We start from the raw sequence: 141643 nt of genomic DNA on the forward strand, positions 1-141643 counted from the left end.
GAGGAACTCTGCTCTGCTCAGGAAGTGAAAAGTACACAATGTATCAGTGGGAGTACACAATGTATCAGTGTGAGTATACAACGTATCAGTGGGAGTACACAATGTATCAGTGGGAGTACACAATGTATCAGTGGGAGTACACAATGTATCAGTGTGAGTATACAACGTATCAGTGTGAGTATACAACGTATCAGTGGGAGTACACAATGTATCGGTGGGAGTATACAATGTATCGGTGTGAGTATACAACGTATCAGTGTGAGTATACAATGTATCGCTGGGAGTATACAATGTATCGGTGTGAGTATACAATGTATCGCTGGGAGTATACAATGTATCAGTGGGAGTATACAGTGTATTGGTGTGGGTATACAATGTATCAGTGGGAGTATACAATGTATCGGTGTGAGTATACAATGTATCGGTGTGAGTATTCACTGTGTCGGTGTGAGTATACAATGTATCGGTGGGAGTATACAATGTATCGGTGGGAGTATACAATGTATCGGTGTGAGTATACAATGTATCGGTGGGAGTATACAATGTATCGGTGGGAGTATACAATGTATCGGTGTGAGTATACAACGTATCAGTGTGAGTATACAATGTATCGCTGGGAGTATACAATGTATCGGTGGGAGTACACAATGTATCGGTGTGAGTGTACAATGTATCGGTGGGAGTATACAATGTATCGGTGGGAGTATACAATGTATCGGTGGGAGTATACAATGTATCAGTGGGAGTATACACTGTATCGGTGTGAGTATACAATATATCAGTGGGAGTATACAATGTATCGGTGGGAGTATACAATGTATCGGTGTGAGTATACACTGTATCTGTGGGAGTATACAATGTATCGGTGGGAGTATACAATGTATCGGTGGGAGTATACAGTGCATCGGTGTGAGTATACACTGTATCGGTGTGAGTATACAATGTATCGGTGGGAGTATACCATGTATCGGTGTGAGTATACAATGTATCGGTGTGAGTACACAATGTATCAGTGGGAGTACACAATGTATCAGTGGGAGTATACAATGTATCAGTGAGAGTATACAGTGTATCGATGTGAGTATACACTTTATCGGTGTGAGTATACAATGTATCAGTGTGCGTACACAATGTATCAGTGTGAGTATACAATGTATCAGTGGAAGTATACAATGTATCGGTGTGAGTATACAATATATCAGTGGGAGTATACAATGTATCAGTGGGAGTATACAATGTATCGATGTGAGTATACACTTTATCGGTGTGAGTACACAATGTATCAATGTGAGTATACAATGTATCGGTGGGAGTATACAATGTATCAGTGAGAGTATACAGTGTATCGATGTGAGTATACACTTTATCGGTGTGAGTATACAATGTATCAGTGTGCGTACACAATGTATCAGTGTGAGTATACAATGTATCAGTGGAAGTATACAATGTATCGGTGTGAGTATACAATATATCAGTGGGAGTATACAATGTATCAGTGGGAGTATACAATGTATCGATGTGAGTATACACTTTATCGGTGTGAGTACACAATGTATCAATGTGAGTATACAATGTATCGGTGGGAGTATACAATGTATCAGTGGGAGTATACAATGTATCGATGTGAGTATACACTTTATCGGTGTGAGTACACAATGTATCAGTGGGAGTCTACAATGTATCAGTGGGAGTATACAATGTATCAGTGGGAGTATACAATGTATCGATGTGAGTATACACTTTATCGGTGTGAGTATACAATGTATCAGTGGGAGTATACAATGTATCAGTGGGAGTACACAATGTATCGGTGGAAGTATACAATGTATCGGTGTGAGTATACAATGTATCAGTGGGAGTATACAATGTATCAGTGGGAGTATACAATGTATCGGTGTGAGTACACAATGTATCGGTGGAAGTACACAATGTATCAGTGGGAGTATACAATGTATCGGTGTGAGTACACAATGTATCGGTGGAAGTATACAATGTATCAGTGGGAGTACTGAATGTATCAGTGTGAGTATACACTGTATCGGTGTGAGTATACAATGTATCAGTGGGAGTACTCAATGTATCAGTGTGAGTATACAATGTATCAGTGGGAGTACACAATGTATCAGTGGGAGTACACAATGTATCAGTGCGGAAATGTTCTCTGGGCTCAGAAATGAAAAGAAGTTATAACATCTCATCAGGGAGATTGTTTTATGAATGAACGCACACTAAATTGTTTTTATACTTTCTCAATACTGCTGTGTGTCTTCTGAGCCTGCAAAAAAATAAAACATAAAATTGCAAAAAATAATGCTAAATGAGTAATTTAACCCCTTCCCTACCGGGCACTTTTACACCCTTCCACTCCAGGCCAATTTTCAGCTTTCAGCACTGTCACACTTTGAATGACAATTGCGCGGTCATGCAACACTGTACACAAATAGAGCTTTCTTTTGGTGGTATTTAATCGCCTCTGGGTGTTTTATTTTTTGCACTATAAACAAAAAAAAAGAACAAAAAAAAATTTCTTTGTTTCTACCATAAAATGCTTTAGTGGCTTTGTGAGTGTGCACACTCTGTTATATAGCAAGTAATGAGAGTTTTTTGATGACACTTTAGTGGTAGTAAAGTCACTTTTTCAATTGTACCTGCAGGTAAGCTTATAATAAAGCCATAGGGCACACTGGGCATTTGCCTGGTGGGCCAAGGCCGCTGGTCTGCATGCCCTAAGAAGAGTGGCCTGTTGATGACTGGGCCACGCACCAGGAAGTAAGTGGTGACCGCAGTGTGGACATGGCTAACACAGACCGTGGCCACTGCTTACCTCCCGCTATGCTGCTATGTCTAAAGCTGGGCTGACAGGAGAAGCAGCAGAGATGGCTCCAGTGACAAGCAGGAAGCGCCTGCAGGGGATACACACTTCCTGGGCTGGCCAGTGCAGATATAGCAGTCTCTCTCCTTCAACCACTCACCGGCACACTATGACAGCCAAACAGTCCTGCTCTGTAGGAGCAGTGTGGGGGTGGATTGGGCTGTCTCTTTAATGGATGAGATGTCTCTTTGCTGGACGGGATGTCTCTTTGCTGGATGGGATGTCTCTTTGCTGGATAGGGATGTCTCTTTTCTGGATTGGGATGTCTCTTTGCTATATGGGGATGTCTCTGCTGGACAGGATGTTTATTTGCTGGATGGGGATGTCTCTTTGCTGGATTGGACTGTCTCTGTGCTGGATGGGGGTGTCTCTTTGCTGGATTTGGGTGTCTCTTTGCTGGATGAAAATGTCTCTTTCCTGGATTGGGCTGTCTCTTTGCTATATGGGAAGTCTCTTTGCTGGATGAGATGTGTGTTGGGATGTCTTTTTGTTGGATGGAATGTCTCTTTGCTGGAATGGGCTGTCTCCATGCTGGATTGGGATGTCTCTTTGCAGGATTAAGCTGTCTCTTTGCTGGATGGGATGTCTCTTTGAAGGATTGGGCTGCTTCCTTGCTAGATAGGGTGTCTCTTTGCTGAACAGGATGTTTCTTTGCTGGATTGGGATGTTTTTTTGCTATATGTGGATGTGTGTTTGCTGGATTGGGATGTCTCTTTGTTGGACGGGGATGTCTCTTTGCTGGATGGAATGTCTCTTTGCTGGATGGGATGTCTTTTTGCTGGATTGGGCTGTCTCTTTGCAATATGGGGATGTATCTTTGCTGTATTGGGCTGTCTCTTTGCTGGATTGGGCAGTCTCTGCTATATGGGGATGTCTCTTTCCTGGATCGTGCTGCCTCTTTGCTGGATGGGGATGTTTCATTGCTATATGGGGATATATCTTTGCTGGATGGGGATGTCTCTTTGCTGGATGGGGATGTCTCATTGCTATATGGGTATGTCTCTCTACTGGATTGGGCTGTCTCTTTGCTGGATGGGGATGTCCTATTGCTATATGGGGATATATTTTTGCTGGATTGGGCTGTCTCTTTGCTCTATGCGGATGTCTCTTTTGCTGGATTGGACTGTCTCTTTGCTGGAAGGGGATTACTCTGCTGGATTGGGATTTCTCTTTGCTGGATTGGGCCATCTCTTTGCTGAATATATAGGGGGCACTGTGATCAGATAGAAAGGTGGGGGGCATGACTGCAATGGGCACTTTGATGGGGGAGAGCTGTAATTTCTAGGGGCACTGTAACATAAAGGGGACTGCACTGTAAAAGGGCACTATAAACAATACAGTGCCCCTTTATAGTGCCGTCCTCTTTAAAGCACAGTGCCCTTTACAGTACAGTGTGGAGAACCGACTCCGTGAATATTCTGTCACTAATCGCCCCAATGAATGCCCTTCTGGTTACAATTAACAATAGTACAGTATAGTGCCATGTTAGCCACTCAATAATGCAGAAAGTTTGAAGTTCACGTAAATATTCTGTCATCAATCGCCCCTAGGTCTTAAGCTCAGCAAGCAAGCCATGGTCCCCCCCCCACACAAACACATATAAACACACATATACCTAGATGACAGAGTCCAGAAGTCCGCTCTCCACTTACATGTAATAATGTGGATGACAACACGTTCCTCAGAGCAAGGACTGAAGAAAAGTAAATTGCTTGAATCCCTCCCACAGTGCTGTTGTGTTCTTCCAGCTGGAAGCAAAGGGAGTCTTCCCCACCAGCAGAAAACAATGATCAGTACTGGTGGCTATAGCCACCAGCAGTGATCTGGAGAATAAAACCCAACAGGTTGGTTGTACTGAAGTCATTCGATTGATCAACTTCAGCATAACCAGCCCGCCTATAGATGGGTGGAAATTTCAGCTAGTCCTTGTTCAGTTTTGATCCGTCTATGGCTGGCTTTCCGTTGGTCCAGGCTGGACTGATGTAACTATCTAGAAATTGCTATTTCAAAACTTCAGCTGCAAAGTTCCAATATTTGAACACATAGCAACTCAAATTTCATTATAAGATCCAATTCTGGCTGGTGGCTTTTGGGTTGCACCACCCTTCTCTTCAGGAATAATCCTGATCATGATTTTATTTCATAGAAGCGGTTGTTTTCCCAAATCTAAACTGGTGCCTGCAGACAGGCCTTCTCAGTATCAGTTATCTGCAAATGGGATTATTACATGTCAGTCAAAGAGAAAAGCTTAAATTAGACCTCTACAATTATGTCTTGTCTGGGTTCCTTTTAAAAGTCTCAACCTTATCTGTAATTTGATTCTGTCTGGTGAGCAAAGGATTTCTTCCAAAAACACTGGAAGTGCTTTCTCCCCCCCCTCCCTGTGTCCCTCCAACAGGAGGGGTCTCCATGCTGCATTCACCTCTGGCAGGCTTAGTCACGCTGATTTCATTTATAGTACCAGGAGACTCCATAATAGCAAGGCTTGGATTATCACCATAAAACCGGCAATAAATGACTTTTTTTTTCTTTTTTGGAAAAATTGACAAAGACTCTAAATGTTCACATTGTCCAAATAATGATAGGTGAACATCTGGTAATATATATATTTTTCATCATTATTATTATTATACAGGATTTATATAGCGCCAATAGTTTGCTCAGCGCTTTACATTATAATGGGAGACAATACACGAGACAGTACAGTAACAATACGATTCAGTACACGAGGGGTTCGAGGGCTCTGCTCATTGGTGCTTACAATCTAGGAGGGAGGGGGTAGTGATACAGGAGGAAACAACTGTGGGGGATGAAGTGGTAGGAAGAGTGGAGGAGTTCAGTAATTAGCTGACGGTGGGGTAGGCTTCCCTGAAGAGATAGGTTTTCAGGGTGCGCCTAAAGGTGAGGAGAGTAGGTGATAGTCTGATGGATTGGGGTAGGGAGTTCCAGAGGATGGGGGGAGCCCTGGAGAAGTCCTGGAGGCGGGCATGGGAGGAGGAGACCAGGGAACTAGAGAGTAAGAGGTCTTGTGAGGAGCGGAGAGTACGTTTTGGGTGGTATTTGGATACCAGATCGGTGATGTAGTTTGGGGCAGTATTATAACCAGCTTTGTACGTCAATGTTAGCATTTTGAATTTTATCTGTTGGGCAATCGGAAGCCAGTGGAGGGATTGGCAGAGGGGGGGTGGCGGATACGGAGCGGTTTGTGAGGTGGATGAGTCTGGCCGCAGCATTCAAGATGGACTGAAGTGGGGATAGCCTGCGGTGAGGTAAGCCGATGAGGAGGGAGTTACAGTAGTCAAGTCGTGAAATAATAAGGGAGTGAATGCGTTGCTTATTGGTTTCCGGGGTTAGGAACGGACGTATTTTGGAGATGTTGTGGAGGTGAAGTCTACATGAGTTAGTCAGCGATTGGACTTGGGGCTGGAAGGACAGATTGGAGTCTAGGATGAGACATAGTACTCTGGCTTGAGGGGAGGGACTGATGGTGGAGTTGTTGGTCGTGATGGAGAAGTCAGGGGGGGGAGCGCGGGCTGCGGGGAAAACTAGGAGCTCAGTTTTGGAGAGATTTAGTTTGAGGAAGTGGAGTGACATCCAATCCGATATGTCGCTCAGTGGGCTTGAGATACGGGTGGAGACTAAAGGGGTGAGGTGAGGGGTAGAGAGGTAGATTTGCGTGTCGTCAGCATAGAGATGGTAGTTGAAGCCGTGAGAGTGTGTCAATTGGCCAAGGGAGGAGGTGTAGATGGAGAAAAGAAGGGGCCTGAGGACAGAGCCATGAGGGACCCCAACAGAGAGGGGGAGTGAGAAGGAGGTGGTATCATTATAGGTAATGCTGAAGGAGCGCTGTGATAGATAGGAAGAGAATATGGACAGCGCCAAAAACAAACAATCCCCTAACCAATTAATATGCAAATTTGAAAGAGCAGCTCACCTAACCCTTAACCAGGTGTGCATATAACTCCAAAAAAGGTAGCGCTCTTTCTTCCTAAATTTCCATAGTGTATAAACCAATCATATGTTAAAATCAATAATCAAAAATTAATTTAAAAAAATTTAAATAAATTATCCCCAACACAAAGTGCCCTTATATGAAATTATTCTAAAATGTCCAACACCAATACAAAGTGGTGGATTTATGCACAGTGATGTGTTTTTTCACATGAAGGTTGAACATTGAAGATAACAAGCACTTTGTATTGGTGTTGGACATTTTAGAATAATGTCCAACACCACAAGTAGTACAATGACACTGTACTGCTAGTGTGACAGTATGTAGAAAAAAAACATAAATAATAATATAAAAAAAATTAAATAAAAATGTAAATAAAAAATTATAATTTTTGGTTATAAACTAATTTGAGGGGTTTTTTTTTACTAAAAAGATAACGGAATAAATTTTGGCCAAGATTTATGATGAAATATTATTTATTTGCAAAATTTTATAAGAAAAACACTTTTTTTCAAAATTATTGGACATTTTCATGCAAAATAAAAATCCCAGTGGTGAATAAATACCACCAAAATAAAGCTGTATCTGTCTCAAAAAAAATGCTAAAAAATTCATATGGGTACAGTGTTGCATGACCGCGCAATTGTCATTCAAAGTGTGATAGTGCTGAAAGCTGAAAATTGGCCTGGACTGGAAGGGGGTGAAAATATCCAGACTGGAAGTGGTTAAAGATAACCTCAGGAGACCTTCTAAAATGCCCAGAATGCACTGAAAAACAGTAACAAATTAAGTATTTCAGAGATCTGAGAAAAATAGAGAGAGCAGAAGCAGAGAGAGCAGTATGTGTTGAGATTATCTGTCTTTTTTTTTGTGGTGTTTGGATGCGTTCCGACTCATTTCTGTGCAGAAATTATTGCAGCGATGTCTAACATATTTTCTTTCATTCGAAACCTCAAAGTATGGTGTACCGGGTCCATTTGAGTACCGAGAAAACACTTTGCAGTCATTTTTCATGATGAAAACAGACTCTAAACAGCATCTGGAAATGGAAGAGTTAAAAAAAAAATTTCCAAACGCTTATAAACGCGTGATCTGCTCCCTCCCTGATAACCTGAAGACTGACAAAGCATTAGGGCTCATGTACACGGGACACTTCTGAACGATGGAAACTGACTGCTGGAAAATGTAGGTTAAAAAAATGGCAGTTTAGCCTAATTTGCATACTGCATTTATGAGCGTTTGCGTTTAGAAGCATTTTTTAAAAATAACCTGAGGAGACCTTCTAAAATGCCCAGAATGCACTGAAAAACAGTAAAAAATTAAGTATTTGAGAGAAATAGAGAGAGCAGAAGCAGAGAGAGCAGTATTTATTGAGATTAGCTTTTTTTTTTTTGTGGTGTTTGGATGTGTTCCGGCTCATTTCTGTGCAGAAATTATTGCAGCCGTGTCTAACATATTTTCTTTCATTCGAAACCTCAAAGTATGGTGTACCGGGTCCATCTGAGTACCAGGAAAACGCTTTGCATTCATTTTTCATGATGAAAACAGGCTCTGGACAGCATCTGGAAATGAAAGAGTTAAAAAAAAATTTGCAAACGCTTATAAACGCGTGATCTGCTCTCTCCCTGATAAGTTGAAGACTGACAAAGCATTAGGTCTCATGTACACGGGGCGTTTGGAAAACTCTTCTGAACGATGGAAACTGCTGGAAAACGTAGGTTAAAAAGTGTCAGTTTAGCTGCATTTGCATACCGCGTTTATGTGCGTTTTTAAAAGATAACCTCAGGAGACCTTCCAAAATGCCCAGAATGCACTGAAAAATTGTAACTAATTAACTATTTCAGACATTTTGAGAGGAATAGAGAGAGCAGAAGCAGAGAGAGCAGTATGTGTTGGGATGACCCAAGGATCAGGGCCCTCCTATCCCTCTTGTATTGAACTGTATTGTTGCTTTATTGTCTCCCGTTATATTGCAAAGCGCTGTGCAAACTGTTGGCGCCATAAATCCTGTATAATAATAATAATAATATATAAATCCTGTATAATAATAATAATATATAAATCCTGTATAATAATAATAATATATAAATCCTGTATAATAATAATAATAGTGACCTGTCGTTTCTGGTTGCATTCACTATGGATCCCATCATGAGCATAATGCGGCGCGTTCTACCATTTCTTCCTTCACGCCAAACCTGGAACTGACTGCGCTGGTGTATCGGGTCCATTTGAATACATGGAAAACCGCTTTGCATGCATTTCTGCTGATGAAAAAAGGCTCTGGACAGCATCTGGATATGGAACAGTAAAAAAACGCGTCTAAACGCAAGCGCTTATAAACACGGTTAACTGCGTTTACAAACATTTGGCGTTTGAAACGCTGATAAAATCGACTCCTGAACGCAAGTTTAGTGCGTTCAAAAAAACGACTGTAAAGTTAACTGACTGTAAACGACTGTAAAGGACGATGTGTACACAGACACATAGGAGAACATTAAGGAGAGTTCAGGGGCTGCTGATAAAAACGCAGAAAAGCTCCTGAACGTCAGTTTATCAGCTGCAGCGTACATGGCGCCTAGCGCTCTCCTATTCTGCAATTAATCCCGATCTCACCGCAATTCAGTTTCCATTTCATGTTTATATAAACTCGGTCCCGAGCCCAGAAACAAACATGGCAGTGAGACGCGCTACATTGTCAATTTAATATATCACGCTAATTGTTTTAAGACAAACAGAATTAATGAAGTCACAGATCTTAACTGTAATAATCGCTTTCTTCAATTACTGCAGCCGCTGGAAGCCCCGCACCCTCCGCACGTGTTTTACCCGATGACAAATTGACAATTCAGCTTCAGACAATAATTGTAATTAATGAAAAAGTGAGTCAGCATTGATTGCGTGCGCCCAACACAACCCCTAACGTGCTCGACATGAATAAATGGTGCTTGAATTATGTTTTGCGCTGTAATTATGCTGTTGTGGAGAATGAGAGGGGAAGCCAGCGAAAGCCCCTCTGGCACAAAGCATATTCAATACAAGAACATCAACAGTGATTGTGTTTATTGGAGGCGTTCATAGATTTTAGACGCATACAATGGTTTATAGTAGAAAAAAAAAATTTGCAACTGTATCACTTCGGCTTTAAAAAAAAAAAAAAAAATTATTGGATGTCAACATTTATAGGTAACAACACTAGGGATTGTTGATTTTGGGAATATCCAATTACCTTCAAGGGATCAAGAAAGATTTTTCTCCCCCCTTGCAGCAAATTGGACCATGCTTTAAAGATTTTTTTTTGCCTTCCTCTGGATCCTCTGTAGGATTTTGTGTATGGAGGTTTTTATTTATTTTTTTCTATTGGCTGAACTAGATGGACTTGTGTATTTTTTTTAACCTAAGCATGTAACAAGAAACAAATATATATACTGTCAGGGCTCCCGGTAAGACCAGAGATGCGTGAACTGACACAGGGAAACGCAGGCTCAAGTATGGTGTAACAATGTAATTTATTAAAGGTTATACACAAATATAAACGCACAATATAACAAAACCAAACCTCCAACTGATAACGGAATGTACACAGACAAGAGCAGTCAGGGCTGGTGAGGTGGAGTGGTCAGGCGGGCCGGGTCAGGAACCATTGGGCAGACAAGACACAAAGGAGTAGGCAGAGCGTAGTCAGACGGGCCGGGTCAGGAACAATCAGGCAGACAGGGTACCAAAGGAGCAGGCTGGAGAGTGGTCAGGAGTAGCCGAGGTCAGGACAGGCGGAGTTCATTCAGAGTCAGGATCAAAGCAAAATCAGGCAGGATGCAGGTACAGGGAAACATACACCAAGGTACTGACTGCAGGTCTGGCCATTCCTTAAATACACCTCCTGCAATCAGCCTCAGGTGATGGCTGATTGCAGGAGTGAGCTTCTGTTTTCTGAGAGCACCCGCTGGCCAACCCTGGTACTGCAGCCCACAAGGCAGGTGAGTCCCACCACCATTGGCAAGTCCATTCCTGACATATACATACTGTATATACACACAGAGGGGCAAAAAAAATGTATACACGCATGGAGAGTTGTTATCTATGCCCTAATGCAGGGGCGTATTTACCACAAGGCAAACAAGGCATTTGCCTAGGGTGGCATTTTGTAGGGGGCAGCACTGCCCCCCCGGAAGAAGGGACATATGTGGCATGGGGACCAGAGAGGCTGCGGGCTGCTTGATGGTGTATGCGGAGCCCGGCTGTCATTCCCTGGGATGTCCATAGCTGTGAAGGTGAGTGTCTTTCTGCCACCAGCTGGGGGGTGGGTATTAGTGGAAGGCTTTTTTGGGTGGGGGTGGGGCAGGGATGTTGTTGGTCACTGTCAGGCTCTCTCTGTGGGGGGGGGGGATCTGGTGTTGGTCACTGTCAGGCTCTCTCCACCAGGGAGGGGGGGCGTCCGATTTATGTGTTGCCTAGGGCAGCACAAAACCTAAATGCACCACTGCCCTAATGCACAGGTGTCAAACACAAGGCCCGATGACCGAATCCGGCCCTCCAGGCCATTTCGTGTGGCCCTCAGACCTCTGCTGCAGCTGTGGCACTCCCTCGTCTCCACCTTGTCTCAACAATCAACAGAAGAGAGGAGGACAGATCTCCTCTTCCAGATTCTTCTCTTCTCCATGCAGCCACAGAGGCTCATTTCTGCAACCCCTCACCCTTGGTCTCAGCAATTGGCAGCAGAGAGGAGGACAGAACTCCTCCTACAGATCCTGCACGTCTCTGTGCAGCCGCAGCACCCCCTTGTCTCCACCTCCCTTGCAGACTTCAGCAGCTCACTCCAGCCCTCCTTTGGTCCTCCTCCAGACCCTGCAATTTCGGCTTCCCAGCTCCACCTCCAGCTTTTTCCTGGCAGCAACACAAGGAAAGGGGGGTGCACTGGGATGTACGGGAGGGTGGGGTGCTCTGGACATCTAGTCTTACAGATACAACCGGCCCTTTGAGGGTAACCAGAATGCTGATGCGGCCCGCAATGTAATTGAGTTTGACACCCCTGCCCTAATGTATCTAAAACCTGAACTGAATTATTATTATTATACAGGACTTATATAGCGCCGACAGTTTGCTCAGCGCTTTACATTATGGATGGAGACAGTACCGTAATAATACAGTTCAATACAAGAGGGATTAGAGGGCCCTGATCCTTGGAGCTTACAATCTAGGAGGGAGGGGATAGTGGTACAAGAGGTAATTAGCTGTGGGGGATGGATTATGGCAGCAATGTGTAGTATTTTAATTCCCCTAAAGATGTCAGTAGTTCCACCATTGTTGACCATCAGTAAAAATGGCAGAGGTACGCTAGACTTTCGAGAAAGGCAAGAACATTTTGAAGTGGTATTGTAAATTCGAAAATGGCGATGTGAGTTTGGAACAGAACCACCAACACAACTAGCAATCGCACAAATTTGTGATAAGTTCAAATCCGATGGCACTAAGTGTGATGTGCGCAAGCAAAGATGTGGGAGGCGGCGCACAGCGCACAGTTCTGCTTCCTCGGATATGATGTTGCAACAGTGGATACTCTACTCAATGTTGTCCCTGCAGTAGTTGGCCGAAATCAGAAGTGTCTGGATGCTAATGATGACCACTTTGAGCACCTAATGTGAGTGCATAATTCAAACATGACTTACAGCCAGGGGCGGACTGACAACTCATGGGGCCCCTTTGTCCTCACCAACACCAAAAAAGCCTATGAAAAAGCCAATGAAAGGTACCAGGAGCATTTCATGGGGCCCCCTACTGACCTCAGGCCCTCGGGCAGTGCCCTAGTGCTCAAATGGTCAGTCCGCCCCTGCTTACAGCTACCTTTTGATGTATGTATATATATATATATATATATATATACTGTATATAGTAATAAAATGTTTATGCCTATATATTGCATGTTGATGTGTGCAAACATTTTTTGGGCCCCTCTGTGTATACAGTGCTGAGAACACCCCTTTTGAAAAGTACCATTTTTTTTCCAGAAGAAAATTTTATCAAGAAAGTCATAGCATACAATCATAATGAGACCATCAGAAAATGATACAATTAACAATACAATATTGTACATAACCTTCAATAAATGACATATCCTTTCCACTCCACTAGAAGCAACTTAAAGCTACATACATCTAATCCCAACCATGGCACCATCTGCCTGGAGTTTGCATGTTCTCCTTGTGCCTGCGTGGGTTTCCTCCGGGTACTCCGGTTTCCTCCCACACTCCAAAGACATGCTAGCAGGTGAATTGGCTCCTGTCTAAATTGTCCCTAGTATGTGTATGTATGAATGTGAGTTAGGGACTTTAGAGTGTACGCCCCTTGAGGGTTAGGGACTGATGTGAATGTACAATATATGTATTGCGCAATGGATCAAATTCAAAATCCTAACACTGACGTACAATTTTGTGGAAATTACAACATCAAATACATTCCAGTATTGCACATGAATAAAATAGGTAGATAGATTATTATCTTCTTTGGGCAGCACAGTGGCTAAATGGTTAGCCCTTCCGCCTGGCAGTACTCTGGTCGCTGGTTCATATCCCAACCCCGGCACCACCTGCCTGGAGTTTGCATGTTCTCCCTGTGACTGCGCGGGTTTCCTCCGGGTACTCCAGTTTCCTCCCACACTCCAAAGTCATGCTGGTAGGTTAATTGGCTCCTGTCTAAATTGGCCCTAGTATGTGTATGTATGAATGTGAGTTAGGGACCTTAGATTGTACGCTCCTTGAGGGTTAGGGACTGATGTCAATGTACAATATATATGTGTAAAGCGCTGCATAAATTGACATCGCTATATATGTACCTGAAATAAATAAATTATATATATATATACAGGGTGCAGCAACATAACTTCCTTTTTTGAAATGCGTGCAATTCAGGCTGTAGCTGCCATAGCGGGGTGGGAGTGGTCTCAGGCGACAGGTGTAGTTCTAATGTTTTTGTTCTCTTCCAGGTCAGTCATCACAGGTCAGTCATCATCATGCGTTGGAACAGTGAGCAGCGTGCATTTGCCGTAGAGGCCTACTTTTCTTGATGAATTGGACTTAGGGGACATTTGGTTCCAACAGGATGGAGCAATGGCTCACACTTCAAGAGCATCAATGGTTGTTTTAAGGGAACACTTCCCGGCGCGCCTCATCTTAATAAGGGGCGATTTGGAGTGGCCAGCCCGCTCCCCCAATTTGGCCCCTTGCAACTTTTTTTTGTGGGGTTTTTTGAAATCCCGCGTTTATGTAAACTGTCCAAGGACCCTACAAGACCTGAAGGCCAACATCCACGCAGAAATTGCCAACATACCCGCTGCTATGCTGGTAAGGGTCATGAAAAACGCCAGAAATCGGCTTATTCAGTGTATGGACAATGGGGGGGCGTCACCTACCTGATATGATTTTCAAAACTGTGTAAAACAGAACTTTAGATATGTACCTACATTATTAAAGACAATAAAAACAATTCTGATTCATACAATGGGTTTTATTGTGTTTTTAAAAAAGGAAGTTATGTTGCCGCACCCTGTATATATATATATATATATATATATATATATATATATACACCCAAGGAGATAGGCAGATCTTAAAGAAAAACATTTTTTTTCTTTTTGCATAGAATAAGGGAGGGTTATAAACCCCGTCAGTTTTCCACATCTGTGTGTCCCATAGGGGAGATTTCCCCTCACTTCCTGTCCCACAGCCAACACAGGAAGTGAGAGAAAATGTCTTCAAAGTGAGGGGTGTCACCAGGATCACTAAAACTAGTGTCCCCATTGGAAGATTTCCCCTATATTACTGTTCTGATGTCAACCCAAAATTTGAGTTTTTCTTTTAATTTTATGGTACCTGGGGGAGTGTCTCTCTTTGGGAGAGCCTGTAACCTAGTATTTTGTGATCAGCTTCAGTCAGCCAAAGAGAGGAGCCTTTTGGCTAGGTAGACCAGAGCTCCTTGCCCCCGTCAGGAGTATTGTGCTCCAGGGGGGGGTCAGGGAGGGGTCCTTCTTCTTTGGGAAGGGAGCAATCACATAACCCTGTGCATGTGGTGTCCATTTTTTTGCACATCGCACCCTGGGCTCGCTTTACTACTAGAATGAATGAGTAAATTAATCAATTGGTCTCTTTGAATGTTAAAAATTTTGTGGAAATTACAACATCAAATACATTCCAGTATTGCACATGAATAAAATAGGTAGATAGATTATTATCTTCTTTGGGCAGCACAGTGGCTAAATGGTTAGCCCTTCCGCCTGGCAGTACTCTGGTCGCTGGTTCATATCCCAACCCCGGCACCACCTGCCTGGAGTTTGCATGTTCTCCCTGTGACTGCGCGGGTTTCCTCCGGGTACTCCAGTTTCCTCCCACACTCCAAAGTCATGCTGGTAGGTTAATTGGAGCCTGTCTAAATTGGCCCTAGTATGTGTATGTATGAATGTGAGTTAGGGACTTTAGAGTGTACGCCCCTTGAGGGTTAGGGACTGATGTGAATGTACAATATATGTATTGCGCAACGGATCAAATTCAAAATCCTAACACTGACGTACAAAGCCGTCCACCATACTGCCCCGAACTACATCACTGACCTAATATCCAAGTACCGCCCAGCACGCACACTCCGCTCCTCACAAGACCTCCTTCTCTCTAGTTCCCTGGTCTCTTCCTTCCATGCCCGCCTCCAGGACTTCTCCAGGGTGTCACCCATCCTCTGGAACTCCCTGCCCCAACCCATCAGATTATCACCTACTCTCCTCTCCTTTAGGCGCACCCTGAAAACCCATCTCTTCAGGGAAGCCTACCCCACCCCCTGCTAACTTGCCGACCTCCTCCACTCTTCCTACCACTCCATCCCCCACAACTATCTCCTCCTGTACCACCATCCCCTCCCTCCTAGATTGTAAGCTCCAAGGAGCAGGGCCCTCGATCCCCTCATGTTTTGCATTGTATTGGTATTGTTCTGTCACATGTTCTGTCCCCCTTTGTAATGTACAGCGCTGAGCGAACTATCGGCGCTTTATAAATACTGTATAATAATAATAAAAAATAATGTAAAGAGCAAATTGACGGCGCTATACAAGTACCTGAAATAAATAAATAAATCCCCTTTCCGCTCATCCATTTGCCTTTTGAAAGTATTTACCCCAAGGAGTTGTATATAAGAGAAATCTGCTATTAGGAATGTACTCATTTCCCTTGGCCTCCCAAATGTTATATTTTATGAATCTTGCAGAAGGTAGGTACCGTAAATGTAAACATTTGACTATGTTCTTGATGGATATGTATTATCACCGCTTGGTGCTCCATGCATATTTCGTATAGGATGTCTCACCTTGCCATGTTTGTTACATTGCCATCCATTTAGTGTTCCCTTTTCAACGACAATTTTTTTAATCTTTGGCCCAAGCAGAAAACGACATTTCAGACATTTCTTTATTTCCCCTCCTGGAAAGTATTTGCTCCTGAAAACAATTACATCTCGATTTACTGGGCTAACTAGACCCCTGGGCCTTCTTGACATATAAAATTGGCAGCGCGTGGAAGTAATGATCAAAAAACGCTCTTTGAAGTGGAAAGACGAAGGTTTCTTAGAGGCTCGGAATCTCACTCAACTTTCTGTGGATGTTCCAGGTATAACAGTCTCGTGTTGACGGGTTGTCATTTCATGCGATTCATTCCTGTTCCTTGGCGGAGACACCTTCTTCTTTGGAGATGAACTAGTGTTCGTGAAAGTGCATAGTTTCCTTTCGACAAAGAATGGTTGTTAGTCACAGAAGAGGCTAGGTCTTGGCGGTGCCTGTTACAGCGATTTCCAGCTTGGTGGGGATCTTCCAGGTATGACACATACATACTTCCATTATTCCAAGCTGGACTTTGTAACTATGCACAAATATGCATACCTATACTTCAAGTGGTTCTAAAACACTACGAGATGGGCTGATTCTTGAGCCTCAAATCTCAAAGAGTTTCACTGAACTTCATTTAATGCTCACCCACTGAAGGGCCTGCTGTTTAGGTCTCACGGTTCTTTCCCAATAGGTGTACACTGTCACAGTCACTCTTTTGGCTCAATGGTTAGTCCTAGGGCGGGTGTCGGCAACCCGCGGCTCCAGAGCCGCATGCGGCTCTTTTTCACCTTGGCTGCGGCTCCAGAGCACACTGCCCACCAGGTGACAGGCAATAGGGCAGCAATGGGCAAACTACGGCCCGGCGGACCTTTTAATACGGCCCGCGGAGCTAGGCTCCCGCTAGGCTTCTCTCACAGTCCACCCTGAAGACCGGTGTAGCATGAAAATCTGTCTCCTATGAGGATCTGTCCCCCTCGACGTATCTGCGCATGTGCCGGAGATCGCCGATCGGCTGCTAATGCCTGAAACTGGCACATGCGCAGATACGTTGAGGGGGACAGATCCTCATAGGAGACAGATTTTCATGCTACACCGGAACGGCGCGGGAACACGGCGAGAGGAACGCACGGAGCAAAGGTAAGTGAATTGACACAGGGGGGACTTGGGGACTTAATATGGGGGATGAATTACTATAGGGGGGATGAATTACTATAGGGGGGATGAATTACTATGGGGGATGAATTACTATATGGGGGATGAATTACTATGGGGGATGAATTACTATGGGGGATGAATTACTATATGGGGGATGAATTACTATATGGGGGATGAATTACTATGGGGGATGAATTACTATATGGGGGATGAATTACTATGGGGGATGAATTACTATATGGGGGATGAATTACTATGGGGGATTAATTACTATATGGGGGATTAATTACTATGGGGGATGAATTACTATATGGGGGATGAATTACTATATGGGGGATGAATTACTATGGGGGATGAATTACTATATGGGGGATGAATTACTATGGGGGATGAATTACTATATGCGGGATGTATTTTCAGTTTTAAAAATGTGGCTCTCAAAATAAATTTCAATCGTGGTTTTGGCGAGATTTGGCTCAGTTGAAAAAAAAGGTTGCCCACCACTTGCCTAAGGCTATGATTGTGATTATGACGATACACTGTGGCCCTGATTAACCCTTTGCTTACTGGGCCCCTTTAACCCCCTTCATGACCAGAGCGCTTTTTGCAATATATGCAGTGTCGGATTTGTTTTAAATGTTGCAATGGTTTTGCGGCTCCCAGTCTTTTTTTCCCTCTCGGAAACGGGTCCAAGTGGCTCTTTATGTCTTAAAGGTTGCAGACCCCTGTCCTAGGGGTTTTCTTTTTTTTTTTATGTTTTCTTGAAAACTTGAACTTGGATGCTTGCAACTGTTTGATATTCCATCAACGTTAAGTAGTTGAGGACACTGATACTTCTCCTAAAGATACTGAGCACAGTCCTTGTAGTAGCAAATAATGGGTTGAGCTATAGCAACGGCACACAGTCACTGGGATCTCTCACACTTGCTAATATCCTTGGATAACTGGATGCCTCCTTCCAATATCTTTCAGACACCTCTCCTGTGAAATCTTCAGACCAAAAGAAGTCCCTCTGTCAGCTCCAGCAGAGTTCAGTAGAATAGGCCCTCCAGCTAGCATAGCTGGGACCTCGATGAGCAGTAGAAAGCACAGCTGGACTGCCCAGAAGGGCAGCAACCCTCCAGACTGGACCAGAACTCCTCTTTTCCAGGCCCCAAACTATTTATGCTCCCTCTCAGCCACCATCTGGGCACTCTCCCCCATGGATTGGCTAGGACTGCATAATATTCAGCTGCTGATTTGAGTCTTACAGCTAACAACTATCCAGAACATTCCAGAAGGCAAAGGGAAGCAGTCAATTCTGCAACCAGTGAGACTCAGTGCAGACCAAAATAATCAACTCACTGACCTAATATCCAAGTACCACCCAACACGCACACTACTCTCCTCACAAGACCTCCTTCTCTCTAGTTCCCTGGTCTCCTCCTCCCATGCCCGCCTCCAGGACTTCTCCAGGGTGTCACCCATCCTCAGGAACTCCCTGCCCCAACCCATCAGATTATCACCTACTCTCCTCTCCTTTAGGCGCACCCTGAAAACCCATCTCTTCAGGGAAGCCTACCCCACCCCCTGCTAACTTGCCGACCTCCTCCACTCTTCCTACCACTCCATCCCCCATAGCTTTCTCCTCCTGTGCCACCATCCCCTCCCTCCTAGATTGTAAGCTCGAAAGAGCAGGGCCTTCAATCCCCTCGTGTTTGCATTACATTGTATTGGTATTGTTCTGTCACATGTTCTGTCCCCCATTGTAATGTACAGCGCTGAGCGAACTATTGGCGCTTTATAAATACTGTATAATAATAATAATAATAATAACGCCTAAACATTTTTCACTTTAAAGTGGTTGTAAAGGCTGAAGGTTATTTCCCATCATGTATTCTATGCATAAAGGTAAAAAACTGTGTGCTGCTCCCCCCCAGCCCCCAATTCTCTCCTGAGCTCCCTCTCAATCCAGCCATGTGCACGGGAGCCTTGGCTGTCCCAGGTCTCTCTATCCTCTTTGGCTGAGACACAGCAGTGGGAGGCATTCCATATGTAAGAACTGTCAAGCCATCAGAGCAGGTCTGGTATGGATTTTGGGGGGGACCCCAAGCCATTTATTTTAAATTTTGGCGTGGGGGTTCCCCTCAAAATCCAAACCAGATCTGAAGGGCTTGGTATGGATGGAGGGGGGGACCCCACGCCATTTTTGAAATTATTTTTTAATTGCCGTCAAAAAACGTGACTGAACTGATGAAAAAAATGGAACACCTGTGTGAAAGGACCCTTCGAGTTTGTTGATGGGGTCAACCCTGGAGCCTCCTTGGATCCATAGAGGAGAATGGAGGTGCCGATCTGGTCCACCTGAAAAACCAGCAGGTGGACCCGATCGGAACGTCTGTGAGAAAGAGCCCTTAAGCGGGTCGGTCCCGTGTGAAAGGACCCAAAACGGATCAGTTCACATCAGTTTTTCATCTGTTCACATCTGTTTTTCATCCATTCACATCCGTGTTTGATCCGATCGCATCAGTTTACATCCGTTTTTCATCCGTTTACATCTGTTTTTCATCAGTTCACATCCATTTTTCATCAGTTTACATCTGTTTTTCATCAGTTCACATCCGTTTTTCATCAGTTTACATCTGTTTTTCATCAGTTCTCATCTGTTCACATCCGTTTTTCATTCATTCACATCTGTTCGCATCTGTTTTTCATCCGTCCACATCTGTTTTTCATCCGATTACATCAGTTCACATCCGTTTTTCATCCGTTTACATCAGTTTTTCATCTGATCACATCAGTTCACATCCATTTTTTTCATCCGCTTACATCTGTTTTTCATCAGTTCACATCCGTTTTTCATCAGTTCACATCTGTTCACATCTGTTTTTCATCCGATCACATCAGTTCACATTCGTTTTTCATCCACTTACATCTGTTTTTCATCAGTTCACATCTGTTTTTCATCACTTTTTTTTATCCATTTTTTTACGTCCTTTACCAATGCAAAAACAGATCCAAAAACAGACCATATGTCCGTTTACATCCATTTACATCCGTGTTTTGTCCGTTTACATCAGTTTTTTGTCTGTTCCATTTTTTTGTTACGGAAGAAAAATAGGGTTTTTTTCCCGTTCAAAAAAACGGATGTTAACGAATGTAAACAGATGATCATCCGTTTACATCCGCTAGTCCACAAAAATACATGGGTGTCTGTTTTTCATCGGATGAAAAACTGACCTACGGAACGTCCATGTGAAAGGACCCTAAGAAACATAAAGCAACTTTTTATAGAACGGAGGTGAAGATGTGATAATTATCGGTAATTTCTTGACAGAGAGAGACGTATTTCACATGAAGCAGATGGCCCCCCGGGACCCAAAAATAATGGAGTGAGGGGAATAGAGAGAGGAACATGGCCTTCCATCAATGTCATCGCATGTGTAACCTAACCCTCTGCAGTTCAGGAATCCAGGAATGAAAGTGGGGTAATGTCCAGTGGGGACAAGGAAATGTTCCGCGGTGCAATAGATTAGTCCTCTCCAAGGGTTACTCTACTCCTCACCAAAAGCCTTCATCAAATTGATTGGGAAATACCCAGCCAACCTGTGCTGTGAATAACTCCCAGAGAGGGCTATTCATTATTAATGCGGCATTATCTACTTATTATTATCTAAACGTGTTGTGCTGCCTAATCCAGTTTTCACAGATGTGCGGTGTACCTCGTGTAACTGTGCGATGTACCTCGTGTAACTGTGCGATGTACCTCGTGTAACTGTTCGATGTACCTCGTGTAACTGTTCGATGTACCTCGTGTAACTGTGCGATGTACATAGCGTAACTGTGCAATGTACCTCGTGTAACTGTGCGGTGTACCTCGTGTAACTGTGCGATGTACCTCGTGTAACTGTGCAATGTACCTCGTGTAACTGTGCGGTGTACCTCGTGTAACTGTGCGATGTACCTCGTGTAACTGTGCGGTGTACCTCGTGTAACTGTGCAATGTACCTCGTGTAACTGTGCGGAGTACCTCGTGTAACTGTGCAATGTACCTCGTGTAACTGTGCGATGTACCTCGTATAACTGTGCGGAGTACCTCGTGTAACTATGCAATGTACCTCGTGTAACTGTGCAATGTACCTCGTGTAACTGTGCGGAGTACCTCGTGTAACTGTGCAATGTACCTCGTGTAACTGTGCAATGTACCTCGTGTAACTGTGCGGAGTACCTCGTGTAACTGTGCGATGTACCTCGTGTAACTGTGCGGAGTACCCCGTGTAACTGTGCGGTGTACCTTTTGTAACTGTGCGGAGTACCTCGTGTAACTGTGCGATGTACCTCGTGTAACTGTGCGATGTACCTCGTGTAACTGTGCAATGTACCTCGTGTAACTGTGCGATGTACCTCGTGTAACTGTGCGATGTACCTCGTGTAACTGTGCGGAGTTCCTCGTGTAACTGTGCGATGTACCTCGTGTAACTGTGCGGAGTACCCCGTGTAACTGTGTGGTGTACCTCGTGTAACTGTGCGGAGAACCTCGTGTAACTGTGCGATGTACCTTGTGTAACTGTGCGGGGTACCTCGTGTAACTGTGCGGAGTACCTCGTGTAACTGTGCGATGTACCTCGTGTAACTGTGCGATGTACCTCGTGTAACTGTGCGGTGTACCTCGTGTAACTGTGCGGAGTACCTCGTGTAACTATGCAATGTACCTCGTGTAACTGTGCAATGTACCTCGTGTAACTGTGCAATGTACCTCGTGTAACTGTGCGGAGTACCTCGTGTAACTGTGCAATGTACCTCGTGTAACTGTGCAATGTACCTCGTGTAACTGTGCGGAGTACCTCGTGTAACTGTGCGATGTATCTCGTGTAACTGTGCGGAGTACCCCGTGTAACTGTGCGGTGTACCTTTTGTAACTGTGCGGAGTACATCGTGTAACTGTGCGGAGTACCTCGTGTAACTGTGCAATGTACCTCGTGTAACTGTGCGATGTACCTCGTGTAACTGTGCGATGTACCTCGTGTAACTGTGCGGAGTACCTCGTGTAACTGTGCGATGTACCTCGTGTAACTGTGCGGTGTACCTCGTGTAACTGTGCGGTGTACCTCGTGTAACTGTGCGGTGTACCTCGTGTAACTGTGCGGAGTACCTCGTGTAACTGTGCGGTGTACCTCGTGTAACTGTGCGGTGTACCTCGTGTAACTGTGCGGTGTACCTCGTGTAACTGTGCGGTGTACCTCCTGTAACTGTGCGGTATACCTCGTGTAACTGTGCGATGTACCTCGTGTAACTGTGCGGTATACCTCGTGTAACTGTGCGATGTACCTCGTGTAACTGTGCGGTATACCTCGTGTAACTGTGTGGTGTACCTCCTGTAACTGTGCGGTGTACCCCAACGAGTTCACAAAGCAGCGATTATTTATTATGGTGACTAAAGTGTATCTAAAGCCAAAAACAAACATTTACCCCCGGGGTTCACATTTGTACTGGTGGTGCTGCTGCGAATTTGCACGAAAATCCATGCAGCTGCACCACCCACACTGGGAAACGCAACCGTACTGCGGGCTGCATTTTCCAAAGTAGTGTCACGGGCACGGGAGTCCATTCAAATGAATGGGCTCTCATGCCCAAGGAAAACACGGCCCGCACAGTCGCATAGGTGTGAACCGGGGGGTAAAAGAAGAATTCCAGATGTGGATATTTCTACATAGTGTCACATGGCGCCCGAGATCACCGGCAAGCTGCTTGTTAAAATAGGTGATCCTTACTGAAGTGTTACTAAACCCCCAACAGTACAATCAGTCTGTAGATGCAGTAAAGCATGCTGGTTATACTCACTGTGGAACCTAAGGGGTTAATCCTCTGCATTGTGTAAAAAGACTGATCCTGGCTTTTCTACTCCTCCCCTTGTTCAAAAGTCCACCTCTTATCTCCTGATAAGAAAGACTGAACCGTAGCCATTCTGCACATGCTCAGTTTGGTGTGTATTGCTAGAGAGGTTTTTCTTTCTTCTTGGGAGAGTACATGTGATCAGCACGGGGCCAATCAGCGCTGTCCAGACAGAGGTCAGGGGATCTGCATCCTCCTAGAGCAGAATGAAAACTCCTCCTACAAGCTTTAACCAGTGTTCTGCTGGACACTGATAGGAGTCACAAGACTGCTCTATACTGCTGATGAGAAAAGGGATTTAGCAGTTTATATTTACTAAAGTAATTGCATTTCCATGTTCTGTGTACTGTGGGAGACCAGATATAGTGAATGCAGGGTCTGGGGAGACCGGATATAGTGGATGCGGGGTCCGGGGGGACTGGAAATAGTGAATGCGGGGTCTGGGGAGAGCGGATATAGTGAATGTGGGGTCCGGGGAGAGCGGATATAGTGAATGCGGGGTCCGGGGAGAGCGGATATAGTGAATGCGGGGTCCGGGGAGACTGGATATAGTGAATGCGGGGTCCGGGGAGAGCGGATATAGTGAATGCGGGGTCCGGGGGGACTGGAAATAGTGAATGCGGGGTCTGGGGAGAGCGGATATAGTGAATGTGGGGTCCGGGGAGAGCGGATATAGTGAATGTGGGGTCCGGGGAGAGCGGATATAGTGAATGCGGGGTCCGGGGAGAGCGGATATAGTGAATGCGGGGTCCGGGGAGAGCGGATATAGTGAATGCGGGGTCCGGGGAGAGCGGATATAGTGAATGCAGGATCCGGGGAGAGCGGATATAGTGAATGCAGGGTCCGGGAAGAGCAGATATAGTGAATGCAGGGTCCGGGGAGAGCGGATATAGTGAATGCAGGATCTGGGGAGAGCAGATATAGTGAATGCGGGATCCAGGGAGAGCGGATATAGTGAATGCGGGGTCCGGGGAGAGCGGATATAGTGAATGCAGGATCCGGGGAGAGCAGATATAGCAAATGCGGGATCCAGGGAGAGCGGATATAGTGAATGCGGGGTCCGGGGAGAGCAGATATAGTGAATGCAGGGTCCGGGGAGAGCGGATATAGTGAATGCAGGGTCCGGGGAGAGCGGATATAGTGAATGCGGGGTCCGGGAGAGCGGATATAGTGAATGCGGGGTCCGGGAGAGCGGATATAGTGAATGCGGGGTCCGGGGAGAGCGGATATAGTGAATGCGGGGTCCGGGGAGAGCGGATATAGTGAATGTGGGGTCCAGGGAAACCGGATATAGTGAATGCGGGGTCTGGGAGAGCGGATATAGTGAATGGGGGGTCCGGGAGAGCGGATATAGTGAATGCAGGGTCCGGGAGAGCGGATATAGTGAATGCGGGGTCCGGGAGAGCGGATATAGTGAATGCGGGGTCCGGGAGAGCGGATATAGTGAATGCAGGGTCCAGGGAGATCAGATACATGTATGGCTCAAATTGATTTGCACAGGAATGCGTGCGGTTCCTGTGCGAATCACATGGGCTGCACCGCATCAGTAGAATGAAGAATTTTATCCGATACAAAACTGGCAGCCAGTGGCGTCATTGGCAGAGACTATACACAACAGATGACAGTTGGTCAGATCAGGCAACTATCCCATTCCTATGGCCAGCACCAGACAAAGGCCTGCTGGCAGACAGACAAGCCTGAGGGGATCACAATATGTCTGCACTTTGGCCTGCCTCTGTCTGTGGTAAGCTCAGTGAAAAAGAGACAGATGAAGCTATTAGCTGGAATGGAGTCATTCATTGTAAATGTTACCATTTCATTTGTAATACAGACAATGTGGTTGCCAGTAATTAGATGAGGAAGTGGTCACCAGTCTAAACACCTACAGGTGCTGCAAAAACCTACAACATTATCCAAGGTTTATTAAAATTTTTAAAAACACAGAAAACATATAAAATTAGTGCATAAAAAGCCTGTAAGGCCACAGGGATGGCCAAAATGATGGCAGAGTGTCCGACTGGTGGTGCGGTCCGCCTACTGACGCGTGTTTCGGGGACGTGTCTCTTTCTTCAGAGCTAATATTGTATGTTTTTCGTCTTTTTTAAGCATTTTGATAAACCTTGCATCGTGCGCTAGATGTTTGCACCACCTGTGTGCTTTTTTCCAGTTCGTGGATCTCCCCATCTGAGGAGGGCTGCAACACCGGGACTTAATCTGATTCCCAGCCTCTCTCTTTCTCTCCTCTCCCCCCCCCTCTCTCTCTCCTCTCTCTCCCCCCCCCCCTCTCTCTCTCTTCTCTCTCTCTCCCCCCTCTCTCTTTCTCTCCTCTCTCTCCCCCCTCTCTCCCCCCCTCTCTCCTCTCCCCCCTCTCTCTTCTCTCTCTCTCTCCCCCCTCTCCTCCCCCCTCTCTCTCCTCCCCCCTCTCTCCCTCTTTCTCTCCCACCCTCTCTCTCTCTTCCCTCTATCTCCCCCTTCCCCCCCCCCTCTCTCTCTCTCTCTCTTCCCTCTCTCCTCTCCCCCCCCCTTTCTCCCTCTCGCTCCCCCCTCTCTCTCTTCTCTCTCTCTCCCTCCCCCTCTCTCTTCCCTCCCCCCCCTCTCTCTCTCCTCTCTTGCCCCTCTCTCTTCCCTATCCCCCCTCTCTCTCTCCTCTCTCTTCCCTCCTCTATCTCTCCCCCCTCTCTCTCTTCTCCCCCCCTCTCTCTCTTCTCTCCCCCCCCTCTCTCTTTTCCTTCTATCTCCCCCATCTTTCTCGCTCCCCCCTCTCTTTCTCTCTTCCCTCTCTCTCCCCCCCTCTTCCTCAGATCGTATGGGACCACCCACCCCCCCTTTCCAAGGGCTGCTGATCTCCAGGCAGCAGGAGGGGGAGGGGGGAGGTGTGTGCAGTCCCATACGATCTGTCAGTGTGCAATGTACTGGATGGATGACAGGAGGGAGAGCCCACAGAAGACAACACAACTCACCTCCTCCGGGCTCTTTCCTCTCTGCCGCTTCTCTCCCTGCTCCAAGCTGTCCCCTGGTCTTGGCTCGTCAGCTTCCGGGGGGGGCGGCACCGCCTCACTAAAAATTTCCGCCCTAGGCACTATGGTGACACTGTACTGCTAGGGTGACAGTATGTAAAAAAAATAAAAATAAACAATAAATAATATAAAATATAAAATTTTAAATAAAAATGTTTTTTTTTAATTATAATTTTTGTTTATAAATTAATTTGGGTTTTTTTTTTTACTAAAAAGATAGATGAATACATTTCGACCAAGATTTATGAAGAAAGAATATTTATTTGTAACATTTTATAAGAAAAACACTTTTTTTTCAAAATTTTTGGTCTTTTTCATTTATATAGCAAAAAAATACAAATCCCAGTGGTGAATAAATACCACAAAAATAAAGTTCTATCTTTCTCAAAAAGCTGAAAATTTCATACGGGTACAGTGTTGCATAACCGCGCAATTGTCATTGAAAGTGCGACAGCGCTGAAAATTGTCCTGGACAGCTAGGGGGAGAAATCGGTTTGCAAAATGCGGTGTGATGTGCAGAGTCGGATCGCATGGGTGTTCACACAGAGGACTGAAAAAAGGTCCTGCACTATTTTTGGTGCGGATGCGGCGCAATTTGAACCATACAAAATGTATGGCTTAAACTGCACCGCACGCAAATCGCACGTGATTTGCACAGGAATGCGGTGCGGTTCCTGTATGAATCACATGCGATGTGCCGCACTGCATCAGTATGAACCCGGGCTTAAGCTGAATTCCAGTGTAGCACTGTCCCCTTAGGAGACGCTCGAGATTAGGGTCCCCCTATAGTTCTGCACAGCCAGGCAACACGCATTCCTCACTGACTTGCATCCAGGAGACAGTAAACAGTCCTTGAGCTTGTTTTTTTTGGGATTTTTTATTAGAGGATGGTAACTTGGATGGGGATGAGGGATGTATGGGATGCCCAAGGGAACTGCAAGTGAGGACAACTTCCTGTAAGTCCTTATACAGCAAAATATCTTCTTGGAGAGCTCTCCAGCCTGTCCTGTTGTATCACCCCTGACCCCAGATAATCCTCCTCTATCCAGCTGTCTGGAGGAATCCTTGGGCAAGGGGGTCCAGCGTCTGCCTCTTTAAACAGTCCCGGGTAAGGAGCTAATCATGTTCTCCACTAGAGTGTTCCTTTCCTCTTAAACTGCCCAGGGGGTGTAGGATTACTCAGTCCAGTTCCTATGAGCTGTTGGGTTGGTAGCTGTTTTCAGGCCACCCACTGGGCTAGCTCCTTCCCTGCTGCACAATTGGTCCTCACTCTGAGGGTAAATAAGGTCTGAGCTTTCCTCCTCTCCAGTACCACTGTCTGGAGGTAGGCCCCTTCCCAACTGGTCCCCTTCCCAGGCTCAGCCTTCTCACTCCATCTTCCACCCAAACTCTCCTGCTACTGAGCAGGCTCTAGCACATTTTAGGGCTGCCCTGGTCCCATGCGAAGCCTCCTGCTTGAGGATTGGCCAGGGTCCCCTAAGTGTGCAGGCCAGCCCCTCCTCACCCCTACCCACTGCTTCTAGAATCTTCTCCAAGATTCCAGAGCAAGGGGAGGTATCAGGGAAACTGAACCACAGAGTCTCCCAGCCCTGACCCAAATTTAACCCTGCTATTAGGCTTCATGCACATGGGGTGTTTTGTTAACACTGGTAACGTCAACTGTGTAAAGTCACATTAAAAATTTGAGTTTTTTAGCGTTTTTGCATTAGTGTTTAGCGGAGTTTTCCCGTGTTTTTCTGTGTTTGAGGTTTTTAGCTTTTCTTAACCCCCTTTTTTTTTTTTTGGTCAAAAAAAGTCCAAAAAACGCCGTTTTTTTTTTTTACAGCTAAAAAACTCCTCTAAAATCCCACTAGTCATGGGTTTTTTTTCCAGCCAAAAAAATATCCCTGCCAAAAAACATTGATTCCAGTCTATATGTGTATGGACACATAGGATAACATGCTGGAGGGTTTACTGGCTGTAGAAAAAAACATCAAAAGCCAAAAACAGCCGCTGTAAAAACATCCCATGTGCATGAGGACTAACACCCAGGCTACTCAACCCTCCTTACTAAAAATTGAACACTAGCTCCCCCTAGCTAGCTAGAGGGGCGCTACACTAGGTATGGCAATTTTTACATAGTTACATTGGTCCAGCTTGGATCAACGTTACTATGTATATACCATACCTGGGGGATCGTCTTGAAAGCTTGAAATGACTGTAATAGGCACCGTTACAGTGATCTCCACTAGGCTTCTGGGTCCCAGTGGCTGCTCTAGTGCTTAGTGAACACAGGAGGTCCCTCTCTTCCTATTTTTGATAACCAAAGCACTGAGAAAGGCAGACAGAGCTTGGTAACCATTTCAATACCGGGCCCTTTCACCCCCTTCCTGCCCCGGCCAATTTTCAGCTTTCAGAGCTGTCGCACGTTTAATGACAATTGCGCGTTCATGCGCGGGGGATCAGGAAGGATTTTTCGTTTCCCAGCAAATTGGATCATGCTTTGCTGGGTTTTTTTGCCTTTCTCTGGATCAACTGTGGGTGTAGAATTATAACTTTTTTTTTTTTTTAATGGTTGAACTGGATGGACTTTTGTCTTTTTTTCAGCCAGACTAATTATGTAACATTGCACCCAAATGAAATTTTCATCATTTTTTTGAGACAGCGCTTTCTTCTGGTGCTATTTATCCACCACTGTGTTTTTTTTTTTAATTCTTTGCTAAACAAATGAAGAAAGACCAACATTTTTGAAAAAAAAAACCTTTTCTTAGTTTCTGTTAAAAAAAAATGTGAAAATGTGAAAAATGTGAATATGAGTGCTTATAAATGTCTCTCAATGCTTATAAAATGTCCTTTATTTAAAAATCACTAACTTTTAATGTGTATCTAGTTTTATTAATGTATTTCTTTCTAAGTGCACATTAGAATCAGCTATCAGGAAATACAGTGACAGCTTTATTCATGTGATCACTAGTTCAGCACATGGCTTTGTTGACAAATGAATTTTATCAACAAAGCCATGGATCCCCAGTCAGTGATGACACAGTGATCAAAAGCTACAGTCAGGTCCATAAATATTGGGACATGGACACAATTCTAACATTTTTGGCTCTATACACCACCACAATGGATTTGAAATGAAACAAAGAAGATGTACTTTAACTGCAGACTGTCAGCTTTAATTTGAGGGTATTTACATCCAAATCACGTGAACGGCCATTTTTTGCGTTATGGCGCTGTGTTAGTTTAACTGACAATTGCGCAGTTATGCAACGCTGCAACCAAATGAAATTTACATCCTTTTTTTCCCCACGAATTGAGCTTTCTTTCAGTGGTATTTGACCACCTGTGCATTTTTTATAATATATTATATTTATATATTTATTATATTATATTTTTTTTCAACAATTTTGAGAATAAAAAACAATATTTTGAACTTTTTGCTATTAAATATGTCCAGTAAAAAAATTTTAAAAATCAAATTTCGTCATGCATTTAGGCCAAAATATATTCTGCTCCATGTCTTTGTCTTTGACATTCTGACACTGGGGGGCACTGACTTGGTGTCAATGACACCTCAGTGACACCAATACAGTGATCAGTGCTAAAAAAGCACTGATACTGTACTAATGACACTGGGCAGGCAGGGGTTAATGTGAGGGGCGATCAAAGGGTTAATTGTGTGTGGGGAGTGTTTTACTTTTGTTTGTATTGGCACCTTCTCAAAATTGTAAGAGCCGGGTGTGTTTTACTAGGGGGCGGGGGGGTGTGCTTCACTGTAAGCACACTGATTGGGATGGCTGTACTATGCACAGCCATCCCGAGCAATGTGCTCAAGCTGACAGGGAGAAAGACTGTTTGTAAACTAAACAATCTTCTTCCACGTCGGAGATGCTCGGTAATCACCGGGCGCCGGCAGGTTATTACAGTCCGGGACCCGATGACTGACATCAATGGTGGCACGGGTAGGGCACACGTGCGCCCCCTTCCCGGAAATGCAAAATCACAAATATACGTTATTTTGCGCACAGAGCACTGTCTGGGGCTTACGGTTCTGCTGGTTTCTCCCTACAGTTATGCATCATTGCTGTAACAGTTGATATGACACAGTATGTAAAATGATCTACAATGTGAAACTAGTCATAGCGAAACTAGTCAACTAGTCATAAAATTCTATATAATTAGATAACACAAAGAAAAAAATATATATATATACACACACACTGTATTACCAAAAGTATTGGGCCAGCCCCAGGGGCGGACTGACAACTCATGGGGCCCCCGGGCAATAGGGGATCATGCGGTCCTTGTGTCCTCGCCCAGACTCAAAGCACATCCAAAAAAGCCTATGAAAGGTACCTGGGGCATCTCATGGGGCCTCCTACTGACCCCGGGCCCTCGGGCAGTGCCCGAATGGTCAGTCCGCCCCTGGCCAGCATTCGAAATCATGTGATTCAGGTGTTCCAATCCCCTCCATGGAGACAGGTGTATACAATCAAGCCCCTAGGCATGCAGACTGCTTCTACAAACATTGGTGAAAGAATGGGTCGCTCTCAGGAGCTCAGTGACTCCAAGCGTGGTCCCGTGATAGGTGGCCACCTGGGCAATAAGTCCATCCGTGACATTTCCTGGCTACTAAATATTCCACGCTCAACTGTTAGTGGGATTATAACAAAGTGGAAGCAACTGGGAACAACAGCCACTCAGCCACCAAGTGGTAGGCCACGTCACATGACATAGCGGGGTCAGCGCATGCTGAAGCGTACAGTGCGCAGAAGTCGCCAACTGTCTGCAGAGTCAATAGCTAAAGACCTCCAAACTTGGTGTGGCCTTCAGATGAGCCCAACAACAGTGTGTAGAGAGCTTCATGGAATGGGTTTCCATGGCCGAGCAGCTGCATCCAAGCCTTCTATCACCAAGTGCAATGCAAAGCGTCAGATGCCGTGGTGTAAAGCACGCCGCCACTGGACTCTAGAGCAGTGCAGACATGTTCTCTGGAGTGACCAATCACGCTTCTCTATCTGGGAAAGGAAGATATAAACAGATTAAACTTCAGCCTTAAAGGATAAGTTCACCTTTGGAACATGTTACATTTTCCACCATTTTTTTAGGGTGATCTACTGATCGCTGGTGCAATGCTTTCCAGGCTCCGCTGAACAAAAATAATAAATACACATTTTTATTACCTGAAAAAAAAAGGTGCATTCATTATTTTTGTCCAAAAGGTGAGCTTATCCTTTAACACAGAGCTGTTAATAGTGGAGGCAGGTGGAGATGCCGGTTTCCTTCCACTGGTTGTCCACAATGCTAAAACAGGGCAGGCCCAGACTGGATGCTATTTGGGGTGACTGGTTTCAGAATTCCGCTGCTTGTCATATTAACAGCTTCCAAATCTAAAAACCCCGATTGATACCGGGTTACGTTCAGAGCATGGGCGGACTGACAACTCATGGGGCCCCCGGGCAATAGGGGATCATGGGGCCCCTGTTTCCTTGCCAAAACTCAAAATAGCCTATGAAAAAGGTACCAGTGGCATCTCATGGGGCCCCCTACTGATCCCGGGGCCTCGTCAGTGCCGAGGTTCCAAATGGTCAGTCCGCCCCTGGTTCAGAGATTTACCGCCAACAGACCCCATAGAAAAGGATTTGCTTGGATGGGATCTCCGGGCTGTACCTGACCCTGTCCATTGTAGTGACCATAGCCAAGTCCAGGCGTGTCCTACTGGCCCAGCAAGCTGACTATTTGGCTGGGGCCAGTCTTTGATCCATTGTTAGGGTAATACGGATCACAAAGGCGTGTTTTTCTTCTCCAAAGAAACTGGCTGGACGTGTTTACACAAACAAATTGGGAAAGGTTTGAAGCCATGTAAGTATATAAAGGATGGACACTTGGAGAGGACTGGCCCTGATGCTCGCTCCACTCACAGAAGAATTGTTCTACGGCTGGTAGAAATGTGTTCAAACATTTTTGAGCATCATCAGGCATACCAAGTAATTGGGGATTGTAGAATGTTTTTAGCCACTTGACTTCCGCAAGGTTTTATCCCCTCCTTCATGACCAGGCCATTTTTTTGCTCTTCGGCACAGTGCTACTTTAACTGGCACCCTTCCAGGTCTCTGCGATTGCATGCACTGATTCAGACAGTTGATGTAAGGAGCAGAGGCAGGGGCGGACTGACAACTCATGGGTCCCCCGGGCAATAGGGGATCATGGGGCCCCTGTGTCCTTGCCCAAACTCAAAAAAGCCTATGAAAAAGGTACCAGGGTCATCTCATGGGGCCCCCTACTGACCCCGGGCCCTCGGGCAGTGCCCGAGTTTCCAAATGGTCAATCCGCCCCTGAGCAGGGCCATCCCTAGTGTTGGTGTCACCCGGTGAGATAACACTTGGTGACACCCCCTCCGATGATTCCCGCAGAATGGATCGGATCTGCAGATTGAGCATAATGGATTGGACTCCAATCCATTATGTTCCCCAATCCGCAGATCTGATCCATCCTGCGGGGATCATCGGCTTTCTTTACAACTTACCTTTTCATGGAGCGGATCTGGTGTCACCCTGTATAGGTTGCATGCCGACGATCCCCGCAGGATGGATTGGATCTGCGGATTGGGGAGCATAATGGATCGGACTCCGATCCATTATGCTCAATCCGCAGATCTGATCCATTCTGCGGGGACCGTCGGAGGGGGTGTCACCAAGTGTTATCGCACCGGGTGACACCAACAGAGCGGGTCCGGTGTCACCCCGTGCGGTAGCAAGTGTCACCCGGTGTGGGCCGCACCCCCCGCACCTGCCTCGGGACGCCACTGGTAAGGAGGCACACTGATGGTAACATTCCCTGTAACAGGGGAACTCTGATTCGGATACCTGATGTAAGGGGGCACTCTAATTGGGGATGGGGACCTGATGTAGGGGGGCACTCTGGTGGGGACATCTGATGTAAAGGGGATCTCTGACAGAAGGGGGCACTCTGATGGGGATATCATGAGATTTTGTGTGCAGACCTCCTTCCATCAGCAAGGGCATTGAAGATGAAACGTGGCTGGGTCTTCCAACATGACAATGATCCCAAACATACCGCCCGGGCAACGAAGGAGTGGCTTCGTAAGAAGCATTTCAAGGTCCTGGAGTGGCCTAGCCAGTCTCCAGATCTCAACCCCATAGAAAACCTTTGGAGGGAGTTGAAAGTTCGTGTTGCCCAGCGACAGCCCCAAAACATCACTGCTCTAGAGGAGATCTGCATGGAGGATGGGCCAACATACCAGCAACAGTGTGTGCCAACCTTGTGAAGACTTCCAGGAAACGTCTGACCTCTGTCATTGCCAACAAAGGATGTATAACAAAGTATTGAGAGGAACTTTTCATATTCACCAAATACTTATTTTCCACCATAATTTGCAAATAAATTCTTTCCAGATCAGCCAATGTGATTGTCTGGATTTGTTTTCTCATTTTGTCTCTCATAGTTGAGGTCTCCCTATGATGCCAATTACAGGCCTCTCTCATCTTTGTAAGTGGGAGAACTTGCACAATTGGTGGCGGACTAAATACTTTTTTCCCCACTGTAGATAAAGATTTCTTTTATTGGGTGCAGGGGTGGACTGACAACTCATGGGGCCCCGGGCAATTGGGGATCATGGGGCCCCTGTGTCCATGCCCACACTCAAACCACACCTAAAAAAGCCTATGAAAGGTACCAGGGGCATCTCATGGGGCCCCCTACTGACCCCAGGCCCTCGGGTAGTGCCCGAGTATTCGAATGGTCAGTCTGCCCCTGATTGGGTGTAGGGTGCCCCAATGCAGAGGCTGTCATTGCTTGATTCCCAGGACTGCTGATCCAGGGGTGCCCATTTCACTAAGCAGCGGGAGTTCCTCTCACTATGTAACCGGTAGCACCCGTTTGTCCAGATCCTCCATCTGGTAACACTGTAACGTTTGCTATTTCATGCTTTTTGTACATCCTGGGTTGGGTGTGTTTTGATATAAGAATAAATGTTGGGTGCGTCTAACCTTTTGATAGGTAAAAACTTGCCACCGCTTGTTCTTCCTGCGACGGAGAAATGAGGAGAAACAACTCTGCTAGGAGTTCTGACTTCACCGGCTGAATGTTCGTTACAGGTCAGCGACCGTCCAGCCCCGCTGCCTGCAGTCTGTAAAACTCTATTAGGCGAGGTTCATGCCTAGGCAGGTTGCGTTTGCACCGTTTCTGCATTGCGTTTTGCATTGCGTGTTGCGTTTTGCAGTTTTTCATTTTTTTATTTATACTTGTTGCTAGACAGATTTCAAATGCAAAATGCAGCAAAAACGCGATACATGCTTTTCTGCAGCGTTTCCAATGAAGTCTATAGAACTAAAAACACAGCTTTTTTGCGTTCAAAAAAGTCCCTGACCCTTTCCAAAAATTGCACCGGGGGAAAACGCGGAGATGTGAATGTGTCCCATAGGAAGTCATGTTAAAGCAGAGATCCAGACATTTTTGTGTTTATTAATGCACACTGGATGTTTTTACAGCGGCTGTTTTTGGCTTTTGACATTTTTTCCTACAGCCAGTAAACCTCCCAGCATGTTATCCTATGTGTCCATACACACATAGACTGGAATCAACATTTTTTTGGCTGGGACGTTCTTTGGCTGGAAAAAAACTCCAGAACTAATGGGTTTCTAGAGGAGTTTTTAGCTGTAAAAATGCTCCAATGCTGAAAACGCGTCAAAACGCTGTAAAAGGCGGTAAATCACGGTAAAACACTGCAAACCGGTGTTTTTGCACTTTTTTTGATAAAAAAAATATTTATTTTTTTTGTAAAAAAATGCTAAAGATTGCAAATGCAGAAAAACGCTGTAAAAAGCCGCTAAACCTAGCAAAACACTGCTAAACACTAAAAAAAGCTGAAAAACTCAGGTTTTTAACGCAACTTCACACAGCTAATGTTACCAGCGTTACCAGGAGAAGAAGTTTCAAGCTGCTTCATTGCAAGCTATACAGGAGATTGCTGCCTGTCACCACAACCACCGCCACCGCTCCCACACACCCCTAGCCCCGGCGCTTCTCTCTGCCTCCACCGCTGCACAGAACGGGTTTCTTTCAGTCCCCCCTCCCTCCCTTCTACCCTCCCCTTTCTTTCTTCCACCCCTTCCTTACTTGCTTCCACCCACCAGTTCCTTCCTTACACCCACCCACCCCTTCCATCCACCTCTTCTTTCCTTCCTTCCATCTACCCCTTCCTTCCTTCCTTCCACCCTTCCTTCCTTCCTTCCTTCCTTCCACCCCCCCTCCTTTCCATCCTTCCACCTCTCCCCTCCACCCCCCATTCCTTCCATCCTCTCACCCCCCTTCCTTCCATCTTTCCATCCACCCTACCTTCCTTCCACCCCCTCCCTTCCTTCCACCCACCCTTCCTTCCTTCCACCCACCCCTCCATTCCTCCCACCCCTTCCTTCCTTCCTTCCTTCCTTCCTTCCACCCACCCCTCCCTTCCTTCTTTCCACCCACCCCTCCCTTCCTTGCACCCCTCCCTTCATTCCTTCCACCCACCCTTCCCTTCCTCTCATTCATTCCACCCACCCCTCCCTACCACCCATCCATCCTTCCTTACACCCACTCCTCCCTTCCATCCACCTCTTCTTTCCTTCCTTGCCCCCACCCCTCCCTTCTATCCACTTCTTCTTTCCTTCCTTCTACCCACCCTTCCTTTCCTTCCTTCCTTCTTTCCTTCCTCCCCTCTCTTTCTTCCTTCCTTCCTTCTACCCTCCCCTTCCTTCCTTCCACCCCTTCCTTACTTCCTTCCACCCACCAGTTCCTTCCTTCCACCCACCCACTCCTTCCATCCACCTCCACCTCTTCTTTCCTTCCTTCCATCCACCCTTTCCTTCCTTCCACTTACCCCTCCTTTCCTTCCACCCACCCCTTCTTTCCTTCCTTCCATCCACCCCTTCCTTCCGCCCAACCCTCCTTTCCTTTCACCCTTCCTTCCTTCCACCCACCCCTCCCTTCCTTCCTCTCACCCCTTCCTTCCTGCCACCCACCCACCCCTTCCTTCCTTCCTTCCTTCCACCCCTCCCTTCCTCCCCTCCTTCTTTCCACCCATCTTTCCTTCCTTCCACCCCTCTTTTCCTTCCTTCCACCCCTTCCTTCCTTCTAACCCTCTCTTCCTTCCTTCTACCCACCACTTCCTTCCTTCCACCCACCCCTTCCTTCCTTATTTCCACCCCTTCCTTCCTTCCTTCCACCCACCCACCCCTTCCTTTCACCCAACCTTCCACCCACCCCTTCCTTCCTTCCACCCCTCCTTTCCTTCCTTCAATCCACCCCTTCCTTCCACCCCTCCCTTCCTTCCACCCTTCCTTCCTTTTACCCTTCCTTCCTTCCTTCCTTCCTTCCACCCACCCCTTTCTTCATTCCTTCCTTCCACCCACCCCTTCCTTGCTTTCACCCATCCTTCCCCTCCTTCTACCCACCCCTTCCATCCACCCGCTCCTCCCTTCCTTCCATCCACCCTTCCTTCCTTCCACCCCTTGCTTCCTACCACCCACCCCTCCCTTCCTTCCTTCCACCCCTCCCTTCCTTCTACCCACCCACTCCTCCCTTCCTTCCATCCACCCACTCCTCCCTTGCTTCCTTCCACCCACCCACTCCTCCCTTCCTTCCACCCACCCCTCCCTTGCTTCTTTCCACCCACCCACCCCTCCCTTCCTTCCACCCCTCCCTTCCTTTTTTCCACCGACCCCTCCCTTCCTTCCACCCACCCACTCCTCCCTTCCTCCTTCCACACATCACCCTTCTTTCCTTCCACCCACCTCTCCCTTCCTTCCACCAACCCCTCCCTTCCTTCTACCCACCCACTCACTCCTCCCTTCCTTCCACCCATCCACCCTTCCTTCCTTCCATCCACCCACCCATCCCTTCCTTCCTTCTTTCCTTACTTCCTTCCACCCACCCCTCCTTTCCTTCCTTCCATCCACCCCTTCCTTCCTTCTACCCACCCTTCCTTTCCTTTCCTTCCTTCCTTCCTTCCTTCCTTCTTTCCTCCCCTCTCTTTCTTCCTTCCTTCTACCCTTCCCTTCCTTCCACCCCTTCATTACTTCCTTCCACCCACCAGTTCCTTCCTTCCACCCACCCACCCCTTCCATCCACCTCCATCTCTTCTTTCCTTCCTTCCATCCACCCTTTCCTTCCTTCCACTTACCCCTCCTTTCCTTCCTTCCACTCACCCCTTCGTTCCTTCCTTCCTTCCATCCATCCCTTCCTTCTTTCCTTCCTTCCTTCTGCCCAACCCTCCTTTCCTTTCACCCTTCCTTCCTTCCACCCACCCTTCCCTTCCTTCCTCTCACCCCTTCCTTCCTGCCACCCACCCACCCCTTCCTTCCTTCCTTCCACCCCTCCCTTCCTCCCCTCCTTCCTTCCACCCATCCTTCCTTCCTTCCTTCCTTCCTTCCTTCCTTCCACCCCTCTTTTCCTTCCTTCCACCCCTTCCTTCCTTCTACCCACCCCTCCCTTCCTTCCACCCACCCCTTCCTTCCTTATTTCCACCCCTTCCTTCCTTCCTTCCACCCACCCACCCCTGCCTTTCACCAAACCTTCCTTCTTTCCACCCAACCCTCCCTTCCTTCTACCCTTCCTTCCACCCACCCCTCCTTTCCTTTCTTCCACCCACCCTTCCTTTGTTCCACCCCTCCCTTCCTTCCTTCCTTCCTTCCACCCACCCCTTCCTTCCTTCCACCCCTCCTTTCCTTCCTTCAATCCACCCCTTCCTTCCTTCCACCCCTCCCTTCCTTCCTTCCTTCCTTTCACCCACCCTTCCTTCCTTCCACCCACCCCTTCCTTGCTTCCACCCACCCCTCCCCTCCTTCTACCCACCCCTTCCTCCACCCACTCCTCCCTTCCTTCCATCCACCCTTCCTTCCTTCCACCCCTTGCTTCCTACCACCCACCCCTCCCTTCCTTCCTTCCTTCCACCCCTTCCTTCCTTCTACCCACCCACTCCTCCCTTCCTTCCATCCACCCACTCCTCCCTTCCTTCCACCCACCCCTCCCTTACCTCCTTCCACCCACCCACTCCTCCCTTCCTTCCACCCACCCCTCCCTTCCTTCCACCCCTCCCTTCCTTCCTTCCACCGACCCCTCCCTTCCTTCTACCCACCCCTTCCTTCCACCCACCCACTCCTCCCTTCCTTCTTCCACACATCACCCTTCTTTCCTTCCACCCACCCACCTCTCCCTTCCTTCCACCCACCCCTCCCTTCCTTCTACCCACCCACTCACTCCTCCCTTCCTTCCACCCTTCCTTCCTTCCATCCACCCACCCCTTCCTTCCACCCACCCCTTCCTTCTTTCCTTACTTCCTTCCACCCACCCCTCCTTTCCTTCCTTCCGCTTATCCCTTCCTTCCTTCCACCCACCCCTTCCTTACTTCCTTCCACCCACCCCTGCCTTCCACTCACCCCTTTCTTCTTTCCTTACTTCCTTCCACCCACCCCTCCTTTCCTTCCTTCCACTCATCTCTTTCTTCCTTCCACTCACCCCTTCCTTCCTTTCACCCACCCCTTCCTTCTTTCCTTACTTCCTTCCACCCACCCTCCTTTCCTTCCTTCCACTCACCCCTTCCTTCCTTCTTTCCTTCCTTCCACTCACCCCTTCCTTCCACCCACCCTTCCTTCCTTCCACCCACCCCTTCTTTCCATCCACCCACCCCTTCCTGCCACCCACCCCTTCCTTCTTTCCTTACTTCCTTCCACCCACCCCTCCTTTCCTTCCTTCCACCCACCCCTCCCTTCCTTCCTTCCTTCCTTCCTTCCACCCACCCCTTCCTTCATTCCTTCCACCTACCCCTTCCTTCCACCCCTCCTTTCCTTCAATCCTTCAAGGGGGAGAAGTTGGGGGGCATAAAAATGCAGCTCAGCTGCGAGCTGAACCCCCCCCAGAAGAAAAAATTAGCTACAGCCCTGCCGTGAATGAGTTCTCCACAGTTGGTCAGAGTTGGCCAACAGGCTCCCCACCTTCCCTCCCTTGTCACGAGGCACTATTTATGTGGTTTTTCTATAGAAAAGAGGGACTTGTTGATGGAATTATTAGTCCTTAAAGACTGAGCAAGTTTATTCATGATTGATAATTAAAGTGTAAGATGTTTGAATAAATTATATTGCAAATTTAATTTATGTTATGCGTAATTACCAATAAAAGTGCCGCGGCCAAAAAAATTTATGCCAAAAAAGAAAAATGGTGTGTGTTTCATTATTTGAAATTAAATTATTTACTGTAAGTATAGTTATCCGGGGAAGAGGGATAAAGTGCGGCCTGCATTCCCATGGAATTGGGATGACTTCGGACGCATTGCATGTTTACCTGTCATTTGACGTGTGACGGGACACTCCCCGAATGACAGGTAAACATGGGGGTAGGTCATCCGGTGATGTTACCCATGTTTACCTGTCATTCGGAATGTGATGGGACATGGGAGCGGACATGTTTGGCGAGCAGCAGGAATTTTTTTTCTGTGAGGGTCTGCAGCTGGTGTTCATTGTGATTGAAGTTGGACCTACTTTTGGGGACATTTATTTTTGGGTGTTTTATTTTTTTAACCACTTCCCATCCAGCCATTGTATATAAACAGCCGGACAGTAGCAGTAAAGGGGCGGGTGGCCATTTAAAAACGGCCTCCCCGCCCCCTGCTTTTGTGCGCTCCCTGGGAGTGCGCAGCACCGCGATACGGTGTCCGCTGTGTCCTCCAGACACAATGGAGCACCAATCGTCGTACGGGACCTCTGTGCGAGGTCCCGTTCATGTGATCACTGATTGGCCAATCAGTGATCACATGCAAAGTAGTAAGCAAGATGTCACTTCTGACATCATTGCTTACTACGTGTGAAATCTGTGAATGATCACAGAGATCACATGGTACAGGGCTATTCACAGCAGCCTTGTACCATGTGACAAGCTGTGACCAATCACAGCTCAAACAGTATTTCTCAATGGCTGCAAGAATGCCCTAGGTGCAACTCTTTACTGTAGGGAAGGGGGGCACCTTCCTTTTGTTACAAAGCTGACAGGAGTAGTGACAGCGGCATCACTACACCAGCCAGCCCATCGCTGGCAGTGGCGAGGAGAGAGCTCGGAGGTGGTGTGGGCTGTGCTCTCTCTCCCCCTCCTTTCTGGCTCTGCAGAACTGCATGTGAATCGCTCGAGAATGCACAGCGCACTCCTGTGCAAGCATGGTGTAAACTGGCCCTAAAAGAAGACGTGATCCATCAGACCAGGCCACCTTCTTTCATTGCCCCGTGCTCCAGTTCTGATGCTCACCTACCATTGTAGGTGCTTTTGGCTGTGGACACAGGTCAGCATGGGCACCCTGACCCATCTGCGGCTGCACAGCCCCATACACAGTGCGCTACAATAAACATTTTTTTTTGCTATCAACTTCAGGGACAACATGTTCACTTGCTGCCTAATAAATGCCATGCACTTTCAGATGCCATCGTCACAAGATAATCCATGTTGTTCACTTTACCTGTCAGTGGGCATAATGTTATGGCTGATTGGTCTATATGGATTTATATAGGTTGGTACAGTCCCCACATTAATGAACACACTATAATCAATACGTAATATATGGATAGTATACGTAGTTAGTGACAAATACATTCAAAAATAAATATATTTAAAAAAATATATATATATATATATATATAATATATATTATAATAAATTATATTACAATTATATTATATATATATATATATATATATATATATATATATATACAAATGTTATATATATATATATATATATATATATATATATATATATATGTGTGTGTGTGTATGTGTATATATATACAGTGGGGATCGAACGTTTGGGCAACCCAGCTAAAAATTTGTATTAATGTGCATAAAGAAGCCAAGGAAAGATGGAAAAATCTCCAAAAGGCATCAAATTACAGATTAGACATTCTTATAATATGTCAACAAAAGTTAGATTTTATTTCCATCATTTACACTTTCAAAATAACAGAAAACAAAAAAATGGCGTCTGCAAAAGTTTGGGCACCCTGCAGAATTTATAGCATGCACTGCCCCCTTTGCCAAGCTGAGACCTGCCAGTGTCATGGATTGTTCTCAATCATCGTCTGAGAAGACCAGGTGATGTCAATCTCAAAGGTTTTAAATGCCCAGACTCATCTGACCTGCCCCAACAATCAGCACCGTGGGTTCTTCTAAGCAGTTGTCTAGAAAACTGAAACTGAAAATAGTTGCTGCTCACAAAGCTGGAGAAGGCTATAAGAAGATAGCAAAGCGTTTTCAGATGTCAATATCCTCTGTTCGGAATGTAATTAAGAAATGGCAGTCATCAGGAACAGTGGAAGTTAAAGCAAGATCTGGAAGACCAAGAAAAATATCAGACAGAACAGCTCGCAGTATTGTGAGAAAAACAATTCAAAACCCACGTTTTACTGCACGATCCCTCCAGAAAGATCTGGCAGACACTGGAGTTGTGGTACACTATTCCACTATAAAGAGATACTTGTACAAATATGGTCTTCATGGAAGAGTCATCAGAAGAAAACCTCTTCTACGTCCTCACCACAAAAATCATGGTTTGAACTTTGCAAATGAACATATAGACAAGCCTGATGCATTTTGGAAACAAGTTCTGTGGACCAATGAGGTTAAAATGGAACTTTTTGGCCGGAATGAGCAAAGGTACGTTTGGAGAAGAAGGGGCACAGAATTTAATGAACAGAACCTCTGTCCAACTGTTAAGCATGGGGTTGGATCAATCATGCTTTGGGGTTGTGTTGCAGCCAGTGGCACAGGGAACATCTCACGAGTAGAAGGAAAAATGGATTCAATAAAATTTCAGCAAATTTTGGATGGTAACTTGATGCCATCTGTGAAAAAGCTGAAGTTAAAGAGAGGATGGCTTCTACAAATGGATAATGATCCTAAACACACCTGGAAATCCACGGGGGATTACATCAAGAGGCGTAAACTGAAGGTTTTGCCATGGCCTTCACAATCTCCTGACCTCAACATCATTGAAAATCTATGGATAGACCTTAAAAGAGCAGTGCGTGACAGACAGCCCAGAAATCTCAAAGAACTGGAAGACTTTTGTAAGGAAGAATGGGCAAAGATACCTCAAACAAGAATTGAAAGACTCTTGGCTGGCTACAAAAAGCGTTTACAAGCTGTGATACTTGCCAAAGGGGGCAGTACAAGATATTAATTCTGCAGGGGGCCCAAACTTTTGCAGACGCCATTTTTTTGTTTTCTGTTATTTTGAAAGTGTAAATGATGGAAATAAAATCTAACTTTTGTTGACATATTATAAGAATGTCTAATCTGTAATTTGCTGCCTTTTGGAGATTTTTCCATCTTTCCTTGGCTTCTTTATGCACATTAATACAAATTTTTAGCTGGGGTGCCCAAACTTTCGATCCCCACTGTATATATATATATATATATATATATATATATATATATATATATATAAAATATTAAGCGTATTTATAGGTTCCTGCACTGGATCTGGCTGGCAGGCCATGCTGGGACCTGTAGCCTCCCCTCAGTGATGAACCTACCATAATTCATACAGTATATGTAGGTACGTTGAGTGCTGGGACTTGTAGTCCCCAAGTGATTAATATAAATATTGATTTTATATATATATATATATATATATATATATATATATATATATATAACAGTTTGTAGTTGTGCATGGACATGTAGTCCCCCCATTGATAAATACAAAATATAATATATCATATATATGTAGATACATGGAGTGCTAGGACTTGTGGTCCCCCATTGATAAATACAAAATATAATTATATATATTAATGAATTAATAAAGACATAAATATGTGTATATATATATATATATATATATATAATTTTTTTAATTTTAAATACTAATAAAAAGAAATAATAATTTTTATATATATACACACACACACGGAGTGCTGGGACTTGTAGTCCCTAAGTGATTAATATAAATATTGATTAAATATATATATATATATTTTTGTAGTTGTGCATGGACTTGTAGTCCCCCCATTGCTAAATACAAAATATAATATCATATCATATATATGTAGATACATGGAGTGCTGGGACTTGTGGTCCCCCATTGATGAATACAAAATATAATTATATATATTAATGAATTAATAAAGATATAAATATGTATATATATATTTTATTTTTTTAATACTAATAAAAATAATAATATATATATACACACACACGGAGTGCTTGGACTTGTAGTCCCCCAATGACCGATCACACACTCAGCTCCCTCCAGTGCAAAGTACACACATAGGTCACTGCATTCCCGCGCCCCGCCCCCTTCAGGCTGACCTTCTCCCCTGATTGGCCGGCTTGGAAAAGCAACTCTCTCCTGATTGGCTGTCTGCACTTTTTGCAGATAAGTGGGAAATTGAAAAAGAAAATACTCTCAGCAGTTTGGCGCCCGAAAGCTGAAACTGAGCGATCGTGACACCCGAACCGGGTCACCCGCCAATCCCACACCCCACCTGCTGAACACCGGCCCTGAGCTCATCCTAACCTGGTCACTGTGTGAGCCTCATCCTGCCGAACCCTGAGCCGCCCGATTACCCCACCCGACAGTCTGCTGGTCCACGTCACCCCACCAGGAGAATCAAGTGACCCGGAGCACACCGACTCCCGCCGGCTGGAGATCAGGAATGACCCGATCCGGGTAGGAGACACCCGGGAGAGGTGAGAGATCCATCCTGATAGATACGTTATACACACATACCCATAGATCGATACATTGTACCCGCATACCCATAGATCGATACATTGTACCCGCATACCCATAGATCGATACGTTGTACCCGCATACCCATAGATCGATACGTTGTACCCGCATACCCATAGATCGATACATTGTACCCGCATACCCATAGATCGATACGCTGTACCCGCATACCCATAGATCGATACGTTGTACCCGCATACCCATAGATCGATACGTTGTACCCGCATACCCATAGATCGATACATTGTACCCGCATACCCATAGATCGATACGTTGTACACGCATACCCATAGATCGATACGTTGTACACGCATACCCATAGATCGATACGTTGTACCCGCATACCCATAGATCGATACGTTGTACCCGCATACCCATAGATCGATACGTTGTACGCGCATACCCATAGATCGATACGTTGTGCGCGCATACCCATAGATCAATACGTTGTGCGCGCATACCCATAGATCGATACGTTGTACGCGCATACCCATAGATCGATACGTTGTACCCGCATACCCATAGATCGATACGTTGTACGCGCATACCCATAGATCGATACGTTGTACGCGCATACCCATAGATCGATACGTTGTACGCGCGTACCCCTAGATCGATACGTTGTACGCGCGTACCCCTAGATCGATACGTTGTACGCGCGTACCCCTAGATCGATACGTTGTACGCGCGTACCCCTAGATCGATACGTTGTACGCGCGTACCCCTAGATCGATACGTTGTACGCGCGTACCCCTAGATCGATACGTTGTACGCGCGTACCCCTAGATCGATACGTCGCATGCACACGCGTACCCCTAGATCGATACGTCGCATGCACACGCGTACCCCTAGATCGATACGTCGTATGCACACGCATACCCCTAGATCGATACGTCGTATGCACACGCATACCCCTAGATCGATACGTCGTATGCACACGCATACCCCCAGATTGTATATACATTCCATGACTTGGTATACATAGGAATAGGACTTCGCACTCTCATAAATACAATGTATACAACCAATACTATCCCTGGCTCCATAGATTGGATCCATCTATTACCAACAGATGATGTCATTGCTTCATGAATACAGACATTGTATACAATGTATCTGTCAGAGTATACATGGAGAATTCCAATAGAGCTCTGCTATATACAATGTATACGTCCAGTGCTCCTATATACCAGGTATAACTCTGATCCTCCAATAGATACATTGTATGAATAGCTCCTCCCCCATGAATAACTGATACATTGTATTTGTATAGCTCTGCCTTCGATAGATAACTCTGATACATTGTATGTACTGGAATAGCCCCGCCTTCCATAGAGACCTTTGATAAATTGCATTTACTTGATTGGCTCCAAAGATTCCGCTATGTACACCGTACTCTATAACCTCTACTGCTGGACGCACACACGTGGACGCGGTCACACGGACGCACACACATGGTCGCGGGGACACGGACGCACACACATGGTCGCGGGGACACGGACGCACACGGGGGGTGGACACACACTTTTCTAGTTTCATATAAATCGCAATCACATAAATTCCCAAACTAATCAATAACAATCGGTGGCTAAATGGTTCGCACTTCCGCCTGGCAGTACTCGGGTTGTTGGTTTGAATCCCAACCACGGCACCTCCTGCCTGGAGTTTGCATGTTCTCCCTGTGCCTGCGTGGGTTTCCTCCCACCTTCCAAAGACATGCTGGTAGGTGAATTGGATCCTGTCTAAATTGTCGCTAGTATGTGTATGTATGAATGTGAGTTAGGGACCTTAGATTGTACGCTTCTCGGGGGCGGGGACTGATGTGAATGTACAATATAAATATATTTAGATAATAAATCTAAAATAAATGTAAGATCAACAAAAGTCTCACAATCTCACCACACACGGTGCAATAGAAGCAGACATGGTCTACACCAATCGGTCTGCAAAAATGAGACAAACCCTGTCAGATCATTAGACGTAGTCATAATCACGATTATTCTGGGATTGAAGGCGATTATTCAGACATCTTTTTTTGTAGTGTTGCTCATCTTCACTTTAACTTTACAACTTTGTAATGTACAGATAATGTTACCATGGTGACATTAGAAACTGAACCCATATAGGTTCAGGCTCAACAGAGAGATTCCTCTCTCTCCCTTTTTTTTTTTTTTTCTTTATTTCCTCTTCCTTCTTTTACTTTTTTTTTTTTTTTTTTTCTTTTCTTTTTTCCTCCTTTTTTTCCTCTCCTCCTTTTCTTTTTTTCCCCTCTCCTCCTTTTCTTTTTTTTCCCTCTCCTCCTTTTCTTTTTTTTCCCTCTCCTCCTTTTCTTCTTTTTTCCCTCTCCTCCTTTTCTTTTTTTTCCCTCTCCTCCTTTTCTTCTTTTTTTCCCTCTCCTCCTTTTCTTCTTTTTTTCCTCTCCTCCTTTTCTTCTTTTTTTCCTCTCCTCCTTTTCTTCTTTTTTTCCCTCTCCTCCTTTTCTTCTTTTTTTCCTCTCCTCCTTTTCTTCTTTTTTTCCTCTCCTCCTTCTCTTCTTTTTTTCCTCTCCTCCTTCTCTTCTTTTTTTTCCTCTCCTCCTTTTCTTCTTTTTTTTCCTCTCCTCCTTTTCTTCTTTTTTTTCCTCTCCTCCTTTTCTTCTTTTTTTTCCTCTCCTCCTTTTCTTCTTTTTTTTCCTCTCCTCCTTTTCTTCTTTTTTTTCCTCTCCTCCTTTTCTTCTTTTTTTTTCCTCTCCTCCTTTTCTTCTTTTTTTTTCCTCTCCTCCTTTTCTTCTTTTTTTTCCTCTCCTCCTTTTCTTCTTTTTTTTCCTCTCCTCCTTTTCTTCTTTTTTTTCCTCTCCTCCTTTTCTTCTTTTTTTTCCTCTCCTCCTTTTCTTCTTTTTTTTCCTCTCCTCCTTCTCTTCTTTTTTTTCCTCTCCTCCTTCTCTTCTTTTTTTCCTCTCCTCCTTTTCTTCTTTTTTTCCTCTCCTCCTTTTTTTTCCTCTCCTCCTTTTTTTTCCTCTCCTCCTTTTTTTTCCTCTCCTCCTTTTTTTTCCTCTCCTCCTTTTTTTTCCTCTCCTCCTTTTTTTTCCTCTCCTCCTTTTCTTCTTTTTTTTCCTCTCCTCCTTTTCTTCTTTTTTTCCCTCTCCTCCTTTTCTTCTTTTTTTCCTCTCCTCCTTTTCTTCTTTTTTTCCTCTCCTCCTTTTCTTCTTTTTTTCCCTCTCCTCCTTTTCTTCTTTTTTTCCTCTCCTCCTTTTCTTCTTTTTTTCCTCTCCTCCTTTTCTTCTTTTTTTCCTCTCCTCCTTCTCTTCTTTTTTTCCTCTCCTCCTTCTCTTCTTTTTTTTCCTCTCCTCCTTTTCTTCTTTTTTTTCCTCTCCTCCTTTTCTTCTTTTTTTTCCTCTCCTCCTTTTCTTCTTTTTTTTCCTCTCCTCCTTTTCTTCTTTTTTTTCCTCTCCTCCTTTTCTTCTTTTTTTTCCTCTCCTCCTTTTCTTCTTTTTTTTCCTCTCCTCCTTTTCTTCTTTTTTTTCCTCTCCTCCTTTTCTTCTTTTTTTTCCTCTCCTCCTTTTCTTCTTTTTTTTCCTCTCCTCCTTCTCTTCTTTTTTTTCCTCTCCTCCTTCTCTTCTTTTTTTTCCTCTCCTCCTTTTTTTTCCTCTCCTCCTTTTTTTTTTCCTCTCCTCCTTTTTTTTTTTTCCTCTCCTCCTTTTTTTTTTTTCCTCTCCTCCTTTTTTTTTTTTCCTCTCCTCCTTTTTTTTTTTTCCTCTCCTCCTTTTTTTTTTTTCCTCTCCTCCTTTTTTTTTTTTCCTCTCCTCCTTTTCTTCTTTTTTTTTCTCTTCTTTTTTTCCTCTCCTCCTTTTTTTTCTTTTTTTTTCTCTTCTTCTTTTTTTCCTCTCCTCCTTTTTTTTCTTTTTTTTTCTCTCCTTTTTTTTTTCTCCTTTTCTCTTTTTTTTTTTTTTTTTCTTTTTTCTCTTTTGGGAAATGGGGGGGAAAAAAAGCAAAAAATAGGGGGAAAAAATTTCCTATTTTTCTTCCCTATTTTTCTCTTTTTTTTTCTTTCCTATTTTTCTCTTTTTTTTGTCTCTCTTCACTCTCACTTCCTACCTTTTTCTCTTTCTTCCAATAGATCAAATATTATCCCTCTGTTTACATGCAATGTCTACATCTACAGGAATTCAGAGGGATCGGTGTGAAATAAATACATTGTACAGGTATATTTGCACTGTGTGTTTAGTCTCCTCCCAGTGTACATAGAGGTCAGACTACCCCCATTATCCTCCAGTGTTTATGAAGGTTCCCAGTATATACCAAAGTCCCATAAAATGTGTGAGTACACATGAAGTAGTAGAGTATAGTCTCAGGTTTTATACGGCTTATGATGCACTATATATATATATATATATATTTAACACTTCTGTACCAACCTTTATGCCTCATGCACACTAGACATTTGTAACATTGCTGTTTGTTTGTTTCTTTGGTTTTTTTTTTGTTTGTTTGGTTTTTTTCTCTCTGCCTTTAAACGCCCTGCATGTTAACCAATAAGTCTACGCACACCAGGGGCGGACTGACAACTCATGGGGCCCCCGGGCAATAGGGGATCATGGGGCGCCTGTGTCCTTGCCCAAATTCAAATGAAACCCAGAAAAGCCTATGAAAGGTACCAGGGGCATCTCATGGGGCCCCCTACTGACCCCGGGCCATTGGGCAGACGCACACATAGATGTTTGGAGGCATAAAACCCCCCAGACCATCTCGGAGCGGCAGTGTTTTGGCAGAAAACGTGTAACGTGTAAACGCATCTAAATGTGCATTAACGCCAGGCATGTTTAGCGCTTGAACCAGGGGCGGACTGATCATTTGAAAACTCAGGCACTGCCCGACGGCCCGGGGTCAGTAGGGGGCCCCATGAGATGCCCCTGGTACCTTTTTCATAGGCTTTTTTGAGTTTGGGCAAGGACACAGGGGCCCCATGATCCCCTATTGCCCGGGGGCCCCATGAGTTGTCAGTCCGCCCCTGGCTTGAACATTAATTAATTTCAGTGGCCACAATCAATGATTATTCCGGCCAGTGAAATGAATTCTCGTCTAAGCACATGACACGTCTAAACATGGCACACACGTGTACAAGCGTCACGGGTTTATTCTGCTAAAACGCTGCTGCCAGGAGGAAAGTCGTCTAGGAGAGCGAGCCAAATGTCCTGTGTGCATGAGGCCTACCTGCGTACATACATCGGGGGCGGAGTATAGCGCAGTACATTGCACGCAATTAAAAAAATTAAAATTTTTTTTTTTTTTCTTTTTATGATACAGCTGTCAATTCACTAGCAGATTCACAATAATCTCGTGTGTAGGGCAGCCCATTGAGATAAAGGCACTGCCCCACTTGCGTCGCTCAGAACTGCGCACGCGCTATGTTGCACTGTACTGATGTGGACCTAGCCTTATGCAGGCCATACACGGTTCGAATCCCAAACGATTTTTCCTCCGAAAATCGAAAAGTTGTTCGTTCTGTAATACGATGGAGCCCCTAATGATTTCAAAAATCGGTCGTTTTTCACGTATTTTCCAGCACGCCCGATAAATGAAATGGGGAGGATCCACAAAAATCGGCCGGTGCCATCGCCCCACTAACAGAGCGAAAATCGGCCGAATATTCTTAGGTCCGATTTTTCGTCCAAAAATCCAAACGTTCGTTCTGTGATCCGATGGTGCCACCAATGATTTAGAAAATCAGTCGTTTTTCACAAATTTTCCAGCATGCCCAATAAACGAAATGAGGAGGAACCACGAAAATCGGCCGCTAACAGAGCGAAAATCGGCCGATTATTCTCAGGTCTGATTTTTGTGCGAAAATCGTTCAGAATTTGAACCATGTATGGCCTGAATTAGGCGGATTCACAGCTGGGCTGGTTTTGGGATCGGTTCACAGTTTGCGTTTGATCTGTTTCTGCTTTGCGTTTTGTGGTTTTTTTTTTATTATTATTATTTATTTATTTATTTATTTTCGTTTTGTTTTTTTTGTTTTTTTTATGGTTTTGATACTTTTTTTTATTTTTTTTTTTTTTTTGCTGTTCAGCAATTTCCATGCAACTTGTACTTTGCTGATCTCATGATTCCCTCGCCCTTCCTGCATTCCTGAGAGGGAACTCCTGGCCCTAAACCTTGCTCAGCACTGGAGCAACAGTCTGCATGACGTCAGTCGATCTGTCACAATCGGCTTAAGCAGTATTGTTTACGGAACCTCACAGGGTAGGAGGAAATTGCACCAGAGATCGTTCCTCTGCCTCTCCTTCGCCTGACCAGCTTCCAGGATGGTGGGGGGTGGAGGAGGAAGGAGATAAAGGGGTTTAAAGCTTGCAAGACCCCCAGTAGGATTTCACACCAAGTGTTTCATTGGAAGAGCAATCGATCGTCTAATCATTATTGGGATCAAACTGATCGTTTTCGGCCGCAGTGACAAGAAATTTCAAAGGAATTTTTTTTTTTTACTCAAGGGAACAGAATTCTAACAGTTTATGAGGTTTTCATTTAGGTGGCTCAGGGGTCGGGGCAGCCCAGGGGGAAGGGGGTCGGGGAGGCCCCTTGCGTGGGTTGCCTGGGGGAAGGGGGCCCAGGGTTGGCAGGATTTCAGTCTGCCACTGGTCTCTACTTCATAAGCCCTAACAAGGGTGGCCTAGGGGGAATCATTGTTGGCCCCTCGCTGGGCTAGCTCGGGGGGTTGGGGGCATTGTTGGCTCTTTATACTGTGGTGGCTCAGGGAGGGTGATTTGTCGCTGGCCCCTCATGTGAAGGGGGGGCATTGTTGGCCCCTCGCTCTGGGGCAGGTGGGGTTGAATCGTTGTTGGGCCCCAGGGGCGGACTGACCATTTGGAAACTCGGGCACTGCCCGAGGGCCTGGGGTCAGGGGGCCCCATGAGATGCCCCTGGTACCTTTTTCATAGGCTTTTTTTTTTTTAGTTTGGGCAAGGACACAGGGGCCCCATGATCCCCTATTGCCCGGGGGCCCCATGAGTTGTCAGTCCGCCCCTGGTTGGCCCCTTGTGTGGGTGGCTCAGGGAGGTGGTATCATTGTCAGCCCCTCGCCGGGCTGGCTGGTGGAGGGGAGGAGAAAGTCGGCCACTCGCTGTGGTGGCTCTGGGGGTCTTTGTCAGCCCTTTCCGGGGGGGATTGTCGTCGGCCCCTCGTGCAGCCCCCTTAGGGGTGGGAAACCGGGCGGCCCCTCGCGCTGGCGCCTTAGGGAGGGGGAAACGGGCGGCCCCTCGCGCTGGCGCCTTAGGGAGGGGGAAACGGGCGGCCCCTCGCGCTGGCGCCTTAGGGAGGGGGAAACGGGCAGCCCCTCGCGCTGGCGCCTTAGGGGGTGGGGAAACGGGCGGCCCCTCGCGCTGGCGCCTTAGGGGGTGGGGAAACGGGCGGCCCCTCGCGCTGGCGCCTAAAGGGGGTGGGGAAACGGGCGGCCCCTCGCGCTGGCGCCTAAAGGGGGTGGGGAAACGGGCGGCCCCTCGCGCTGGCGCCTTAGGGGGTGGGGAAACGGGCGGCCCCCTTAGGGAGGGGGAAACGGGCGGCCCCTCGTGCTGGCGCCTTAGGGAGGGGAAACTGGGCAGCCCCCTTAGGGAGGGGGAAACGGACGGCCCCTCGCGCTGGCGCCTAAAGGGGGTGGGGAAACGGGCGGCCCCTCGCGCTGGCGCCTTAGGGGGTGGGGAAACGGGCGGCCCCCTTAGGGAGGGGGAAACGGGCGGCCCCTCGTGCTGGCGCCTTAGGGAGGGGAAACTGGGCAGCCCCCTTAGGGAGGGGGAAACGGGTGGTCCCTCGCACGGGTGGCCGGGGGTTGGCAGGAGTTCAGGCTGTCATTTGTGCTCTACTCCAGGAGCCCTAGCAATCTCAGGAAGAATCCCAAGGTATTTGGAGCCCTCGTCCTCGGACGTTCCGTGACTTGGCTGGGAATACCTGAACAGCGATGGCTTCTTAGGCTTGGTTCACACCTATGCAAGTTGCGTTTGAGCCATTTTTGAACCTTTATTTTTGATGGTTTCTTTTTTTTTTTTTCTTGTTGCTAGGCAGATTTAAACCGCAAACTGCTGCAGAAACCGCTTAGGTGTGAACCAAGGGTTATTCCCTACAGTGACTGTTTGGCCTATAATATTCCGCCTGCCTCTGGATCTAGATGGTGCTGACTTGGCCAACCATGGCTGCAATTCAACAGGAATTGGTGAAAATTCGAGCCATGTGTAGGCCGTTTTAGGCCATTTTCCGTTGTGCGATGTTCTACATCAGGTGGGATGCGAGGTTTATATCCATTTCCACCATTCGCCCTGTAGGGAAGATCGTTCTCTATAAGCTTTACAATAACTTGGCTTCTTTCTATGTCCTCCCAGGGCCCCTATGTGAGGATCTACACATCGCTTTGAGGACACCACCCAACATATCCAATATGGAGGAAGCTCAGAAAGTGAGTAGAAATCATGTTCCTGATTGTACCTGATTGGTCGCAAACCACGCTGACCGATAATCCGCCATTTTTTTTCCTCTTTCCAGGAGAATTCCATTTTGCACTTGAACAAGAGAGTCTTGCGCACCCCATCAAAGCAGCCGACGCCGGTGTTATCGGAGCTTCAATGTCCGCCTACCGCCCTAACGACGCCGACCAAACCACCGGAGAGTAATAACAACGACCCATGGACCCCCACGGCGAACCTGAAGATGCTCATCAGCGCAGCCAGTCCTGAAATCCGGAACCGAGAGCGGGAGATGCTGGAGGTACAGCGAATGCCGACTGCACAGGTCTAAAGAGAACCTGTTGCGTCATTTGCAGATTTGTATATAGCAGTTTATATATACAGGAGTACCTCGGTTTACAAATGCCGCGGTTAACGTCGTTTTTGGTTTATGAATGAAAATTTATTGAAACTAATACCTCGGTGTACAAATTTTTTTCATAATACGAAGTGTATGTCGGTGCCGATTTCTTTTAAATGCAATTGCCGGCGTTTTTTTTTTTTTTTTTTCACTATAGCTCACAGAAGTAGCTGTCGCTTTCCTGGGAGCTAAAGGAAACTTTGTTTCTTTTAACTCCAGAAATGAACTAAAAGGAAACATTTGCTTCTTTTAACTCTGGAAATGAACTAAAAGGAAACATTTGTTCCTTTTAGCTGGGGGGAAAGTGACAGCTGATTCTCTGAGCTATAGTGAAGGAAAAAAAAAAGCCGGTAATTACATTTAAAAACCGGCACCGACCTATAGTGACAGCGACTCCTCCCTTCTTCTCTTCCCTCCCTTTTTTTTTTTTTTTTTTACTTTTTTCTGACCTCCGGAACGGATTAATTGGTTTTCAATGCATTCCTATGGGAAACCACGTTTCGGTTTACGAATTTTTTCGCAATGCGAAACGTCCCGGAGAAGTCAGTAAATCCGTAAACTGAGGTGTGTGTGTGTGTGTGTGTGTGTGTGTGTGTGTGTGTGTGTGTGTATAAATATAAAGTGTGTGTGTGTGTGTGTGTATGTATATATGTGTGTGTGTATATATATATATATATATTTCCCCCCAGTGCCAGAATGCCCGCCGCAGTCCCACTATAAGTCGCTGATCGCCACCATTACTAGTATAAAAATAAAATTCCAGTGTGTATATATACCTCCATTTGTGAACGCTATAACTTTCACGTAAACCGATTAATTTACACGTATTGGGGTAATTTTTTTTTTGTTTTTAGCTCAGACATGTCGCAGAATAAATTTTGGCCAAATTTATGACGAAATTTGATTTTTTTTTTTTTTTTTTTTTGTACAGAATGTTTTCTAGCAAAAAGTCAAAAATATTATTATTTTTTTAATTGTTGGTCTTTTTGTTTTATAGTGCAAAAAATAAAAACTGCACAGGCAATCAAATACCACAAAGAGAGCTCTATTTGTGGGGGGGGGGGGGAGGACGTAAATTTCATTTATCTATGCATGACTGCGCAATTATCAGTTAAAGTAACGCAGCGCCGTATCGCAAAAAATAGCCCCGTCAAGAAGGGGGGGGGGGGTAAATCCTCCGGAGGGAGAGGGGTTAAAGAACTCCATTTTGATCAATGATGGGGCTATGTTGATCCTAAACTATAACCTATTAATCTGCAAATTGGCTGGTTCCTTAATGCTGACATCCGGAGTCACTGATCTGTGCCTCACCCTCAGTGGGAGTCGGGGGAGGTGTGCTGTGTTTGCACTTGCCCCCCCATTACCTGATTCTGATTGGCACAGGTAGAAAAGTTCCCATTGGTTTACATGAGCATCCTTTTTTTTTTTCTTGGTTCGGACCCGACCGGCCCCAGCGTGCTGATGAGGAGCGGCTCTGATCTTTATTTTACTTTTCTGGAACTCCTCCAGGGAGGGGAACCTCCTTAATACTGTACAGTAGATGTGGATTTGGTTTGTTTTTTGGTGGGGTTTTTTTTTTTTTAAGAGTAGTTTTTTCTGGACTGCAGTCAGTTCAGATGTAAATGGAGCGTCTGTTTAGAGGTCTATTGTCTGCAACTCAGAATACACTCAGGATTGTAAATGCCGAATCCCGCACCTGTAGAGGGAACACGCTGCTTTCTACCATTCCGGGAATCAATCTTGTGTACAAGTCGCACTTTACCGACACCTGAAAGGCGTCCCGCTGAGACGGGTTCTCTGGCTTTGTAGCCCTTTTCAGCCGCTCATGTCAAGTCGTTTGGCAGCTCTGATGTTCCTGTTAAATCGGCTCATTTTGGGCTCTGTGCAGCTTTTCTAGGTTTAGTGATGATCTGGCTTCTCCATCTGTACCTCTCTACACCTGTTTGCATTTTTTTGTGGGGGAGGGAGGGGGACTCATTCACACAAATACATGGAGCTTACAGCGTGCAAGACATTTGTTTCCCAAGCTCCATGCAGGCAGCTGACTAGGCTGCTGCTGCTGTTGGTTTTTTTTTTTTTTTCTTTTTCTTTCTTCTTTTATCCTTTTTTATTCTTTTTCTTTCTTCTTTATTTATTTATTTTTCCAAAAATAATTTTATTGGTATAAGAATATACAATGTAGCATATAGCACAAATACAACTATAAAGCACAGTCATAAAACAGGTATGCAATATTACTTACCGTTTTGCAGACAGGATACAGTGTAGACCGTAATGTTCTTTATTTTTTATTCTTTTTTTCTTTCTTTTTTTTTCTTTCTTTTTCTTTTTATTTTTCTTCTTTATCCTTTTTATTCTTTCTTCTTTTTATTTATTCATTTTTTTTTTATCCTTTTATTCTTTTTCTTTGTTGTTTTTTTTTTTTATCTTTTTTTTTTTTATTCTTTGTTTTTTATTTTTTTTTTCCTTTTTTTTATCCTTTTTTTTTCTTTTTTTTATATTTCTTTTTTCTTCTATTTTTTTTTTTTTTATATTTTTATTTTTTCTTTACTCTTTTACATAGTTAGTCACAAAAGTCCATCCAGTTCAACCATAGAAAAAAAAAAAAAGTTATAATCCTATACCCACAGTTAATTCAGAGGATGGCAAAAAAACCCAGCAAAGCATGATCCAATTTGCACCTGCCGGGGAAAAAAAAAATCCTTCCTGATCCCCGAGAGGCAATCGGATATTCCCTGGAAATATCTTTCTTTTCCTTTTTGTTCTTTTTATTTTTCTTTATTTTTTCCTTTATTTTTTATTTAAACTCTCTTTTTCCTCTTCATTTTTTTATTTTTCTTCCTTTTTTGTATCTGTTTTATTTTGTATGCTCTCTTTGTTTTTTCTTTTTTTTTTTTTTTTTTTTATCCTTTTTTTGTTTTTCCTTTTTTTTTTTTTCTTTTTTATGCTTGTTAATATTTTCTTTTTGTGTTTTTTCTTTTTTTCTTTTCTTCTTTTGGGGCTCACTCGCATGGGCGCAAAGGCTCACGCAGCAAGCAAGAGCTGTTTGTTTTTATTTTCCGTCTTGCTCACTCACTGTACAAAATTCAGCTATGGTAATTACTATTCATTGTTGCGCCAATTAGGTTTTTTTTTTTTTTTTTTTTTTTTAATAACCTGGTCCAATTGGATTAAAATGGGTTTTCTCTTACATTCATTGACGGACACGGCATCTTCTATTCCCGGCCGTAGGTGGCATTGCAACCCTATGGTCGGGAATAGAAGACGCCGTGTCCACCAATGAATGTAAGAGAAAACCCATTTTAATCCAATTGGACCAGGTTATAAAAAAAAAAAAAAAAAAAAATGTAGGATTTTATGAGTACAAAAAAAATCCCCTTTTTTTTTTTTTTTTTTTTTTTTTCTTTTCTCTTACATTAATTGAAACATCGTCTTCTGTTCCTGACCATGGTGTTCTATCGCCCCCTATGGTCGGGAATAGAAGACACTGTGTCAGTCAATGCATTCGGAGAAAGAATTTTTACGGTGAGTACAAAATATTCCCGTTTTCTCTTGTGTTCATCGTCAGACACAGCTACTTCTATTCCCGACCATAGTGTTCTATCGCCACCTATGGTCAGGAATAGAAGACGCTGTGTCCGGTGATGAACTCAGAGAAATATTTTACGGCGAGTACAAAAAAAATTTAATTTTTTTCCTTTTTTTTTAAATTTTTTTAGGGCTCCTTCACACAGACACAAAATCCCATACAGCACGCAAGAGCCATTTGTTTATTCCCGCGCTGCGTGCAGACAGTTCATGGTAATCCACGGAGAGACACGACGGCTGTATAGACTCGCCCACACGTCTCCGTTTGACAGGCCTGCAGGGACGGGTGTGTGGCCCCCGAAGGAAGTCGGCGTGCGTTTGGGGCCCCCGCACGTTCTGTCAATTTTGGAAAAGTCTATACAGCTGTTGTGTTTCCAATGATCAACATGGACAGCTAGCATGCAGCATGGGAAATAGAACGGCTCTTGCATGCTGTATGGGCCTTTGTGAATGAGCCCTAAAAAAAAAAAAAAATCCAACAAATAAATCAGGTCAGATAAAAAAATTTAATTTTTAGAACAGAAATTAAAAAAAAAAAAAAGATTTTGCATTTCCGGCTAGGGGTGCGCGTGCCCTACCCGCGCCGCCATTGGCGGCCTCAGCTGTCGATCACATTCCCCGCCGGCACCCGGCGATTGCCGAGTATCGCTGAAAGGGGAGAGGTCTGCATGTAAACAATACAGATCTCTCCACTGTCAACTCCAGCACACTGCATTGCAATTACTTCCTGGAAGCTGTCTGCCCTTAGCTCAGGCATTGGCTGTAAACAATACAGATCTCTCCACTGTCCACTTCAGCACACTGCTTTGTATTGCTCTGCATAGCATTTACTTCCTGGAACCCATCTGGCCTTAGCTCAGGCATTGGCTGTAAACAATACAGATCTCTCCACTGTCAACTCCAGCACTTTGCTTTGTATTGCTCTGCATAGCCGAGCAATACAAAGTAATGTGCTCACACCGTGAAACGCACACACAGTAAGACAGCACACAGTTAACCCTTTGATCGCCCCAGATGTTAACCCCTTCCTGCCCAGTGCCATTAGTACACTTTCAGTGCTTTTTATTAGCACTGATCACTGTATTGGTATCATTGGGGATGTCAGTGACACCAAGTCAGTTTCCCCCCCCCCCGTCAGAATGCCCGCAATAAGTCGCTGATCCCCTCCATTACTAGTATTGGGGGGAAAAAAAGTCCAGTATATATTCCACCATTTGCAGACGCTATAACTTTCACGTAAGCCAATTAACTTACACGTATTGGGATATTTTTATTTTATTTTTTGTAGCAAAGACATGTTGCAGAACACATTTTGGCCTCATTTTGCTGAAAAACATTAAACATGTCCAGTAAAAAAAAATGTTATTTTTTTAAATCAATTTAAAAAAATTTTTTTTTACTGGACACGTTTAATGCTCAAAAAAAAATTATATTTTTTCTCAAAATTGTCAATCCTTTTTTTTTTTTTTTTTTGTTTATAGCGCAAAAAATAAAAAACTGCACAGGCAATCAAATACCACTGAAAGAAAGCTCCATTTGTTGGAAAAAAAAAAAGACAAATTTCATTTTGGGTGCCACATTGCATGACTGCGCAGTTGTTAAAGTAACGCAACTCCGTTTCACAAAAAATGACCAGGTCAGCAAGGGGTGGGGAGGGGGGGGAATCCTGTTGAGGGCAAAGGGTTAACCTTTGAAAATAAAACCTGGAAGCGGACCGGAGAGTGTAAAATCTGGGGCAGCTCTTCATAGGGACCAGTTGTAGTAAATCCTCCCATAAGCACCATTTGTGATGTGGTTTTACGCGTGCCTCTAACCAATCCAATTCTGCATTTTCCAGGAACAGTTTTCCGGAGACGAACTTGAAAAAACACTGCCGAGCCGCAAAGAAAAAAGTTTGGGTTTGCTGTGCCATAAATTTCTGGCGCGGTACCCCGATTACCCCAATCCGGCCGTCAATAACAGCATCTGTCTGGATGAAGTCGCAGGAGAGCTGAGTAAGGATTCCTGATATTTTAATTCCCCGTATTTTTTTTTTTTTTTTTTTTCTTCTGTATGCAACCAAAGAGGCCATTGCATTTAACCGCCTCCCACCCGCCATATAAGGTAATGATGTGCGCAAGGCGGTTCTCTTGTTCTGGGAGGACGTCATATGACGTCCTCCCACTCTAACCGTGCATACGCAGATCCGGGGGGGCGCGGCGATCGGTGATGCGCTGTATACCTCGGACACAGGGGATCATGGATCAGAGGAAAGAGCCAAAGATGTCGGCTCGGTCATGTGATCAGCTGTGTCCAATCACAGCTGATCGCATGTAAATGGGGAAATGCCGCTTATTGTCATTTTTCTTCTCGCGAGCTGTCACGCTGACAGAGGAGAGGAGAGCCGGTAATCAGCATTTCTCTCCTCACGAGCTGTCACGCTGACAAAAGAGGAGAGCCGGTAATCGGCATTCCTCGGAGGGGACATCTACACTGATCATCAGGGCAATGATGATCAGTGTAGGCCCAGCAGTGCCACCTGCCAGTGCTCATCAGTGGCCATCAATGCCACATGTCAGTGCCCATCACTGCAGCCTCATTAGCGCACATCAGTGAAGGAGAAAAATCACTTATTTACAAAATTTTATAACAAAAACCAAGAACAAACGTGTTTTTTGCTTTTTTTTTTTTTTTTTTTTTTTTTTTTTTTTAGTAAAAAATAAAAATCCCACAGGTGATTAAATACCACCAAAAGAAAGCTCTGTCTCAAAAAAAGATAAAAATTTCATATGGGTACAGTGCTGCATAACCGCGCAATTGTCATTCAAAGTGCGGCAGCGCTGAAAATTGGCCTGGGCGGGAAGGGGGTATAAGTGCCCTGTAGGGGAGGGGTTAAAGATGGCGGAGATTCCTGCTGCTCTGCTGTGAAATACTTTCCATTTCCATGGATGATGGATGGAGGATGTGAATGAAGGTGTCATGGTGGAGAGGAAGCGCTGAGGCTTGTGTTTGCTCCCTGATCACACATTCATGGCGTGACATTCCACGCGGGCATGATGAAGGCAGGGTGGTGTTCCCCTAGGGTATTGCTAGATGGCGCTGTGGTTTCCAATTGGCTTTAAATAATATGACCTGCAGGCTTCATTTGGATAAAGTAAGAGTCCTGGTCTGGGGGGGGGGGGGGGTACCCCAATGATGAGAGTAGAGGCGTGAAACTCCACATTTATAGCCTGCATTCCTGTGCGAATCACATGCAGTTTGTGTGCGGTGCGATCAGAGCCTCTAATCACACCACACAGGCACCAAAAAATGCGCAGGACCCATTTTTGGTCCGTACTAGAATCAGATCGCATTGGGTATTCACACCTATGCGATCCGATTCTGCACATCGCACCGTGCTATGTGGATCACTTTCGTTAACATACACACCCACAGCGGATCGCATGAACGGGGTGCGATTCTGATATGGTGTGGGTGGAATTCGCACAGAAAATGCTGCGAATTCCACACCGCATCAGTGTGAACTCGGGCTTAACATCTTCAGCCCGACCGCACACAAATGTGCAGCCTCCGGGGGTCTGGGCCTAGACGCCGAGCGGACGCACTTTTGTGTGCAATTAAGAAAAACATATGTGCTGAGAGCGCGCGCCCTGCACACTCCCAGCACACATGTCCGGTACTCAGAAAGGTCCCGATCTCCTCTTTCAATCGGGACCTTTCCCGATCATGTGACGGCAAATCACGGCTGTCACATGACCCTAAATTCCTGCCCCGCCTCCTGGCTTCTAAAACCCTTAGGGCCGGGAGGCGCCGGTGCCAAGGGGTTAAGGATATTAAAACTCGATTCTCTGCGTTATCGAACCTGAAATCAAAGTGGAGAAAGGGGCTTGATGTTGTCAGATGAGACTTTTTGTTAATCGACTTTAAATAGCTGTAAACTTTGGATTGTGGGAGAAAACTGGAGTGTCTGGAGGAAACCCATGCAATAAAAAGGAGACCGTGCAAACTCCGTGCAGCCAGGAAACTATGCAGGCTCTGACCTGCTTGCTGCTTCTGCACATGGCGAAAAATTTGCAGAATGCAGTAGAATCAGAGGAAGCCATTTTCAGTCCAGGAGAGGAGCCGGTACAACGGTGCAAGGCTGGAGGAAGCGGGGATGGAGGGGGGATATAAGACTGGAGGGGAGGAGCCGGTACACCTGGGCAAGACTGGAGGGGAGGAGCCGGTACACCTGGGCAAGACTGGAGGGGAGGAGCCGGTACACCTGGGCAAGACTGGAGGGGAGGAGCCGGTACACCTGGGCAAGACTGGAGGGGTAGGAGCCGGTACACCTGGGCAAGACTGGAGGGGTAGGAGCCGGTATACCTGGGCAAGACTGGAGGGGTAGGAGCCGGTACACCTGGGCAAGACTGGAGGGGTAGGAGCCGGTACACCTGGGCAAGACTGGAGGGGTAGGAGCCGGTACACCTGGGCAAGACTGGAGGGGAGGAGCCGGTACACCTGGGCAAGACTGGAGGGGAGGAGCCGGTACACCTGGGCAAGACTGGAGGGGAGGAGCCGGTACACCTGGGCAAGACTGGAGGGGAGGAGCCGGTACACCTGGGCAAGACTGGAGGGGAGGAGCCGGTACACCTGGGCAAGACTGGAGGGGAGGAGCCGGTACACCTGGGCAAGACTGGAGGGGAGGAGCCGGTACACCTGGGCAAGACTGGAGGGGAGGAGCCGGTACACCTGGGCAAGACTGGAGGGGAGGAGCCGGTACACCTGGGCAAGACTGGAGGGGAGGAGCCGGTACACCTGGGCAAGACTGGAGGGGAGGAGCCGGTACACCTGGGCAAGACTGGAGGGGAGGAGCCGGTACACCTGGGCAAGACTGGAGGGGAGGAGCCGGTACACCTGGGCAAGACTGGAGGGGAGGAGCCGGTACACCTGGGCAAGACTGGAGGGGAGGAGCCGGTACACCTGGGCAAGACTGGAGGGGAGGAGCCGGTACACCTGGGCAAGACTGGAGGGGAGGAGCCGGTACACCTGGGCAAGACTGGAGGGGAGGAGCCGGTACACCTGGGCAAGACTGGAGGGGAGGAGCCGGTACACCTGGGCAAGACTGGAGGGGAGGAGCCGGTACACCTGGGCAAGACTGGAGGGGAGGAGCCGGTACACCTGGGCAAGACTGGAGGGGAGGAGCCGGTACACCTGGGCAAGACTGGAGGGGAGGAGCCGGTACACCTGGGCAAGACTGGAGGGGAGGAGCCGGTACACCTGGGCAAGACTGGAGGGGAGGAGCCGGTACACCTGGGCAAGACTGGAGGGGAGGAGCCGGTACACCTGGGCAAGACTGGAGGGGAGGAGCCGGTACACCTGGGCAAGACTGGAGGGGAGGAGCCGGTACACCTGGGCAAGACTGAAGGAAGGGGGGAAGGAGGGCGGATAGAAGACTAAATGGGGGGGGTGGAGGGAGTATAGAAGACTGAAGGGGGGCGGTGGGTGGAGGGAGGATGTAACACTGAAGGGGGGTGTGTGTGGGGAGGATATGAGACTGAAGGGGAGGCCAGAGTTCAGATTTAAAGCAGAGTTACTTTTAAACTCGTTGATTATATTTGTCGTCTGGAGGTTTCCTCCCCTTTTCATGTGTCGATCGATGTCTTCCCACAGATGTTGAACGCAGACGAATTTACGATATCGTTAACGTCCTGGAAAGCTTGCACATGGTTAGCCGTCTGGCCAAGAACAAGTACATCTGGCACGGCCGCCATAACCTCAACAAAACCTTCCAGGCGTTGCGACAGGTTGGGGAGGAGTGCAAATACGCCGACCAGATCCTCCACCTGAAGAAACGAGAGCAGGAGGAGCCGGAGTCTCTGGATGAAACCCCAATTCCCAAATCGCTGGTGAAGCAGACGGAGATCAGCTTCGTGGAGCTGCCGGGACTGGAGTTCAGAGCCGGTAAAATCTTTAAGGGGGTCCACATCTTTGTGAGGTCCTGGACTCATGACATGGGGGGGGGCTGTCATCACTTCTCTGAGCTCTTTATATTCATTGGTGTGGTCTGTCCTCCATGGGGATGAGCTACACTGGTGAGCAGGGGCGGACTGACAACTCATGGGGCCCCCGGGCAATAGGGGATCATGGAGCCCCAGGGGCGGACTGACAACTCATGGGGCCCCCGGGCAATAGGGGATCATGGAGCCCCAGGGGCGGACTGACAACTCATGGGGCCCCCGGGCAATAGGGGATCATGGAGCCCCAGGGGCGGACTGACAACTCATGGGGCCCCCGGGCAATAGGGGATCATGGGGCCCTTGTGTCCTTGCCCAAACTAAAAAAAAAAAGCCTACGAGAGAGGTACCAGGGGCATCTCATGGGGCCCCCTACTGACCCGGGCTCTCGGGCAGTGCCCAAGTTTCCAAATGGTCAGTCCGCCCCTGCTGGTGAGCTCAAAGACGAACTCCATTTATTTAAAAGAAAAAAATAAACATCCTGGCACTTATTAATTACTTAAGCTCCGGAAGATTGTGTGCCCTTCATGACAAAGGTATTTTTTGCTATTCAGTGCGGCACTACTTTACCGGTAATTGTGTGGTCATGCAAATCTGTACCCAAATGAAATTTATATAATTTTTACACATAAATAGTGGCTTCTTTTGGTGGTAATTTTTATGATCTAAATGAAAAGAGTGAAAATTTAGAAGAAAAACACAGGCGTACCTCGGTTTATGAATTTAATGCGTTCTCCGAGACGTTTCGTATTGCGAATAGTTCATAAACCGAAATGTTGTTTCCCATAGGAATGCATTGAAAAGCAATTAATCCGTTCCGGATGTCAGAAAAAACTAAAAAAAAAAAAAAAAAGTCGCTGTCACTATAGGTTGGTGCCGGTTGTTTGTTTGTTTTTTTTTTCTTCACTATAGTTCAGAGATTCAGCAGTCACTTTCCCCCCAGCTAAAAGAAACAATGTTTCCTTTTTAGTTTATTTCCCTGAGTTAAAAGAAATAGTGTTTCCTTTTAGTTAATTTGCGGAGATAAAAGAAACAAATGTTTCCTTTTTGGTTTGTTTCCCGGGATAAAAGAAACCGTTTCCTTTAGCTCCAAGGAAAGTGACAGCTAATTCTGTGAGCTATAGTGAAATAAATTAAAAGCCGGCAATTGCATTTAAAAAACGGCACCGACATACACTGCGTATTATGAAAAAAAAAAATTAGTAAACCGAGGTAGTATTTTCAATGGATTTTCATTCATAAACCAAAAATTACATTAACCAGGGCTTTCGTAAATGTGTGTGTGTGTGTGTGTGTGTGTGTGTGTGTGTGTGTGTGTGTTATTTATTTTCTCCTTGCCATTTGTCCGCACAGCATCAGTGAACAGCAGGAAGGAGAAGTCTTTACGGGTGATGAGCCAGAGATTCGTCATGCTCTTCCTGGTGTCCAAACCGCAGATTGTGAGCCTAGAAATCGCTGCCAAAATTCTCATCGGAGAAGATCAGATTGATGATTTAGATAAAAGCAAATTCAAAAGTAAGTTATTGTTTATTAACTGTTCTAAGGTCCGGTTCACACCAGAATGCGTGCGATTCCCAAATGTTTTCATGTGTGTTTTGACACTGGACCATGAAAAAGTGGTGCTTGCTTCCTTTTTTTTTTTTTTTTTTTTTTGTGCACAGATATTTGTAAGGTAGCTCTGGCATAAAACTCCTGGTGTCTTTCTGCACCTAAGGAGTGGCACAGATAGCTGGCCATAGAAGTGTGTTTGCATCAATGTTTACCTGCACATGACCAGTTTGCAAGGGTTCCGATCCTAGACACACGATGTATAGGCTGCATGGGATCTGATCCTAGCCACAGCAAGACCAGGCTGCATGAGATCAAACAGGCACATCAAGCAAGGCTTCAAGGGATCTAATCCTATACATAAAATTAACAGGTTGCGTGGGATCTGATCCTTGCCACAGCATGACCAGGCCGCATGGGATCTGATCCTAGCCACAGCATGACCAGGCCGCATGGGATCTGATCCTAGCCACAGCATGACCAGGCCGCATGGGATCTGATCCTAGCCACAGCATGACCAGGCCGCATGGGATCTGATCCTAGCCACAGCATGACCAGGCCGCATGTGATCTGATCCTAGCCGCAGCATGACCAGGCTTGCGTGGGACCTGAGCCTAGCGGCGGCACGGCCAGGCTGTGTGTGGGACCTGAGCCTAGCGGCGGCACGGCCAGGCTGTGCGTGGGACCTGAGCCTAGCGGCGGCACGGCCCGGCTGTGCGTGGGACCTGAGCCTAGCGGCGGCACGGCCCGGCTGTGCGTGGGACCTGAGCCTAGCGGCGGCACGGCCCGGCTGTGCGTGGGACCTGAGCCTAGCGGCGGCACGGCCCGGCTGTGCGTGGGACCTGAGCCTAGCGGCGGCACGGCCCGGCTGTGCGTGGGACCTGAGCCTAGCGGCGGCACGGCCCGGCTGTGCGTGGGACCTGAGCCTAGCGGCGGCACGGCCCGGCTGTGCGTGGGACCTGAGCCTAGCGGCGGCACGGCCCGGCTGTGCGTGGGACCTGAGCCTAGCGGCGGCACGGCCCGGCTGTGCGTGGGACCTGAGCCTAGCGGCGGCACGGCCCGGCTGTGCGTGGGACCTGAGCCTAGCGGCGGCACGGCCCGGCTGTGCGTGGGACCTGAGCCTAGCGGCGGCACGGCCCGGCTGTGCGTGGGACCTGAGCCTAGCGGCGGCACGGCCCGGCTGTGCGTGGGACCTGAGCCTAGCGGCGGCACGGCCAGGCTTGCATGGGATCTTACAGGCACATAATGAACAGGCTGCATGGGATCTGATCCTAAACCAGCTCACTGTTGCTCTCTATGCAACTTTTTTCTTTCACAGAAAGGTTTGTTGAATTAATCTACATTGACTACATTCCACTTATTTGTTTATTTTCTTTTCTGCAGCAAAAATCCGGCGTTTATATGACATAGCCAACGTCCTGAGCAGTCTGGGCCTCATTAAGAAAGTCCATGTGACGGAGGAGAGGGGGCGGAAACCAGCGTTCCAGTGGACGGGGCCCGATCCTTGTACCGGACAGCAAGGTGAGGTCATGTGACCATCTGTCTAGGCACTTTAAAGTGTGTGGCACCTCTGAATATATTTGATTTCATGCTTTACTAGATGCAGTTTTTACAAGCTAATCCTTCATTTGTGCTTCCCTGGAGATCCTGCCATTAACAGCACTTCCTGTTGCAGGCTGACAACTCTACGCTAGTGCTTTGCAATTGGCAGCAGTGTTGTCAGCCTGCCATGCGTGCTCCATCATATGATCATTGGGCTGCCTATCTGACAGACCTGCTGTTTACATGAAAGACACGTCGGGAAATGTGCACAAATCTCAGGAGGAGATCTCGCCTCTTTAGTGGTCAAAGGAAAAAGGGTCCCTGCTGGGAGAGTTCAGTGACACCTGTTTCAATTTTCCATCAGCTTTTTAATGTTTTTGTTGAATGGAGTGGAGAGGGATTAGAACCCCTGTCTGTATCCCCATTGGGGACAGTCGCCTTTTCTATTTGTCCTGTTTACCAGAGCGAGCGTGAAACAAAATTCCCAAATCTTGGGTGTTCACCAGGACAGGAATAGGTGGGTAACCTTCCAATGGGAAATAAGTGGTAAATCCACCTGCGCTGCTGCGTTTACAATATATGATATAGAGACAGCTGCCAACATCCAATCCTCACCTTTTAAATGGACATATAATATACAAATAATCAATATTGATGTAGCGCTGTGATAACTAAGTATCAAATCAAATATGGTTAACCATAGTAACTGTATGATTTCTCACGGTTGAAACCCACTTTATTGTTAAAACAGTGTATTCTGTGTCAAACAGCCCGCACAATCACACAGTGATTCCCTCTGACAGCGGTTCTCAACCTGGGGGTCGCGACCCCTTTGGGGGTCGAACGACCATTTCCCAGGGGTCGCCTAAGACCATCGGAAAACACATATTTCCGATGGTCTTAGGAACCGAGACACCGCTCCTCTCTCCGGCGATGTGTGGGCGGGATGATACGCTGCTCCTGTCACCTGGCCACACCTCCGCCTCCTCGCCGCTGATTGGCCACCGGAACTGTAGCTCAGGAGAGGCACACAGGCGGCCAATCACCGGCGAGGAGGTGGAGCTTGGAGAGGAGGAGCCGAGCAGCAGCGCGCGTACATCAAAGAAGATCGAGGGAGCTGCCGGAGCGAGTGAAGAGGAGAGCGGCCAGAGAAGGAAGACAGCTGACAGGTAAGTGAGAGAGCGAGCCCAGGCTGTCACTAATACCAACGATGGGGCGCTATTCCTCCCCCCACTGACACCAACGATGGGGCGCTATTCCTCCCCCCACTGACACCAACGATGGGGCGCTATTCCTCCCCCCACTGACACCAACGATGGGGCGCTATTCCTCCCCCCACTGACACCAACGATGGGGCGCTATTCCTCCCCCCACTGACACCAACGATGGGGCGCTATTCCTCCCCCCACTGACACCAACGATGGGGCGCTATTCCTCCCCCCACTGACACCAACGATGGGGCGCTATTCCTCCCCCCACTGACACCAACGATGGGGCGCTATTCCTCCCCCCACTGACACCAACGATGGGGCGCTATTCCTCCCCCCACTGACACCAACGATGGGGCGCTATTCCTCCCCCCACTGACACCAACGATGGGGCGCTATTCCTCCCCCCACTGACACCAACGATGGGGCGCTATTCCTCCCCCCACTGACACCAACGATGGGGCGCTATTCCTCCCCCCACTGACACCAACGATGGGGCGCTAGTCCTCCCCCCGCAAAATTACAGTTATGAAGTAGCAACGAAAATAATTTTATGGTTGGGGGTCACCACAACATGAGGAACTGTATTAAGGGGTCGCGGCGTTAGAAAGGTTGAGAAACACTGCTCTATGACATATAAATCACTATTTATAGATGGTAAAGACAAAAAAATTGCAGTCCACAGTATCCAGTATAGATGTATAAACACGCTTTTAGAGGACACACATGCTCCTGTGCTCGTGCAAAGTGGTAGGCGACAATCCTTATATGGCTAGCATGCCCGCTCACCTTCCCCCTGCGACCCACAGGGGCCAAATAGCCTTACGGGTCACACCTTGACCCTATGCGTTTTCTCCAGGTGCAAGATACTCTTCACTCTCCAATGCTCTCTCCTTCACCATCTGCTATTCCCCCTGAATAGGTACCGCTGGGCATGTACTTAACTCATGGGATGGTGGCAGTCATGAAACAAAAACACAAAGATCCTCCATAGTGCAAAACTGTATATCACATTTATTCTGTTTAAAACCGCCAAGTTACAACTCACATTTCAGCAGACGAAATTTCACTTGTAACACCTCTCATGGGTGTACTGAGGCACTCTGGTATAGCAAAATGGCGCCAACCCGGAAGTGCGTCACCACGTCACTACGTCACATCTACGCGTTACGCCACGCCCCTCGTAGCTTCGTCAGGATAGTGTCATGGTCATTTCCCCTGGTATTTATAACGGGATCTTGTTGTTCATTGATTGATAATTATGCACCTGGAGAAAACGCATAGGGTCAAGGTGTGACCCGTAAGGCTATTTGGCCCCTGTGGGTCGCAGGGGGAAGGTGAGCGGGCATGCTAGCCATATAAGGATTGTCACCTACCACTTTGCACGAGCACAGGAGCATGTGTGTCCTCTAAAAGCGTGTTTATACATCTATACTGGATACTGTGGACTGCAATTTTTTTGTCTTTACCATCTATAAATAGTGATTTATATGTCATAGAGGGAATCACTGTGTGTCGAGATTGTGCGGGCTGTTTGACACAGAATACACTGTTTTCTCACGGTTGAAACCCACTTTATTGTTAAGTCATACAGTTACTATGGTTAACCATATTTGATTTGATACTTAGTTATCACAGCGCTGCATCAACCTTCCAATGGGGACACTAGATCTGGTGGGGGTTCTCCTCTCACTTCCTGTTTTGGCTATAGGACAGGAAGTGAAGGCAAATCTTCCCAATGGGAACACAGATGGCAAAAAGTGTTAATTCTTAAACCTTAGTCTATCCAAAAATAAAAATAAAAATGTGTTTTTAGTTCTACTTTAATTCTTGGCGATTTTTTTTTTTTTTTTTTTTTGGGTTTGGCTTTGCTCTGAACCCGAAGGCAGAGGCCCGGGCCAATGAGCTCCTGCTGGGACATTCCCCACCATCATTTTAAGTCTTTGTCCTAGACTTTGTGGTGATTTTTGGTTGGTGATGTACCAGGCATCCTCGCCCCTTTTGTGCATGTGCAGCAGCTGGGCAAGGATTGTCCTCCCGGCTGAGGCTGACTGGCTCAAGAATGACAGGTGAGTTCAGATTCAGCCAAATCCAAGCTCCATTACTAGTGGCTCCCCTTTACCTTTTTAAAGTGGTTGTAAACCCTCCCATATACCTGGCGTAGTGAACAGCTTCAGGTGACACGCAGAGATGAAACCAATCCTCCTACGTAAGCTGTACCTGTTTATCTGCAGCTATCTGTGTAAAACCTCCTTCCAAAGTACAGAAATTACACAGGATCTCTCAGCTCTGCAAAGCAGGGGTCAGAGAGCTCTGAGAGCTGATTGGAGGGAATAGACACACCCCCACTACACAGCTTAACAGGAACAGAGCTGAGGCTGTCAGTCTGCTGGAGCTCCCTCCCCTGTCACCATTTTTCTCTTGGTGTCAGGAAAACTTGTCAGAAGTGACTCACGCAGATAGAGGAATGAAGCAGCAGACAGAAATGGCACTTAACCACTTCCCGTCTGGCCGTTGTATATAAACGGCCGGATGGTGGCAGTGAAGGGGCGGGTGGCTGTTTTATAAACAACCTCCCTGCTTGTGCGCGCTCCCAGGGAGCACGCAGCACCACAATCCGGTGCCCGCTGTGTCCTCCGGACACAGTGGAACACCAATCCACGTACGGGACCTCTGTGCGAGGTCCCGATCATGTGATCACTGTTTGGCCAATCAGTGATCACATGCAGAGTAGTAAGCAAGATGTCACTTCTGACATCATTGCTTACTACGTGTGAAATCTGTGAATGATCACAGAAGTCACATGGTACAGTGCTATTCACAACAGCCTTGTACCATGTGACAAGCTGTGACCAATCACAGCTCACACAGTATTTCTCAATGGCTGCAGGAATGCAGCCAGAGAGAAGGAGAAATGATTGCTTTTACAGCCTTTATGGATGTAAATCAATCAAAAAAAATCATCGCCCCCCCACAAGTAGTACAGTGCCACCATGGTGACACTGTACTGCTAGGGTGACAGTATGTTAAAAAAAAAAAAAACCTAAATAATATAAAAAAAAATTGTTTTCAAAATTATAACTTTTGGTTATGAACTAATTTTGAGTTATTTTTTTTTTTTCTACTAAAAAATTAACTGAATAAATTTTGGCAAAAATTTATGATATAATATTTATTTGCAAAATTTTATAAGAAAAACACGTTATTTTCAAAATTTTTGGACTTTTTCATTTATACAGCCAAAAAAAATAAAACTCCCAGTGGTGAATAAATACCACCAAAATAAAGCTTTATCTGTCTGAAAAAAATTCTAAAAAATGGCAAATGGGTACAGTGTTGCATGACCGCGCAGTTGTCATTCAAAGTGTGATAGCGCTGAAAGTTGGTCTGGACTGGAAGGGGGTGGAGAGCGCCCGGACTGGAAGGGGGGGAAGCGTCTGGACTGGAAGGGGTTAATGCTCTTAATTAAGACGTATAGAGATATGCTTTGTACATATTTCGTATTTGAGGTCTGAAAAGGAGGGGGGTGGGGTGGGAGGGCTTTGAGCCCCCAAAAAACACATTGGCTGTTCCGTGTTGTCATTTTGTGATCCGATACTAATAAAGATTTTGGACTTGGCACTGTTTTGCAGTCTCATTAGGCTATACATCTTCAAATCGGGGCATTTTAAATTCTCCAATGTCGCGGAGTTCCTCTCATTATGTAGCCATTCCATTTGCTGACTCCTATTTTGTTTTTCAGAGTCCTCTCCTGGCCACAGCTTAGCGGGCTCCGTGGACCTGGATCTGAGATCTCCTAAGGAGAATTGCGCCAAGAATCTCTTTTCCTCCCGCGGCAAGCAGAGCTTCACCCGCCACCAGTCTTTAATCAAACTGGCCAGGAGCATAGAAAATGACCGGCGGAAGATCAACTCTGCGCCCAGCAGTCCTGTAAAGAGCGGTGCGTACCTTTCCTAATCCTCCTAATGTCCATTGATTCCGAGGTCAGCGTTAAGATTTATTTCTATAAAGATTGTATTCACTTTTTTTTTTTTTTATATTTTTATTAATTTTCAAATGAATAAATGATACAAACTTTCTCTTTAAAAACAATAACAGTGATAATACAATAATCATATCGCCCATTACGCCCTCCCCCCCCCCAATATCTCCTATCTACCACCCCCCCTCCCCAACCACCCCCCATTCTCCTAATCCTTTCTGGGGATCCACATCTTCCAAAGAGGATAAAAAGGTGAACTCGTTATATTTTATATTATTCCCGCATACATACGCATATTTAACTTTTTTTAGTTTTTAAATTCCTCCCATTTATTCCATCTGTTCTATTCCAAAAAAAAAAAAAAAAGTTTTTTAAAAAAAACTTAGTTTATTTTTTTTAATAAAATTTTTATATGTAAATTTTGAATTTTTTTTTTTTTACTTAAAACCTATTCAATTAAAAAATTTTTTAAAGATCTAATTTCTTCATAAATTTTGGCCTAAATGTATTCTGCAAAATACTCCCGTATTCTTTCCTGGATACACAGAATATAACTGGATATCACATTTATAGGGAAAGTTGATCCAGGGAATATCTGATTGCCTCTCGGGGGCTCAGGAAGGAATTTTTTCCCTGCAGGAGCAAATTGGATCGTGCTTTGCTGGGTTTTTTTTTTTTTTTTTTTTTTGCCTTCCTCTGGATCAACTGTGGGTGTAGGATTATAATTTTTTTTTTTTTTTTTTTTTAATGGTTGAACTGGATGGACTTTTGTCTTTTTTCAGCCAGACTAACTATGTAACATGTTGTCCCTTAAGTTGATGTGTTGAAAGCAAAAAAAATGGCCAAGTGTAAGGTTTTGTGCGACTTTGACAAGGACCAAATTGTAATGCCGATTTTGGCAGGTACCCGCTCCCACTGCGATCGCCTAGTCCAGTGGTTCTCAACCTTTCTAATGCCACGACCCCTTAATACAGTTCCTCATGTTGTGGTGACCCCCAACCATAAAAATTATTTTCGTTGCTACTTCATAACTGTAATTTTGCAGTGGGAGGACTAGCGCCCCATCACTGATGTCAGTGGGATGAATAGTGTCCCATCGTTGGTGTCAGTGGGAGGAATAGTGTCCCATAGTTTGTATCAGTGGGAGGAATAGTTTCCCGTCGTTGGTATCAGTGGGAGGAATAGTGTCCCATCGTTGGTGTCAGTGGGAGGAATAGTGTCCCATCGTTGGTATCAGTGGGAGGAATAGTGTCCCATCGTTGGTATCAGTGGGAGGAATAGTGCCCCATCATTGGTGTCAGTGGGGAGGAATAGTGCCCCATCATTGGTGTCAGTGGGAGGAATAGTGCCCCATCATTGGTGTCAGTGGGAGGAATAGTGTCCCATCATTGGTGTCAGTGGGAGGAATAGTGTCCCATCATTGGTGTCAGTGGGAGGAATAGTGTCCCATCATTGGTGTCAGTGGGAGGAATAGTGCCCCATCATTGGTGTCAGTGGGAGGAATAGTGTCCCATCATTGGTATCAGTGGGAGGAATAGTGCCCCCATTATTGGTGTCAGTGGGAGGAATAGTGCCCCATTGTGGGTGTCAGTGGGAGGAATAGTGCCCCATTGTGGGTGTCAGTGGGAGGAATAGTGCCCCATTGTGGGTGTCAGTGGGAGGAATAGTGCCCCATTGTGGGTGTCAGTGGGAGGAATAGTGCCCCATTGTGGGTGTCAGTGGGAGGAATAGTGCCCCATTGTGGGTGTCAGTGGGAGGAATAGTGCCCCATTGTGGGTGTCAGTGGGAGGAATAGTGCCCCATCGTGGGTGTCATTGGGAGGAATAGTGCCTCATCGTTGGTGTCAGCGGGAGGAATAGTGCCTCATCGTTGGTGTCAGTGGGAGGAATAGTGCCTCATCGTTGGTGTCAGTGGGAGGAATAGTGCCCCATCGTTGGTGTCAGTGGGAGGAATAGTGCCCCATCATTGGTGTCAGTGGGAGGAATAGTGCCCCATCATTGGTGTCAGTGTGGTGGAGGGGGGAATAGTGCCCCATCATTGGTGTCAGTGTGGTGGAGGGGGGAATAGTGCCCCATCATTGGGGTCAGGGGGGGGAATAGTGCCCCATCATTGGGGTCAGGGGGGGGGAATAGTGACCCATCATTGGTGTCAGTAGGGGGGGGGGAAATAGTGTCCCATCGTTGGTGTCAGTGGGGGGAGGAATAGTGCCCCATCGTTGGTATTAGTGACACAAATGATGGGGCACTATCCCTCCCACTGACACCAATGATACTTACCTTGCTGACCCCTGCTCCAGCCTGGGCTCTCTCCCTCTCCCATCTACAGCCTGCATACCTGGCTGCAGCAGCAAAATTTGCACTTACCCGTCAGCTGTCTTCCTTCTCTGGCCTCTCTCTTCACTCGCTCCTGCAGCTCCCTCGATCTTCTTTGATCTCCGCGCGCTGCCGCTCGGCTCCTCCTCTCTAAGCTCCACCTCCTCGCCGGTGATTGGCCGCCTGTGTGCCTCTCCTGAGCTACAGTTCCGGTGGCCAATCAGCGGCGAGGAGGCGGAGCTGTTGAGTGATCCCGGAGGTGTGGCCAGGTTACAGGGGCAGCATATCATCCCGCCCACAGATCGCCTGAGACAGGAGCGGTGTCTCGGTTCCTAAGACCATCGGAAATATGTGTTTTCCGATGGTCTTAGGCGACCCCTGTGAAATGGTCGTTCGACCCCCAAAGGGGTCGCGACCCCCAGGTTGAGAACCGCTGGCCTAGACTATTGGAAGCAGACGTTGTCGTCCCCCCCCCCCCCTCCCCTGTCGCGTGTCCCAGAAGACTATGGGGCCATTTGCTCCTCATTCATACATAGTGAGCACCCATCTGTGAAGCCGCAAGGTGTCAGTCAGTTGCCCACACTTAAGATGTCATCTGTGGATGTAGGATTAGATGCCTAGACGCCAAGCGGCCGCACATTTGCGTTCAGTGATAAAAAAAAAAAAACATAAGTGCTGAGAGCGCACGCTCCCAGCACACGTCCGGTACTCACAGAAAAGTCCCGGTCTTCTCTTTCAATTGGGATCTTTCCCGATCATGTGACCGCCGTCACATGATCCCTAAACGCCCGCCCATCCCGATTTCTGAAACTCTTAAAGGGCCGGGAGGCGCTGGCGTGAAGGGGTTAATGTGTTTACTGTGTGCTCTTCTTCCTTTTTTTTTTTTTTTTAATAAAGAGAAATCCAGTGATCTGTCTCTTTGCATAGAGCTCTGTGTTGTTTACCAACACGGAGCTCTAGGCTGTGATTTGACGCAGCTGATCAGCAGGTCCCGGCCATGAATCATTGTCAGGGATCTGCTGACAGACTCTCGCTGTGTCAAATCACATGGGAGTGGGCGGGCGCGTGCCTCCCTGACCCGGAAACAGGCAGCAACGTACCAGTTGCGGCGGGTCGGCAAGTGTTGAAACCAAACCAGATTTTTTTGGACAGGTGCAAATAACGGTCCTTCCAGAAATCCAGTGAGCTCCTCGGGGTGATTTGCAGTACCGGGAATCTTTACACAGATCGCATCCAGCAGCGATCATCGCAGGTAATCTCTGGCTGTGCGGACGCTGCCAACTTGTCATTTATAGTGAATGGGCAGCCAGCTCAGCAGCAGGAATCAGAAGATTCTTGCCGCTGCAAATTGCACCCCGTCAAATCGCCCGTGAGGATGTAGCCTTACACTGTTCCAATTCATCATCCCTGAATATGTATTTTCAACTATCACTACAATACTTTTTTTTTTTTTTTTTGTCTAACAGATTCCAGTGACCTCTCTGTCCCCAGCAAGATGGCTCAACTTGCAGCAATCTGTAAGGAGCAGCTCGATCAGACAAAGTAAGTTTGTGTTTTTGTTTTTTGTTTTTCTCTTTTTCTTTTTTGTTTTTTTTTTGTTTTTTTTTTGTTATTAAATGCAAGTTTGTTTGTTTATTGTGATTTGTGCTAGGCTACCAAACGCCCGAAAGGTCGTGTCAATTTTACTGTTGTGTTAAATGAATGTTGTACTTCCTGTGGTTACTGCTGCGTTCACTCCGAAACTTGACTTATTTAATAAGATTGAATAGCCGCTTTTGGACAGGGGAGTTGAAAGGGATTTAAACATGGATGCAGCCGTGACATTTCTGGTACAGACTGATCCCGTCCTCTTACCGCAGACTGGGATGTAATCCCCGGGACAGCTGCTTTGTCTGTCTCAGAAGGCATTCGCTCGGCATATCACTTTTCATAGGCAATGAGATTTCGGTTAGTGTTACTCAACCCCAGACCCTGCATTCACTATATCCGCTCTCCCCGGACCCTGCATTCACTATATCCGCTCTCCCCGGACCCTGCATTCACTATATCCGCTCTCCCCGGACCCTGCATTCACTATATCCGCTCTCCCCGGACCCTGCATTCACTATATCCGCTCTCCCCGGACCCTGCATTCACTATATCCGCTCTCCCCAGACCCTGCATTCACTATATCCGCTCTCCCCAGACCCTGCATTCACTATATCCGGTCTCCCCGGACCCTGCATTCACTATATCTGCTCTCCCCGGACCCGGCATTTACTATATCCGGTCTCCCCGGACCCCGCATGTACTATATCCGGTCTCCCCGGACCCCGCATTCACTATATCCGCTCTCCCCCGGACCCCGCATTCACTGGATCCGCTCTCCCCCGGACCCCGCATTCACTGGATCCGCTCTCCCCCGGACCCCGCATTCACTGGATCCGCTCTCCCCCGGACCCCGCATTCACTGGATCCGCTCTCCCCCGGACCCCGCATTCACTGGATCCGCTCTCCCCCGGACCCCGCATTCACTGGATCCGCTCTCCCCCCCCGGACCCCGCATTCACTGGATCCGCTCTCCCCCCCCGGACCCCGCATTCACTGGATCCGCTCTCCCCCCCCGGACCCCGCATTCACTGGATCCGCTCTCCCCCCCCGGACCCCGCATTCACTGGATCCGCTCTCCCCCCCCGGACCCCGCATTCACTGGATCCGCTCTCCCCCCCCGGACCCCGCATTCACTGGATCCGCTCTCCCCCCCCGGACCCCGCATTCACTGGATCCGCTCTCCCCCCCCGGACCCCGCATTCACTGGATCCGCTCTCCCCCCCCCGGACCCCGCATTCACTGGATCCGCTCTCCCCCCCCCGGACCCCGCATTCACTGGATCCGCTCTCCCCCCCCCCGGACCCCGCATTCACTGGATCCGCTCTCCCCCCCACCCCGCATTCATTATGTTTCCCACAGTACACACAACATGGAAATGTAATTAGTTTAGTAAATATAAACTGCTAAATCCCTTTTTTCATCAGCAGTATATAGCAGTCTTGCGACTTCTATCAGTGTCCAGCTGAGCACTTTTTTTTGAGCTTGTAGGATAAGTTTTCATTCTCCCCTGATTGTCCTGTGAGGCTGCATGACCCCCGGCCCTCTGTCTGGACAGCGCAGATTGGCCCTGTGCTGATCACATGCACCCTCCCAAAGACAAGAAAAACACTCTAGCCTTACACACTAAACTGAGCATGTGCAGAGTGCCTCCTAGTGCTCTGTACTATCAGCAGATGGATTGGAGACAGTAGAAGGGGAGGATCAGAGGAGACAGGATCAAACCGCTTTTTTTACACAATGCAGAGGATTAACCCCTTAGGTTCCACAGTGAGTATAACCAGCACGCTTTACTGCCTCTACAGACTGATTGTACTGATTGTGGGTTTAGGAACACTTTAAATACCACTGTGCGCCGCCCCCCCCCCCCCCCAATCTTCCTGGGGTGTTTTTTATCCATGTGTGTCTTTATGACAGTAGGGAACAAGGTCATCCCTTCCTGTTGGGGCTCACTGGCTCTTGCTTTGGCTCTTTAGAGAGCATTTGACAGGTAGTGAGGAGGCCTTGTATCGCCTCCTCACCCCCTGCTTGAACCCTACACTAGCATTCTGCAATCATGTGCATTGCCCACAGCTGCAGGGTGGCCCCATTCACTTGCCAAAAGCAGCAGGGGGTATAATTTCTGCCGCAGTCCTGTGTTCATCTCTTGGGTAGCGATTTGTGTGTGTGTGTGTGGGGGGGGGGTCAGTAAAAGTGCGGCTCAGCCGTAGGGTTTTACTACCCCTCAGTATGAATGAGCCCTTAGCAGCTAGAGAGAGCGTTTGCAAGATTTTCACTGGCCTTTCAAAGTTCATCAAAGCCAGGAAAGGGGGGGATGGGTCTGGATTCTGCAGGGTAAGTGATAGAAGGGTGGGGCGGAGGGGAGAGTAGGAATGGCCCTCAATATTCATTTTTCGATATCTTGGTGTTTTTCCTTCCAGGGATGTAAAGAAGATGAAAATGAAGATGTCGAGAGGGAACGCCAAGACCGTTGTAAAGCCTCAGAACGCACCGTTGCAGCCGGTCAGTCCTCTCATTTACCAGGCTCTGCCTCTCGTCCAGCCTCACGTCAGCTCCCCCACCTCCTACGCGGTCTATCTGCAGCACCCTCCCGGGATTCAGGGACACGCTGTCCTGGCTGCCCAAGGTGAGAAGAATTCATTGGAAGATGAGAAGACACTTGTCCCCGGTGGGCCAGCTGAGAGCGATTCTCCGCATGACAAGTGTTGCAGGAAACCCCCAGAGCATGACAATGGCGCCTCCAAAAGGATGAAAGTTTCAGGACAGGAGGATCTGGCTGAGGTTTGTCACTTGCCAGTCTAATTTTGTATGTGTTCCTATGTGTCCGTGTACACATCTTCCTTTTACAGTCGTTTTTTTTGACCGCCGAAAACTTGCGTTCAGCAGTCGATTTTATCAGAGTTTCAAATGCAAAATGCTTTTAAACGCAGCAAATTGTGTTTATAAGTGCTTGCACGTTTTTTTTTAACTCTTCCAGTTCCCAATGCTGTCCAGAGCGTTTTTTCATCATGAAAAATGCATGCAAAGCGTTTTCAAGGTACTCAAATAGACAAAACACTGAACACAGGATGTTCCTACCAAGCTTGTCACACATTGTAATGACCAATTCACACCTCAGACCTCTCCCACCCTTGGAAACAAAAGAGATGTTCATGACCATTCACACCTCAGACCTCTCCCACCCTTGGAAACAAAAGATATGTTCATGACCAATTCACAGCTCAGACCTCTCCCACCCTTGGAAACAAAAGATATGTTCATGACCATTCACACCTCAGACCTCTCCCACCCTTGGAAACAAAAGAGATGTTCATGGCCATTCACACCTCAAATCTCTCCCACTGTTGGAAACAAAATATATGTTAATGACCATTCACACCTCAGACCTCTCCCACCCTTGGAAACAAAAGATATGTTCATGACCAATTCACAGCTCAGACCTCTCCCACCCTTGGAAACAAAAGATATGTTCATGACCATTCACACCTCAGACCTCTCCCACCCTTGGGAACAAAAGATATGTTCATGACCATTCACACCTCAAAACTCTCCCACCCTTGGAAACAAAAGATATGTTCCTGACCATTCACACCTCAGACCTCTCCCACCCTTGGAAACAAAAGATATGTTCCTGACCATTCACACCTCAGACCTCTCCCACCCTTGGAAACAAAAGATATGTTAATGAGCAACTCATACCTAAGCTAATCTCAACACATACTGCTGTCTCTGCTTCTACTCTCTGTATTTCTCTGAAATGGTTAATAATTTACCACTTTTCAGTGCATTCTGGGCATTTGGGAGGTTCTCCTGTGCTCATCTTTAAAAATGCTTCTAAACGCAAATGTGCTTAAACGCGGTATGCAAACCCGGCTAAACAGATGTTTTTTAACCTACGTTTTCCATCGTTCATAAGTGTTCTGTGTACATGGGCCTAATACTCATGCACTGCCACAGATCAATGATAAGCTGCTGCGAGATCCTAAATGTGTTCCCACACCAATAAAATTCCCCAAGAATAGGCTACGCTGCCCCCTAGTGACGCAAAAAAAAAAAACCTAAATAAACACCCCCCTGAGCATCAAACCCAATGTGTAAATGAATAAATCTGTGAAACAGTCAATGGTTCCCAATGCAGCAGCCGCTGCCCCCCATCCTTGTGACAGAAGTACAGCGAGAAGTACCCCGTACACCTTTTTAAAAACAACGGGGCTCCGTCCACACGGCCGAGATATTCAGTCACAGAGTCCTGTGAATGAATGAACTACAAGTCCTGACAGCCTAAGCGGCTGTCGGCTTGTAGTTCTCAATGAACTACCACAGCGCTGTGGAGTGCCTTTTTGGTAGTTCATTGATTCGTCCCGTCAGAACTGCTTTCCTGTACATCCCGTAGGGGCAAGAAGATATACTGACAGCTCTGCCGGAGACCCGCATGGCATCTGCTGATCGCTGGTGGAATGCTTTACAGGCTGCTGCAACCAAAAGTAACACATGCATATTATTTTTACCTGCAAAAAAATGTGCATTTATTATTTTTGGTCAAAAGCAGAAATGTCCCTGGTCACTCACGCCTCCTCTCCTTTCAATCCCCCCTCCCCCACCCTTCCTTCCTCCATGTCCTTGGACGCAGAACATTTTGGGCCTAGCTCTTCAGGCCTCCTACATCCTTGTTACAGTCCAGTTCCCTGCAACAGGACTTCAGTCTCGCTTGCTGAACTTTATTGCAATGAATGACAGAGACACTCTACCCATCCTCATACCCTCACCTATTTTCACCACCTGCATGCTGCCTCAAGGTCCATGTCTGGATACGGGCAAACTCCATCGCAATTGACCATTGCTTGTACATGCAAAACGATTGATTTGAATATACACATGTCTAGGGATGCGCCGGAACTTCAGCCACCGAAACATATTGGCCGAAAATAGCCCCATTGGCCTTTTACCGATAGGAAAAATGTAGCCGATACAGGAGAACGTGTACTGCAGATGTGAGAGGGTGGGGGCAACGGCAGAATTGGCTGTCACTTTCCCCCCAGCTAAAAGAAACTGTTTCTTTTCTGAGATTATAGAGGATTTATATAGCGCCAACAGTTTGCTCAGCGCTTTACAATATAACGGGAGACAATACAGCAACAATACAGTTCAATACAAGAGGGAAAGGAGGGCCCTGATCCTGGGAGCTTACAATCTAGGAGGGAGGGGCTAGTGGTACAAAAGGTAGTAACTGTGGGGGATGGACTGGTTGGAAGAGTAGGAGATTCCAGTATTAGCTGATGGCATAAAAAAAACCAAAGTTTCCTTTTTTAGTTTCTTTTCCAAGATAAAAGAAACAAAGTTTCCTTTAGCTCCAGGCAAAGTGACAGCTAATTCTGTAGTGAAGGAAAAAGAAAGCCGGAAATTGCATTTTAAACCGGCACCGACCTATAGTGACAGCCAATGAGGGAGCCTCTTTGTATACACTGCTACCTCACTGTATACACTGCTCCTCTCCTGCCCCCTCCTTGCACACACTGTTCCCAACCCCCTCCCCCCTACAAAGAGGACCTGTCACTCATATGCTATCACATAGGGGACTATTGGTCTCCTATGTGATAGCAATAAAATCATAAGTTAAAAAAAAAATGTAAATATATATGAAAGTAGAAAAAAAAAATACAAAAGAAATTGGAGCCTCCCCACCCCACATACATTTCGGTTCGGTTTTTGGCCACATGCATTTTCATTTCAGTGCACGACTACACATGTCCATTCGTTATATATTTGGGGCAGGTGCATGAAAGGATTTCTGCTGAGGATTCATACTTAACCTGTGATAACTTTTTTTTTTTTTTGTTTCTACAGAGATTGATTCCTTCCGGGTATCTGATCCCCTTGCAATTGGCACCGATTGGCAATGAGTCTGGGAATGATCACACCGCTTCCTGTACAGATCAGAAGATATTCACTTCTCCTGTCGCAGGTAGGAAATCCATAAGCTGCCACTGGTAACTGTAAGTTGATCTTCGGGTATTTTGCACTTTAGGGCTCGGTTCACGCTGCCGCGACTTGGGATCCGAATTGTGAGACCACAAGTTTCATGACGTGAAATTCTTTTAGAAAAGGTTCCTGTACTACTTCAAGGCGACTTCTTCTATCTGACTTGTGCCCATAGACTTTAGTGGTAGTCACCTCCTGGTCAGATCCTCATCCAGACTGATGTGTATTTGGATCCGATAAACCGTTTTTTGTTTTTTTGTTTTTGTTTAATCAGTTGGAAAAAGTCAGGTTTTTAACAACAAAATTGGTTAAACGCTTCCCATCCGCTCTATAGCAGTGATACTGCTACAGGGCAGCACAGGTGTGCAAAATCACATAAAATATGTGATTTTGCATTTCCAGGTAGGGCGCGCGCCCTACCCGTGCTGCTGTTTGCGGCCTTGGCTGTCAATCACCGGCACCCGGTGATCGACAAGCATTACCGACAAAGGGAGAGAACTGCATGTAAACAACACAGATCTCTCCCGTCAGCTCCTGCACGCTGCTTTGTATGGCTTTGCATGAATTTTCAACCGATTTGAATTCCAACAATTCCGAAAATTAGCCTTTCATTAGACTTCCAATTAATTAGAAATCCTCCTTCCCGCTGGCCCCCGCCAGTGCGAGGGGCGTCCTTCCCGCTGGCCCCCCCCCCCCCCCCCCCAGTGCGAGGGGCGCCCTTGCCGCTGACCCGCCAGTGCGAGGGGCGTCTGGTAGAGACATTTTAATATAGATTGTACCATTTTCATTTCTATGTTTTTACCTTTCTAGGACTCATCCCGCTGAAGTTCATGTTGTCACCCGGCTCGGTGGCTCCTCTGCCTGTTCTGGGCCAGGCTGCGCCCCCCGTGACTGCTTCATCCTCTTCTTCTTGCCCGTGTCCCAGTCCAGGAGTGCTGAACTTCACCCTACACAACAAGGACCTGATATCGCCTCCTTGTGGTAGTTCGCAGCCCGTCACCATCTCGCCACGAAACAGGAAACACCCGGAGGAGCTGCAGGCGGCCCAAATGTTAAACTTTAAACACCTTTCCCCCGTCCCGTACCATGGACAGCCCTTCACTCTCTTCGCTGTACCGCAGGTATGTCCTGTAAACCTATAGTGCAAAGTACTAACCTTAGAACTCTGGAGAAAAAAAATTAAATATGTGATGCAGACTCGCTAGAATTAAAGTGTCACTAAACCCCCAACGGTACAATCAGTCTGTAGATGCAGTAAAGCATGCTTGTTATACTCACTGTGGGACTCAAGGGGTTAATCCTCTGCATTGTGTAAATAGGCTGTTTGATCCTGTCTTCTCTGATCCTCCACTTCTTCCAGTGTCGCCCTCTTAATAAGACATATTGTGTGTAGTCACTCTGCACATGCTCAGTTTTGGTGTGCACTGCTAGAGTTTTGTTTTTTGTTTTCTTGGGAGAGTGCATGTGATCAGAACAGGGCCAATCAGCTCTGTCCAGACAAAGGTCAGGGGTTCTGCTTCCTCCTAGAGCAAAATGAAAACTCCTCCTACAAGCTTTAATCAGGGCTCGGCTGGACACTGATTGAAGTCACAAGACTGCTATATACTGCTAATGAGAAAAGGGATTTAGCAGAAAATAATTGCATTTCCATATTCTGTGTACTATGGGACAGTGGATATAGTGAATGCCGGGTCAGGGGTGAGCGAATGTAGTGAATGCCGGCTCCGGGGTGAGCGAATGTAGTGAATGCCGGCTCCGGGGAGAGCGGATGTAGTGAATGCCGGCTCCGGGGAGAGCGGATGTAGTGAATGCCGGCTCCGGGGAGAGCGGATGTAGTGAATGCCGGCTCCGGGGAGAGCGGATGTAGTGAATGCCGGCTCCGGGGAGAGCGGATGTAGTGAATGCCGGCTCCGGGGAGAGCGGATGTAGTGAATGCCGGCTCCGGGGAGAGCGGATGTAGTGAATGCCGGCTCCGGGGAGAGCGGATGTAGTGAATGCCGGCTCCGGGGAGAGCGGATACAGTGAATGCGGGGTCCGGGGAGACCCGATGTAGTGAGAGCGGATACAGTGAATGCGGGCAGAGCGGATGCAGTGAATGCGCGGGGTCCGGGCAGAGCGGATGCAGTGAATGCGCGGGGTCCGGGCAGAGCGGATGCAGTGAATGCGCGGGGTCCGGGCAGAGCGGATGCAGTGAGAGCGGATACAGTGAATGCGGGCAGAGCGGATGCAGTGAGAGCGCGGGGTCCGGGCAGAGCGGATGCAGTGAATGCGCGGGGTCCGGGCAGAGCGGATGCAGTGAATGCGCGGGGTGCATAGAGAAGCACAGAGACCCAGTGATGATGTCCCTGGGCCTAAAATAAGGAAACAGAAAATTTTAATTTAATCATTATAAATAGCATCTTTGAGTGGAGAGAAAGGAACCAGGGAAGGCAAAAAAAAAAAAAAGCAGCAGATCAAACGCCATCTTTAAATGTATTTTCTTGTCTTTCCACAGGCGGGGGTTCCCCTCACTCCTAACGGATCTCAACCACTGAAGGACAACTTTTTCCGCACACCAGGGGGTGTGACCTCTTCACCGATCGCGTCCTCTACTCCCAACGGAGGATCTCAGGGACCTGTTTATGTATCGCAAAGAAAACTTGATGTGGGTGGAGATGATTAACCTAAGACCTGTCCCTTGTTTTTTTACTGTTTTAGGGCTCATGGCCTAAATCTGAAGGATGCTCAGATCCAAAAGTCATGTGAAATGCTCAGGAATATCTTGAGGGAAAAAAAAATCCGGACAATTTTTGGGGGCCTCTGCCATTGGCCGTTTAGCTAAGCTGGCTCTTGGTTCCATTACAGCCTTACAGGTCCTCTTAGCCCAGTCTAGGGAACTTCGACTTATTTCTTGACTTGAAGTAGAATCACAATTGGCAGCAAAACCCGCACCATTTCCATTCACATACACTATTTTACTTCATTTTTGTGCCACTTTTAATTTTTTTTTATAGTTCTTTTCTTCACTCCTTTAACTTTTTAATGCCTGCCTATGATTTAAAAGGGGAAATGACTGGGTGGGCATGGATGCAGCTTTGACTTACCCATTTTGGTTCAACCAGGGTTCCTCTAGAGTAGGGCTAGGCAAACTTCAGCCCTCCAGCTGTTGCTGAACAGCAAATTCCATGAGGCCTAGCAAGGCTTTGACGGCCACAAGCAGCTGTTGCTGAACAGCATATTCCATGAGGCCTAGCAAGGCTTTGACGGCCACAAGCATGCGGAGGCTCAATGGGATTTTTAGTCCTACAACATTTGGAGAGCCATAGTGCCTACTCCTGCTCTAGAGGTTGGTAGGAGGTTCCTTGAGCTGATGGCGATTGGACTCACATTTGGTGGCACCTCCGTGATTCCAGAGTCTACACCACTTTGCAACTTTCCAGCAGCAAGACACTGGAGATCTTGAGAGATGTCTGTAAGGGGTTGAGGGACGTTCTCCCAACTGATTCTCCCATTCACTCCCCCAAATTAAATTGGTTATAGCAGGGGTTCTTTGAAACTTGGAAATAAATAAAGGGTTCCACTGGGGTAAAAATTTGAGAGAGGCGGAGTCAGAAATGTAAAAAGTCTTCTTCTGATGCTTATGGTGAAAAGTTTGAAGAGCCCTTCTAAACTTCTGCGGCTGATATGCATTTTATGACCGTGGTTGCTGGAAAAGCATGACTTGGCAATAGAGTAATGCATTTTATACATGTCCCTCTCCTTATTTCCATTCGCCAGTTTTGGAAAGAGATCACATTTTTATTATATTTTTATAAAAGAGCTCCTGCCAAAGGCTTGGCTGGAAGATGGTTTAGATGAAAAAGAGAAGTTATCTGGGTGTAAAGATTTGCTGCTTCAAAAGCCCTGATTCCAAGTCCTTGAATACCATGTTGATGTGAGGCTTGGAGATCCGAAGATTAGAAAAGTAGCCAAAAAGCATGGTGATGATAAATACCGTATATATACAGTAAATGTTATATTCAGATCAGCTGAGACTGTAAATAGAATTGTTCCATGAATGGTCAGGTTTAGCTTCTAACGGTCCTGGACCTAGGGCCTCCACCACCATGCTGATGTGGGATTTGGAGATCCGAAGATTAGAAAAGTAGCCAAAAAGCATGCTGATGATAAAATCAGTATATATACAGTAAATGTTATATTCAGATCAGCTGAGACTGTAAATAGAATTGTTCCATGGTTGGTCAGGGTTAGCTTCCATTTACAGCCTCAGCTGATCTGAATATAACATTTACTGTAGATATACTGAGACTGTAAATGGAAGCTAACCCTGACCAATCAGGGAACAATTCTAACAGTCCTGGACCTAGGGCCTCCACCACCATGTTGATGTGGGATTTAGAGATCCGAAGATTAGAAAAGTAACCAAAAAGCATGGTGATGATAAAATCAGTATATATACAGTAAATTCTATTTATTTCAGCTGATCTGAATATAACATTTACTGTATATATACTGATTTTTATCATCCCCATGCTTTTTGGTTACTTTTCTAATCTTCGGATCTCCAAGTCCCACATCAACATGGTGGTGGAAGCCCAAGGTCCAGGAACTTTAGAATTGTTCCTTGATTGGTCAGGGTTAACTTCCAATGGTCCTGGACCTAGGGCCTCCACCACCATGTTGACATGGGACTTGGAGATCAAAAGATTACTGATCTTAACATCGACATGCGTTTTGGTTACTTTTTTGTAATCTTTTGATCTCCAAGTCCCACGTCAACATGGTGGTGGAGGCCCTAGGTCCAGGACCATCAGAACCACTCCAAGATTGTCCAGGGTTATCTTTTATTTATAGTCTCAGCTGATATAAATATATTAGAATGCAGATACTTTACAAAAGTAACCAAAAAGCATGTCGATGTTAAGATCAGTAAAGTATCTGCATTCTAATATATTTATATCAGCTGAGACTATAAATAAAAGATAACCCTGGACAATCTTGGAGTGGATCTGATGGTCCTGGACCTAGGGCCTCCACCACCATGTTGATGTGGGACTTGGAAATCAAAAATTTAGAAAAGTAACAAAAATCTGTGGATATGAAAATCAGTATATATATTCTGATCAGCTGAGACTATAAATGGAAGAAATCCCTGACAAATCTTGGAGCGGTTCTAAAGCTCCTCGACCTAGGACCTCCTCCACGTTGACGTGGTACTTGAAAATCAAAAGATTAAAAAACAAAGTACCCCAAAATAAATATATAATATAAATCAGATCAGCAGATTTTCTTTCGGCAGAAGATAACTCCAGCCAAAAAGAATGCAAAATGATGACCTCTAAAGATTGGCCTTGATTTTATTAATTTTTTTTTTTTTTGGCCCCCCAAAAATATAGCGCACAGCCAGTTTCCCCACTACATAGCCATAGCTTGGAAGATACAAGTGTGCATGGGCTTGCTGGGACTGATGGTCATTTCCACCACCTCCAGCTGCCATTTAAATATTTAAGGCTACTTTTAATATGGGTAGGAAGTATCCTCTAATTTTATATACCCCCAAACCCAAGATTATTAGTATTATTTTAATTCAGTGTTCTTAAAGGGAACCCGTAGGTTTTTTTTGTTTTTGCTTTTTTTTTTTTTTTAATTTTTTTTTTTTTTAAAGGATATACTTAATGTAAATTATCCAATCAATGTGTTTTTTTTTTAATGGTTCATAAGCCTCATCTCTGTTTATAGTTTGTAAATATAAAAGGATGACCATATTTGCTTCCCACTAAATAGTGCCAGATGATGAGCGTTGCTTTACTGTCGCTCTTAGCGCAAGTTGTTCGGCACAGACTAATTAATAACACACCGTGCTGCTAACTGATCTTATCTCGGCAGTGATGCTGACTGTGCTGCCTGATCTACAGGCATCCACTAGAGGGAGAATCTGCAGGTATTAATGACCATCATCAAAATGTTGATGATCCAGCTGGCTTGCAAAAAATGTGAAAAACTCGCCAAACCTTCATTTTAGTAAAGGTTTCATTTATTATTTTAGTTGATATCGAAATGCACTATAGTTTTTTTTTTTGTTTTTTGTTTTTTTTGTTTTTCCTCATATATCCAGAACCTTTTCTAAAGCATTAGTAGAACAAATCTATGTATTTATCTAAGGCGTCCCTTTTTGTTTTCATAAGAAATACACATTGTTATTGCGCACACGAATTGTAATGTCCAATCCTATCTGCACGGTGTATTAGGAATTTGCACATTGAACATACTGTGATAAATATGGGTGCCATGCTGGGGGTGGGTTTAATTCTTGTTTGTGTAAAGAATTTCTTTTTTTTTTTTTTTTTGTGTGTACAGCCTGTATCAAACTAAAATGAAATTATGGCAAGAAAAATCGTTATTTATATAAAAATTGGAATTAATTGGAAATATTTTTGTCCAAAATAAAATTTTGTCTATTTTCATCTTTTCTGTTTTTATTCCTTTCCTGTTCAGTGGGGTACAGTGGTTACTTTGGATTGGTAGGGCATTGGTCACATTGCTTCCCCCACCCCCTTAAGAATTATGAAATCCTGATGTGTTGACCAATCAGTAGCTTGGGTAAATTGTTTTGGAAAGCATGGTTTTTGTTTTTTCAGAAATTCTCCACTTTGGAATAGATGCTATTTATGGCATTGAGCTCCATTCATGTATCCCATCAGTGACTTGCTGATCCTTCATCAGGCATTCTCAGGACTTCTACACCAATGGGTCCACCATAGCCCTGGATCCTGCTAGGTTAAGGTTGCAGGGGGTTGACAACCTGTTTACTGACCCAAAGGGGGGCAATTCATTCCATTTTGGACCTCGAGACCCTGAATGGTTAGCCCCAAAAATCTGGATGGCATTGGCCATATCATTATTATTATTATTATACAGTATTTATAAAGTGCCAATAGTTCGCTCAGCGCTGTACATTACAAAGGGGGACAGAACATGTGACAGAACAATACCAATACAATGTGATACACGAGGGGATCGAGGGCCCTGCTCCTTGGAGCTTACAATCTAGGAGGGAGGGGATGGTGGCACAGGAGGAGATAGCTGTGGGGGATGGAGTGGTAGGAAGAGTGGAGGAGGTCGACAAGTTAGCAGGGGGTGGGGTAGGCTTCCCTGAAGAGATGGGTTTTCAGGGTGCGCCTAAAGGAGAGGAGAGTAGGTGATAATCTGATGGGTTGGGGCAGGGAGTTCCAGAGGATGGGTGACACCCTGGAGAAGTCCTGGAGGCGGGCATGGGAGGAGGAGACCAGGGAACTAGAGAGAAGGAGGTCTTGTGAGGAGCGGAGTGTGCGTGTTGGGCGGTACTTGGATATTAGGTCAGTGATGTAGTTCGGGGCAGTATGGTGGACAGCTTTGTACGTCAGTGTTCGGAGTTTGAATTTGATCCGTTGTGCAATTGGAAGCCAGTGGAGGGATTGGCAGAGGGGGGTGGCGGAGACGGAGCGGTTGGAAAGGTGAATGAGTCTGGCAGCCGTATTCAGGATCGACTGAAGCGGGGATAGCCAGCGGCGAGGCAGGCCAGTGAGGAGGGAGTTGCAGTAGTCGAGTCGTGATATGATGAGGGAGTGGATGAGCTGTTTAGTAGTTTCTGGGGTTAGGAACGTGCGGATTTTGGCGATGTTGCGGAGGTGGAGTCTGCATGAGTTTGTTAAAGATTGGACTTGGGGCTGGAAGGATAGGTTGGAGTCCAGAGTGACACCAAGTACTCTGGCCTGCGGGGCGGGTTTGATGGTGGCCTTGTTGGATGTGATGGAGAAGTCAATGGGGGGTGGGGTCCGGGCTGGGGGGAAGACAAAAAACTCAGTTTTGGAGAGGTTTAGTTTAAGGAAGTGGAGCGACATCCAGTCTGTCGCTCAGTAGGTGTGTGATTCGGGCAGAGACTTAGGTGGTGAGGTGGGGGGTTGAGAGATAGATTTGTGTGTCGTCGGCATAGAGGTGGTAGTTGAAGCCGTGAGAGTGTATGAGTTGGCCAAGGGAGGAGGTGTAGATGGAGAAGAGAAGGGTCCTGAGGACGGAGCCATGAGGGACCCCAACAAAGAGGGGGAGTGATGGGGAGGTGGTAGCATTATAGGTAACGCTGAAAGAGCATTGACAGGTAGGATGAGAGCCAGGAGAGAGCAGAATCTCTGAGGCCGAGGGAGTGTAGTTTTTTGAGGAGGAGGGGGTGGTTGACTGTGTCGAAGGCCGCAGAGAGGTCAAGGAGTAGGAGCACTGAATAGTGGCCATTAGTTTTGGCGGTTAGCAGGTCGTTGGAGAGTTTGAGTAAGGCAGTTTTGGTGGAGTGTAGGGGACGGAAGTCAGACTAGGGGATCGAGGAGGTTGTTCTCGTTGAGGTGAGAGCTTAGGCGGGTGTAGACTAGGCTTTCGAGGAGTTTAGATGTAAATGGGAGCAGGGAGATGGGTCTGAGGTTGTTCGGGTCATTGGGGTCCAGGGAGGGCTTTTTAAGTATGGGGGTGATGTGTGCATGTTTCAGAGGGGAGGGGAAAGTGCGGGAGGAGAGGGAGAGATTAAAGATGTGGGTGAGGGAGCGTAGGATGGAGGGGGGTCGTAGGAGTTGTGAGGGGATAGGGTCGAGGGGGCAGGTGGTGAGGCGGGCATCAGAGAGGATCTTGGAGACTTCCTCGATGGTAGTAAGGTCAAAGGTGCGGAGTGTTGGGGGGGCTTCAGTATGAGGAATGTAGGGTGGGGTGGAGGTCAGAGCAGTGGTGGGGCCGTGGGAGAGGGCTGAGTGAGGGGGAAGGGGGTTGGAGGGAGTTTGAGCAGCGACGAAGTCCCTGCGGGTAATGTCGAGGGAGAGGGGGGATGAGGGGGTAGCTGTGGTGAGAGGGGACGGGTTGAGAGGGCGTGTGAGTTGCGGCGATGTCCTTGCGAATTGTGTCAATCTTGTTTTTGAAGTGATTGGCAATCTTAAGGGCAGTGAGTGAGGTGCTGGTTGGAGGTGGAGAAGAGTCGGCGAGGATTGGAGGAGAGTGTCTTGATGAGGGTCAGGAAGTAGGCTTGTTTGGCTGCATGGAGGGAGGAGGTGTAGGTGTGGAAGGCAGATTTGTAGCGGGTGAAGGCTTGTTGGGATTTGGTTTTGCGCCATAGTCACTCCAGGGCACGACTGTGTCGTTTGAGGGATTTGGTGTGATCAGTCTGCCAGGGCTGGAGCGGTCGGGGTCTGATGTTGCGTGTGGTTAAAGGCGCTAGTGAGTCAAGGGCAGTTGACAGCGCGTTGTTATAGGCAGTCCTAGCCAGGTCGGGGCAGGACAGGGGGAGGATGCTGTCGTGGAGTTGATCAGCTGCAGAGTGGAGGGAGGCAGGGTTGAGGTTGTGGAGGTTACGGCTGGTAGTAGTGTGACATTTGGAGGGGTAGGCGTTGGAGGATGAGGAGATAGAGAAGGTAATCAGGTTGTGGTCAGAGAGAAGGAAGGGGGTGTTAGTGAGGTTGTGGGGAGCGCAGCGGTTGGAGAAGACAAGATGAAGGATATTACCGTCAGAGTGGGTGGTGGATTGTATGCACTGTGCAAGTGCAAAGGAGGAGGTTAAGTGGAGGAGATGGGCTGTGTCCGGGTTGTCGAGGTTGACAGGGATGTTGAAATCCCCAAGGATGATGGTGGGTAGCTCAGAAGAGAGGAAGAAGGGTAGCCAGGAGGAGAAGTCATCCAGGAAGTGGGATACGGATCCCGGAGGCCGGTATATCACAGCAATCTTCAGGGGGGTTGGGGAGAATAGTCGGACGCAGTGGGCCTCGAAGAAGGAGAAGGATAGAGAGGGGGGGTTTGGGAGGACTCATGCTATATATCATGCTACAATACACTGTCAGTGGTCTCCAAACTGGATGATGTCCTTTGCTTGTCTTTATCCCGCTCTTGGAGCACTATTCTGCATACTGCTCTATTCGTCCTATTGACAACTAACAGTGGGGCATAATTCCTGTCACTGACACCAATGATGGGACACTATTCCTCCCACTGACACCAATGATGGGACACTATTCCTCCCACTGACACCAATGATTGGGCACTGTTTCTCCCACTGATAACAATGATGGGACACTGTTCCTCCCACTGACACCAATGATGGGGCACTGTTCCTCCCACTGATATCAATGATGGAATGCTATTCCTCCCACTGACACCAATGATGGGGCACTGTTCCTCCCACTGACACCAATGATGGGGCACTGTTCCTCCCACTGACACCAATGATGGGGCACTGTTCCTCCCACTGACACCAATGATGGGGCGCTATTCCTCCCACTGATACCAATGATGGGGTGCTATTCCTCCTACTGATACCAATGACGGGGCGCTATTCCTCCCACTGATACCAATGATGGGGCACTATTTCTCCCAATGATGGGGCAGTATTCCTCCCACTGATACCAACGATGGGGCACTATTCCCACCGATACCAATGATGGGGCACTATTCCTCCCACTGACACCGATGGGGCACTGATACCAATGATGGGACACTATTCCCCCCACTGATACCAATGATGGGGCACTATCCCTCCCACTGACACTGGTGCTAGGGCACTTCCTTCTGATCTCAACGATAGGGCATAATTCCTCCCACTGATACCAAGGATGGGGCATTATTTTTCCCCTTAGTGACCACAGGTGCTAATGTAATTTTTAATTTTTTTAATCCCACTAACCACCAAGCCTGAGACATTGTTTATGTACCACTGATGCTGGAACATTTTCTTCTCCTACTTGCCACCGTCTGAACCCCCCTCCCCTCCTCCCCCCCAATGTCTGTAGGACAGTAAACTGGTCCTCTGTCCAGAAAGTTTGGAGAGCCCTACTTCAATCCAGAGCAGTACCTCCTATGTCCCACTAGATGTCCTGGTCTTTTGGGTTGAATTGCACCCAGAACTACTCAACCCAGAAGACTGAGGACATACTGGGAGTGCAAGAACTATTATACTGTCCTTGTCTATTCCTTGCTGAAGGTTTAAAAAAAAATTCCCCAACATTTATATTGTATTGCAAAGTATGGTCGCAAGAATGAAGATGACATCAATCGAGGGGATTTTATCTGATATTTCTAGAGTGGAGTTGGGGTGTTTGTAAGAATTGTCCTCTCCATGGGCCCTCGGAGAGTCCATAGCAGCCAGCAGAAGAGTGACACGTACAAAGGAATGTACATGACTGTGCCAGTGATAAGGGCCCACGTGTCATGTGCTCCATGATGTCATATTTCATCACCGCATCACAGCCACCTATATATCTCCGGATACTGATGTCTGATAACAGACTGGCCAGAGAGGGTTCCGGGAAAAAAAAAGGATCTGTCCATCTTACCTAATAGCTGTTGGAACATTTGATCTCTACTATACCACTTTTATTAAAAGCCCCCTTACATATGAGGCTGTCTGGGAGCAGAGTGGGACAGGTGCTGTATTCCCACTGACCACCAATGGAAGGGACATTCTTCCCACTGATCACCAATGTAAGGGGCATTCTTCCCACTGACCCCCAATGTACGGGACATTCTTCCCACTGATCACCAATGTAAGGGACGTTTTTCCCACTGACCCCCAATGTAAGGGGCGTTCTTCCCACTGACCACCAATATATATGGCAAGCTTCCCACTGACCGCCAATGTAAGGGACATTCTTCCCACTGACCCCCAATGTAAGGGACATTCTTCCCACGGACCCCCAATGTAAGGAGCATTCTTCCCACTGATCACCAATGTAAGGGACATTCTTCCCACTGACCTCCAATGTAAGGGACATTCTTCCCACTGACCACCAATTTAAGGGACATTCTTCCCACTGACCTCCAATGTAAGGGACGTTCTTCCCACTGACCACCAATGTAAGGGACATTCTTCCCACTGACCAAAAATGTAAGGGACATTCTTCCCACTGATCACCAATGTAAGGGACGTTTTTCTCACTGACCCCCAATGTAAGGGGCGTTCTTCCCACTGACCACCAATATATATGGCAAGCTTCCCACTGACCGCCAATGTAAGGGACATTCTTCCCACTGACCCCCAATGTAAGGGACATTCTTCCCACGAACCCCCAATGTAAGGAGCATTCTTCCCACTGATCACCAATGTAAGGGACATTCTTCCCACTGACCACCAATGTAAGGGACATTCTTCCCACTGACCACAAATGTAAGAGACATTCTTCCCACTGATCACCAATGTAAGGGACGTTTTTCTCACTGACCCCCAATGTAAGGGGCGTTCTTCCCACTGACCACCAATATATATGGCAAGCTTCCCACTGACCAACAAAGAATGGGTATTAGCAGGGGCTCCTCAGGGGTAAAAGGTTGAGTCTGCTGTATAGGATGGCTCTAGCCGAGAGTCTCGCTTCCTCGTAACTGGCAGTACATTTCATCTCCGGAGTCGTTGAGTCGAGATGTAAGGGAGTGTTAGGTGATATAATTTTCTGCCACGTACCAAACAAAATGTTGAATTTCGGAATTACTGTTTTCAACGTAATTGCGCCTAGTGTGCCTTTCCATTGGCTCGTGGCATTCTCTGTGGTTGGGAGGGCAGGAAGGTGAAGGCGACTAGGTAGGTCCAGACAAGTGAGTCACGGGTCTCAGATTTGGTGGTTGAGCTGTGAGCTCGCTCATGGTCTATTATTAGTGAGGGGAGATAGCGGCCGAATTCTGTGAAGATTATGAGTCAGCCGACAAACTTAGCGCCTTCCTAAATATCGCCCTTTGTAATCTGCGTTCGGTGTGTTGGCCTCCACCGTCAGATCTTCTGTTACATGATCTCCATACATTATAGAGCTGCCTATAAAGACGATAAAAGAACGAATTACGACCAGAATGGGGAGATCTCCCGTCTCCTGGGGTCTTCTTCTGGTGACCTTCCTTCAAGGGACATTTGCTGCTTCTCTGTTCTTTCTGATGGAGGACAAAGCTACAACCTCAACCACTTCAGTGCCGGGAACTTTCAACCCCTTCCCGTCCAGGCCAATTTTCAGCTTTCAGCACTGTTGCACTTTGGCAATTGCGCGGTCATGCAACGTTGTACCCATATGAAGTTTTTATCTTTTTTTTATACAAATAGTTTTCTTTTGGTGGTATTTGATCGCCACTGGGGTTTTCATTTTTTTGCAAGATAAACGAAAAAAGGCCGAAAATTGTGAAAAAAATGAGTTTTTGTTCGTTTCTGTTAAAAAAAATTGCAAATAAATAATTGTTCATAAATTTAGGCCAAATACTGTATGTATTCTGCTACATTTCTTTGATGAAAATCGATCAACTCTGATGTACTGACGGCCGATCTCATTTCTTGAGGCCCGAATATACCAGGACCCAAAGGCCAGGATGCAGATACCCCCCCAAATGACCCCTTTTTGGAAAGCAGACAGTCCGAGGTATTTAGTAAGAGGCATGGTGAGAAGGATCTGGTGGGGGTCAATGGTGAAGAAGGATCAGGGGGGGTCAATGGTGACGATGGATCTGGGGGGATCAATGGTGAAGATGGATCTGGGGGGTCAATGGTGAAGAAAGATCTGGGGGGGTCAATGGTGGAGAAGGATCTGGGGGGGGTCAATGGTGGAGAAGGATCTGGAGGGGTCAATGGTGAAGAAGGATCTGGGGGGGTCAATGGTGGAGAAGGATCTGGGGGGGGTCAATGGTGGAGAAGGATCTGGGGGTTCTGGTAGATCACAAGCTTAATAATGGCAGCATCCTTCACCATTTACCCCCCCAGATCCTTCTCCACCATTGACCCCCCCCCCAGATCCTTTTCCACCATTGACCCCCCCCCCCCCCCAGTTGTATCCCTCTAGTAGCCCCCAAGTGCAGAACCTTACATTTATCAACATTAACCCTCATTGGCCCCATAGTCCCCCAATGACACAGAGCACTGAGGTCGGCCTGTAAGTTGGAGACATCCTGTAAGGACGTTATCCCCGGAACAGCTTGGTGTCATCTGCAGAGACATTCATACAGTAAATTACAAGTTGCACATTGCCGTTAGTCCGATCATTTGGCTGATATCTCTACAAGACATAACTACCCTTAAAGGGTAAGTTCACCTATTCAAATGATAAGATGAACTAATTCTGAATATCCTGGCCACCCCTCCAAACTCTGCTGCACATAGTGACCGTGAAGCCCCTTGCTGCGGGTGTAGAGGTCTATACTCAGCAATACACCTCCCTGGAGTCAGTATTGATCTGCTTCACTTCCATGTTTTGCATTGAACTTCATTAGGTTGTTATTGCTTTGTAGTATGCTGCCATCTGGTGGCAGTTCTGGGTCACTACAACTTGTTTACTAATGTGATTTTGGTATCTTCCTCTGTCCTGCCCTTTTAGAACTAGTCCGAGCGAGCCTCTCTCCCCATGTTCCCTCAGTCACTGTTAGTTATTCACAGAGACAGGGCTCAGTAAAGCAAAACACTGGAAATAACATCCTCTGTACCGCATTTCGCTGAAGTAAAATTGTGTTGGATTCAACTTCTGTGTCTTATTGAAGAGTTAAGCTGCCTGTGGATGGTGCCAAGTCAGCAGGTGACCATACTGTCCAGAAAGACCGAGTCTCGGGAGGTATGTGGGTGCATAAAGTGGCAGAAACAGAACAAGTATCCATCATGATGCTCTGCAATGGCAAATGCTCATCAGCAGGGGCGGACTGACCATTCGAGCATTCGGGTCAGTAGGGGGCTCCATGAAATGCCCCTGTTACCTTTTTTATAGGCTTTTTTGGGTATACTTTGAGTGTGGGCAAGGACACAGGGGCCCCATGATCCCCTACTGCCCGGGGGCCCCATGAGTTGTCAGTCCGCCGCTGCTCATCAGTCAGTGTAGCCAAGTGACCAATGAGAAGCACATCTGAAGCTTCTTCTTCTGGTAAGGTGTCCCAAAAAGAAAAAAAAAGCGCTTCTTATTGGTCAGCACGGTTGCACTGACCAATGGCCTTTTGCCGTTGTGAGCGGTATGATGGATACTCCCTCCGGAGCTTTGTAGTGCAGTTTGCAGCGACAGCACGAGGCATCACTGCCACTGTGTGCAGCGGGGGTCCGGAGGGGTGACCAGGGAATTTAGAGTTCACCTGAAGAAGTGAACTTACCCTTTAATAATGTACATGGAAATTTGAGACCCATCTGTGATTTACCCATAATCCTCTATTGTACACATTGCTGAGAATGCGTATTTTAAATGCATCTGACCACCCACGTCCATTAGCCCTTATGGGGGATAGTACTGGCCTCCATTCTGTAGAGGGTGCCCACAGTCAGGGCAGAATGGCAGCTCACCAGTCTACACTCCCCTTGCCCTTGGTGCCCCGGGCTCGTTATCTAGGACCAAGCAGACCACCCTGGAGTCGGCACCTTTAAAGAAAACCCGGTATGGGAAAAACATGGGCTCAGCTGTTCCTGCCTCTGAAAATGCCATTTGCTCAGCTGTCTTGTTGGCCATCTGGCATCAGGAGTCCTGACAAGTACACAGCTGGTGTTCCTTTATACTTTGAATTCGGCAGTGGCAGATGACAGGTCCTCTTTATTGACAAAAGCCACAGAAAACTGAAATTTGATCGGCTGTTCGGGGGTCTTTTCTTTGTGACATCACTGCCCTCTGTGCTCTTCTAAGCGTTTCAGGTTCTCAGTGAGGCCGTCGATCCATGTAGGTGGGGTGGGATGGGGTGGGGGGGCTCATATTTTCCTTGGCCGGGTAAGAAATCTGGAATATCGATAAAAGTTACAAATGAAAAGAGCAGATTGTCGGGGATGGATAGGACATACAATACCACTCTCTGATTCCTGCACTGGGAGTCATATATGACATTGAGATGAAGGTGTTCTGTTATAGGCTGAACTCCAGCAATTGTCTAGATCAGTGGTCTCCAAACTGTGGCCCGGGGGCCAGATGCGGCCCTTTGCTTGCTTTTATCTGTGCCTTGGGGCATTATTTCATCTACTGATACCAATGATGGGGCATAATTCCTCCCAATAACACCAACGATGAGGCACAGTTCTGCCCAATGACACCAAAAATTGGGCCCAACAACACTAATGAAGGGGCAAAATTCCTCCCAATGACACCAACAATGGGGCACAGTACCACCCAATGACACCAACACCAATGGTGGGCTATAATTCCCCCAATGAAACCAATGAAGGGGCACAATTCCTCCCAATGACACCAATGATGGGGCACAGTTTCACCCAATGACACCAACAATTGGGCCCTATAACACCAATGATGGGTACTTTTCCTCCCACTGACACAAATGATGGGGCACTATTCCTCCCAATGACACCAATTGGGCCCAATAACACCAATGATGGAGCACAATTCCTCCCAATGACACCAACAATTGGGCCCAATAACACCAATGATGGGGCACAATTCCTCCCAATGACACCAACGATGGGGCACAGTTCCACCCAATGACACAAACAATTGGACCCAATAACACCAATGATGGGGCACTATTCCTCCCAATGACACTAATGATGGGGCACTATTCCTCCCAATGAAACCAATAGGGCCCAATAACACCAATGAAGGGGCAAAATTCCTCCCAATGACACCAACGATAGGGCACAGTTCCGCCCATCGACACCAACAATTGGGCCCAATAACACCAATGAAGGGGCAAAATTCCTCCCAATGACACCGATAGGGCACAGTTCCACCCAATGACACCAACAATTGGGCCCAATAGCATCAATGGTGGGGCACTATTCCTCCCACTGACACAAATGATGGGGCACTATTCCTCCCAATGACACCAATTGGCCCAATAACACCAATGATGGGTCAAAATTCCTCCCAATGACACCGATAGGGCACAGTTCCGCCCATCGACACCAACAATTGGGCCCAATAACACTAATGAAGGGGCAAAATTCCTCCAAATGACACCAACGATAGGGCACAGTTCTGCCCAATGACACCAACAATTGGGCCCAATAACACCAATGATGGGCACTATTCCTCCCAATGACACCAACGATGGGGCACAGTTCCTCTCACTGGCACCAAAGATGGGGCATTTTTTGCTCCCACTGATGCTGGGACATTTGATGCTCCCAATGTCCACAGTCCGGCCCCCGTAAAGTTTGAAGGACAGCAAACTGGCCCTTTGTATAGAAAGTTTGGAGACCCCTGGTCTATATATGGGAAGCTTACACTGGCCAGCTTGGCACATAATTATCCATACCTTATATCTGCTGGGATTGCTGATAAACACTACATACAGCGAGTGGCACGATCCTCCCCTCTGCGCACTGAGCACACAGCGTCAATCGCCTGGCGCCACCACCATTCAGCAAATGCATTGAATTTTTTTCATTGAATATAAGGCATTCTCAGAGTGGAGGGGGGATGGGCAGGTGATGTTGCAGTCCACCCGCTTCTCAGCTTCTGTGAGCTTCTCACAATTTGAAATAAAAGCTACGGCAAGTCCGATAGACCCCGCCTCATTTCCTGGCTGGTGGACGCCCAGCACCATCTAGCTCTTTCCTTCTCGTTCTCTGTCCCTGGCCCTGCCCCTTTCATTCATTGGATTTCATTTTATTTCAATCATCAGGATCAGCATCACATGTGATCTGCATACAAATCCAGCCTGCCTAGGCACACCCACTCCTCCAGCCTGCCTAGGCACACCCACTCCTCCAGCCTGCCTAGGAACACCCACTCCTCCAGCCTGACACCCACCCATCAAGGCATTTTTTAATATTTGCATAACTCCTCGCAAGAGCCGGCCCACTGCTTGTATCAGGACCAGGGGCGGACTGACCATTTGGGAACTCGGGCACTGCCCGAGGGCCCAGGGTCAGAAGGAGGCCCCATGAGATGTCCCTGGTACCTTTCATAGGCTTTTTTGGGTGTGGTTTGAGTGTGGGCGAGGACACAGGGGCCCCATGATCCCCTATTGCCCAGAGGCCCCATGAGTTGTCAGTTCGCCCCTGATCAGGACTGAGGGCTCTTGAGAGGAGTACTGAGGCAGGATGCTGTGACGTCTTCAGGAAGCCATGTATATCACTCTACCAACCCCTCCCACCCGCCATGATCTGCCTGCATTGCATAAAGAAGCACAGAGACCCTGGGATGAAGTCACTGGGCCAAAAATAAGGTATTCATGAAGACAGACAGATTTATTTAGAATTTTGAGAGAAGAACAGAGACCCAGTGATGATGTCGCTGGATCTAAATCGCAAGGAAAACGGAATAGTTTTACCCCAAAATATCATTAGTAGGTTGCTGATGGGGGAGGGGGAGCAACCCAGGGAAGGTAAAATAGAAGCAGATTAAACTTTAGCTTTAAAGAATTCTATACGTTCCACTCAGAACCGAATGCCCAAAACAGCTGCGTTATTATTGGACGATATTAACCATTTCCTCGCTGCGGGGATTTCCTGTGCGGTTTGGGGCAGCCGCGAAGGGCTCGTCATTCTGAGTAACATGAGCCGCAGGACTGGAAAGCTGTGATCCTGAGTGGAATTCCAGAACACATTGTTATCCATCTCTATCGCAGTATTAGGAAAAAAGTCCAGGGACTGCTCAGGAGCTATTTTCAGCCCTCTGATTTCAGAGATGTTCCTCAGCATCAATCATCACCCGGGGAAAGATCTTTCTGGGGAATTTAAAGGGTCCCGGAGTGGGAACAGACCTTATACTCCCTGAGACGCCACCGGAGAAGGACAGGTGAGTCCCCTGTGACCAAACAGCTTCAACCGTCCCCAATTCTCAGGACTGGGACACGTTCTCATGATTTGTTCTTGAATGTTTTTGCACCTGGAAATATTGGTGATTTTTTTTTTACACCAACAAGCCGCTAAATCGCACAACTTTCTGATGGCATCTGCGGTGCTTTCCCTGTTAGTAGAGACTGTGATCGGTGTGTTAGGATTTATTGTCTGAAGGATCGCTGCTGGAAGTGTTTGGTGCACAGAGGAATGGTGTGCCCTAAGGACCCCCCACACTAACCTTCTCTGCAACCCCAACCCCACACTAACCTTCTCTGTAACCCCAACCAATCCCAACCCCCCACTAACCTCTCTGCAACCCCAACCCCACACTAACCTTCTCTGCAACCCCACACTAACCTTCTCTGTAACCCCAACCCCACACTAACCTTCTCTGTAACCCCAACCCCACATTAACCTTCTCTGTAACCCCAACCAATCCCAACCCCCCACTAACCTCTCTGTAACCCCAACCCCACACTAACCTTCTCTGCAACCCCACACTAACCTTCTCTGTAACCCCAACCCCACACTAACCTTCTCTGTAACCCCAACCCCACACTAACCTTCTCTGTAACCCCAACCCTACACTAACCTTCTCTGTAACCCCAACCCTACACTAACCTTCTCTGTAACCCCAACCAATCCCAACCCCACACTAACCTTCTCTGCAACCCCAATCCCACACTAACCTTCTCTGTAACCCCAACCCTACACTAACCTTCTCTGTAACCCCAACCCTACACTAACCTTCTCTGTAACCCCAACCCTACACTAACCTTCTCTGTAACCCCAACCCCACACTAACCTTCTCTGTAACCCCAACCCTACACTAACCTTCTCTGTAACCCCAACCCTACACTAACCTTCTCTGTAACCCCAACCAATCCCAACCCCACACTAACCTTCTCTGCAACCCCAATCCCACACTAACCTTCTCTGTAACCCCAACCCTACACTAACCTTCTCTGTAACCCCAACCCCACACTAACCTTCTCTGTAACCCCAACCCTACACTAACCTTCTCTGTAACCCCAACCCTACACTAACCTTCTCTGTAACCCCAACCAATCCCAACCCCACACTAACCTTCTCTGCAACCCCAATCCCACACTAACCTTCTCTGTAACCCCAACCCCACACTAACCTTCTCTGTAACCCCAACTAACCCCAATCCCACACTATCCTTCCCTTTAACCCCAACCCCACACTATCCTTCTCTGCAATCCCAACCCCACACTAACCTTCTCTGTAACCCCAACCAACCCCAACCCTACACTAACCTCTGTAACCCCAACCCCCAAAAACGAAATACCCTTTTAACTCCAAAACTAACCCTAACATCAACCCTCCCTGTAACCTGAACCCCAACACTAACTCTCCCTGTAACCCCAATACTAACCCTCTTTGTAGCCCCAACCATAACTCTCCATGTGACCATAGCCCTCCTATAGTCCTTCAACTAACCTCAACCCTAGGACTAAATATCCTTATAACCCCAACACTAACCCAAACATTAACTTTCCCTGTAACCTGGACCCCAACACTAATTCTCCCTGTAACCCCAATCCTAACCCTAACCCTCTTTGTAGCCCCAACACTAAGGGCTCATTTAATCTCCAAACAAAAAAGGTATTCTTCAGGTTTTCTGAAGGTTTCTTCACAGTGAGAACTGTGAAAATGTGGATTAGACTCCCTCAAGAGTTGGTTGTGGCCAGCTCAGTGGATTGCTGTAGGAAAGTCCTGGATTCTTTCTTGGATACACAAAATATAACTGGATATAACATTTATAGGTAAAGTTGATCCAGGGAATATCCGATTGCCTCTCGGGGGATCAGGAAGGAATTTTTTCCCCTGCAGGAGCAGATTGGATCGTGCTTTGCTGGTTTTTCTTGCCTTCCTCTGGATCATTTTTTTTTAATGGTTGAACTAGATGGACTTTTGTCTTTTTTCATCCAGACTATGTAACTATAGACTCCAGAGAGAGAATTTTTACCCCAACACTAACTTCAAAACATGGCATTGGACACGCTTTTTGTTTTTTAAAGCACTCTAAATAGCAGTCAAAGCCTGTCACTAAATAAAGTATTTTGTTTACAGTCCTCTTTACACATTGAGTTTGCTTTAGTGGTGCTTCAAAGCATCTTCAAAGCCTCAATAGAAGTCTATGACAAATCTTCATTAAAGCTTAAAAAAGCACCACAAAGCATCATTGAAGCACCACCCAAGCATCATCAAAGCATTGCAGAAGCATGAAGCATGTTGAAGCGGTAGGTGGTTTCATGTGTTTTAAAGTCAAAGCAAGTGTAAACGAGCCCTAACTCTCCCTTTAACCCCAATACTAACCCTAACACTAACCCTCTTTGTAGCCCCCAACACTATCTTCCTTATAACTGCAACCCTAAATCTTCATGTGACCATAATATTAGCTTTTCAACTAACTTCAACCCTAAGACTAAACATCTCTATAACCCCAACACTAACCCTAACAATAACTCTCCCTGTAACCTGAACCCCAACACTAACTCTCCCTGTAACTCCAATACTGAGCCTAAAGCTGCCCATAGATGGATAGAATTTTGTACAAACATTCTTAGGAAAAGTCTTGGAAAACCTGAGACTAAATATCTCAGGAGCTATTTTCAACCCTCTGAATTCAGAGATGTTCTTCAGCATCAATCATCGCCCGGGGAAAGATCTTTCTGGGGAATTTAAAAGGTCCCAGAGTGGGAACAGACCTCATACTCCCTGAGACGCCACCGGAGAAGGACAGGTGAGCCCCCTGTGACCAAACAACTACAGCTGTCCCCAATTCTCAGGACTGGGACACGTTCTCATGATTTGTTCTTGGATGTTTTTGCACCTGGAAAAACTGGTGATTTTTTTTTTTGTACTAACAAGCTGCTAAATCCCACAGCTTTTCGATGTAATCTGCGGTGCTTTTCCTGTTAATAGAGACTGTAGTCATTGCCTTAGGATTTATTGTCTGAAGGATCGCTGCTGGAAGTGTTTGGTGCACAGAGGAATGGTGTGCCCTAAGGACCCCCCACACTAACCTTCTCTGTAACCCCAACTAACCCCAACCCCACACTAACCTTCCCTGTAACCCCAACTAACCCCAACCCCACACTAACCTTCTCTGTAACCCCAACTAACCCCAACCCCACACGAACCTTCCCTGTAACCCCAACTCCACACTAACCTTCTCTGTAACCCCAACTAACCCCAACCCCACACAAACCTTCCCTGTAACCCCAACTCCACACTAACCTTCTCTGTAACCCCAACTAACCCCAACCCCACACGAACCTTCCCTGTAACCCCAACTCCACACTAACCTTCTCTGTAACCCCAACTAACCCCAACCCCACACAAACCTTCCCTGTAACCCCAACTCCACACTAACCTTCTCTGTAACCCCAACTAACCCCAACCCCACACAAACCTTCCCTGTAACCCCAACTCCACACTAACCTTCTCGGTAACCCCAACTAACCCCAACCCCACACTAACTTTCTCTGTAACCCCAACTAACCCCAACCCCACACTAACCTTCCCTGTAACCCCAACCAACCCCAACCCCACACTAACCTTCTCTGTAACCCCAACCACCCCAACCCCACAGTAACTTTCCATGTAACCCCAACTCCACACTAACCTTCTCTGTAACCCCAACCCCACACATACCTTCTCTGTAACCCCAACCAACCCCAACCCCACAGTAACTTTCCCTGTAACCCCAACTCCACACTAACCTTCTCTGTAACCCCAACTAACCCCAACCTCACACTAACTTTCTCTGTAACCCCAACTAACCCCAACCCCACACTAACTTTCTCTGTAACCCCAACTAACCACAACCACACACTAACCTTCTCTGTAACCCCAACCAACCCCAACCCCACACTAACCTTCCCTGTAACCCCATCCCCACACTAACCTTCCCTGTAACCCCAATCAACCCCACATTAACCTTCTCTGTAACCCCAACCCCCAAAAACTAAATACCCTTTTAACCCCAAAACTAACCCTAACATCAAACCTCCCTGTAACCTGAACCCCAACACTAACTCTCCCTGTAACCCCAATACTAATCCTTTTTGTAGCCCCTAACCCTAACTCTCCATGTGACCATAGTTCTTCAACTAACCCCACACTAACCTTCTCTGTAACCCCAACTAACCCCAACCCTACACTAACCTTCTCTGTAACCCCAACTAACCCCAACCCCACACTAACCTTCTCTGTAACACCAACTAACCCCAACCCCACACTAACCTTCTCTGTAACACCAACTAACCCCAACCCCACACTAACCTTCTCTGTAACACCAACCAACCCCACACTAACCTTCTCTGTAACCCCAACCCTAAAACTAAATAGCCTTACAACCCCCACACTATCCCTAACATTAACCCTCCCTGTAACCTGAACCCCAACACTAACTCTCCCTGTAACCCCAATACTAACCCTCTTTGTAGACCCAACCCTAACCTTCTCTATAACCCCAACTCTCCATGTGATCATAATAATAGTCCTTCAATTAACCCCAACCCTAAATATCCTTATAACCCCAAAACTAACCCAAACATGAACCCTCCCTGTAACCCGAACCCCAACACCAACTCTCCCTGCAGCCCCAATACTGAACCTAAAGCTGGCCATAGATGGATAGAGTTTTGAATGAAAATTCTTAGGAAAAGTCTTGGAAATTTTGTATGAAAATTCTCAGAACATTTGAATATCATTCAAAAGATTTTGCTTGCTTTTAACATTTGATTTTAGAATAAATGGATTTACCTAACGAAAACCACATACATTGCTAGAAATTCATTTGTTCGAGGAAAATTTTCCATCCTCCTCCTTCGAAATTTCCCATCACATCACTGGAAATGAACATCAGTTTGACCCCACAAATGATTGGAAAAACTAATCAACTTTCTTAGAACATTCTTTTCCTAAGATTTTGTGGTCGAATTTATACTCATTCAGTTTAACAGTGTAACACTAACCTTGCCTAAAACCCCAGCCTATACATTAGTCAGTTTACTTCGGGTGGTTTGAATGAAAAAAACTGACAAGAAAGAATGGAAGAAGGAAAGAAAATGAGGAAGAAGAAAAAAAGAAGGGAAAAAAAAGAAAGAGAGAAAAGGATGAGAACGAGAGAAGAAATGAAAGCGACTCTTCTTGCCTCTGTGCACTCCAGGAATTGCTGGAAACAATTTCTCAGGGCAGGTTTCCTGATGGTGACAACAGTGGACCATACTTGAGTAATGTGTGTCAGTGTTGCCAATCTCTAATGCCTGTGTGACAGGGAGACAAAAGCTGGGGAACAACTGGGAGACAAGGACAGATCGTTGGAATAGTAGAAAAGAAGGCACGCCCAAAGAATGCACTTTTGATGGTGGATTAGGAGGCATTTATTGAGAGTAACAACAAATACATCAAGCCAACGCGTTTTAAGAGAGAAGACTCTCCCTTCTTCAGGGCTATTAGACAAATACAAAAAATATACAGAGAAACAAATATATGAGAAAGAGAAAAAAAAACCCAGTATGTATATGAAAAAAATAGTATGTATGTACTACTGTGTTTTTCTCTCATATATTTGTTTCTCTGTATTTTTTTTTTTTTTTATTTGAGCCCTCGCCCTCCAGAGGATTTACCCCCCTCCCCTTCCTGACCATGCCATTTTTTGTGTTATGGTGCTACGTTACTTTAACTGACAATTGTGAGGTCATGCAACGCTGCACCCAGGTTAAATTGACGTCCTTTTTTTCCCACGAATTGAGCTTTCTTTGTGTGGTATTTGATCACCTGTGGAGTTTTTATTTTTTGTGCTACAAGCAAAAAAGACTCACAATTTTGAGGAAAAAAAATAATATTTTGGACTTTTTGCTATTAAACATGTCCAGTAAAACTTTTTAAAAAAATAAAATTTTGTTATAAATTTCGGCCAAAATGTATTCTGCGATATGTCTTTGCTGAAAAAAAAAATCCCAATACGTGTAAATTAAATGGTTTACGTGCGAGTTATAGCGTTTACAAATGACAGTGTATATATTGGGATTTTGTTTCCTACTAGTAATAGCGGCGATCAGCGACTTATAGTGGGACTGCTGCCAGTGACACCAATACAGTGATCAGTGCTAAAAAAAACAGCACTGATGCTGTACTAATGCCACTGGGCAGGAAGGGTTAATGTGAGGGGTGATCAAAGGGTTAACTGTGTACTGGGAGTGTTTTACTAGGGGGTGGGAGGTGTGTGTTTCACTGTTATCACACTGCTCTGGATGGCTGTGCTGTGCAGTGTGCACGAGCTGACAAAAAGGAAGACTGTAAACAAAACAGTCTTCCTCCCCGTTGGTGATTGTCAGTAATCACTGGGCCGGGACCCACTGAGTGGCGCGGGCAGGGCACGCGTGAGGCTTGCACACACCCCCCATCAGGAAATGCAAAATCACGTGTATATATATATAATGTGATTTGTGCACCCGTGCTGCCGTGTAGCAGTATATCTGCTATACGACGGTGGGTAAGCAGTTAATAGCCCTGAAGAAGGGAGAGTCTTCTCTCCCGAAACGCGTTGGCTTGATGTATTTGTTGTTACTCTCAATAAATGCTTCCTAATCTACCATCAAAAGTGCATTCTTTTGGATGTTGGGTGCTCCTTCTTTTTTATTATTACAGATATACGTGTGGAAACAACCTCAAGACTGCACCAGAAAGCAGCCCAAACCCTAAGAGGGTTTACCGCCAGTATCCACCATTGGGGACAACTGACTGAAGGGTCTTCCCCCTACCCACCAACGCAACCACCCACCTACGACCAGTGACTGATCCTGTCAATCCAGCGCAGTCTTCAGTACAAACAGAGACAGAGCGCTGTCACCCTATAACAGGAAGTGCCTGAACAAGGACCTCCAGGGCAGGATCATCAGTGATTATTTTGATAACAGCTGCCAATTTAACCACTTGCCGTCTGGCTGCTGTATATAAACAGCCGGACAGTGGCACTCCAGGGGTGGGTTGCCGTTAATAAACGACACCCGCCATTATGGACCGTGCGCATTCCCCAGGAGCGTGCAGCACCGTGATCCGGTGTGCGCTGTGTCCTCCAGACACAGTGGAACACCGATCATCATACGGGACCTCTGTGCAAGGTGCCGATCATGTGATCACTGGTTGGCCAATCAGTGATCACATGCAGAGTAGTAAGCAAGAGGTCACTTCTGACATCATTGCTTACTACGTGTGAAATCTGTGAATGATCACAGAGGTCGCATGGTACAGGGCTATTCACAACAGTCTTGTACCATGTGACAAGCTATGACCAATCACAGCTCACTCAGTAGTTCTCAATGGCTGTAAGAATGCAGCCAGAGAGAAGGAGAAATTATTGCTTTTACAGCCTTTATGGGTGTAAACGCAATCAGTGTAAAAAAAATAAAAATCTTTGTCACCCCCCACAAATAGCTACTGCTAGGGTGACAGTATGTAGAAAAAAAAACATAAATAATAATATGAAAAAAAAAATAATTTTTTAAATTATAATTTTTGGTTATAAACTAATTTGGGTTCTTTTTTTTTTTCTTTTTTTTACTAAAAATAAAAAATAAAAATCCCAGCGCTGAATAAATACCACCAAAATAAATCTTGGTCTCCAAAAAATTTAAAAAAATTCATATGGGTACAGTGTTGCATGACTGTGTAATTGTCATTCAAAGTGTGATAGCACTGAAAGCTAAAAATTGGCCTGGACTGGAAGGGGGGGAAAGTGTCTGGACAGGAAAGGGGTGAAAGTGTCCGGACTGGAAGGGGGTGAAAGTGTCTGGACTGGAAGGCTGTGAAAGTGTCCGGACTGGAGGGGGGTGAAAGTGTCCGGACTGGAAGGGGGGTGAAAGTGTCTGGACTGGAAGGGGGTGAAAGTGTCTGGACTGGAAGGGGGGGAAAGTGTCCGGACTGGAAGGGGGTGAAAGTGTCCGGACTGGAAGGGGGGGAAAGTGTCCGGACTGGAAGGGGTGAAAGTGTCCGGACTGGAAGGGGTGAAAGTGTCCGGACTGGAAGGGGGTGAAAGTGTCTGGACTGGAAGGGGGGGAAAGTGTTCAGACTGAAAGGGGGGGAAAGTGTCCGGACTGGAAGGGGGGGAAAGTGTCCAGACTTAAGGTGGTTAAACAGCCCAAAATCAACTTTTGGGTTTAATGGACATGCAGCTCATATGAGGCGTCATTCTCGGCTTTACATTTACTATGACATTAATCATTTCACTTTTTTTCAGACTCTAATTTTTCAGCAATGCCAAACCTGGGTGGAGGCGCCAAGTGCGGAGCCTGCGGCAAGACGGTTTACCACGCCGAGGAGATACAATGTAACGGGAGGAGCTTCCACAAGCCGTGCTTCATCTGCAGTAAGTGCAGAAAATGGAAGTACATGTCACCCGCTTTTGCAAATGTGAATTCAATCCTGAATATCTTTTCCCTTTGTTTTAGCAAACTGTATTAAAACCTTCGGGATTTCTTAATTCACATCCTCCCCGCTTGCTTTGTTTCCATGAGGCAGACGTACAAATAATATTTTGTATTAATATATTCCATTTATTACTTGGAGGCAAAATATAAGCAGATTTAAAGTGTTACTGAACCCACAACAGTACAATCAGTCTGTAGATGCAGTAAAGCGTGCTGGTTATACTCAGGGGAACCTAAGGGGTTAATTCTCTGCATTGTGTAAAAAGGCTGTTTGAGCCTGACTTCTGTGTTCCTCCCCTTTTTCAAGCGACCACCTCTTATCTCCCGATAAACCTGAACCGTAGGCAGTTTGCACATGCTCAGTTTGGTGTGTATTTCTAGAGAGGTTTTTTTTTCTTGGGCGAGTGCATTTGATCAGCTCAGGGCCAATCAGCACTGTCCAGACAGAGGTCAGGTGTTTTACATCCTTCTAGGGCAGGGGTAGGCAACCTGAGAGCCACAGGACTACAAGTTCCATCATGCCTCTGCAAGTCATAGCTGTAACTGTCAGTTTTGTCATTTTTGCAATGCCTCATGGGAAATGTAGTTCCAGAACAGCTAGAGAGCCACAGGTTGCCTATCCCTGTTCTAGGGCAGAATTAATACTCCTCCTACAGGCTTTAACCAGTGGCCTGCTGGACACTGATAGAAGTCACAAGACTGCTCTATACTACTGATGAGAAAAGGGATTTAGCAGTTTATATTTACTAAAATAATTGCATTCCCATGTTCTGTGTACTGTGGGAGAGCAGATATAGTGAATGCTGGGTCCGGGGAGAGCGGATATAGTAAATGCGGGATCCGGGGAGAGCGGATATAGTGAATGCGGGGTCCGGGGAGAGCGGATATCGTCAATGCAGAGTGCGGGGAGAGCGGATATCGTGAATGCGGGGTCCGGGGAGAGCGGATATAGTGAATGCGGGGTCCGGGGAGAGCGGATATAGTGAATGCGGGGTCCGGGGAGAGCGGATATAGTGAATGCGGGGTCCGGGGAGAGCGGATATAGTGAATGCGGGGTCCGGGGAGAGCGGATATAGTGAATGCGGGGTCCGGGGAGAGCGGATATAGTGAATGCGGGGTCCGGGGAGAGCAGATATAGTGAATGCGGGGTCCGGGGAGAGCGGATATAGTGAATGCGGGGTCTGGGGAGAGCGGATATAGTGAATGCAGGGTCCGGGGAGAGTGGATATAGTGAATGCAGGGTCCGGCGAGAGCGGATATAGTGAGTGCAGGGTCCGGGGAGAGCGGATATAGTGAATGCAGGGTCCGAGGAGAGCAAATATAGTGAATGCAGGGTCCGGGGAGACCAGATATAGTGAATGCGGGGTCCGGGGAGAGCGGATATAGTGAATACAGGGTCCGGAGAGACTGAATATAGTGAATGCAGGATATAGAGAGCGGATATAGTGAATGCAGGGTCCAGGGAGAGCGGATATAGTGAATGCAGGGTCCGGGGAGAGCGGATATAGTGAATGCGGGGTCCGGGGAGAGCGGATATAGTGAATGCAGACTCTGGGGAGAGGGGATATAGTGAATGCAGGGTCCGGGGAGAGCGGATATAATGAATGCAGTGTCCGGGGAGACCGGATATAGTTAAAGCGGGGTCCGGGGAGAGCGGATATAGTGAATGCAGGGTCCAGGGAGAGAGGATATAGTGAATGCAGGGTCCGGGGAGAGCAGATATAGTGAATGCAGGGTCCGGGGAGAGCAGATATAGTGAATGCAGGGTCCGGGGAGAGCAGATATAGTGAATGCAGGGTCCAGGGAGAGAGGATATAGTGAATGCAGGGTCCGGGGAGAGCAGATATAGTGAATGCGGGGTCCGGGGAGAGCGGATATAGTGAATTCGGGGTCCTGGGAGACCAGAAATAGTGAATGCGGGGTCCAGGTTTAAGTGCATTCCCTCTAGCATCTGTAGCCCCTGTATAACCCGCCATATTGTTCTGCAGTGGTATGCAGGAAAGCCCTGGACAGCACCACAGTGGCAGCGCATGAGTCTGAGATATACTGCAAATCTTGCTACGGTCGGAAGTACGGCCCCAAGGGATACGGGTATGGACAAGGAGCTGGCTGCCTGAGCACCGATACCGGAGAGAGATTTGGCATCGAAGTGGCTCAGTGAGTACGATATTTTAAACAACTATGCAACACCTGTCCAGGCTTTGAAAATACATCCCGACGCGCTTCGGGGGAATTAGAGACTGCCTTTGTCAGGGCTTTGGAGATTAAACCCCAAGATTTCTGTGTTTATCTCGGTGGCATATATCTGGTGTTCCATGTGTCATTGGGATGTGTGATTCTGGGTAATACATGCCATTAAAAAAAAAAAAACATGGAGGTTTGTTGTCCCACTCATCCCCTGAAGATAAAACTCTTCCGAAAGTCATTCCTGGCGCCAAAATGGCAGCATACTAGCACATGAATGTTGCCATGGATCGGTGCCAGGAAAGGAAAATTACAGTAAGTATTCGATACAATTTTCCATTGTTATCCTGAAAATATACAAATCCAGTAAAAGTGTGTATGTATTAGCAGGGGCGGACTGACCATTGGAAACTCGAGGGCCCGGAGTCAGTAGGGGGCCCGGAGTCAGTAGGAGGCCCCATGAGATGCCCCTGGTACCTTTTTCATAGGCTTTTTCGAGTTTGGGCAAGGACACAGGGGCCCCGGGATCCCCTATTGCCTGGGGACCCCATGAGTTGTCAGTTCGCCCCTGTGTATTAGTGATCTTGACCAGGGGCAGACTGACAAATCATGGGGCCCCCGGGCAATAGGAAATCATGGGGCCCCTGTGTCCTCATCCACACTCAAACCACACCCAAAAAAGCCTATGAAAGGTACCAGGGGCATCTCACGGGACCCCCTACTGACCCCGGCCCTCGGGCAGTGCCCAAGAGCCTAAATGGTCAGTCCACCCCTGATCTCGACGCGCAGCAACCAATCGTAATCCATCGTCTTCTAGTTGCAGACATTTTGATTGGTTGCTATGGCTTATTGCTTGTTCTATTGGTTACTGAATAATAATAACATAGTTAGTCTGGCTGAAAAAAGACAAAAGTCCATCCAGTTCAACCATTAAAAAAAAAAAGTTATAATCCTACACCCACAATAGATCCAGAGGAAGGAGAAAAAACCCAGCAAAGCACGATCCAATTTGTTCCCGCAGGGAAAAAATTCCTTCCTGATCCCCCGAGAGCCAATCGAATATTCCCTGGATCAACTTTCCCTATAAATGTTATATCCAGTTATATTCTGTGTATCCAATATTGTAATTTTGTAATTGTCAATGGTCTTTGACCAATCTGGACATGTTTTTCATACATGGGTGGGGCAGACATCCAGTCCGACCATTGTTGGGGTGTTCGGGGTCATGGAGCGTCACGTTGGGTGCAGCGGCCGTGTCCATTCAGCCGTGGCATCTCAATTGACGGCTATGGGACTGCTGGCACGGGGATGCACGCGACCCCTGTGCATCCCCTTGCTGGTATTACGCAGCCCTACATGGGGAGCGGATTTAAACACCCCGTGTGAACAAGGCCTGACTATCCAGCATTTAATGCAAACTAATATCAGTTTGACCCGTCTATAAAACTCCTTGAATTCTGTAGCCTCACCCAAACCCATCTGTGTCTCTGTAGGACGCACCCATCCCGTGGCTCCCCGACCACCACACACTCCTCCAAGTTTGCACAGAAGTCCGGTGCCACGGAGAAGTGCCCCAGATGTGGGAAATCCGTCTACGCTGCTGAGAAAGTTATTGGAGGGGGAAGGGTGAGTCACATTCATTGGTTGTAATCGGAATCCTGAGCAAGGATCAGGGTTTATTTTCAGTGAGAAAACGGGGGAACGCAGGGGAACACGGGCCCGCCACTTTTACCACTGGATGTATGTAATGGTAAGGGGTGCTGGAGGGACTATTGATGCTTGCTTCCATGGGATCTGTTGTTGCTGGAGGGGATGTATTTTTGAGTGAGGAACTTATGTTGCTAGTGGGGGATCTGTTGTTGCTAGGGGGGTCCTCTGTTTCTGGCGGAAATAACTACTGTTGAGGGAGGGGGTCTATTATTGCTGGTTGCTGGAGGGTTTATAGATCCGTTGTTGCTGCTGGGGATTTATTTTTGAGTGGGGATCTATTGTTGCTGGTGGGAGATCTGCTGTTGCTAGTGGGGTCTTATGTTTCTGGGGGGTCATTTTTTACTGGGAAATATCTACTGTTGAGGGAGGGGGTCTATTATTCCTGGGGTCTATTTTTGAGTGGGAATCTATAGTTGGTGTCATTGGGAGGAATAGTACCCCATTGTTGGTGTCAGTGGGAAGAATAGTGCCCCATTGTTGGTGTAAGTGCAGGAATTATTGTCCCATTGTTGGTGTCAGTGGGAGGAATAGTGCCCCATTGTTGGTGTAAGTGCAGGAATTATTGTCCCATTGTTGGTGTCAGTGGGAGGAATAGTGCCCCATTGTTGGTGTCAGTGGGAGGAATAGTGCCCCATTGTTGGTGTCAGTGCAGGAATTATTGTCCCATTGTTGGTATCAGTTGGAGGAATAGTGCCCCATTGTTGGTGTCAATGAGAGGAATAGTGCCCCATTGTTGGTGTCAGTGCAGGAATTATTGTCCCATTGTTGGTATCAGTTGGAGGAATAGTGCCCCATTGTTGGTGTCAATGAGAGGAATAGTGCCCCATTGTTGTTGTCAGTGCAGGAATTATTGCCCCATTGTTGGTGTCAGAGGGAGGAATTGTGCCTCGTATCAGTGGAAGCAAAAGTGCCCCAAGGGTCAGATAAAGGCAAGCAAAGGGCCGCAGTTTAGAGACCCCTGTTCTAGAACACAGTTGTGTCCCCCAATAAACACAGAGAAAAGGTTTTATGGTACAAAAAAATCCATTTTTGTCTTTCATTTTGGATAATGGGGAGTGCTAGGTGGGTGTTTATAAAGCTATGAATTTTTAAATATCGGAGTCACCTGGTGGCTCTACTTTTCCTAGAACTTCTGTGGATAGTCCATAGGAAAACCTGAATATAAAATGAAGGATAGATGCCCATCTCCAATTATGAAAGCCTGGAGCGATGTTTTATTCAAAATCGCCAACACGTTTCGGGGTGGTAAAACTCCCTCCCTCAGGGCTGAGCTCAAGAAAGCCTTGGTTCGGCTGACAAACTACAGTGTGATAGAAGACTCCCAACAGGACTGCCAGCCAATGGATCACCAGTACTTCGGAATAATATCCGGTCCAGACTTTTCCTGAACTCATTCAGCCCTAAAGAAGGAAGATTCTTACAACTCCCGAAATGTGTCGACTTTACATAAAATATCGTGGACTCTGGGTGCCTCTATCCTCGGTCTATGGTCAGGTTTTTACTGCCGTCTGTGCCCCCGGTGGGGAAAGTCACCCTGGGGGACTTCTGTTGCTCCTCGTTATTCTTTTGCCTTTACCCCATTGATACGGGACGTCGGGGGATAAGAGGGGTTTGTGATAATGGTTGTTCTTTTCTCTGCAGCCCTGGCATAAAACCTGCTTCCGCTGTGCGCTGTGCGGGAAGAGTCTGGACTCCACCACCGTGACGGAGAAGGATGGAGAAATCTACTGCAAAGGTTTGACCAGAATGAGAGATCAGAACATAGAAACATAAACTCCCATGGTAATGGAAATGTGGAGTCATTTCTAGTCTGTGCCCCCATAAGGGGGTACCACCAGTCCTCCTGTACGGGGCCCAGGCCAGCAGGGGGGCCCAGGCAGCTGGGTGAATCACATGTGAGCAGGGAGGTTGATCGGAACGGTGGGGGGGTGGGGCAATTACTATAACTGATCCCCATACAGCCAACCTGACAGGGCCCCCCTTCCCCCCAAAAAACCCCAGTTTGCTATGCTTCAGCAAGGAATGAATACAGTGAGTGAGCGCTACTGCTCACTCATTGTGTTCATTCAGGAAAAGAAGGGGATGGTAAATGTGACACTGCCACATATGGCACTCTCCATCCTGAAGGATCCTATTGTGTGCTTGCAGCTGTTGGTGGGAGGGAGAGGAGGGAAGCTGGAAGCACTGCAGCGGTGGGGGGCGGGGGGGGCTGGTCAGCAGGGGGAAATGTATGGTGCACAGGGAGGGAGATGGGGATGGCGGGGGGCAATTACTGGAACCGATACCCTGTATGGCTCTCTCTGCAGCAGCTGAAAGCCAGATTCTTCTCCTCTCCCTCCTGCTGGCTTTCAGCTGCTGCAGAGAGCCATACAGGCGATCGGTTCAAGTAATTGCCCCCCCCACACCCATCTCCCTCCCTGTGCACCATACATTTCCCCCTGCTGCCCAGCCCAGCCCCCCCCCCCCCCCAGCTGCAAGCACACAATAGGATCCCTCAGGATGGAGAGTGCCACAGTGTCACATTTACCAGCCCCTTCTTTTCCTGAATGAACACAATGAGTGATCAGTAGCGCTCACTCACTGTATTCATTTCTTGCTGAAGCATAGTAAACTGGGGGTTTTTTTTGGGGGGGGAGGGGGGCCCTATCAGGTTGGCTGTATGGGGCCCCGTTGTTTCTAACAGCAGCCCTGGCCCCCATGCTGATCCTTTGGCTTCAATGCTTTGGGTCACTGACATGGAACAAGAGTTATACAGGGGTTAGACAAAAACATGGAAACACTCCATGATTTGCAGGTGTGAAAGTGACGCCATGTTTTGCGGTGAAAGTGGAAGGGATGTAACATCCTTTTGCTTCTGCTGTGTGATGAGACACCTAGGTAACAGGTGGGAAGCCTCACTTTCCTCCTTCACTGTGTGTGCTGCTAGTAATACAGAGTCATGTCAGAGCTTACTGAGCTTCAAAGAGGGAAAATTGTTGGTGCCGCTTAGCTGGCGACAATTTATTTGCTGTATCAAAAGTTACGACGGCATGTACAGTTTCCGGGGAAACGTCGTCCGATAAGCATAAGCGCGGTCCACTGACAGTCAACTGACTGAACAAAAAAGGACAGGATTGTGACATTTAATAAGAAAACAACTGCTGTGACTGCAGAGATCAATCTCAGTCCTGTGAAAACTGAGTCCCATGAAGACTGAGACTGAGCTCTGCAGTCACTTTTGCAGCAGTTTTCTTATTCCGGGTCACTATCCTGCGCAAAGAAAACAACTGCTGCAAAAGTGATTGAAGAGCTCAATCTCAGTCCCGTGAAAACTGAGTCCCATGAAGACTGAGCTCTGCAGTCACTTTTGCAGCAGTTTTCTTATTCCGGGTCACTATCCTGCGCAAAGAAAACAACTGCTGCAAAAGTGACTGCAGAGCTCAGTCTCAGTCCCGTGAAGACTGAGACTGAGCTCTGCACTCGCTTTTGCAGCAGTTTTCTTATTCCGGGTCACAATTCTGCACAAAGAAAACAACTGCTGCAAAAGTGACTGCAGAGCTCAGTCTCAGTCCTGTGAAGACTGAGTCCGTAGAAGACTGAGATGGGGCTCTGCAGTCAATTTTGGAGCAGTTGTTTTCTTTTCTTGTTTTGCAGCAGTTGTTTTATACCGGCGGGTATAGGGCATAGGGATACATGGACCGTCCGATCAGGTCCGCCTGAAAAACTGACAAGTGGACCTGATCAGATTGCCGTGTGAAAGGACAAAATAATCAAGCAATTGATCAGCAGATTGCGCAGCTAAAGTCTGCACCAGCAGGGAGGAGCATGCACATTTAAAGGGATACCCGGGAATGCGTTCTTTCATATAATGCTCAGGAACAGCAGTACAGTGAGTGACGCCAGCTCTTTAGATCACGCTCACACATGATAAACAGCAAAAATGATTGATGGCAGAGAATGGCAATAGCTGGGAGGGGCAAGCAATGACTATACAGATCCAGAGGAGAGGGGATTGATGATGATTGAAGTCTTTCAGACAGGAAACGAAGAACACAATATAGCTGCAGCTTCAAAAGGGGAAGCCGAGTTTTAATAATCAATTTCAACACAGGAGAGATTTTGCTACAAATGTGTGGTCAGGCTGGAGGTCTGCCTAAATCAAGCAACGGGAAAAGCAGCATTTATGGTTCACCGCAGGGGCGGACTGACCGTTTTGGAACTCGGGCACTGCCCAAGGGCCCGGGGTCAGCAGGGAGCCCCATGAGATGCCCCTGGTACCATTCCTAGGCTTTTTTGGGTGTGGTTTGAGTGTGGGAGAGGACACAGGGGCCCCATGATCCCCTATTGCCCGGGGGCCCCATGAGTTGTCAGTCCGCCCCTGGTTCACCGATCAACCTTTACCTGTTGCGAGTACTGACACCCCTCCCCCATCCCTCTCTTTCCAGTTTGTTACGCTAAGAACTTTGGTCCAAAAGGGATCGGGTTCGGAGGCCTGACACAGGTGGAACAAAAAGAAGGATGAACTGAAGAAGAGCCTGCCCACGTCTCAGATGTTTGAAGTTCGGGGGCTGCTGACATCCCAACCTCTTCGATGGCTCTGATCAGCGCAATCTTTGGCATCTCTCAGTAAATAGACGGAGACGTGATGACGTCACTTCCAGCACGAGAGCCATTTTGGTCTACCCATAGCAGTACACCCAGCATGTTTCCATGAGGTCCTGTGAGCACGTTTTTTTGCTTGTAACATGTGAGTGAGCATTTACCAACTTGAATAAATGTAACAATATTACGCTGTGGGAGGAGTCTTCTTCTTTTCTTTACAACATATATGAGGAGGCTGAGTTTATTACCCTTTATGAAAATTACCCGGATACCAGGATCGGTGGTACCTTTAGGTCCTGGGGATACCACCACTATTGTGATACCGGATCCGCACCTGGAGGATTGGGCGTTTAGCGGTGCCAATAATATGAAGGCTTTTTGACCCCTTGGGGTCGCTACATGAAGGTGGGGGGGCAATCTAGCCGGTGACGGATCCCATTGCTTACACCTGCATCATTTATGGTCATTTATGGTCATGGCTGGAATTTTCAATATTTCCGGCTATATTGAGGATCACACAAGTGGAGTTTGGTTTTTGTTCTGTGTTTTTGGGGGGCACAATATTTAGTTTTTGGCCAATTCTGACGAATAGTATTTTTATATTTTTTTTCATATTTATTTTTCTTTATTTAACACAGAGTGTCACTTTATCATCATTTGTGTTTTCACAAATTTGCTGCCTTTTTTTTATAGCATTTAGTCCCAAATTTAGGGACTTGAGGACGGTATATATATATCTATCTACACACTTTTGTATGTGGTCACCTACAGGGGCGGACTGACCATTTGTAAACTAGGGCTCGGGGTCAGTAGGGGGCCCCATGAGATGCCCCTGGTAACTTTTTCATAGACTTTTTTGAGTGTGGCCAAGGACACAGGGGCCCCATGATCCCCTATTGCCCGGGGGCCCCATGAGTTGTCAGTCCGCCACTGGTCACCTATCACACGTTGGTTACACATGTATGTGGAAGGACTTTTGGTAGTCCTATGCTACTGTCTTTAGTCAGATTAATTTATCCTGACCGTCTTATTGTCTATCCATTAACCACCTCCTGTCCGGCCCATGTATATAAACGGGCGGACGTTGGCAGTGCAGGGTCAGGTGGGTGTTTATAAACGACCACCCCGCCCCCTGCTTGTGCGCGTTCCCTGGGAGCGCGCAGCACCGCGATTCGGTGCCCGCTGTGTCCTCCGGACACAGTGGAACACCGATTGTCGGACGGGACCTCTGTGTGAGGTCCCCATCATGTGATCACTGATTGGCCAATCAGTGATCACATGAATAGTAGTAAGCAAGATGTCACTTCTGACATCCTTGCTTACTACGTATGAAATCTGTGAATGATCCCAGAGGTCACATGGTAAAGGGCTATTCACAACAGCCTTTACCATGTGACAAGCTGTGACCAATCACAGCTCTCACAGTAGTTCTCAATGGCTGCAAGAATGCAGCCAGAGAGAAGGAGAAATTATTGCTTTTACAGCCTTTATGGGTGTAAAAGCAATCAGTGTAAAAAAAAAAAGAAAAAAAAAATCATCACCCCCCACAAGTAGTACAGTGTAACTATGGTGACACTGTACTGCTAGGGTGACAGTATGTAAAAAAAACAAAACAATAATATAGTATAAAAAAATAAAATAAAAATGTAAAAAAAAAGTTTAAAAATTATAATTTTTGCTTATAAACTAATTTGGGTTATTTATTTATTTTTTTTTACTAAAAAGATAACGGAATACATTTTGGCCAAGATTTATGATTAAATATTATTTATTTGCAAAATTTTCTAAGAAACACTTTTTTTTCAAAATGTTTGGTCTTTTTCGTTTACATAGAAAAAAAAAATAACAATCCCAGCGAAGAATAAATACCACCAAAATAAAGTTTTATCTGTCTCAAAAAAAATGGTAAAAAATTCATATGGGTACAGTGTTGCATGACTGCACAATTGTCAAAGTGTAATAGCGCTGAAAGCTGAAAATTGGCCTGGGGGGCAGGAAGGGGGTAAAAGTGTCCGGACTGGAAGTGGTTAAGGCACTATTTGTGCCATTTGTCAGTTATCGTTTCACTGCACAGTTTTTGGGCATCATTTATGCCAAGTATTTATCACGTGTGATTCAGTGATTTCTGTCACTTTAACCCTGTTTAGGGACACAAGTGTGTCTTCGTGTACTATTTTTTTTTCTCTTTCTTTGCACTATTTATTTTTCATTTTTTATATATATATATATATATTTATTGTATATGTTGTAGATTTTTTTTATGATTGCACGATATTGTGAATAATGGATTATATTCACCTCATATAGTGGATTTTATAAGGGGATTAACATTGATCCAGTTTTGATTATGCATTATATTTAGGCATTGTGTGGGATCGCAGCACCATTTTTTCTTGTTGCCTCAGTAAAAGCATTTGTTTTTTTCCATGAAATGAACATGCCTTTTCCTTTGATTATCAAGATCCATGTGCATGTGTCCCCTTCCGATCATACATGTCTTTTTCTGTAACAATCACCCAACGAGGCAACCATTCAATCTGTAAATCTTCCAACCACCACCCTAGGCTGGCCACAAACGCTACACTGAGACTGTGCAACTTCCTTTGTATGTAGACATAACTGTGCAGTGTGAGGGCTTGCATTCATTTATATCCGAGCAAGGAGGTCTTCAGCAAATACAAAGCTGATTGTGCTTGGTTCCTTTAGAATGCAACCTGCTTATAAAGCACCAAAGGGGATGACCAACCCCTGAGGAACACTGGTCTGACACAGGAGGATGACCAACCCCTGAGGAACACTGGTCTGACCAACCCCTGAGGAACACCAGTCTGGCACAGGGGGATGACCAATCCCTGATCAACACTGGTCTGACACAGGGGGATGACCAACCCCTGAGGAACACCGGTCTGGCACAGGGGGATGACCAATCCCTGATCAACACTGGTCTGATACAGGGGGATGACCAACCCCTGAGGAACACCGGTCTGGCACAGGGGGATGACCAACCCCTGATCAATACTGGTCTGACACAGGGGGATGACCAACCCCTGAAGAACACCGGTCTGGCACAGGGGGATGACCAACCCCTGATCAACACTGGTCTGACACAGGGGAATGACCAACCCCTGAGGAACACCGGTCTGACACAGGGGGATGACCAACCGCTGATCAAAACTGGTCTGACACAGGGGGATGACCAACCCCTGAGGAACACTGGTCTGACCCAGGGGATGACCAACCCCTGAGGAACACCAGTCTGGCACAGGGGGATGACCAACCCCTGATCAACACTGGTCTGACACAGGGGGATGACCAACCCCTGAGGAACACCGGTCTGGCACAGGGGGATGACCAATCCCTGATCAACACTGGTCTGACACAGGGGGATGACCAACCCCTGAGGAACACTGGTCTGACACAGGGGGATGACCAATCCCTCATCAACACTGGTCTAACACAGTGGATGACCAACCGCTGATCAACACTGGTCTGACACAGGGGGATGACCAACCCCTGAGGAACACTGGTCTGACACAGGAGGATGACCAACCCCTGAGAAACACTGGTCTGACACAGGGGGATGACCAACCCCTGATCAACACTGGTCTGACACAGTGGATGACCAACCCCTGAGGAACACTGGTCTGACACAGGGGGATGACCAACCTCTGAGGAACACCAGTCTACGCTGTACAAGGTGCGACAATTTAATTCCTGGAATAGACTGTAAAAAAAAAATAAAATGTTGGCTTACCTATCTAGCAGCTGTTGTCACCTTCAAAGTAATCTTTTCTAGATGACTGTGCCACTGCCGGAAACATTCCTGGAATTCGTTTTCAGGAACACCGTACAGCATCTTTGTCGCAGCACGCTGGATACCTGGAATGTCACCAAAGCTGTATCCTCTTATGGCATTTTTTTTTTATTTTGGAAACAGCAAGAAGTAACAGGGTGTTAATATCAAAAATCAGGGAAAAGGGAAACACTGGGGAATTCACGCACAAAATCTGGAACATAGAGGTGCCACCAGAATGTCTGGAAGGGTGACACCTAATCAAATATCAAAAACAAAAAAAAAGGAGAAGAAAAGAAGGCTGCACACCTAATAGGCTAACCTCAAATGGAATTTTATTATGCACCATAGACAGTAATAAGCCATCGGAGACATGACAATCCTGAATGACAGAGGACACTACCACCCCCCCCCAGAGAATTGGAGAGGGGACCCTAGTTTGGTAGCCCAGTCCAGCCTTGTGTAGGTCTACAATCTTGTTCCTGACATCCTTGGACAGCTCTTTGGTCTTTGCCATGGTGGAGAGTTTGGAATCTGATGGTTTGATTGCTCCTGTGGACAGGTGTCTTTTATACAGGTAACACAATGAGATTAGCAGCACTCCCTTTAAGAGACTGCTTCTAATCTCAGCTTGTTACCTGTATGAAAGACACCTGGGAGCCAGAAATCCTGCTGAATGATAGGGGATCAAATCCTTATTTCCCTCATGAACATGCAGATCAGTCATCATTTGTTAGACGCATTTCTGCTGAATTTGTTGTTGTATTCTGTCTCTCAGTGTTACACCGAACATTTGATTTTTAGACCGATCATTTCTTTGTGAGGGGCAAACATTCAAAATCAGCAGGGGATCAAATACGCATTTCCTTCACTGTATATACTGCTGAGAAAAGGTATTTAGCAGTTTATATTTATTAAATGAATTGCATTTCCATGTTCTATGTACTGTGGGAGACCAGATATAGTGAATGCAGGGTCCGGGGAGAGCGGATATAGTGAATGCGGGGTCCGGGGAGAGCGGATATAGTGAATGCGGGGTCCGGGGAGAGCGGATATAGTGAATGCGGGGTCCGGGGAGAGCGGATATAGTGAATGCGGGGTCCGGGGAGAGCGGATATAGTGAATGCGGGGTCCGGGGAGAGCGGATATAGTGAATGCGGGGTCCGGGGAGAGCGGATATAGTGAATGCGGGGTCCGGGGAGAGCGGATATAGTGAATGCAGGGTCCGGGGAGACCGGATATAGTGAATGCGGGGTCCGGGGAGAGCAAATATAGTGAATGCGGGGTCCGGGGAGAGCGGATATAGTGAATGCAAGGTCCGGGGAGAGCGGATATAGTGAATGCGGGGTCCGGGGAGAGCGGATATAGTGAATGCGGGGTCCGGGGAGAGCGGATATAGTGAATGCGGGGTCCGGGGAGAGCGGATATAGTGAATGCGGGGTCCGGGGAGAGCGGATATAGTGAATGCGGGGTCCGGGGAGAGCGGATATAGTGAATGCGGGGTCCGGGAAGAGCGGATATAGTGAATGCGGGTCCGGGGAGAGCGGATATAGTGAATGCGGGGTCCGGGGAGAGCGGATATAGTGAATGCGGGGTCCGGGGAGAGCAAATATAGTGAATGCGGGGTCCGGGGAGAGCGGATATAGTGAATGCGGGGTCCGGGGAGAGCGGATATAGTGAATGCGGGGTCCGGGGAGAGCGGATATAGTGAATGCGGGGTCCGGGGAGAGCGGATATAGTGAATGCGGGGTCCGGGGAGAGCGGATATAGTGAATGCGGGGTCCGGGGAGAGCGGATATAGTGAATGCGGGGTCCGGGGAGAGCAAATATAGTGAATGCGGGGTCCGGGGAGAGCGGATATAGTGAATGCAAGGTCCGGGGAGAGCGGATATAGTGAATGCGGGGTCCGGGGAGAGCGGATATAGTGAATGCGGGGTCCGGGGAGAGCGGATATAGTGAATGCGGGGTCCGGGGAGAGCGGATATAGTGAATGCGGGGTCCGGGGAGAGCGGATATAGTGAATGCGGGGTCCGGGGAGAGCGGATATAGTGAATGCGGGGTCCGGGGAGAGCGGATATAGTGAATGCGGGGTCCGGGGAGAGCGGATATAGTGAATGCGGGGTCCGGGGAGACCGGATATAGTGAATGCGGGGTCCGGGGAGAGCAAATATAGTGAATGCGGGGTCCGGGGAGAGCGGATATAGTGAATGCAAGGTCCGGGGAGAGCGGATATAGTGAATGCGGGGTCCGGGGAGAGCGGATATAGTGAATGCGGGGTCCGGGGAGAGCGGATATAGTGAATGCGGGGTCCGGGGAGAGCGGATATAGTGAATGCGGGGTCCGGGGAGAGCGGATATAGTGAATGCGGGGTCCGGGGAGAGCGGATATAGTGAATGCGGGGTCCGGGGAGAGCGGATATAGTAAATGCGGGGTCCGGGGAGAGGGGATATAGTGAATGCGGGGTCCGGGGAGAGCGGATATAGTGAATGCGGGGTCCGGGGAGAGGGGATATAGTGAATGCGGGGTCCGGGGATATAGTGAATGCGGGGTCCGGGGAGAGCGGATATAGTGAATGCGGGGTCCGGGGAGAGCGGATATAGTGAATGCGGGGTCCGGGGAGAGCGGATATAGTGAATGCGGGGTCCGGGGAGAGCGGATATAGTGAATGCGGGGTCCGGGGAGAGCGGATATAGTGAAAGTACAGGAAGCACTTTTCCTGCCTGAATTGTACAAATTAATTTAATGTCTTCTTCCATTGAATGTTAGTAGATGAAGACTGCTGGATGACTGCTGAAAACCTGGTATATTACAGACATCAAGGCACTTCGTAATGCAGAATCAGAATGAAGTAATGACACCATGGAGAAGATTTACTAAAACCGGATCACTCAGAATCTGGTGCAGCTGTGCATGGCGGCCAATCAGCTTCTAACTTCAGCTCGTTCTATTAGGATTTGACAATAAAACCTGGAAGCTGATTGGTTTCTATGTAGAGCTGCACCAGATTCTGCACCCTCCAGTCTTAATAAATCTCCCCCTTGGTTTATTATGTAGCAGATCCAAGGTAGGTTCCACATTCTCTAAACCCCACAGAGCTGGGCCCCTTCATATATAGATTACTAGGTTACAATAAAGCAGAACACTTAGCAATTGTCTAACCCTAGGTTCACATCTGTGCGGGTGGTGCTGCTGCGGGTCCGCACAAAAATCCGTGCAGCCGCACCACCCGCACAGTGATCTGCGGACCCGCGGGCGGGTACCGTTAGTTCCAAGGGCACTCCGCCTGCACTGGGAAACGCAACCATACTGGGAACCTCGGCTGCGTTTTCCTAAGAAGTGCAGGGACTTCCTTCCCTGTGTGTCCCGGGGCATGGGAGTCCATTCAAATGCATGGCCTCGCATGCCCGTGAAAAACGCACGGCTGCATAGATGTGAACCGGGGGTAAAACACCCTTTAATCCAGTTATGTTGTATATTAAATGCACTGGAACAGCCACATTAGTTTTTATAGTAACCTCCTGGCAGAGACGGGAGGACTAGTAGAGAGGGCTCATTACTCAAATGCTGTCATACCAACACTGCTAACATGCTTACAGGAGAGGAAAGCACAGCTATGACCTCATCAACGTGCTGCTGGACGAACAAAAGCGCAATTGCTCAAATCAGCAAGTGGGAGAAGGAAAGGTGATTTACGGAAGCAGAATATCAGCCATTTTATTCCTACAGGCGGGAAGTACCGTGATTTTTTTGGGGGGTCAAAGTTAGGCCTGTGGAGGTCACTTGCAGCTATGGCGGCAGTGGTGTATTTAGGTTTTGAGCTGCCCGAGGCAACACAAAAATTGGCACCCCCCCACACAGAAAGAGCCTGACATTGACCAAGAACACCCCTGCCCTCCAACTGAGCCTTCCATTACCACTGCCCCCCATACACCAGCCACCATCCCCCATGGAGAGAAAGAGAAAGGGACACACCGTCACAGCTCCGGCCATCCCCAAGAACGAGTCGGGCTTTGCATACACCATCATGGAACCCACCAGGTCCCCATGCCACGTATGTCCTTTCTTCCATCCCTTCTTCCAAGGGGCAGTACTGTCCCCCCTGAAAAATGCTGCCCTAGGCAAATGCCTTGTGGTAAATACACCCCTGTATGGCGGTAGCACTGTGTGTGGGGCAGAGTGGAGACCTTGATTTTCGCAAGGAATTTTGCTTTAAAGTGTATGTCTGGGTTAAACAAAAACGTAAAACCTGTTCAGTGCATCTCTGTAATGCAGGGCTTGACAAATTTCCTTTGAATCTAGGAAGCGGCTAAAAAAAAAAGTTAGGAGCCAGTGGTAAAAACGCAGATCAGCTGCGTGTTTTTACTGCCACCCCAAACACAAGTGTAAAGTAGAATCTTACTTTGAGCTTATGGTCATCATCACTATGATGGTGATCAGAGCACAGCAGGCGCTGTATGGCTCTGTCACTGTGTCACATGGCTGTTGGATGCTGACTTTGTTAACCTCTTCACGCCGGCCGAACGCAAATGTGCCGCCTCTCAAGCATCTGGGCCTAGACTCCGAGCGTCATTTGCGTTCTAGTAAAATATACATATGTGCCGCACATTTGCGTGCAATTAAGGAAAACATATGTGCTGAGAGCGCGCGCCCAGCACACATGTCCGGTACTCACGGAAAGGTCCCGATCTCCTCTTTCAATCGAGACCTTTCCAGATCATGTGACCGCCGTGACATGACTCTAAACCCCGCCTCCTGGCTTCTGAAACCCTTAAAGGGCCGGGAGGCGCCGGTGCGAAGGGGTTAACGTATGGTTGGACTGTGCACACTCTGCAGCCCTTGTAACGTCACCCGGGCACACGGTGGGGAATGTACCACACAAGTGTGAACCCAGGCTGAATGGGCTGACAAAAGCCCAGGCACCAGGACACAATTTCTAGTCACCATGGCGACTTGGCGCCTGGGATTCGTCGAGCCCTGCTGTAACATAGGTACATTTCCCAAAGTTGTGTCTATTTAAAGCAAGGGTGAGCTCCAGTGTGTTCAGAATGTGCCAGAACTTTCCAACCGGGAAGCAGATAGCCAATCATCATAGGCGGTGGAGAAATTCCCAGCTCTGCAGTCACACATATACACACCCCTGGTATATGCGAGGCTGCAAGGCAAGCAATATCTCCATCACTGCTCTTCCCAGCAAAACATTGCTGCTGCTTGACTCCTAAAAAGCCTGCCCACATACTGCGTGTAGGGGAAGGGCTCTTGGGAGGTGTAGTTCTGGGGGCGTGCCTACAACAGGCCCCCATCTGGCAGCAGCTGTCCTTACAAGAATTGAACAAGCCTGGTGATCATGTCACAGGGTGTAATAATGCTCCCTGAAATAACAAGGTTAAAAAAATAAACAAATGCCAAGACATGATCTAAAGGGAATAAATTTGCATCATGCTGATACAAATCTCTGAAACTCTTCTGGCCAGCCAAACGCAAATATACAGTGGGGCAAAAAAGTATTTAGTCACCACCAATTGTGCAAGTTCCCCCACTCAAAAAGATGAGAGAGGCCTGTAATTGGCATCATAGGTAGACCTCAACTATGAGAGACAAAATGAGAAAACAAATCCAGACAATCACATTGGCTGATCTGGAAAGAATTTATTTGCAAATTATGGTGGAAAATAAGTATTTGGTCACCTACAAACAAGCAAGATTTCTGGCTCTCACAGACCTGTACCTTCTTCTTTAAGAGGCTCCTCTGTCCTGCACTCATTACCTGTATCAATGGCACCTGTTTGAACTTGTTATCAGTATAAAAGACACCTGTCCACAACCTCAAACAGTCACACTCCAAACTCCACTATGGTGAAGACCGAAGAGCTGTCAAAGGACACCAGAAACAAAATTGTAGACCTGCACCAGGCTGGGAAGATTGAATCTGCAATAGGCAAGCAGCTTGGTGTGAACAAATCAACTGTGGGAGCAATAATTAGAAAATGGAAGACATACAAGACCACTGATAATCTCCCTCGATCTGGGGCTCCACGCAAGATCTCACCCCGGTTGGGGGGGGTGGGTTGGTGGGGAGGGGGGGTATTTTTACTGCAAAATAAAAAAAGATATAAAAGCAAGTAAGAAGGGAGAAGGAGGGGAAGAGAAGATTTATGGAAGATGGAAGAGATTCAGTTTATAACATATAATGTAAATGGGTTGAACTCCCCTAAGAAAAAATTTAGATTGGTTAAAGAACTACACCATAGAGCAGCCTCAGTAGTATTTCTACAGGAGACACATTTTGAGATAGAATCGAACATTAGGCTGGGGTCTAGAAATCACCCAACATGGTATTATGCAGACTCCCCGGTTAAGAGAGCGAAGGGTGTTGCAATAGGTATGGCAAAGAATACTAGGTTTGAGCTGGAAGATAGAATGACAGACCCAGAGGGGAGATTCTTGTTCTTAAAGGGAAAGTTACAGGAGATCGAATGTACACTGGTCAATATTTACTGTCCTAATAAAAGCCCGGAGATATACCTGAAAAAAGTGCTGAGGAAGTTGATGGACTTTAAAAAAGGACGCCTGATCCTCGCAGGGGATTTTAATTTTTGTATGGAACCACAAAAGGACGCTACCTCCCATGTACAGAGAGAAGGAAGTAGGGCCCTGAAACTCTTGAAAAAAGAACTACATATAAGTCAATTGGTAGATGCCTGGAGAATTACACATATGCAAGATAGAGATTATACCTTTTTTTCAAATATGCATAAGAAATACTCAAGATTAGACCACATATTTATAGAACATCAATTAATTGACCACCTAGTTCAAGTTGAAATAGAGACAATCTCTTTATCGGATCACGCCCCAGTTACAATGAAATTGGAATGGGGGAAGGAGAAAACAGGAGGGCTGGGATGGAAATTGAATGAGACATTATTAGTAGAAAAGGAAATAGCCCAGAAAGTAGGGGAAGAGATTGAACGGTATTTCAAGAACGAGACAGGTGATGTGTCTATAGCTACAGTGTGGGAATCTCATAAAGCATATATAAGAGGAATATTGATAGTGATTGGGGCAAGAAAGAAAAAAGAAAGAAGAGAGAAAATGAGTGGGCTCTTAGAAGAAATAAGTATATTAGAACAGCAACATAAGAATAGACAAATAAAAGAAATAGAGCTGAAGTTAAAAAAAAAAGAAAGAAGAATTAGAAGGTGTAATGGAAGAGGAGAGGAGAAAAGTATATAATAGAGTCTTGAGTGAGAGATATAGATGGGGAGAAAGACCGGGAAAATATTTGATGAGGGCCCTGAGGAAAAAGAAAAATAGAAATTATATAGAAAAAATAAAAGATGTTAAGGGGAACCTGAAACACCCAAATAGAGAAATCACCAAAGTTTTTATGGAATACTAAAGAGATCTGTATAACATAAATCCCCTGCGAGAAACAGAAAATATAGAAAGTGTGAAGAATCTAAAGAGAAAGAAATATCTAGAGATGGCTGGTTTATTAAAATTAAGCGAAGTCCAATTGAACTCCCTTGATGCAGATATCTCACAAGATGAAATAAAATTAGCCTTGAAGGGTACAGTGTCTGGGAAAAGTCCAGGACCAGATGGGTATACCGTGAGATATTATAAAAAATTTAGTGAAATTTTAGTACCAAAACTTAGAAATTATATGAATGCATTAGGTGGAGAGATGGAAGTAAGAAAAGAATCGCTACAAGCGCAAATGGTGCTTATTCAAAAAGAGGGAAAAGATGCTACACAGTGTTCGAGCTATAGACCTATTTCATTATTAAACACTGACACTAAGCTATATGCAAAGGTCTTGGCAAATAGATTGAAAGAGCTAATGCCGGAATGGATACATGAGGACCAGGTGGGCTTTGTTCCCGGGAGGGAGGGTAGAGATAATGGGTTACGATCATTGATGTTGATCCAAAAAAGTAAAAAGGGAAAAGAACCGGTAGTGCTACTCTCTATAGACGCTGAAAAAGCGTTTGATAGAGTGAACTGGAGATTTATGATGGATACGCTGGAGGTCATGGGAATTGGGCCCAGGATGAGAGAGTGGATAGGAAAGTTGTACAGATACCCCTCTGCAGTTGTTGTGGTGAATGGGGAGAGGTCAGAACCCATCGAGATGTCAAACGGTACAAGACAGGGATGTCCACTGTCCCCACTGTTGTATGTTATATCATTAGAACCACTGCTGTCAACGATAAGGCTGAATAGAGATATAAAGGGAATCCAGATAGGGGACACAGAACACAAAGTCGCCGCTTTTGCTGACGACTTGTTGTTTTACGTAGGAAACCCCAGGATAACACTTCCAAACTTAATGAAGCTATTAAAGGAATATGGAGAATTGTCAAATTTAAAGATTAATCCAACAAAAACGGAGATTCTAAATATAAACATTTTAAAAAATGAAAAAGAAAAAATACAAAAGGAATTTCCCTTTAAATGGAAAGATAGAGATATAAAATACTTAGGAGTAAAACTCACAGCTTCATATAAACATCTATATAAATTAAACTATATTTCATTGATTAACGAGATTAGAGAGGAATTAAAGATATTGCAGGAGGGAATTCCGACATGGATAGGCCGTATTAACCTAGTAAAAATGATAATAGTACCAAAAATCATGTATAGATATCAAATGATACCAATTAAACTCCCAGAGATTTTTTTTAAGGTAATTAAGAAACTGATAACAAAATACATATGGAGGAATAAAAAACCAAGATTGTCATATGAGTTGTTGAGTAGGAGGAAAGAAAGAGGTGATTTAGGGCTCCCAGACTTTAAAAGATATTACAAGGCTGTAATATTGGCAAGAACTATAGATTGGACACATAACTATAAAAAAAGTTGGGTGAGAATAGAGAATGAACTCAGTGGAACAAATTTGGGTAAGGTGATATGGGTACCAACACAGTATAGGGGTTTAAACGATAATGTAAATATATACACTTTGAATGTTTTAAAAATTTGGGATAATTTACACAAAAGTTTGAAATGGAATTTTAATTCAACACTGATTTCACTAAAAAACACGGAGTTTTTCCCCCCTGGTAGAGAAGAAATAGGTGGTAGGTGGTTTAAAAAGGAAGAGTTCCAAGTAAGAGATATTTTGGTGGGGGATAAAATAGGATCATTCGGGGAATTGAAAAAAAAAAAGAGGGTGAGATTTTTACTAAATTAGACGAGTGGAGGTATTTTCAATTGAGGAGTTTTGTTGGAAGTCTGCCAAAGCCTTTAAGGACAAGAGACAATTGGAACTTGTTTGAAAAGGTTTTGGGAGTACAAGGTGATGGGAAGCACGGGATTGCCAAGGTATATAAAATACTCACTGAATTAGATACAAACACAAAGCCAACATATATAACAAAATGGGAAAATGATATGGGAAGCGTGATAGATGAGGAGAAGCAGAGGAGAATCTATGGATTAACCCACGAAAACATTTCTATGAGAGAAGTAGAGATGAACTATAAGTGTTTGACAAGTTGGCACATTACACCAAATGTAGAAAATAAGATGTGTGTAGAGAGTTCACCGTGGTGTTGGAGGGGATGTGGTGAAATAGGCACAACATATCACATATGGTGGGGGTGCCCAAAAATCCAGGCATTCTGGAAGACAATAACCCATTTGATAAGAAAAATAACAGAAATAGACATTGGCCTAGACCCAGAAGTGTGTATTTTGCATAACATGGATATATCAGTTAATAAATATAAAAAATCAGGGATATGGTGCTACATAAATGCTGCAAAAGCTCTGATACCCAGGTTCAGGAGGCAAATAGAGGCGCCTAAGGAAGAAGACTGGATTGAAGGAGTTGAGCAGATTAAAAAGATGGAGAGGTTGTGTTATGCCCAGGAAGATAGGATGGAGACCTATAATAGGAAATGGGAGAACTGGGAAAAAGCTAAGTTATATATGAAATATAGGAAAGATTAAAGAAAATAATAGGAAAATTGTACTTGCCGAGATAAAATGATGCAGAGAAAAGGAAAAGTAGGAAGATGGGATTAGGGTGGGGGTGGAGGAGGGGGGGGGGGGGAAGTTGGAATAGAGTAAATAAAGTGGAAACGTTGGATAATATAATGTATAGATATATATATATGTTTCTATATTATGATGATGAAATGTATTTAAATGAAAATCAATAAATATTTAAATTATAAAAAAAAAAAAAAAACATAACAAAAGCTACCATCAGTAACACACTACGCCGCCAGGGACTCAGATCCTGCAGTGCCAGACGTGTCCCCCTGCTTAAGCCAGTACATGTCGGGGCCCGTCTGAAGTTTGCTAGAGAGCATTTGGATGATCCAGAAGAGGATTGGGAGAATGTCATATGGTCAGATGAAACCAAAATAGAACTGTTTGGTAGAAACACAACTCGTCGTGTTTGGAGGAGAGAGAATGCTGAGTTGCATCCAAGAACACCATACCTACTGTGAAGCATGGGGGTGGCAACATCACGCTTTGGGGATGTTTCTCCACAAAGGGACCAGGACGACTGATCCATGTACAGGGCAGAATGAATGGGGCCATGTATCGTGAGATTTTGAGTGCAAACCTCCTTTCATCAGCAAGGGCATTGAAGATAAAACGTGGCTGGGTCTTCCAACATGACAATGATCTCAAACATACCGCCCGGGCAACGAAGGAGTGGCTTCGTAAGAAGCATTTCAAGGTCCTGGAGTGGCCTAGCCAGTCTCCAGAGCTCAAACCCATAGAAAACCTTTGGAGGGAGTTGAAAGTCCATGTTGCCCAGCGACAGCCCCAAAATATCACTGCTCTAGAGGAGATCTGCATGGAGGATGGGCCAACATACCAGCAACAGTGTGTACCAACCTGGTGAAGACTTACAGGAAACGTCTGACCTCTGTCATTGCCAACAAAGGATGTATAACAAAGTATTGAGATGAACTTTTGATATTCACCAAATACTTATTTTCCACCATAATTTGCAAATAAATTCTTTCCAAATCAGCCAATGTGATTGTCTGGATTTGTTTTCTCATTTTGTCTCTCATAGTTGAGGTCTCCCTATGATGCCAATTACAGGCCTCTCTCATCTTTTTTAAGTGGGAGAACTTGTACAATTGGTGGCTGACTTTTTTGCCCACTGTATGTTTGCAGGGAGGTGGGCTTTATGCAGGCTATCATGTGTTTTGTTGCTGGGAACATGCTCAATTGCACACTCCTGGGACTGTCACCAACAGCTCCTGGGTGCACAGTGGAGACTGGGAGCTGTTAAAACAGGCTCCTCAAACACATGATCACTGACAGCCAATGGCAGTGACTATATGATCAGAAGCCTATCCGAACAGCCTCCAGTGTTAAGATCCCCTTAAAAGGCTGGCTCATGCTCACAGCAATGAAAGCTGAATTCCAAGAATTTATCCACTTTGTAAAATGTTCAGACATACTGAGTTAAGTCCAGCACAAGGTGCATGTCACCTCGTGGACTTTCTTCAATTTACATCTGACAATTTTATGGAGCCCTGGAAGGATGACTATCGCTACAATTCCAGAGCTCTGACACTTGACCTTCCGCTTTCAGTTCCTTCAGCTGTAGAGTTTGCATGTACCTGCTTTGCCCGCCCCTCCCATCCTCCTGCCCAATCGCCGAGCACTTTGTGTTAAGTTAAATCGTTCACAAAATACAAAGGCTTCTGTGAATGGCAGGCACAGCAGCTGTGTGTGAGAACGCACTCAGAGCCCCAGAGTGTAGCATAGCTATTTATTTATTATAGGTACTTATATAGCGGCGTCAATTTACAAATATTGCACATTCACATCAGTCCCTAACCCTCAAGGAGCGTACAATCTAAGGTCCCTAACTCACATTCATACATACACATACTAGGGCCAATTTAGACAGGAGCCAATTCACCTACCAGCATGTCTCCGGAGTGTGGGAGGAAACCAGAGTACCCGGAGAAACCCACGAAGCACAGGGAGAACATGCAAAGTCCATGCAGGCAGTGCTGTGGTTGGGATTCAAACCAATGACCCCAGTACTGCCAGGCGGAAGTGCTAACGCCCTCTGGGAGCTCCGCAAAACGGTCGGTTGTAAATAAAAGCGATAAGTCCAGGAGGTGGTAATGTGAACAATATGGTCATGGTGAACTGATACTCTGGCACTCTGAATATGATACGATGACATATATTAAGTGGAAATCCTTTGCTGAATCCCGCAAGCCCAATCTATAGGTCATCATAGTCCACCGTTGTTTGCCAATACCTTTTACAATCCTTCGCCTGTTCAGAGGGATCACTCGAGGGTCCTTTTGCCTATGCGACACCAGAGGATCGTTATCAAGGTCTTGTTTTTAACTGAGACATGGTTATAGGTTTCTGCATTCTATTGCTCCCCCTGAAGAAGATTCATAGTATGAAATGAAATGCGCCGGGGTTACATTTTCCTGGGAGAGATTTCTCTTGAATACAGTTGAAGTGATTCCCTTGGTCAATTCTACTTGTCCGTACCATATTGTCATGCCATGTAAACAGAAACATAAAATTTCATAAAAGGTCATTTTAAAATAGTTGTCAAACTTTGGTGCTTGGAAAGTCCCCGTTTCTAAAAACGCATGCCCATTTACGTATTGATGATTGGGGTATAAGCACCGTGTTTTTTTCTATCATGAATGACCAGTAGTTAGTCTACGTAAGTCCAGGAGGTGGCATGCACTTTGTTGGACTTAAAAGTGGAGTTCCAGTCAGTTTTTTTGTGATTATTAAAAGTCAGCAGCTACAAAAACTGTAGCTGCTGACTTTTAATAAAACACACACTCACCTGTCCCGGGGTCCAGCAATGTGCTCACCCGTGCTGTGTCTTCCCTCCCTGGCGCCAGCATCTCAACTGTGGGCACCCAGCTGTGACAGCTTGCGGCTTCACGGCTGGGTGCCCATTGGGCATGTGCGAGTTGCGCTGCGCATCCTGATTGGTCCGGCAGCCTACTGTCGATCTGTGAAGTGTCCCGAAAACTGCAAGAGGAAGGAGGGGGTGGGAGGGATGGGCGAACTTCTGCCTAACTTTGCCGCGACGAACTTAGCCAGAAGTAGGAGCGGGTACCTGTCAAAAGTCAGTAGCTACAAAAACTGTAGCTGCTGACTTTTAATAAAACACACATTCACCTGTCCCGGGGTCCAGCAATGTGCTCACCCGTGCCGTCACTTCTCTGCCTCTTCTCTCCCCGGCGCCAGCATCTCAACTGTGGGCACCCGGCTGTGACAGCTTGCGGCTTCACGGCCGGGTGCCCACTGCACATGTGCGAGTTGCGCTGCGCATCCTGGTTGGTCTGGCAGTCTTCTGGGATCTGTGAAGTGTCAAGAAAACTGCAGGAGGAAGGAGGGAGTGAGGAAGGGATGGGAGGGTGAGGAAGGGGGTGGGTGATGAAGGTGGTTGGGGGGGGTGGAGGTGAACTTCCAGCTAACTTTGCCGTGGCGAATGGAGCCAGAAGTGGGAGCGAATACCTGTCAAAAACATGTATCCGCTCCCCCCTCCCATCCTGATTGGTCCGGCAGTCTTCTGTGAAGTGTTCCAGAAAACTGCAGGAGGAAGGAGGCGGTGGGGGGGTGAGAAAGGAGGTGGTGGGGGGTAGGGGGGTGAGGAAGGGGGGGTGGGGGTGTGAAGAAGGGGTGGGGGGGTGAGGAAGAGGGTGAACTCCTGGCTAACTTTGCCACGGCGAACTGAGCCAGAAGTGGGAGCGGGTACCTGTCAAAAACAGGTATCCGCTCCCCCCTCCCATCCAACGCATCCTGATTGGTCCGGCAGTCTTTTGGGATCTGTGAAGTGTCCCAGAACACTGCAGGAGGAAGGAGGCGGTAGGGGGGGGTGAGAAAGGAGGGGGTGAGGAAGGGGGGGGTGTGAGGAAGGGGTGGGGGGTGAGGAAGGGGGTGAACTCCTGGCTAACTTTGCCACGGCGAACTGAGCCATAAGTGGGAGCGGGTACCTGTCAAAAACAGGTATCCACTCCACCCTCCCATCCAACACATCCTGATTGGTCCGACAGTCTTCTGGGATCTGTGAAGTGTCCTAGAACACTGCAGGAGGAAAGAGGGGGTGCGTGAGGGAGGGGTGGGGGCCAGCTTCCAGCTAACTTCGCCACGGCGAACTGAGCCAGAAGTGGGAACGGGTACCTGTCAAAAACTGGTATCCGACGCATCCTGATTGATCCGGAAGTCTTGTGGGATCTGTGAAGTGTCCCAGAAAACTGCAAAAGGAAGGAGGGTGTGGGGGGCGAGGTAGGGGGTGGGGGTAAACTTCCGGCTAACTTTGCCACGGCGAACTGAGCCAGAAGTGGGAACAGGTACCTGTCAAAAACAGGTATCCGCTCCCCCCTCCCATCCTGATTGGTCCGGCAGTCTTCTGGGATCTGTGAGGTGTCCCAGAAAACTGCAGGAGGAAGGAGAGTATGGGTGAGGAAGGGGGTGGGGGGAACTTCCGGCTAACTTCGCCGTGGCGCACTGAGCAAGAAGTGGGAGCGGGTACCTGTCAAAACCAGGTATCCACTCTCCCCTCCCACCCAAAAAGGGCAAAATATGGCAGTGGAGGGGGGGGGGGTTTATGAGGCAAGCAAGCAGAGCTTCCACTTTTGGGTGGAACTCCTCTTTAACCCATAGTATGCCAGCACTTTTTACAGAAGTTCCTGGAGTTTAGCTGTAAATGAAGGTGATACAGTAGCTGCAATCAGCAATTACAAATGTTGCAGGTCTCGGAGCAGAGAGATTTTTCTTCTGAATGCCCAACAATTCAGCGGCTGGGAAATTTTATACCGACATTATAATTGATAGATATTTCTCATCTAAGAAACAAATTAACAGAACAATATGATACATGAAGCAGCGCCAGGAGAAATATATACAGTTTTTAGGACAGGCCTGGGGATCTGGGGGAACAGCAGGTCCCAGTGTGTCACATTGTCAAACCTTCTGAAAGGAATGCTATGATCTTTGCTGGGTTTTTTTTGCCTTCCTCTGGATCAACTGTGGGTATAGGATTATAACTTTTTGGTTGAACTGGATGGACTTTTGTCATTTTTCAGCCAGACTATGTAGTGTTTCAGCCCCTCTTAGAGCAGGTGTTGACTATCTTACCCTACAAATGTGGGAAACCCACATGGGTGGAGAAATGTAAACAGGAAAAAACATGGCGTTTTTGCGCAATCAGATCCCATCCTTCATTTTACAAGTCCGCTTTGGTTCTTGCATTTTTTTCTCTGGTTTTTACAAACAGACTAAAACATTTCAAAAACGAAAAAAAAAAAAGGATTCTAGTGGTACAACCCTAAACCATCTATCAGTCTTCTTCAAGACAACCTCTTCCAATTACATGGTGTTCAAAGAGCTGAAAGACATAAACTTCACTTGGGTGTTCCCCAAACAGCACAGGCACTTCATCTTCCTCAGACAGGCGAGTGTGGAGGGGTGTCTAAAGACTGCAATGCACCTCAGACAGTTCTTAGGTAAGGCACCAGTTTATCTGAGAAGCTAGAAGTAAAAAAAAAAGCTTCAAGCCACCATTGCAAGTGTTGGCATCTAAACAGGCTGAGGGTCCTCATCTTGGACGGGTGGAATATGCCGTGAAATTGCTTGGTCCAGTCCACGGGGGTCACTTTTATCAGTCCAAAGCACTGACATTGGAAGAAGTCTGCGAGGTTCTGGATACAGCCATGGCTGAAAGAAAAACGTATTATGGGTCATAAACAAAACCTCTGCTCCCAGTGGGGGGTGGGGTGATGTGGTCATACCTGGGATGCTGACAGTAAATTTAACTCCAGAAGGTGGAGATACAATGAAAACGATCCCTCTTGGTTACAATCGGGGACATATTGAACCTATTTCTGCATATTTTCTAGATATTTATTCCTGGAATTTCTGGGTGTATTCATATTGGGGGGACACATTAACATATTGGGGGAAATTAATAGAGAATTGTGCAAGAAAAAGCATATAAAAAAGGAGCAGAAGCTGTTCCTAATTAACAAAAGGGGGTGCAAGCCCTTTTTATTAATTAGGAACAATCAGTTCTATGTTTTGTGGTTGTGACAGGTACAGCACAGGGCACAGGGCACAGAGAACATGAGAGGGGTGCTGCATGATCCGAACTCCCTGCTGTCCCCGCCCCTGCTCAGCTTAGAACAGGAAGAAGAAATAGGGTTGGGATCGCTGCAGGCTCTGCTCAAGTAGTTGTAATCACTGCACAGGCAGAGAGAAGGGAGTGCGTGGGCTGCTGACAAGTCAGAACTTTTGGGCGGAGATTTGGGCAGTTTTCTGTATGGAAAACTGCCGTATTCCCTCTGTTAACCTCTTGGTGCCAGCCGCACGCAAATCTGCAGCCTCCCGGCGCCTGGGCCTTGACGCTGATCGGCTGCACATTTGCGTGCCATTAAGGAAAACATATGTGCTGAGAGCGCACTCCCAGCACACATGTCCGGTACTCACGGAAAGGTCCTTTCCGTGAAAGGACCTTTCCCGATCATGTGACGGCGTGTCATTGCGGTCACATGACCCTAAACTCTGCTCCGCCTCCCGGCTTCTGAAACCCTTAAAGGGCCGGGAGGCGCCGGCGCCAAGGGGTTAATTAGGGCAGACCTACGTTAGTTTCTATTTCACTCTGAAACAAACAGGCGCAGATAAACCTGACAGTCTCCTGTGTCATTATAAAGCAGAACACATTTTGGTCTAAATTTATGACAAACTTTGATTTTTTTAAAATTTGTTTACTGCTTATGTTTTATAGCAAAAAGTAATTTTGGTTTTTTTTCAAAATTGTCGGTCTTTTTTTGTTTATAGCGCTAACAAATAAAAGACGCACAGGTGATCAAATACCACCGAAAGAAAGCTCTATTTGTGGGAAAAAAAGGACATAAATTTCATTTGGGTGAGGCGTGGCATGACCGTGCAATTGTCAGTTAAAAGTAACGCAGCGCCATATCGCAAAAAATGGCCTGGTCAGGAAGGGGGGCAAATCCTCTGGATGGCAAGCGATTAAACATCTAGGGAAATCAATGGTTTAATTGTGTGCCTAACCAGTGTTATGTGTGTACGTTTGTGTACTACTTTTCAGGGAAACAAAATCCAGCACATCCCCACTGACAGGACGGAGCAATGCCTTGTTTTACATATGCAGAGCTCTGTCCTGTGTGTTTTCTCGCCGATCAGCGATGCTGACAGTTATCCATTGGCCGGCACCCGTTGATTTGCTTCTGCTGTGACAAATCAGAAGCAGTGACTTATTGCGGGACTAACGGCAGGCATTTTGACACTGGAGGGAACTGACTAACTGCCACTGACATCCCCGGTGACACTAATACAGTGATCAGTGCTAATAAAAAGCATGGACACTGTACTAATGACACTGGGCAGGAAGGGGTTAACATGAGGGGTGATCAAAGGGTTCACTGTGTGCTGTGTTGTGTTTTACTATATAGACAAGCTGCTGTGCAGAGCAATACAAAGCAGCCTGTTCATTCTGACAGGGGAGATATCTGTGTTGTTTACATACAGACCTCACCCCAGTCAGCTTTGCCAACGATCACCGAGTCCCGGCCGAGAATGGTGATTGGCTGAGACATGGTGATTGACATCCCGAGGAGCCAAGAGTGGCGCAGGTAGAGAGTGCGCACGCCCCCTACCCAGAAATGCTAAATCACGTATATATATTTGATTTTGCGCATCCCTCCTTCCCTGTAGCAGTACTTCTGCTATAGGGTGGTCGGGATGCTTTTAACCCCTCCCAGCCAATGTCATTAGTACAGTGACAGAGTATAATTTTTGCACTGACTACTGTATTAGGCTAGGTTCACCATTCGGTGCAGCGGTGGAAGCGGTGAGCAGCACCGGGACTATTGGTGTGTGGGAGGGGCAGCGGTGGTTGTGGTGACAGGCAGCAATCTTCTGTGTGGCTTTCAACGAAGCAGCTGGAAGCTGCTTCACCTCCTCTCCCTCCCGCGGTTTTAAGCTGCTTCATTGAAAGCCATATAGAAGATCGCTGCCTGCCACCACAGCCACCGCCGCCCCTCTCACACACCCCCAGTCCCGGCGCTACTCGGTGCCTCCACCGCTGCACAGAGCGATTTTCTTTCTGCCCCCTCCGTCCTCCCTCCCTCGGTCCCACCGCCGCTGTGTTTCCCAGAGTTCCGGTCGCTGTGTTCTTCTCACTGCCCAGCCCAAATTTCGAGGGGCTGCAGCCTGCAGCCAGGGATGGATGACAGACCCCCCTGACCCCCCTATCTACGCCCCTGCTCTGTAATGAATCTCTATATCCATCTGAACAGAGCAGACAAGGAAGTCACATTAAAGTTTTGTGCATTTTCAAACATTGAAAATTTGTTTGTATTTGAAACATTGCTTGTGTGCTCACTTACTTGAAAGGAGTTCTCCGCATTGACATTTTGTGTTTGGTGAGTCTATTCTGCATTTGGAAATTGAATCTTTCTTGAGTTGTCAGACCAAGAAATGCAATCTGAAGAAAGGAAAAAATATAAAATTCAGCTCAAGGTAAGGCTACCAATACAACATTCAATATCACTCACATCTCAATATATAAGAGGAATGAAAGAGCAATAATTGTCCATTTCAGTTGGAACCGCCTAACATACATAAAACACACACACACGGACACACACACACATACACGGACACACACACACATACACGGACACACACACGGGGACACACACACGAATTTATAGTAAATGGCACCTCTAGCCATTTTTTTCCCCTAGTTTTGAGTGTGGAGTGTTTTATAGTGAGGTAAGGTATAGCCAAAGTTTATTCTGCTTATATTTTCCTTTCCTGGTTCCTCCCTCCCACCTCAACAACATATTACTGAAAATATTAAAATGACACTATTCTGCTCTTATTACATAACATATTTTGGACAAGTGATGTCATCACTGGGTCTCTGTTCTTCTCTGGAATGTATAGGATTGTATAGAAACAGATTAAACGTCAGCTTTAATTTTGCCTTCCCTGGGTTGCTCCCTCCCCCCTCATCAACATACCAATGCCACTTTTGGTTAAAACATTTCTGTTTTAGACAATTTGGATCCAGTGACATCATCACAGAGTCCCCTGTTCTTCTCTGTTTCTATACCAATCCTAAACATTCCAGATTAAACGTCAGCTTTAATTTTGCCTTCCCTGGGCTGCTCCCTCCTCCCTCATCAACATGCCAATGCCACTTCTGGGTAAAATATTCCGTTTTCAGTAGAATTATGATCCAGTTTCATCATGACTGGACCTCTGTTCTTCTCTCCTCAAAGCAGGAAAATCATGGCTGGTGGGAAGGGCTGGCTGAGTGCTATACACAGCTTCCTGAAAACATCCCAGCACCCTGCTTCTGTACTCCTCCAAGAGCCCTCAGCCCTGATGCAACAGTGGGCTGGCTCTTGGGAAGAGTTATGCAAATAACAAAATGCCTTACTGGGTAAATGGCAGTTTGGAGGAGTGCACTTTCCTAGACATACTGCTTGTGCATGTAGACCACCCCTAGAAATGGCTCACATGTGATGCTGAGCCTCATGATTGAAAAAACTGCAATCCAACAAATGAAAGGGATGGGCCAAGGACAGTAAGGCTGGGGAGGAAAGGCATAGAAAATGCTGGAAATGAGGCGGAGCTCTATCTGACTGGCTGCAGCTTCTAATGCACATCATGAGAAGCTCCCAGTGTGCAGTGAAATCAGAGCAAGCCATGTTAGTCCAGGAGAGGAGCCGGTACACCTGTGCAAGACTGAAGGGGAGGAGCCGGTACACCTGTGCAAGACTGAAGGGGATGAGCCGGTACACCTGTGCAAGACTGAAGGGGAGGAGCCGGTACACCTGTGCAAGACTGAAGGGGATGAGCCGGTACACCTGTGCAAGACTGAAGGGGAGGAGCCGGTACACCTGTGCAAGACTGAAGGGGAGGAGCCGGTACACCTGTGCAAGACTGAAGGGGAGGAGCCGGTACACCTGTGCAAGACTGGAAGGGAGGAGTCGGTACAACTGTGCAAGACTGAAGGGGAGGAGCCGTACACCTGTGCAAGACTGAAGGGGAAGATCCGGTACACCTGTGCAAGACTGAAGGGGAGGAGCCGGTACACCTGTGCAAGACTGAAGGGGAGGAGCCGGTACACCTGTGCAAGACTGGAAGGGAGGAGTCGGTACAACTGTGCAAGACTGAAGGGAGGAGCCGGTACACCTGTGCAAGACTGAAGGGGAGGAGCCGGTACACCTGTGCAAGACTGGAGGGGAGGAGTCGGCACACCTGTGCAAGACTGAAGGGGAAGAGCCGGTACACCTGTGCAAGACTGGAAGGGAGGAGTCGGTAAACTTGTGCAAGATTGAAGGGGAGGAGCCGGTACACCTGTGCAAGACTGGAGGGGAGGAGTCGGCACACCTGTGCAAGACTGAAGGGGAAGAGCCGGTACACCTGTGCAAGACTGGAAGGGAGGAGTCGGTACACCTGTGCAAGATTGAAGGGGAGGAGCCGGTACACCTATGCAAGACTAAAGGGGAGGAGATGGTACACCTGTGCAAGACTGAAGGGGAGGTGCCGGTACACCTGTGCAAGACTGAAGGGGAGGAGCCAGTACACCTGTGCAAGACTGAAGGGGAGGAGCCGGTACGCCTGTGCAAGACTGAAGGGAGGAGCCGGTACGCCTGTGCAAGACTGAAGGGGAGGAGCCGGTACGCCTGTGCAAGACTGAAGGGGAGGAGTCGGTACACCTATGCAAAACTAAAGGGGAGGAGATGGTAAACCTGTGCAAGACTGAAGGGGAGATGCCGGTACACCTGTGCAAGACTGAAGGGGAGATGCTGGTACACCTGTGCAAGACTGAAGGGGAGGAGCCAGTACACCTGTGCAAGACTGAAGGGGAGGAGCCGGTACGCCTGTGCAAGACTGAAGGGGAGGAGTCGGTACACCTGTGCAAGACTGAAGGGGAGGAGCCGGTACGCCTGTACAAGACTGAAGGAGAGGAGCCGGTACAACTGTACAAGAGTGGAGGGAAGGCTAGAGGTCACATTTAAGCCACATGTCCTTATGACAAAAACCAGACAGGACCACCTTTCTCTCTAGCACATAGTATGCCCTTCTGTTTTTCCATCAAGGCCATCAGAACAATACCAGATTAAATATGTTCTACATGATTACAGCCTGGCTCTATTACCTGATAGATCTGCAAGATGAACATAAGCGTTGCCCACATAGTGAGGGAGCAGACGAGGAAGAAGATATAAAGGACCCAGGGGGAGCAGGTCACGATCTCCATCAAGAATACCCAGACTCCATCCTTCCGTATACTGGTGGAGCACTGACTGACCCAAACTGTGGACGAGACAATATACACAACAGGTTAGTCTCATAATGTATTACTGTTCATCGTACTGTGACAGAAGAGGGTACTGGAGACGTACTTGGATCTAAGACTGATTAGAGTTCAAGTGTATGTACTGTGCCTGTGCCAAAAAAAGGCAAGCAGAAGGCACAGGATCAGTCACCAGTATTGCCTGTGGGCTCCCTGCAGCCAATATTTTACCCCTTATTGACTTATCATGCCTTGTTCTACACTATGTTTCTGTGTGGCGGCAGCCATGTTGGTAGGGAAGCAGCAGCAGAAAGCATGGACCTCCAGAATGAATGAAGCAGAGAGATCCTTGCACAGCAGATT

General features: G+C 46.7%; 2 protein-coding genes and 1 long non-coding RNA gene across 4 annotated transcripts; 2 read left to right on the forward strand and 1 right to left on the reverse strand.

Annotated features, from left to right (window-relative positions):
• Positions 1–52385: 52385 nt before the first annotated feature.
• Positions 52386–84713, forward strand: E2F8 (E2F transcription factor 8). Its single transcript, XM_089664798.1, has 12 exons — positions 52386–52403; positions 52490–52711; positions 58236–58392; positions 62030–62320; positions 63727–63888; positions 65305–65442; positions 70414–70611; positions 74432–74507; positions 76967–77333; positions 80397–80514; positions 81342–81652; positions 83026–84713. The coding sequence occupies exons 1-12, from the start codon at positions 52386–52388 to the stop codon at positions 83191–83193; spliced, it is 2226 nt and encodes a 741-aa protein (XP_089520924.1). The 3' UTR covers positions 83194–84713.
• Positions 84714–99068: 14355 nt separating this feature from the next.
• Positions 99069–116360, forward strand: LOC149432929 (cysteine and glycine-rich protein 3-like). Of its 2 annotated transcripts, none has more exons than XM_089664797.1 (6): positions 99069–99184; positions 107504–107632; positions 109682–109850; positions 111371–111503; positions 113229–113322; positions 116012–116360. In XM_089664797.1, exons 2-6 carry the CDS (start codon positions 107521–107523, stop codon positions 116086–116088), a joined length of 585 nt encoding a protein of 194 aa, XP_089520923.1. In that variant the 5' UTR covers positions 99069–99184; positions 107504–107520; the 3' UTR covers positions 116089–116360. The 2 variants fall into 2 exon arrangements, with proteins under 2 accessions (XP_089520923.1, XP_089520921.1); XM_089664795.1 differs by lacking the exon at positions 99069–99184 and adding an exon at positions 101841–101998.
• A 15345-nt stretch (positions 116361–131705) lies between these two features.
• LOC149432930 (uncharacterized) lies at positions 131706–141509 on the reverse strand. The gene is made up of 3 exons (XR_016308942.1): positions 141143–141509; positions 138354–138451; positions 131706–135660 (listed from the first exon to the last, which is right to left on the reverse strand). It is a non-coding gene; the product is annotated as an uncharacterized LOC149432930 (long non-coding RNA).
• Between the last annotated feature and the right edge of the window lie 134 nt (positions 141510–141643).

This window comes from Staurois parvus, unplaced genomic scaffold, assembly GCF_062004578.1.
Source record: "Staurois parvus isolate SC_StPar_1 unplaced genomic scaffold, SC_StPar_1.0 ptg002045l, whole genome shotgun sequence".
Classification (NCBI taxonomy): domain Eukaryota; kingdom Metazoa; phylum Chordata; class Amphibia; order Anura; family Ranidae; genus Staurois; species Staurois parvus.

Excerpts from the sequence above, each read along its gene's own strand:
- E2F8 (XM_089664798.1), top strand. Across the intron at positions 52,712-58,235 it reads GAGAGCGGGAGATGCTGGAG|GAACAGTTTTCCGGAGACGA; the intron begins GTACAGCGAATG and ends TGCATTTTCCAG. Across the intron at positions 63,889-65,304 it reads AGATAAAAGCAAATTCAAAA|CAAAAATCCGGCGTTTATAT; the intron begins GTAAGTTATTGT and ends TCTTTTCTGCAG.
- LOC149432929 (XM_089664797.1), top strand. The coding sequence starts at position 107,521 with ATGCCAAACCTGGGTGGAGGCGCCAAGTGCGGAGCCTGCGGCAAGACG. Across the intron at positions 107,633-109,681 it reads CAAGCCGTGCTTCATCTGCA|TGGTATGCAGGAAAGCCCTG; the intron begins GTAAGTGCAGAA and ends ATTGTTCTGCAG. Across the intron at positions 109,851-111,370 it reads TTTGGCATCGAAGTGGCTCA|GACGCACCCATCCCGTGGCT; the intron begins GTGAGTACGATA and ends GTGTCTCTGTAG.